Below are 116665 nucleotides of genomic sequence, written 5' to 3'. Positions count from 1 at the left end.
CCAATCTGAAACACATATATAACGATCATGTAAACACGGACATGTCTTTCGAGAATTTCAGGACATTGTGTTGCAACTATTGGCAATGCAAGTACGGGTTTCTGGTAGTAGACAAGGACAGTTCGATGTCCAGTGAACGTTACAGAAGATTTCACGAGTTTGCAATGCCATGATACAATCAATTGTCATGGTTACACGAGGGGAGAACAACGTCCAGAGTAAAGATGGTCGATAGTCGAGATATTAAGGATCGCGAGAGAGTAGCGAAGGAAATTACTGTCACAAGGTATATCTATTCCCAAGAAATATCAAGCTTTGAAGACTGGCAAGACGGCGAAGGATATCGCATTGGAAAAATTACTTTAAACCAGTTATCGAACCTTTGAAACAGATCATTGAGAATACGGATACCATAGAAAACGATGATGAACCATCGAACCCAAACGTAAAACCGAATGAAACAATAGTACCTAAGGTGAAACATTTGCGGAATAAGTCACTCGTAGTTTCTATACCGATTCAATCGAAGTGGAAGCGGATGCAGTTGAATGTTATGCAGAATGAATCATCGATTCCTTCTATGTCGATGGATCACCAGTGGTTGACAGCCGATGATGATGATGATGATGATGATGATGATGATGATGATGATGATAAGGCTGGTGGTGGTAGTGAGGATGTGTTTGAAACCACCGACAGGTTAGCTGCTTCATCTATTAAACAATTATTACAGACGGCGAAAGGACAAGAAACGTGGGGACACTGTTAATCGGTAAGGTACATCCATAGATTACATATATGGTGTGCATTTTCAGCGTAATGAAGCGATGCTTGGAGCTAAAAAATTCAACATGGATAAAAATCATAATGTAATTATAGACGGTGTAAAATACAAGAGAACACACTATCTTTACGAATTAATTTTTATGAAAATTCCCGACGGTGCTGTGTACACTGATGCTGATATGCAAAAATACAAAACCATATTGTTGACAACTAATGCTCATAAACGTGGTCATAACTCTCAAAGTCCCGTAGTGTAAATATGTAATTGCATCCCTATTCCCCCGAACATCGAAGAATAGAGGTGCCAAAGATCTAGCGATACCGACATAACTGTAAACAATAATTAGATTGATTACGTACTTTAGGACGATAACAACGAGGTGGTAGACCGTCTGTTTCGATTGGACGAGTTTCTATCATTCATCGAGGAACTTCGCGAGACAGGTCTCATTATATATTAAACCGTACGATAGAAGTACGTTCTGTTTGCGTCGAAATGTTGATCGATCAGTTTGGGATATTGTTTGAGAATCATACTGGTGCAGCGACAATTGACCACAAATAGCACGGTGGTATGTTTCGAAATTATGTACGCAACAATGCTCTTTGCGTGATGAGTACCGATTTTGATGCAAAATCGCGCAGGACAAGACATGTAGCTCAACCGGAAGTTAACCGTGACGTCGTTAACAAACAATATTTGGAAGAGAGCATTGCAATTTGGATACCTCAACAAGAGAAGGAATTTGAAAAACAATTGATCGTATTTCAGAGAGGCGTGTCAGCATTGCAAAACACCGTTCGAAGAATATTGTAAATATTGACATCTATTGATGAGGAGACTGTCAATCAGACATTGAAAGAGAAACCTGTTCATGTTTTACTAACAATGAAACTACCCAAAGTGATAATCTCCGATGCAATAATTTTGATGCAACTTTGTAGGTTGGTAGAGAAGCCAAAAATATTCAGCACGTATTTTTTTATTTCGGCTATATTCGATGTTAAAGGGGTGAAAACAGCCCCCAAAGTCGGGGGTGGAAAACATATTTGGTCTCCTATCTCCAAAACTATTAGCTATAGAAAAAAAGTGTAAATTGGGCGATTACGTATTTTTTAGCAACGAATCCATTTGCATAAATAGTTTTTACAAATACCTATTTATTTAAACAATATATTCAAAAATGTCATATTTTTGTTAACTTTTCAGGTAAAATGTTAATCGATTTTCTCGCAAATTTATGTTTAGATACTATATATCAAAATACAAGATACAGATATTTTGGAATTATGAATTTTTGCCTTATAAACAAAATAATTACATTCGCAGTTTATCCGTGTTTTCTGTGGAAACGAGCCCTGAAACGAATTATTCCGGGAAAATTATATATTTGTATGATGTTTACACCATTATATTGTAATATATGTTGTAAATATTTCATTAAAACGTTAGAAACCAATGCATAGCTAATGATGATCAGCGCGAGCGCGGCGAAAAACTGTTGGCTGAAGCAAAAATTATAAACTTATTTGCACTGCTGTTTACGTTAGCTTGAAAGGTTCCTATTATTTCTTGAATTGTTCAGATTTCTATCGCCGCTGAACTAATCAGGGGGTCGGAGCAAGTAACTGTCATAAAAAGGATAGAAGGCTTAAAGCGTCAGTTATCTGTAACACGCTCAAGACCTTAAACCTACAAGTATGAGGGTAATTGGACCATAATCAAAGGCTAAATTTGTTTGGGCCTAATATCGTTTACGTTTGCAAAAATCTCTGAGGAGGACTGATTTCATTTTGGGATTTTTCAGTATGAGCGATGTTATTTCCTAGCTTGTTTATTTCTCATTTATGAAGGTGGAAGGCCCAAATTACTCACTACGCCCTCCCTACTTCAACCATTTTTGACATACAAAAGTATACACTATGAATCCCTTTTTCACATTTCCTTGTTGGACTTCTTTTAATGAACTATTTACAACATATATTACAACATAATGGTGAAAACATCATACAAATATATAATTTTCCTGGAATAATTCGTTTCAGGGCCCGTTTCCACAGAAAACACGGATAAACTGTGAATGTAATTATTTTGTTTATAAGGCAAGAATTCATAATTCTAAAATATGCGTATCTTGTATTTTGATATATAGTATCTACACATAAATTTGCGAGAAAATCGATTAACATTTTACCTGAAAAATTAACAAAAATATGACATTTTTCAATATATTGTTTAAACAAATAGGTATTTGTAAAAACTATTTATGCAAATGGATTCGTTGCTAAAAAATACGTAATCGCCCAATTTACACTTTTTTTCTATAGCTAATAGTTTTCGAGATAGAAGACCAAATATGTTTTCCACCCCCGACTTTGGGGGCTGTTTTCACCCCTTTAACATCGAATATAGCTAAAATAAAAAAATACTGGCCGAATATTTTTGGCTTCTCTACCAACCTACAAAGTTGCATCAAAATCGGAGATTATCACTTCGGGTAGTTCCCTTGTAAGTAAACCTTTACACATAATACGTGTACATCATTACAATTACATCATTCGTATCAAAGAGTACATTGCGATTAAATATGTCTTGATTTGAGCCGAAAGTTAGGAAAGAAAAACCACAGCTTGTAGATGAACTGCACACTCTAGACGCGTTATCGTGCACGGATACGACGACCTGTGGCAAGCTGACGAGGTTGAACTGCGTCCGTACTTGCGATTTAACGAAAGCCACTACCAAATACTCACCGTTATAGATATATTCAGCAAGTATGCATGGGTTGTACCGCTGAGAACTAAAAATGGTAGTAACCAAAGTGTTTGGGAAGATAGTTCGAGATCGTTGTCCGAAAAATTTGCAAATATACCAGGGAAAAGAGTTTTATAATGCTGACGTGCAGAAAGCCTTAAAGATTCATGATATTAATCATTATTCGACATATTCGGTGATGAAATCCTTCGTCGTGGAACGGTTTAATCGTACTTTGAGGAACACCATGTGAAAACTTTTTGCCGAGTGGAACATATAAATGGATCGATGCATTACCGCGTCTAGTGACGGTGTACAACGTACGAAAACATAGAACTATTGGAATACGACCTTGCGATGTTACCCCTATGGTCACTGATAAGCTCTTGAGCACGGTATACAGCCGTATGACGATTGCAGCACAGGTGAAATTCAAGGTGGACGACTTTGTACGCATGTGCAAACTTAATACTGTTTTCGAAAAGGGATACACGCCAAATTGCATCACAGACGTGATCAAGGTACAGGTAGCAAATCCTGTGACTTACTTGCTACAAGATTTGCGTTCAAAGCCTATTTCTGGAGAATTCTACAAGCACGAGTTACATTGTGCTGCTAATCCCGTCGTGTATCTAGTGGAAAAAGTATTGCGTAAGAAGGATGATAAGGTATACTTGAAATAGGATTAGTTAGGATTTGATAACTCACACAATTCTCGGATAGATAGAAATAATGTATTGTAAACATACAGATGTTTTGCAACAATCTAGCAATAAAAAAGTAATATATGTATAATACGTAATAATAGTTTCAACCTTTCTCTATTACCGCCTTTCACATTTTTCATATGCTTTTTATCGGACACTTTCAAAGCGTACATCCTTGTTTTCAGTCCTATGCATTCAGTCATTATCGCTGCATTGTTTTCATCTGTCATCAAGCTTGGTATTGTCTTAATTACACGTGGTACGCCATATACGTTGTCTACTGGATAATCGCTGGTATCGAATCTGTGGATATCGCGTTTCATTATCTCGTAGACATCTTCGCATTGAGTATGATAAATCATGCTGTGGGAGTCGGTCTACATATATTTACAACTTTGAAGGTACAGCTGAAACATGTAATCGTGGTGAAATTCAACAAGCAAACTTTGGATACGTCCAGGATAGCCATATCCCCCTAGATTGGTTTATTGAACTTTACCGTGAGTTTACGCAATTCCACAGCGATTAAGTTTTCCAAAAAAATACTTCTACTATCAAAATTTGGTTTTGCAATCATTGTCTTCGCACCGTACCATCCGTCCAATTTTGTCAAAAGTTGAACCTCTACATGATTGCGAACATTTTCCATGGTTTTATCAAATACTGCGTTGTTCATCAATTTATACACATTTTACTCAACGTCATTTGACGTACGTGTTCGAAACTGTGTATTGAATTCTATGTAACAGCGGAACCATCAAGATTGGGCAAATCGGAGTATGCGGTGTATCTTTGTAATAGAAAGCCGTGAAGTGTATACTACTACAGGTTGTGGTAGCGGATGACGTAACGCTGCTTCTTGTACAATGTTACGAGTAGATTATCTTCTCCTTTGTCTGGTGGTGTGTCACGTGTCGGACAAAGTGGCAGATCGGCACAAGCGTCGTACAAGTGTTGCAGATACTGTGAGTCAACTTCGAGGGTATAACCTATGAGTGAATCAGCAACAATCAAAGATATATCGATTTTCGATATATTACATTAAGAACAACTGTTAGAATCGCTGAACGCAGGGATCTAACACGGTCCGGATTAGGTGATTGAGAGAAGGTTTTCGAAAAAAATGTACACTTAATCAAATTTAAGTCGGCCATTAAAAGGACTTATCTACGACGCTTATTTGATTGCCAAATTCTGGGACGGGGGCTTCCTGGTCCTTGGTGGGCGAGTCTGATCTGCCGGGCGAGAAGAGCCCTTCGCTTCACACGGACGCCGGTCAGCGACGCTAGCGTCTGGAAAAGAGGATAGCGGTGGAACCGCACATGTAAGCGAGCGTATGGCTTTCACGCTATACCTAGTCTTCCAGACTCCAGGCTTCGACAACGAGCCTGTGTCGAGAGGAGAGCAGTACCTTGCCGTAACGCTAAGATGGTGCAGTGGACTGTATTACCGACGATTCTTCGCACTGAAGAAAGCGTCGGTCGGCGAGTGTACAGAGAGGAGGGATCCTCCTTAACCTGCCTTCCAGGAAGGCTTGCCTCGTACGAATCTCGGTTGTACGCTGAGATTCGGGAGCTTGAAACACACTATAACTAGTACTGGCTAGGCTTGGTGGCTGATAATAGCCAGAGGTTCTAGCATACACCGTTCACCACGACGTGTGCATTTATTCGTCTCACGCGGGCTGCTGTTAAAGGGGTGGTAGATCGCGGGTAACGCAGAGGTGCCGCACTTACGTTAACCCTCTCTGTCTTATTGCCAATTATCAAGGTTCAACCAAGTCTACGGTCTACGGTTGCTTCTCGGACGAAAAGCAAACTCAGGGAATCGGGGTAACCGCCGATTCCAAGAGTGACCTCTTGGATTAACTTGGATTAACTGAAGTTAATCGCCTGCAGTAACGCGTCACTGAACAATCGTTGCTCTATCGCACGTATTTCACGTGATAGCCGAATTGAACAATTGCACGAGTTGCAGTGAAACAGACACAGCAAAGAAAGCGTCACGAACCAAGGAATTTGGTGCCCAAATTTCCTAACTCAGCGGACTCTTCTATAATTGCTGATACCTTGCGACCTATTGCACTCGAGCATTCAAAAATCGGCTACGCGGCGCTCGCTTATCATTGTCTGTCTGTGTCTAATGTTCCGATTTTACTCTCTCTCTCTCTGTCAGGCTCCGATATCGCCACTCGTTATCGGGCCTGAGATTTAAACAGCTGATCGCAATTGCTCACCTGTTTGAACTTCAACTGTATCAGCTGAAAAACGAGTCATAATTTGAATGTATCGAGCTGGTTGTCAGCGCAACTGAACCTCCTACCGAAGGCGACTGTCGGTCGGTCAGGTATGCTAACGGACTGCGATTCTCGCGGACGAGACCAAGGTTCGAAATTGAACTGCCTTTTAAACAGTAACGATGGTTTCGAATGATCGTCTGACTGCATATATTTGTTGTTGGTTTGCGCGTACCTCCTGGAACATTAACTTAGACCGGCGCACATACCTCGTTCAATAAACAAGCCATATCAATGTCAGTGAGTAATTCGAAATTAATCTTAGTATGTTTTAACATTGCGTCCCATGTGAAACCTGGTAAAGTACAACAACATGGAGGATCTAGTCCATAACTATTTATATAACTATCACGGAAATTTTCAAAAATGTCTGCTAACAGTTAAATACTTTCTTCCAAATACAAGTCGCTGTATTCGTCCAAAGTTTTAACGATGAAGTGGCTCCAGACGTTTTCAGCGTACGTGTAGTTGCTCCCGGACACTGTTTCACCTGTCAACGAACTAAGATAGCTCGCGGGGCGGTAAACTTGAGTGCTGCAGCTTGATTGCGCAATTAATGTATTCCTACGGGAAGACAGTCTTTCGTGTCAATAAATCAAAATTTTCATCGGATAACTGATAAAATTTGGAACGCAAAATTTTTAACGTATGTTTGTTGAGACAACATGCCAATTTGTCGAGTCAAGTGTTTAAAAATTTGTACGAATTGATGAATTGTAACATTATATAGTTTCGCGAGTATTCGGTCGTGGTATCTTCTACACTTTCCGTAAACTAAATATATTTTTCCTTGGTTATTAGTAATATATCGATCCAACCTTGGAATCGATTAGCTATTTCTATGATAATGTAATGCGAATCATTACCACATAAATTGTGAAATACCATAGAAATACGAGTTTTTATAATTTAGGTTGTAGTTTAAATACGCAGATCCTCTGTAGCGTCCGATTAGATGGTAATGATCGCGCACTCGTCTGTCGTCAATTTCGAATGGTTTTTCACAAATGTATCAGTGTAATGCATTGTAAAATCTGCCCGATTCATCTTTCGCTGGCTTTGCTATAGGAATATTGTTTCACGGAATAGTTGTAACATCCTGCGCCAAATTTTTCAATTTCTCGACAAACCAAGAGATGTAGTTTGGACTGTAACGAGTAAGAGGGAGACCGCGAACTCGCCACTCGAGACCGCCTCAGGCGGACTTAGTTTACACCGTGGCCGCAAGGCAGCCACCGCGAATCCCGCGATCCCGCGAGTAAAGTTATGACACTGCGGAAATATAAGGCGTGCAAACCGCACCGAAGAAGAGAGCGTTCCAGCCACTGAACGTGTATGCACATAGCGAGCGAACCTTCGAAAGCGCACCCGCTTGTTCTCTCTCTCTTTTGTTTGTAACCGACTGTCTTCAGTCCTCCAACGGGGACCCATGGAGGTGGTGTAACTGCTCCCTGTGATAAAACCGTAATCCAAGACGAGAGAATTCCCTCTCCTCGTCACCAACCTTGGGTCTCGAGGTCAACGGGCCCCTCGGCCAAGGTCAACGGGCCGTAGCCCGTAGTGTCACCAACCGCGAGCAACAGCAAATCAACAGCTCACACCGCACGTTTTACTAGTGTGAATAAAGACCGTTCTCAACCGAGATTGATTGATTCCTTTCATTCGCTGCAACGAACCCGGCGCCCGACTGAGGCGGCATCTTTTTCCTCGCTCCCCCGGCGACCGCCCATCAGCGTGGTCACAGGATCATGACGAAATTGATACACCGACAACGATACGTCGTACGAACAATGCACATAATATCCAATACTGAATACGTTGTAATGTTGGTACGCGTACGATGTACATTCCTCCCCTCCTCCCCTCCTCCCCTCCTCCCCCCTCCCCCCCTCCCCCCTACTTCAATTATGCCACCTATAAGCATAAAATAATTGCATTGATTCACAATATTACATTTTTCAAATTATACAAAAAACCTAATAATGTATACATACGGTGTTCTTTTCCTTGTTTCCATTTTTTCCTCAGTGTGTCTGCCTGTAACGTGTTGATGGCAGCAACATTCGACGATCCTTGATCACATACACTGGCAACAACTTCTATCCCAGTTTTCTTCAGTGCTTTTACTATATTCTTGATGCACTGTATTAATTGTGGTGCTTTTGTCTGGCTGTCGCAATAATTGTAGGAAATGGGCATTTTCCAACCACTGTGTAGTCCTTTTAACATGAAGACAAGGGCATGATCTGCAAATCTTGAAGTTCTTCTTGTGCCCCAGTCTTCGAAGCCAATTATTTTGTCTTCGTTAATGTCGTAGTCAACATGGGGTATGAATGACATCTCGTCCCACATCAATACACACAGTTTTTCTTGAGCACTCATGGTATCCGCTTGACCACGTAGATGTTTCATCACAGCTTGTGATATTCCAGTCTTGACTGGAATTTTTCTTAGCATATTCTTTAATGTCGTTGCACTTGGAAGATTGCATAACATCCTCAGGAGCCTGTATGATTTAGAAGACTGCTTCAGAAGTGCTAAGGCCAATATTTTCTCGTCTGTTGTGTAGCGTCTTCCCTGAAAACATATTTCATAAAGTTATAAACAAATTACAATAAAATAATACAATGAAAATACAGCATATATTACACAGCAGCAATAAATAGTTACAAATCAAATATAGTTATATAGCCATACCCAAACACAAAACCAGTTAGAGGCATATGGTTGCAATTAAATAAAAGAATAAATAGAAACTATAAGAAATAAGTAGAAAAAATAAGTAGTATGATTATAAGTAGAAACCATAAGACAGCATCATTCTTTCAGGCAGGCAGGGTAACAGGGTTCATCATCACTGGAGCACATCTTCAGGCACTTCATGCATGTGGAGCAGCGTGCAAAAAAATATTAAAATTGTAAACATTACCTTTCTTACTGCCTGCATCATGTTGCCTCCCATGTGAACAGTAGTAGTAGTAGTAGTAGTAGTAGTAACATGTCTGGTACGATTTGTTGTGGAGGGCTGAAAATGCTGGATAGCTACTGGTATATCATTAGCTACATCTACAATTTTACTTACCTGTGGCATGGATCTGGATGTACGTAACTGCATTTCGATGAACATCCTCTGCGTGGTGGATAGATTTTGAAATCTATGTACCAGATTAGATTCTGATAACACCATTGCTCGTTCCAGTCGTGCCTTTAAATCTTCTCTCTTCCTGTGTGTATAACGATTGCGTTTCATCAGTGTTTTAGCAATTTTGTATAATTTAGCTGCTTTTGGTGTCAATTGGCACTGTTTCATGTTGTCCTGCAGTAGTATATTTCTGTGACTTTTCTGTGACATTGAACACTGTTCTAACTGTCCTGATATTATTGAACTACTTGAACCAGCTTCATTATGTTCATTAATATCCCATAGTGTTTCTTCACAAATTCTTTCAGTTATTTCTTCGCTCATGCAATTCTTTATGAGACTCTTGTGTTCGTTATTGTTATCACTTTCTACTGTTGTAGCAGAAACTGGATATACTTCTGCTTCTATATTTTCAGATGCATATTCTTTGTTCTGGCTCTGCACTGGCAAATGCAAAGTTGGAATAGCATCATGTCTTAATCTTCTTCGTTGAGTAGAACGCAGAAATGAGGTTTCTTCAAAGTGTCTGTAACACACCCTGTATCTGCGCCTTTCAGTACTTGTCAGTTTTATTAGCCCAAGACTCTGAACGTACGACATCTGTGGGAAAGTGGTACGCTGGAATAGTCACACCCGATGAACACTGTGGAACTGCAGACGCTCTCACCATTTTGTTCTGATGTCCAAACGTTCACACAAATTGTTTATATAAACTGTCTGCACTTATGTGTTTTATGCACTTATATGTCTTTATTCACTTTTTACACTTTTTTTACTTGATGCTCCACTCCTCTGCACCTCACTATCCTACTATCCTGAAACAAACTTTAGAAAAGTTTATAATTTATGCACAAAAATTTGAAAAATAAGTTCAAAAATAAGTTCACTGAGTGAACAATATTCCGTGAGCTTATTAATCAAATTTTCAACACAATTCTATTATTAATAAAACAATATAAAAGTTTCTCTAATTCTCTTCGCCGTTCGCAACAGTCCGCAATCAAGATTGCTATGTGTTGCTATTAGTTGCTATGCGGTTTTGGCGGTAATAGTAGCACCAAAACATTTCACGTCCAGTCACGTGATGTGGTGCGATCATGGTGCCATCTGAGATAACTCCTTAGAAAGTGTACTAACGAGTGTCCAAAGTCATACATAAGAGTTTACTCCCCCTGCGCGTTACCACCTATCTATACATACAGGGTGTCCTGCGTAACACTGTACAGTCCATTATTTCCTAAATTAAGATATAAAAAAACTGTTTACATGAAATTTGCATGGTACAAGGGGGAAAATTTATTGGCTATCACGAGAAAGGCTCTTTTTTCATTTAACACTTTCGTACTTACTTTAGTTGATACTTTACTTTAGTTGATTCATAGTATGACATTGGTAATTTGAGGACATATATAATACGATTTTCAGATTCTAAAAGTGTGATAATCGAAACAAAGGCTTATCTCGAGAAAGGTTCTTCTTCCAAATAGCTACTCAATTGTACATGATTTTTACTATGCCTGTCTTTTTTCTAGTGCATATTTCGTATATTTTACGTACAGACGACAACTAAAGGATGCAGCTTGCCTCCTAATAAGGCAATATCAACAAGACGATACCAGCAACATACAACTCCATCAGGATACTCGTAACATAATCCAAACAAGTACTGGTACAGGTGCGTCCGGTGAAATATTCCCAAGTACGTCCGGTATAGCTGATTTTCATGCAAGACATGAAGAAAACATTGGAAATCCCGAAGACGTCGAAATTATAGAAGAAATCATAGAAGAAGACGACTTGGAAGATATAGATATAGAAGATATGGAACAAGAAGATCAACTGAATAGTGAAAGAATTTCGCCAGTGCCGGAAGAGTCTTGGCAGCCTTCCGCAAGAGAAAGCAATGAAGAAGTAAGTGAAGATGTTCGAAGTGACATTGATTCCAAGAGGAACTGGTTGGTAGATAGAGAAAAACCACAACAGTTAGATCGACCAATGTCACAAGGGATAGACTTTATCGACTTTCCATATGTTTTCAACCAAATAATACAGCTCGGAAAACATTCAAATATCGGCTGTGGCATCGAACATTTTAAAATAGTTGGACATCAACAAAACGGATTAGAGAAAGTCTACAATATACAGTATCAAATGTGCAATCATGAAGAGCGCATATCATGTTTGCAAAAGACTGATGCCACTATGGATATAAATCGCAGCGTCGTTTCCGTGACAATGCTGACAGGCGGCGGATATAATCAACTGGAAGAGATAATGTCTGGCATAAACGTATCGTGTATGTCCAGAAGGCTGTACGACAAATGTCAAGATGAGTTGATCGATGCCTTCGAACTGGCTGCACAACGAGAAATGGAAGATGCAGGAAAAGAGGAGAGAGAACTGGCCATAGCAAGAGGCGATGTATACCCGGGTTCTAATGTACCGTGGATCGCAGTTGTCGCAGATGGCAGTTGGATGAAAAGATCATACCGCGGTGGTGATTACAATTCTCTTTCTGATGTAGGGGCCATCGTTGGGTACCATACAAAAAAAGTATTGTATATCAACGTGAAGAATAAATTCTGTATGATCTGTCAACGAGCAGCTAAGAAGAAGGAAGAAGCGCACGAGCATCGCTGCTTCAAAAACTGGGGTCGTAATCAGAGTTCAACTGCAATGGAAAGTGCTGCTATTGTGGAAGGTTTCAACTGTAGCGTAGAAATGCACGGCCTAATATACGCAATATTAGTTGCCGATGGTGACAGTAGTGTATACAAAAAGATATTGGATAATGATCCTTACAAAGAGTACATGGTGCATGTACGGAAAATTGAATGCACCAATCATCTCTTAGGCAATTTCGGTAGAAAGATAAACGAAATCGTTGGAAAAGGTCGATGCAAGGAACTAAGAGGCATCGTCAAACAGAATGCCCTCCGCTTGCGCACGGGTGTACACAAAACTGAAGAATACCGATTCAAGGAGAAGATAAATCTCGTCGACCAAATAAAAAATTTGAAGGTAGATTTGAGAAATGTGCCGAGCCACGTTTTCGGTGAACATAAGGATTGTCAGAGATTAGCATATTTTTGCGACAAACACTCTGACTCCAACGAAATCAACTACGTTCCACAGCTGAGGGAAGCGGGCATTTATCAGAGCATTGAGGAGGCGATGCAGCCACTGTTCGTTCAGGCTGAAAGTTTGCTGCACACTCTGAACAATAATTCCGTCGAAACATTTGATAATATTATTGCTAAATTCATCGGAGGAAAACGCATAAACTTTGGACGAAAAGGCTCGTATCAAGGTAAAGTTTCTGCTGCTGTTGTTCAATGTAACTCAAAAGAAGCGTTAAGCCGATTGAGTATCGCAATGGACAAGGAACCGACAGCCATTGTAAAAAGGATGGAAGAACAACGTAAACGTGTATTATTGAGAAAAATAAAATATGTACAACAAGCGAAAGCGTCCTCCTCTCGGTATGGAAAACAATCATGCGATAGCAATTACGGCCCCAATGCAAAGAAACCAGACATGGAAGAGGCTGTGTACTCTTCTGATTGTGAAAGGCATATAGCAACACTGCGCGAATGGCAGAGGATACGACACAGGATCGAAGAGGAAACTCGTGATCAGGCGAATTGTGAAAAATGGATGGCATATAGGAAAAAATTTTAACTGCGTCTAATTTCGGCAAGATATGCCGATTACGAAAGGATACGCCACGAGCAAATACTTTGAAGAGTATAATGTATCCGCAAATACAAAATCTACGTTCTCTGGAATACGGAAGAGAGAACGAGGTGAAAGCTTTGAAACAATTAGAAAAAGAATTTGGAATTACTCTTGCATCGTATGGCCTCTTCATCGATGCCGTCGTACCTTATTTGGGTGCGACGCCCGATAGCCTCATTGAAGACGATACTATTCGTTGAAGTCAAATGTCCGGAATCGGCAAAGGATTTATCGCCTACTGAAGCGATACAACAGCTTCCTGCAATACGACGGATTTATTGCGGTGATGAATTAAATAAAAATCACCATTACTACTATCAAGTGCAAGGGCAGTTGCATATCACCAACAGAGAAAATGCTTTGTTTTGTTTATGGATCCCGAAAGGGATGAAAATTACGAAAGTAAAAAGAGACAACGAATTCTGGCAGACAGAAATGGAAGAAAAACTAAAAAAGTTTTATGAGGACTGTATGCTACCAGAAATTGTAGACAGCAGGTTCAATAGAGATCAGCCAATTAGAGAGCCCTCATATATAAAAAAAAGAACTACATGCTCAATTCAATACAAAAATACATCTAACGATGTGTAATGCTGGGAAGACAACTCCCACTTTATTGAGGCAATAATATTGTCTAATAACCGATTGCAATCTAATGTCGCAATTGCACCAACGAGTGCAAAACAGCGCACATGAAGAGCTGTCCGATTGCAATCTAATGTCACAATTGCACCGACGAGTGCAAAGCAGCGCACATGAAGAGCTGTCCGATTGCAATCTAATGTCACAATTGCACCAACGAGTGCAAAGCAGCGCACATGAAGAGCTGTCCGATTGCAATCTAATGTCGCAATTGCACCAACGAGTGCAAAGCAGCGCACACGTAGAACTTTTCTATGGCCTATTGCGACTACAGTAAAATTACAAAATGTTATCTATAGGTGAATTAATTCGAAATCATCATGAAAATAATTTTGTATACATTTCTTTTAGAAGTTCATATCACAGGAATAATTCTTTTATATGAAGTGGAAATGATGCACAAAAAACGGTAAGTACGATAATGATGATACCTTTATCGTATAAATAATTGGACAACACCATACACTTCTTCTGTTTTTCACAGATCAGTATCAAGAGTGCAAATCCTGCCACTTGAAACGAAGACAGAGCCAACACTTTACAACATACGTAAAGAGATAAGTATAGTCACATACATATAATAATAATGTACATTTTTCATCGAAGATAAATTCATTATAAATCGTTTTCGTTGTGCTTAAATTTTTATCACGGATTTTATAGCATCCAACTGTAATTTTCTGACTTCTGTAAGTACAGGGTGTCAAAAAACTCAAACTGAGTTCAAAATTTATTGGAACTTCACTATCATTTTTCAATAGGACAGCTGAGTTCCTCCGACACTTGCGAGCTGACCAAAATACGAAATAAGGAGGGCAATACTAGATACAGATGAGCCGTATCGCCATGACAAGAGTTATTGAACGTGTATAAAAAAGGTATATAGATGTATAACAGATTTCATGCTAACTAATCATATTTTTCCTGTACATCGAACATAGTGTAATAATTATATTTATTTTCAACATTACAGATAAAAGAGTTCACACAGGAGAAGTTTCAGCTTGCCCCAGATGAACGATATCGCCATGACAGGAGTTACTGAAGTATGTAAAAGAGGTACGTAGATGTATAGCCGATTTCACACTAACTAATCATATTTGTCTTATAAATCACAAAAAATGTAATAATTATGTTTATTTTCAATATTATAGATACATAATTGTGTTTACCTTTAATATGATAGAGAAAGAGTTCACACTACGCAAGTGGAAAAACGGCAGTAGCAACTTTGACCGGGGTCGTGACAGCAACTACAGAGGCGGGAGAGACGGGCACCAAAATATCAAGTTTTATTTTTAAATAAAAAATTTTAAGACATGTATTGTTCAGTTATTTCAAACTAAATGTATTGTGTAATTATCGTTGTGATAGATCGTATCGATGTGGGCGAACAATGAACAATAGTGATATTTAGAATGTGACACGTGTAAAAGTTATACACATACAAATAACATGTGTCGTTTGCTAAATACCACTACATTCATACGATTCAGTGCTGTATTGAATCACTGAAAATATCTCAGCAATCGGAAACATCGCGCGTGGCTCGTGCCGCTTGTAGGGATTTGAACAGTTGAATATGGCGTTTCAAAAGTGAGAGAGTAAGACTCATATTCGCACTCTCTCTACTTTCCGCAAATGTCCGAAATCGGTCGCGAAGCGTCGAGTTCACGTACACATAACTCGTATAGTAGTGTGTGCAGTAGAGGGGGAAATTTTCTAAGCTACCTCCCGAAATCGAAATCATAGAAAGGCTCCATCTTGCGTTCATCAGGCAGCCACGTGTCTGTGGGTAATACTATTTCTGTAACGAAAACTGTAATAGCAGATACCGACCTGGCAATCTCGAAAAGTCACGTGACTACCGTACCCGCTTAAAAGGGCTTATTTAGCTGAACGTTACAAAAGAGAGAACAAACATGTTGTATAACGCATACAATAGTCAATAAAGGTATATCGCGTATAGGAAAGCAAATTCAAATTTGTAGCTCACAATTTTTAGAAAAAGAAAATATGCAACGAACGGCGAGGGTACAAGGATTAGAAAGAAAAATTCCAATGCATAGGGGTAGTGTAAAACCCTGTCTCCTCAATGAAGCAATTAGTTTTGTTCTTTGAGTGTCATAGAAATGGCATTGCCATACGACGTGATTTAGGTCTTCAATGGGGGAGTTGCATTTACACTTGACTTCCTTATTTATACCAATACGGGCTAAGGAGAAGGATAGGTTGTAGTGATCGGACCGCATCCTATTAATAGTGACAATGAATTCTCTTTTGAGATTTTTGTGAGCAAACCAAGAAGGGCCGAAGCCGCTATGGAAATTCTGAAAGAACTTTTTGCCTTTAAATGAACCCTGCTTTTTTAGAAATTCGTTAGTATCGTCATTCATAATTTTCTTAAATGAGGCATACAGATCTGTAAACGGAATATGGATAATATCTGGCAGATTGCAAAGCGCCGCCTCCCTGGCGGCCAGATCAGCCTTCTCATTCGCCTCAATTCCCACGTGTGATGGAACCCAGAAAAATTTGATAAGTCTGTTATTGGAAGTGGAGTGAAAAACAGAAAACTTTCTTTTAATTTCGAGAATGTGTGGATTGATTCTAATGTCAAGTCTATGTGACTGCAGTGACAGCAGGGCGCTGAGAGAGACCGAGAATATGAGAAAACTGTAACCCGTATGCAGTAAAACGATATCAAGTGCATCATTAAGGGCAATACACTCTGCCGTAAAAATGGAAGCATTGCAGTTAATAGTTCGCTTTATGCATGCTTTGAGTTCAGGGCATATACAAGCCGAGCCAACACCAGCAGGGTCAGAGATCCTGCGTGAAGATCGATACGGCATTGAGATTATTGATGCGAGACTGAAAGGTAGAATTGGCGTCGTGAGAGGAAAGTACATCATGTCCTAAACTAACATCAATGCGAATAGAAGTAGCGAGTGTGCCAAAACTATGGCGATGAATACACCAGCTGCCCTGTGATTGCACCTCTATGGGATTGTCGAGTGCTGAATTGATACATTGCTTCAGTATCAATAATCTAGATCTGTACTTACTCATACAATGCGAGGAAAAATAATTAGCTATGGACTTATAAGTGAAGCTGTTGTAGTTGGATATCGCCTTAACAAGGAAGCAATTACATAGGAACCTGGCTCTGCTCTCCAGGAGCGGCAATCCGGACTCCGCCATAATAATATTGGTGGGGGTAGAGATACGGTAGCCCAAGGCACACCTTACTGCGGAGACTTGAGTACGTTCAATTTTTTCTCACCGACATTTACTATTAGGAAAATAGATGAAAAGACAGTATTCAATAACAGAACGTACGAAACTCTTATAAAGTGTGAGGAGGGTCTCCGGATCGGAACCTCACCAGGTTCCACGGAGATACTTAACGATGTTTAAGGCTTTGAGACATCTTTTCGACACAGTGTCGATGTGAGATTTGAAGGATAAGTCGCGGTCAAATATAATATCGAGAAAACGAGCTGAGGAGCAATCCTTTATGAAGCAGTTGCCGATTTTAATTTTTAGGGATCCAGGAGGAATTCGTTTTCTTGTGAAACAAACGAATTTGGTTTTTTCAGGTGATAAATTTAAGCCAAGATCATTCAGGTTGGAGTTAATCGATTCGATGGCATTTTCAATCGAAGGTATACCATAATCAAGAGACGAGGACTTTGTATATAGAGCTATGTCGTCAGCAAACTGTAAGGTATACATATTGGGGGAGACATTTTTTGCGATGTAGCTGATATATAAGATATATAAAAGAGGACTCAGAACTCCCCCCTGAGCCACTCCCTTGCACACGATTCTGGGCTCACTATTAAATTCGGAGATAACAAGTCTCTCGTGAGTAAGGAACTTGATGAAGTGAAGAAGTGATAAAGGGCAGTCCAGGAGAGCGAGTTTACAGATGAGGATGTCAGCACTGACGTTGTCGAACGTTCCACTCACATCTAGAAAGGTGGCAAGTAGGAATTTATTTTCAGAGAAGGCTTCATCGGCTCTTAGTGAGAGGCAGACTAAATTGTCAATACAAGATTTGCCCTTTCTGAAGCCATGTTGGCTAGGAGAAAGAAAGTTATTGGTTTCAATCCACCATTCCAATCTATTTTTGACCATAGTTTCAAACAACTTGCAACTACAAAAGGTTATGGAGATGGGTCTGAGACTCAACCATCCGCCTTTTTGATAAAATGGATGAAGGAGTGCTTCCAACTTTGTGGGAATTCGTGAGCGGCGTACATTTGATTGAAAATATCGAGTAGTAGAAGTTTGAATTTGACAGGTAAGTTTTTTAAGATTACGAAATCTATGCCGTCGATTCCCGGGGCAGAGGTAGATCTCTTTGAATCCAGGGCAATATTGAATTCTATAAAATCGAAGGGTTGGTCTAGAAATTCATTTTCCTGGTGGGGTGGGAAACGAAAAGGATTAGTTAAGATCCAGGCCGGATTAATTTTGTTTAAGGCAGTTTCATAATTCTGTTTGGAACACGGATTGCTACAGCTACTCTGAGGACTAGTGTTAATCCATCTGTTCTTAAATATTTTACATGTATTCCAGACATATGAGGGGTTGGTATGAATGTTAATGGATTTAGCAAATTTTCTGAAGCAAGCCTTCTTCTTGTTTTTGAAAGTTTTCCTGGCAAGAGCGACATGTTTTTTATAGTTGATTAAGTCCCCTAACTCATCAGAGTGTTCCCATTTTTTGAGAGAGGCACGGCAGAGTCGTTTAGCTTTTTCGCAGTCCGAATCCCACCAAGGAGCCGGGTTGCGCCTAGTGGCTAGACGAGTTGTACCTCTGTTAGAGGGAGAAGCAGACTGGACTGCTTTTGTGACACAGCTAATGAAGAACTCGTATTTATGACTGGGAGGTAGAAGGTCGTAATCTAGTGACAGGAAAGAATGATAGGGATCCCTCAAGTAATCTCTGAACGTATCCCAATTTGTTTTCTTAGATTTCAGCTTAAAAGTTTTTTTCTCGTATAGGTACCTGTCGGTATCAACCCGAATTAGGACTGGAAAATGATCAGAGCCCAGGGAATCATCGTAAAGATCTGCTCTAATTTTGTCGGAGATAGACATAGAGGAGAAAAGTAAATTAAGGTTAGACCTTTTGTTTCTATGAACGTCTAGGTGAGAAAGGGTATCGGCGTTGTGTAAAAAAAGGTCAAAGAACTCTATGGCACGCTCCAGTCTGGCCTCCTCAGAACTTGTGTACTCACAGTTCCACAGAACATTATGAGCATTAAAGTCCCTCATAACAATGCAGTTCTCCAGCCTACTTGTATTGAGAAGGATAGAATCCCATTGGTTTTGGGAGAGAGTGTATCCCGGGGCTCTATAGCAAGCCAGAAGATTAAGCGGAGGGTTAACATTACTTACAGATATGCCAATAATTCGACAGACTCGGCAGGAGACACTAAATCTGATATCTTGCTGTAAGCTAGGTATTTACGGATACAAAAGATGATACCACCTCCTCTTGCGTGAGTCCGATCTCTTCTAAGCGTCAGAAAGCCAGAAGGGCGGCGGAGGTTCTTGTCGGGGGAGAGCCAGGACTCGACGCAGACCAAGATGTCAACGTTGTCTAAGATACTCCTGATTTCGTCCAGTCTTATTGTGACACTTCTGGTATTCTAGAAGCAGATGTTTAGAGACCTTCTGTTAGTCGACATAGTGGTCGCAGGAAATTAAGCGTCAGAATCCTCACGAGAACTGCAGTCGATGCTACTGGAATCGCCGTCGATCGGATTAGTCAGACGTTTATTAATTCTGAGTATTCGGGCCTTTAGAGTTCCGTTGGTGATATAGGGGATAATCTCGGATAGCATCTTAACCAGAGCTGGTATATCCGGTGTGTAATTCAGGGCTTCTTTTATAAGTTCAGACCGACCGAAAGAGCTTTGAAGAAAACCCGTGAGTTTTTGCTTGTCTAGAGGGTACTTTCCTGCGTTTGATGAAATTAAGTCTTCAGCAGGGAGAAGAAGATTGGCGATGTCGTTGAGGGAGTTTTCAGCACCACGTATTTTGAGCTATTTAGGTTTTCTTACATGCGTAGAAGTCGTCTCACCACGGCTGTCGCGAGGATCTAGGACTTGACTAGCGTTGGATGAAGACGTAGAGTGAGGCCGCTTGGAATGGGGAGGGACGGGGGGAGTCAGTGAAAGCTGAGCATCCTCCCTGTTGTCCTGAATAACGTTGAGGTTCGCATCATTTGCGTTAGCAACAGGAGTAGTAAGAGTAGGTGATGGTAGTTGGTGTAACAGAGTTTTTGCAGAATTTTGCACAGAAAGCAGGATAGCTTTTCTGCGGATAAATAAATCCAGTAGTCGGTGGAGTCATAATTGATTCGTAGAGACTCAGGTAGCTTTGTGACGTCATCAGGTTGTATATACATTTGCCGACGAAAACTCAGTACATGAGCAAAGCCTGGTTGGTTCATTCCTGCTTTAATAAAAGTGACTGGAGATATAGGTTGTATGTTTAGTTTGGCAAGTTCTTCTAATATGGCCTGATGTGGTATTATAGGGCAAACGTTGGATAAAATGATACGCTTGGATTTAGAAATTAGAGGTCTAATTCCTAGGACGTGGGATCCTATGTTGACTTTGGTTTGATTTTCAGTAAGTTTATCCACGAGTTCCTTGCTACTCAAATATAAACAGACGCGACCTTGAGAGATCCGGGAAACGAATCTTATATGGATCGGTTCGATGATTTTTCCAATAGCCATGGTACAATCGTGAACTAAGATACCTTCAACGGCGTCCAAGACTATGGCCTGCTCTTTAGTCGGGAACTGTATCTTCTGCGCTACTTGAGCGTAGGAGACTTGAGGAGAGGTTTTCGGTATGGAAGAATCCATGATTGTAGAGAAAGTCGGTGATTAGATAGAGGAGGAGCTCCTGTAGTCAGAGGCTCCAGCTGAAGAATTTACGACTTCGATGATTGTGGAGACCCACAATGACCGAAACGAAGAAAGAAAGGAAGCACAAATCGAAGCGAAGCACTACCAGAAAGATACACTAACACTCGCACGTTACAGAATTTTGACTGTCTCGGAAGAATCCCCGGAGAGACCTTCTTCCGAACGGTACGGTCTGTGATCTTTTGCAATTGGAGAATGCGTTCATCGGGCTTATCACTCCAAGTTTTATAAATAGACTAGAATACCTCTTTATGTACTTGAAGGTTAAAGTACGCGCATGCGTAGTAAATCAAAGCAGCCGCTATCCTATTCTAATATTTGCAATAATAACTTAAGCTAACCGTAATTATAAAATATTATAGAAGGTGCAAAACTGAGTACGTATATCTTAAAATTCTACAATATGTATATTGAACAAAGTATATGAAACTAATAGTTGAAGGCAATTATAATTAACTAAATATTCCGAACGCAATGAAGAGGATTGTACATGAGTGGAGTAGCTATCGTAGAGAAGAAGTGTATTAGGCGAAAAAATGAGACGGTTACATAAATGGCGTAGGAAGTGGTGGATCACCTTAGGGCAATAGTGCAGGCGTAGCAGGGGCCGTTAGAAGTCATAATTTATCAGACTGCGTAACAATTCATGTTATTTCGTTTGTAACAAATTATTAAGTTATGACAAGGTATTCTAATCGAGAGTATCTTAAAATGTTATTCGCTTTGGGAGCTTGTGGAGGTAACGCTTTTGCTGCCAGTGGATATTACGCAGAAGAATTTTCTAATCGCCGACATCGGGATAGGAGAGTCATACAGAGAGTGAAGAAAACGGCAACTGAGGTTGGCTCATTTTTATTGTGTCATGAAAATCGTGGTCGTAATCGACGATTGTATAACAACATTGAAGAAAGTGTTCTATCAGTATCGATATTTATAAACACATGTCTGATATTATTTATAATATTTATAAACACATTTATAAACACACAAGAATACACGATAAGTAAATCGCATTGCGTAGTTGAGAAAACTTCAATTTGATTTTCCCGAAAACAAATTCTCTGATGAAAAATTTGAATACCAAATTTTTTCCTGATTTTTTTTACGTAGAATTACCCCCTGGTTGGTTGTACTATGATTTCCCACCCACTCTGTATAATTTTTATACACCCTGTATTTTTATACATCCCATTTGAACTTTCTTCATTGACTTTGTACCTCGAATTCTCCAAAAATGTTCCACATGTTCGGAAACACTTGTATATGTATAGATATATAAAAAGTGATGCTTATTTCACAAATGTTTTAGGTAGGACACTAAGCTATTCGCGAATATACTTGGTCTTATTTGATTTCAATACTTTGTAAGATCAAAACAACGACCATTTCTGCGAGCGTACTTGGTGAATATTTTTACACAAACAATGTTTCTGTTGGTCTGTGCTTATTCAAGAGTTATTTCAATTCTCAGTCGTTGAAGCACGTTAACGCTAGCGAGCGTGCCACATGCTGTTTAGGTATCATCTTCAGAGCTATCCGATGGAGATTGCTCATCCTTTATATTAAAAAATTAATCTTTCTTAAGAGAAAATAGAACTTCTTTAGGCAATTTGTTAATCATTTTTATATCCATTTTTCTAAGCTTGCGTTGTAGTATGTGTAGTGATTTTCGGTTGTCGTGATTACTCAAAAATTACTAAACTAATTTAGTTAAAATTCGATACACCTATTTATTACACTCCTACGTAGTTTTTATTATAGCGATTTCTTTCATTATTTGTAGTTGTTTATATTGCATAAAAATTAATAAATGTTTTCCTCGAAACTGAAAAATCGTCAGAGAGCTGCCTTTCTCTTAAAAATTAACTTTTTAAGGAACGGCTAGGTCAAAAATAGCATTTGTTTTTATACTTTAAGGATCTAATTTCTTTTTCGCACTCAGGCAAATTTTGTGGACGTATCATTAACAACCTACAGCGAAGGACGCGTCTGAAACTCGTTTTTATAATTTGACTGTAGAATACATATTTTGGTTATCATAAACATTAATTATTATAGCCAAACGTATAACAAACCTAATAAACAAAGCCACGATAAAATAACATACATGTATACTTTAAAAAAAAGAAATAAAAGATCATCAATTTTTTGCGCCCTCTAGCTGTATATCCCCCTTTGTAATTCTGCTATTGTACATACAATATTACGCAAGAATTATAATAACTTATAAGTCAAAGTATATTTTCAGTTTTTATATAGTGCCTAAAATTATCACTTTTTTTTTATCATTTTGTTATTATACTGTTTTGAGCGTTTTAGATAAAAATACCATTTTCATATGCAATATTCTATTAAAGGGAACATTTCCTAATTTGGTATTAATATACCTATTATTTCACTTTTTTCAACTACTGTATGTATACGATACAATTATAATACCTCCACTGTTAGATCATAACGGTTTTAAAATATACACTCACATAATTCTGTGAAATCGAATTCTTAAGAAGATTGTTGTAGTTGTGAATAATGTTGTATTATTAATGCTTATATAAAAATAATTGTTAATCACTAAAATATAATCATTGTAATCAGTTTTTTCTTCTTTTTTAATTCTTCTCATATAGAAGTGGAGTAACCGTAGCTAAGCTTTTAGTACTCGATTCCAGAGTTTCGCGTCTTGGAAAGCAGAAGTATCAGAAGACTTCAAAGATTTGAAAATCTGAGAATTAAATATTGTTCTTTGGAAAAAAATTTATTTATTTGGTTGAGTGTCCTCATCTCTGTACCCTAACGATTACCTAGAATTATTTGAATTTCATTACATTACTCGAGCTCATCCATATTTCATATTAATAGTACAAAATTATATTCAACATAAATCAGTACCACTGATTTTATTATCTTATTTATGTATTTTATTATTATTTTATTATTTACTGATCTTATTATTAATCACCGTCGAACATGACTATTAAATGTTGAAACATTTGTTTTAATTACATAACATACAATTTAATATTTATAAACGTACTTTAAAAATCTTGAAATATTGTTTTAAATATTATTACTAACATCACTGTATATTCTAAAGCTACATAATTTTACTATATTGAAAAAAAGAAACTATGAATCAAATATGAGAAAAATAAGTCAAGCATCTCAGATATAAATAAACTCAAGTGAGTACTAGTACGGACCTTTTAGAATTGTTAAGAGTTCAGATAACTTTTAAGATGTTAAGATCACCAAAAAAGATTTTAGAACTTTTGCACATTGTTGAGTATAAAAAATATTACATTTGAACTTTGGTGATAAATTGTTCGATTAAAAATTTAAGGGACTTAAAATGAAAGTGAACGATTTCCAGAAGAAATCACGTTTTCATCTCTTTAAAGTCACCGAAACTGATGCAATTATAGTCACTTTGGACGATATTTTACTTCTTTTACGTCACATTCGTATCACGTTTTCTCTTTTTCTTCCAGGCCATTACTCTCTCTTTCTCTTTCATGCACGCAGTATCTTTCTTTGTCTCATTCTAGATCGCGGCTAACGTCAGGTCAATAGCAGTACATAGTACTGATTTCACAGTCGTTCAGTCAGTGTTATATCAACCAAACGCGTAGGAGGACGAATATACGGAGGATAAAAGAACGAAATCCATTTAGGTAAGTTTATAATATTCACGAATGGAGTAGTGTTTTAGTTGAGGATTCATACAGTAATTATTTATATACAACCGTGTCAAAAGTGAAAGAAGATGACTTTACGAATGAAGACGTAGTTTGTAATTTCCATGTATGTATTACGTCAAGGGCAGCAGTGTAAACGTATAATTTCAATGTTTTGAACGCTGTTAAATATCTGTTAATCGTTTAAATGGGTAATGATGCAAGTAGGTTACAGATATTTTGGAAAATATTAAACACCGGTTGGTTTATTGGAGATCTCTTGATTTGTGTGAGGTTAGGTGTGCCAGTTCGTACATGTCTACCATCAACTCAAACGATTCTGGTTGCATAGAGATTCTCCCCCCCCCCCCCCCCCCCCCTCTCTCTCTCTCTCTCTCTCTCTCTCTCTCTCTCTCTCTCTCTCTCTGACTCCTTTGTAAGAAAGAGATAAAGAGTATCAGTGCGGTTATATATACTCAGTGAGTATACTCACTGTGTGAGTATTACTCACACATTGTGGACGCAACGAGTGAGGTTACAAAGTGCGGATTACAGAAGAATGAAACAAAAAAACAATTGCGCAATTAGCAGCTTCTAACATTTGAAGGCTTCCACAGATAAACGCGAATTTTCCGCAGCAGCAGTGAAACCACGGCGAATTGGGAAAACATACGAATTGATATTGATGCGAAGAGGATGCTACGAAAAATTCGCGTGAACTGACTGCCCTCGCCAGTTGACGTAGTTGACGTAGGCTGTGAAGGCTTTCAATAGGAAATTTAAAATTTGGGAAATTAGTTATTCAGACTTTAAATTTCAACATTTTAGAAATTGGCGCGTATTATTATAGTGTTCATATAACAACTTTTAAAGCAATTTGTAATTTAATGCTACATTTTTCCCACTTTTCTCAGCTTAATTAAATTTATTAGTTGCACATGCATTTATCTAGTATCGGTAAAATTCCTATGATTTCTATCTTTTATTATGTTTTTGGTAGTTGTTCCGTTTAATAACTTTTTTTTAACTCCAGCTATGTACCTGTGTTTAGATCTCTTTTTGAAAGTTTTATTCTATCAATAGAGGAAGAAATTAATTGGGGAAACTCAAAAATATTATACTTGTATTTATTTTTACGACAAGGAAAAATTGAATGTCTTTAGCTTTTAGTTAAGTTTCAATAGATTGATTACAATACATGTTTGAATAAACAAAAATATTTCTATTTCATTTCATAAATTGTTGTCTCTAAAAAGAGTTGATTGTTTTGTTTACTTTGTTTTGACTATTTGAAAGAACTTAAGAGGGTACGATCAGATATGTCAGAGCGACGACATTACCGACAAAATTAGGCAAAAATAGGGGTTTACGGCCAGACACTATTCGTTCTTATATGAGATGATTTTAAGCTGGGAATGGGTTCATTCGCAAGAAAAAAGTTCAATGGAGCGCAGTCAACTCGCGATTTAACGAAATTCTACTGATATTTAGTAATACGAGTGTTATAAAGTAGAGCAAAAATCTACCATTGACAGCTATAGAAATTTAAGCATTTTTATGTAATTTAAAGAGTGTTTTGAACGAAATCGAGAGTTGATTGCGCTGCGTTGTACTTTTTCCTATCAAATGAACCCTTTCCCAGTTCAAAGTGTTCTCATATAAGGACGAAAAGTGTCAGGCCGTAAAATCATACTACAGTATTGTTTTCGGCTGGATTATCGATAAAACAGAGCAAAAAATGTGACAAATTTAGTTGGGCTTTTGCGAACCATGTGACGCCTAATTTGAAAGGCTACCGATGTGGAATCGGAATCTGCGATACCCAAATTGGCGATGCGAGTTACTGAAAGTTTCCCCCTCCACTACACACACCACCTTAGGAGTCGCGTGTACGTGAGCTTGGCGTTTCGGGCCACTCCGGACATGTTCGAAAAGTCAAAAGAGAACGCGAATGTAAAGTGAACCTTACTCTCTTCCTCTTGAAATACTGTCCAAGTTGCCGACAAACGACACAAACCGCGCGCAATATTTTTATTTGCCCAGACATATTTACGAAAGTTCCTAAAGATAAGAATACGGAGCCAGTCTTTTGCTATTATGCGGGTTCAAATCTATGACTTTTTTATTTCATACATAATTTCTTCTTAGTTTTTTAACTTTAGAATTCCTCGTTACATATATTACTTAATTTATAAAATACTGTAGAAAATATAATTCATATTTTAGCCACACAGATAGCCATAGAACACAGTTGCACTGTTCTCATTTTTTTACAACCAGTTTTTTATGGAATAAAATAATAATTTGAGCCAGAATAATATAAAATCAAATTTATATAAAGATTGGAATTGTATATTAAAATTTACTTGTAGAATAAAAAGAAGTTGCAGGTTTGAACGGGATCCGAACTCGAGCAATAGCAAAGGCATAGATGACAGGTATATATATTTTTTTAAATTTCTAAATTCTTTATTTCATAATATTACATACAAAAATATAAAACAATTTATATTTTAACTGTGCTAGTTAAACCTGTATGTTTAGCTTATTCTACACTTAAAACTTAGTGTAGAAACATTTATACATTTCCCCTTAAATCTAAGTTTACTAATGGAAATCTATGTTTTATTCTAAATTCAGTATCTCTATGTATATAATTTTGTACTATATTACTTGTTAATTTGTTGACGCTTAATTGTGTTGAATAGAATTTTATTGTATTTTTTGTTATATATTCCTCTAAGTATTCAATATTTGCTTCTTCATGGAGATCTTTAATTCTAGTGTATCTATCCTTATTTAACACTAATCTAAGGCACTTATTCTGGAACCTTTGTAGCAAGGTGATGTTGGTCTTGGCTGCGCATCTCCATACAGGTGAGGCGTACAGAAGTATAGGTCTTATTATCATCTTATATATCAATAATTTATTATTCCTGCTTAATTTTGAACTGCGAACCATTAATGAATAAAGGTTTTTCATAGCAGCGTACCCTTTCATTTGTATTCCCTTTATATGCTGTTTATATGTCAATTTGGAATCTAAAACAACATCTAAATATTTCACTGCCTGTTTAATTTGCATACAATTATTATAGATTTTTATAGGCTGTATAATTCTGTTACAAGTTTATTTCCTAGAAAAGATTACTGCTTCTGTCTTATCAGTGTTTAAAAATATTTTCCACTTTCTATAAAATTCTTCAAGCATATTTACATGAATTTTTATCTGCTTTGCTGCTATTATGGCATTAAAAGATAGTGCATACACAGCCGTGTTATCTGCATACATTGCAGTACTTGTCTTAGGAAACAATGGAATTTCATTAAGATAAATATTGAACAAAACAGGTCCCAATATCGAGCCTTGAGGTACTCCAGTCACTATTCGCTTTTTCACTGACTTAATACCACTTACTACTACTTTAAAACTTCTATTTTTCATAAAAGAATGTACTACCTTTATAATAGTGCAAAGATATTTGTACTGTATCATTTTATGTATAAGTGCATCTATCCATACTTTATCAAATGCCTTTTCTATGTCTAATAGAAGCATTACTGTGACTTTACCATCGTTATAACCACCTATTATATCATTTGTTATTCTTGTTGTTTCACTGTATTATGCCTTCCTCTAAAACCAAATTGTTCATCCATTATAAATTTATTACTAATTTCATGCGTTCTGATTCTTTTTAAAATAACTTTTTCTGTAACCTTAGCTAATGTTGAGAGTAAATCAATTGGCCTGTAGCTAGGAGGATTATTTTCTGGTTTACCTGATTTATAGATAGGGATAACATTTGCAGTTTTCCAGTTTTGAGGGAAATGGGATAACTTAAGTATTGCGTTCATTATGTTTGTTAAGTGAACTAAAGCTTTCCTACTGAGGTTTTTTAAGACAATATTTTGTACTGAATCTGACCCTGGTGCCTTTAACGAAGGTAGTTGTCTTATTATCTCTGCTATCTTTTTTGGGGATGTAATATGATTTGTCCATTCCTGTGATTCCTTATCGTTTTCCCGCATATAATCGTTTACTGTTTCAATTACATTTTCTTGGTCGCAGGTATTGTTCAATAAATCTATCTCATGTGCCTTTTCAAACTGATCTGCTAACATATTCACTTTTTCTTTGTCTGTGTATGCTGTCGCAGTGCCTATGCCTAATGATGGAATAGGATTGTATCTCTTTTTAAGTGCTTTTGTCATCTTCCATAAAGAGTTATCCCTAGGGTTTAGCTCACTCAATTTATTTTCCCACTTCTTATTCCTGAATTCATATATTCGTTTTTTAATTAACCGGGTTAATAAGTAAACTCCTGCTTACACTGATCCTGTCTAGTCTTTTGCCACTTTCGTCTAATTCTGTTTCTATCCTTTATTACATCTATAATATCCCCTGGTAATTCTTCCTTAACCCTATTTATCTCTTTTTTCTGAATAACTTTATTGATAGTGTCTTTAATATTATTAGTAAATTCAGTTAATGCCGTTTCTAGCTCTTTCTTTTCTGAGATTTTATTATTAATTTTTATGTTTCCATCCAAAACCTTTCTGAATTTCTTCCAATCTGTATCTTTATATGCTAACACTTCTTTCTTGGGTATATTTAATTAGTATGTTACCTAATGTAAGTACAATTGGCCTATGATCCGAGTTTAGAGCATTTCTTACAAGTTGAGATACGTTATGGATACCCTTATTAACTGCTGTATCTATTGTTGTTGGTCTCATGTTATTCATTGGGTAATGAGTTGGTTCATTTGGATATAGTATCATACAGTTCTCTTCCTGAACAAACTTATGTAAAATTTGACCATTTTTGTTAGCTACATGACAGTTCCAAGCTCATTCAATTTGTTGACAAAATAACAAATTGTTCAAATTTTTGTGTACCTGTAGTGCACTTATTCATTTTTTCGTTCAGTTCCCTGACAGCTTTAAGCATTTTAGGTATATTAATATATTTGTTTAATTTTCTGATTTCATCTGACAACTCTACCAGTTGCGACACGTCTTCTGCCCTGCTTTCTCCTCTTGATGTATTCCATATCGTGTACCATCCTGCTGATTTGTCTCCATTACGCGTTCTCTCACTGGATATGTTGGACTTTCTACCAGATGTGTAATCTTCAGTTTTGGGAAATGTACCTTACTGTTGATATCAGTTATAGGGTTTGGACCTTTCTGCCAAGTTTTAGCTTGTTGTTTAGCAACACTATTTCTTTCCACCCATTCAATTCTATTCTTATACGCATTACATATTATTGCATTAGCTGTATGTTCACCTTCACAATTGTCGCACTTAGCTGCACTCTCTTGTCAGATGCTTTCCTTCCTGCACATTTGACGCACGCTGGGTCTGCGTAGTAGTTAGTTGCCGAGTGCCCCCACTCTTGACACCTATGACATTGTGTGAGTTTCCTTTTCACGATATAGTTTTCCCATCCAACTTTGACATAACATAGGTTTCTTACTTTTGCGTGTAAGTGTTTCAAGTTTATCGTTACTGGTACTGTAACCATAAATAAGGACCTTGTTGTACCTTTTATTTTAATAATCTTTTCCGCTTCAATTCCTTTTTCTTGATGTTCGCGTTTTAGTTCTTCCTCGTCTGTTTCGTTGTATAGTCCTGTGAACACATAAACTCTCTTCTTGTGCTCCTTTCTTGAATACGTATAAAATTTTACCTCCTCCTTATTCCAGATTTCCTTCAAGGATTTGTAATCTTGAGGGTCTTGTGGGTACATATCCACTGTATCCTTGTGATATTTTATGTGGAATTGCTTCTTTACTGTATTTTTAATAAGCTGTATGAACGCCTTGTGATTTTGGACTGTTCCATGCATGACTAAAGGTGGAAGTTTCCTTCTGCTATTATTTTCTCGCGTACTATTTACAATCGTCTTCTTACGGTTATCTTTTTCCTTCCTCGACTCTTCTATGTCCGTATGGTCCATATCAGCTTCATTATCCAGGTCATGCTCATCGCGTTATGTAAACAGACCCGAGCGCAGCTCTCGTGCGTGAGTGGTAGTCGATTCTAAGCCACGACCAGACCCGAGCGCGGCTCTCGTCCGTAACATTACTGTACCTGTTTGCTGTTGCAAACTTGCTACATTCATCTTCTTTGAATTTGTAGCTTCCTCCTCAGTTTCAACGTTCCATTTCCTCTTCGTTTGTTTTGCTACCACCGTAGAATAATCATTTATATTTTCGGCAACGTTTGTTGCCATTGATATCACATTTGCATTACTCGCCCCTTGTTCCGCTATTTTAATATTTATGAGCCTAATTGGCGTCACCACTATACGTGGCAAAGCCCCGCCGAAAGCTAGGTTAGGATTCACTCTCTCACTACTCAAAGGTTTTAGTTCCTAATTTTATAGCACCTATTCAGTCTTGTACTATATGTGCCTGCCACTCTGTGATTGGAATCAACGTCCATCGAGATCGCGTAACAATATGTTCGTTCTTTTGGAAATTATCACCATTCACCAGACGTGATAACCGTAACGGGACGAGCGGACCGCCGTTTTGATGATAGGTATAGGATCTGTGCATTTTGACGTTCATTTCATAACCGTTACGAGGTGAGATTGTGAGATCCTCTACGTGTGATGTCGCAGTTAGATTATCTATACTGAAGAAACAAATGCAGTAGATCACATGTATATTCAAAACAGTCGTGTGCGTTGGGATACACCACCAGCCATGCATAGAGAATTGAAATATCTCAATATCGTCGATTAGCTGTCGCGATTTCGAGTAATAATCGGTCATGTTCGGCATACGTCGCGCATCGCATCGCTCGCTCGTAGCCTAGCGCGTTACCACCTATGTATACATATATATACATACAGGGTGTCCCGCGTAACACTGTACAGTACATTATTTCCTAAACTGTTTAAGATATAAAAAAAACTGTTTACATGAAATTTGCATGGTATAAGGGGGAAAATTTATTGGCTATAATTATCTTTTAGATTATTATCTTCAAAGATATGATAGGTTCAGTTTTTTACATAGAACTATATACTTTTTTTCAGGTCACTTTGTAGTGCGTTTCAAGATAAATTCAACGACATAGAAATTATGTATATTTTTTCAAATGGTTTTCGATATATTGCATACGAAAGTTTAGTGCTTTTCAGCACAGGAAAACCTGTTCGAGTAGAGAGCACCGCAGGAAGTCTCGCCTGTACGTCAAGTGTCACGTGCCATACATTATCCCTTGAAACCGATACGGGAGGCTCTGCTGCAGGAATGGTAGGCCCAAATTCTGGAAATGGTTTTCCTGTGAACCTGACTATCATATATTTGAGAATAATAATTTAAAAGAAAATTTGTTATAGCCAATAAATTTTCCCCTGTATATGTGTAGATACAGTAATGTTGCGGACGAGACCCGTTTCGTCTCCATGATGAGAGCCGTTTCATCTACATTCTACAGGGATGAGAGCCGCGGTCTATCCCCACTACCTCGTATGACATGTGCCTCCGAGAAACCAATTCTTGGAACCATCGCGACGAGCTCGACGCCTGAGAACAAGGAGGCCATAAAAAAACAAGGATAGTATTAGGGATTTAAATAGGAAAAATTTAAGTTTCTTATTCGCAAACGGATTTTCACGCAAGTAATACCAGTCAATTCCTTGTACTCTCCCAATGGAAACGATATCAAACACGACATGATTCCGATTATAACATACATAAAACTTGATTTGTAGAAAGAAAGGTCACGTTCATCCCAGTATACAGTAATGTTACAGATAGTCTATTGAGTAGTCGATTCGATAGTCGTGGCCAGATCCGAGTGCAGGATCGACGATCGATGATAGACGATTCGGATTCCTTTTCTCTCGGTCGCCGAGACATGCAGAATTCTACGAAAAATACTCCAATCCACTACAGTGATGATGCGGACACTGAGCTCGGATGTGATCGCGGCTCTTGTTCGTGTGGACGAAACGACCCTCGATCGTATTATTACTGTATTTAAAATCTATCGATCCTAATTCAGACCTAACTCAAAATATACATACATTACATACATACATACATGCATATATATTTATATATATTTATATATATTTCCTAATATATATATATTTCCTATAACTATTGTGTAGAATTTAGGACTGCCGTTCCTACAGCAGTCTTTTCGTATCAGGAATCGATTGGTGTTACTTACGTGAAAATCCGTTTGAAAATAAGAAACTTCAATTTTTCCTATTCTTAATTCCTAATGCTATACTTGTCTTTTGTTACGTCATTGATTTCAGGCATCGAGCTTGAGCATCGACAATCGTGTGAGACCCTTTTTTTTGCTTCTTCGGTCATGTACCAATTATCTTGGCGTCCGAGATCAAAGGAAACCGAGATAATTGATAATATATGGTATATGTATAGAGGATATGTATACATTACTGTATATGTATGCGTATACGTATGTACACACACACATATGCGTGATGTTCATATTAATATAAAAACGATATTTGGAAGAAGGGTCTATCTTGAGAAAGGCATCGATGTGGGCAAACAATGAATAATATGAATGTAGTGGTATTTAGAATGTGACACGTGTAAAAGTTATACACCTATAAATAACATATGTCGTTTGATAAATACCAGTACATTCACACGATGCAGTGCTATATTTAATCACTGAAAATGTATCTCAGCAATCGGAAACATCGCGCTCGTGCCGCTTGCAGGGATTTGAACAGTTGAATATGGCGTTTCGCACTCTTTCTACTTTCTGCAAATGCCGGAAGTCGGTCGCGAAGCGTCGAGTTCACGTACACATGGCTCGTATAGTAGTGTGTGCAGTAGAGGGGGAAATTTTCTAAGCTGTGTACCGAATTCGAAATCATAGAATGGCTCCATCTTGCGTTCATCAGGCAGCCACGTGTCTGTGGATAATACTATTCCTGTAACGAAAACTGTAATAGCAGATACCGACCTGGCAATCTCGAAAAGTCATGTGACTACCGTACGCCCTTAAACTACTTCAAAAAAGGTTCGAGTCAAGAAAATATATTTTCAGAAGTTATACATGTTTTTCTGATATGCCTTTCTTTGCACCGTGGTCCATAAAATGAAAGTAAGTGTAAAATGAAAAATAAAACAGTGTTGTATCAAACATATTAATAGTGATACGGAATCTTCTGTTATATCTGTATGCAAAACTCAAAGTCGACTAGTCGAGTGTAGCTCAAGTATCAGGGTCACCATACTGAAATACGTAGTTTCAATAAAAATGCGTTTAAAGTGTTTAATATTCCCTGTACAAACTGTTAGACTATCTGCATTGTTCCCTTCAAGGTTTTATAATTTTGCCAATTCTTTGAATTTTTTTGTGGGACTTTGTTTAAAATATTCTTAGAATGTCAGTCCATGTAAATATGTAAGGAAAGGATTAATTTTTTGAAACTTTCAAACAGATATGTCCACTTAATGCATCGAAAAATGATGTCTACTTTGCACCAAAGCAAAGAATTTGTGAATTACTGTGAAATGATTTTAAATATATTCGAGAATGATTTTGCTGATGAATCAAATGTTTCATATTTTTTCACAATTAAAGTTAAATAATAAAAAATGCAATTGCGGTATTTGTTTTACGAATAGAATTTCTTTTTCAATGTTACGTAAATGTTACTTTTCACATGTACAAGTTATTATTAAATATGTATGGTGTTATTCATTTACGTAATATACAATGACACTAATCTAACAGGTTTTTAAAAATTTCAAGCTGCGTGTCCATTGAAGCAGCAATAAGGAATTTATTGTCACTTTTGGTTGTTGGATGTTCCAAAAAAACGTTTACAACAAACACTGATTTAGAAAAACATTTTGTCCATACTGAAGTAGTATAATCCTTGAAACACCTGAACAGTGTTTCGATTTTAGGGGCCTAGGGTAGTCACGTGACTTTACGAGGTTTCTTGGTCGGTATCTGCCGTTACAGTTTTGTTTACAGAAATAAAATTATCCACAGACATGTGGCTGCCTAATGAATGCGAGATGGAGCCACACTGTGATTCCCCCTCCATTATATACACTACTGCACGAACCGTATGTACGTGAATTCGGCTCTTCGGATCACTTCAGATAGCTTCAGAAAGACGAAAGAGAAGGCAAATGTCAAATACTACTCTCGTGTTTCTAAAATGCTATTATGGTTTGGTCCAAGTCACCTGCAAGCGACATTCAGCGGCACGAGTCACTCACGAAATATTTCGAGTGTAAACTCTGATTTGATCTGCAAAAGTAAATCAGTTTAATAAAAATTACTTTTCAAATTTATATAACTTGAATGTAAAAGATGATATACTTACAAGTTTTACACATTCTACGTTCTTGATACCAGCCTTTAAAAACAATTAAAACAAGTTCATGTTGATTTCCTATTAATTTACTTACAAACAATAAAAGTAAAAGGATTTTAGTTATCTCTTTGTATATGTGGCGAATTATTTCCAATGCGTTTTTCCTTCGGGTTTGGTCTGGGTTAGGTTTGGGTATATACAAAATAAAAGGAGACGTTGCTAAAAATACATTAATTTAATATATTTCTTTTCTAACTAGTTATAATAATTAATAATTAAATTTTTGCCCCCGTTCTTCCCTCTTTCCCCCCGTCATGGAGCACGGTTGTCGCCGTGACTCCGACCACGGCTTCTCCCGTACTTCCATTTACGAACTTTCTTTTTAAAATCCCAGAACTGTAATATGAAAAATAGACACATGTTATTCACGAAATTTACTTCGTTCTTGAACAAAAAATGAATAGATAAATTACTTAGGGCTTTAGCATAGGATCGTCTATGATCTACGTAGTTTTTGTCGTCATGTCTGTTAGCGTCAACGTATTTTAAGAGAGAGTTTGGGACGGTTAGCCAAACGAAGACGTGTCGTTGAGGGATTTATGATAGGGTCTTAGTTTACGAAGGGCTGATTGAGGGTGCATGAGACTAAACAGTCCCGCCGGCGACCGATGGCTGATGGCTACGTTGGGCCTCCCAGCTATCGGGTATTGTGTGACTGTTTAGAAGAAGAGCGAGTGTTTGGGAAAAGGCAAGCGGTCCGACACCGTATTGCTAAAGAATGGGAATATTGTTCCTAAAGGATCTGGCCACGGAGTGGGGAAGGCTATGCCTTTTGGTAAGAGGACTGTGATGAACCCCACGGCACTTACCCCAGAACCGTCTACGGGACATTTTCTGATTCTTCGCGTGTTTTTCCTGACATGTCTCCTCTAAAGTTTGCACCGACTCCGGCGTCGGCGTCGGACAAAAGGTACGTAGACCATAGGCGATCTTTATGCTAAAGCGCTAAGTAATTTATCTACTCATTTTTTGTTCAAGAATGAAGTAAACTTCGTGAATAACATGTGTCTATTTTTCATATTACAGTTCTGGGATTTTAAAAAGAAAGTTCGTAAATGGAAGTACGGGAGAAGCCGCGGTCGGGGTCACAGCGGCAACCGTGATTCTGATGATTATAAATATATTAAATTAATGTATTTTTAGCAACGGCTCCTCTTATTTTGTATATACCCAGAGCTAACCCTGACCTAACCAAACCAAACCGGAAGGAAGAACGAATTGGAAATAATTCGCTACATATACAAAGAGATAAGTAAAATCCTTTTACTCTTATTGTTTGTAAGTAAATTAATAGGAAATCAACATGAACTTGTTTTAATTGTTTTTAAAGGCTGGTATCAAGAACGTAGAATGTGTAAAACTTGTAAGTATATCATCTTTTACATTCAAGTTATATAAATTCGAAAAGTAATTTTTATTATACTGATTTACTTTTGCAGATCCAATCAGAGTTTACACTCGAAATATTTCGGGAGTGACTCGTGCCGCTCAATGCCGCTTACGGGTGACTTGCACCAAACCGTAATAGCGTTTTGGTGTTTTAGAAACACGAGAGTAAGATATGACATTTGCCTTCTCTCTCGTCTTTCCGAAGCTATCCGAAGTGATCCGAAGGGCCGAATTCACGTACATACGGCTCGTATAGTAGTGTGTATAGTGGAGGGGGAATCATAGTGTGGCTCCATCTCGCATTCATTACGCAGCCACATGTCTGTGGATAATTTTATTTCTGTAAAGAAAACTGTGACGGCAGATACCGACCAAGAAATCTCGTAAAGTCACATGACTACCCTAAGCCCTTAAGGGGACATGGACAATGCTTTCTGAATCACGCGACAAAGTATATAGATTATATAATACATATTTGTTTTGGTTGTCATTTGCTACCGGGCGCTTCATGTTTTTCTTAAGCTATGTTTTTATTGAAACAAAAATGTGGAATTTTCGGTGGCTCTTCCATGTAGCTTGAAAAAGTTGTTTCGTGCTGTTGATTGTTTCTTCAGGTTTCTTCGTATTTATGTTGCCTCAGTGTAAAAGTTGGTTATCAGAACATCAATCAATGGAATATATTATTAAATAAGTAAAGTAGAGGAAAGTATCCAATGTATATATATATGACAACGCTTTCTCTTGTTTTCTATGTTATCTACGTAGGTGACAACTCTTTATCGTACATACATTTTTAAATTACCGACTACTTAGTATTTATAGACTACATTCTGTTAGTTTTCGATCTACCTCGGTGAAACGGAAACGTGTTGTACTACCCTTAAAAATCCGACGAATTGGAAATAAACAGTGTTGCATAGTTAGCAATTGAGAAAGATTGCGAAACAAGAACATAGACCGAAAAAATTGCTACCTTTTTGTTTAAAAGTTTGTACTTTTGTTTGTATTTAATTCTGTTTAGTTTTATTAAAATGAATGTAGTGTACAATAGTTCAAAATAAATGATCTACTTTCTTGCGAAAACTGAGTCATTCGATTATTTGGAAAATTTGATTGTCCGAACAGTGTGTTCTTCAGTAGGTTCGGATAATCGAGGTTATATATATTTTTTTTATTTGCTTAGTAGCAAATATTTCTGTCAGTTTTGCAGTACTTTAACTTCTACTTTCTTTTCTTCTATTTTAACATTGGTAATAGATAGAAAGTGTATTTGATTTTGAAACCATATAATTATAAAACTAACAATAAGTTTCATTAAAAGCTGTACCACCGACTTCATTATCAAATAACTTGTCATTACTTTCGATATGATTACAATTGTGTTAAAAAAATCTTTAATATATTTTTAAAATGTTTGCAAGATTCTCAAACTAAAACTAGGGATAATGGTTGTACAACTTTTATTTCTATTTAGTTTATAATGTTTAAGCGAATTTACGATGTGATTACAATTGTAGTTCATGGATCATGATAATAATAAGGTTTATTCCTCAATAAATATGTTATTATATGCTTTTATCACTACGTAATTATCAAACGTTTTGATGACCCGAAAGTGCAAGCTTATTTTCACTATGCATAGAATAAAGTAGATGCCTATTGCGTTATATTTATTGAGAAATTGAACTAATAACTAATAATTGATAATGAACTATTTTACAGCATAATAGCTTGGATTTTATGATCTGCAATATCTTATGTATGATTGAAGAGTAAAATAGTGCAGAGAATTATTTGTCAATTAGATAACAATATTTCATCTCTTAACTTTTTATATTATATTCTTAAGAATTGAAAATGATTTTAAAAAGCTAAGAAACAAGATAAATGATATCTAAAAATAAGTGGTATTAAACCAGAAAATTATGTATATCCATATAATATTGAATTACAGAAATAAAGATAAAACTTTCTTTTGTTTTTCAGATATGTTTCCCAGTTCTACATTGGCTCCCTTACTTGGGGTAATTTTACTGATCTTTTTCATACCAGATGTAACTTCTTTCACCAGTAAGTAAAAATGAAACAATTTTCTTTTATTTATGCTGATTTTATACAATATTTTTTTATACAAGCTAATCACGTGTTATGATAAAATGAAATTTATTGTGAATCTGAAATTTCCGGTAAATTCTAAAGTTTATTATCCCAACAAAAACATTGTTAGTGTAAAAATATTTGCCAAATACATTCACAAAAATGGTGGTTATTCCGATCTTACAAAATATCAAAATCAAATAAAACCAAATACATTAGTGAATAGTTTAATGTGCTATCCATAAAATTTGCGAAATAAGCATCGTTTTAGGAGTAACACACATATTGAAAAATTAAACCTAAAATGTACTTTTAACGGTCCCTGTTCATCGAAATCATAATCCAGGATAGCTTATTTTTGGACAAATTTTTCATATTATTTGTATATCAGTTGTATTGTTGCAGAACGAAATATGAACCGGTCACAACAGTTAAATAAGTTATAATTCCAACGAACAGGCTGAGAATAGCTGAAATCCCAACAAAATATGTGGTTCCTTGAAAAGTGAGGCTCGAGGTTATATTCTTCCTAAGTTTGTCCCTCCTGCCCTTAATTCACTCCTGGAGAAGATATTGTTATTAAAAAAGAGCCCGCCAAGTACATACTAGGTTTAATTTTCCAATTTGTACATGACTCTTAAAGTAATGCTTATGTCGCAACTTTTATAGATTGGGTACTGACTAAACTATTGGCTAATGTACAAGGTGTAAAAAAATTAACGATCGTAGCTTTAAGAGTGAATTTGCACTTCTGGATCGGTCGGTTGACATTTGCACAAAAGTTTAGTGGTAAAATTGTTTATAACATTGAAAATTAGTGGTAAGTTTTTTATTATGTAATCGTATTCAAATCGTTTAGTAAAGAAAATGTTTGAAAGAAACCATATATAGCAAACGAACGAAGTCAGGAAAAATTGTTAAAGATTTGGCACCAGTTTAACTGTGTAAAGTCACATAAAGAAGCATGGGCTTGTCACTACTCTGGTACGCGGCAACATCTACCCTGAACATGAGGCCCGGCATAATGGTGAGCGTACCCTAATACAAGAGACTTAGCAAAGTGTACTGACCTAATAGGCCAAATTCGTGTAACTTTTCTTTCTTTCCAATACTTTCAATATGATATGACATAATTAAAAATCGTAAACTATAATATAATAATATGTAAAAGCGGGCGGAAGGTGATTCCTTGTGAAAAAATAAGAAAAATATAAAGAATAAAACCTTTTTGTTTTCAGCTTAATTTTTAAAATAATCAGGTTTGAAAATTCGCGTCTTATTATGCTTACTTATGGCTATGATACGATTCATCTAGCGACGTATAATGTCTACTGTATTGTAAACAATATTTTACGCCTTTTGGTATACTACATACTCGAATCATCGGTTCATAGTGAACACTCAGATTTCGTTAATTGGCCACGACTATGACTTACACTTTACACGAATTGGGAATCCGTTGACATGATCCGAGTTTCGGGAGTCTATAACCGAAATTTATCTGCTACCGTTCGTTATTACAGACAGGAAAATAGTTACCAAAATCCATTTCTTTTGTTTTTGCCGGAAAATATAATAACTTATAAATATCCTGTAAACATTATTTACAAGCATTTTAAACATTATATGTCCCTGAGTGAATCGTATTTTACAAGGTAAAATTACGAACTGGGCCCTCGCTATTTGGGCTGAGCCGCAGTTAGATTATAGGCACAGGTGAGTATTAAAAATATGTAAAATATTAGGAACTTCTCATCAGCCGTTTTTATAAAAAAATGGTTTTAAACATTTACTCATTGGTTGAAGTATCAAAGGAACAAAAGGTCAAACATGAAGCGGTGTAGTCGAGGGCGTAAGACGTCAGCTTCAAAATCCGAAGGTCGTCAGTTCCAATTTCTGTCTACAGCAGTTTTTGTTTCTGTCTTCTTTCAAACTCATTTTTATGTTTTTCCCCTTTGTTCACCGATTCATAGATAAATATATAAGATTTATGAAATATAAAACATCAAACATAATATTTAACAAAACCCATGTTTTTTACTAGTTAGTACATCTATTTATTAATAACAGATGGGATAAAAGCATTGTTAAAACAAAATTAATTTTTCTATATAATATACAGTGTGTGTGTTTTATTTATGAGTGTTTCAATATCTAGAGAAATATTAATAATACGAAAAAATAGTTCAGACAAAACTTGTAGGGTTTGAAGAGGCGCGTGTGGTGCCTATATCAAATTAACCCTGTGATGACCTTGAAAAGCTATATGAAGATCACGGGTACATTTTTTAATGGCACCCTATATTTTTTATTTTATATTCATATTGCTGATGTTAAAACATTTTCAAAACACTATCTACATATGTATTTTGCACTAACCAATCTGGAGATATTAAATGAGAAATCTTATGCGCCGCCGGCATTAGCCTTACCCGCCGTATACTGCAGGGAGGTTGCTCGGTTGGACTTTATACACCATGGTGGCTCTAAGAATGGTACTTCTTTAAATAAAAGATATAAATGTGTATCTAAAAATCTAAAATACACACACTATATTACAATACAGCGTCAGTTTGGAAGATTCTTTCGTCATATCATAAATGAATTTCTTCTTTAGATACAGGTACTAGCTTGTGCCGTCGTATCCCGGGGACTAAAGGTGTTGTGTACCTGAAATGTTAACTCCACTCAAGCGCATGTGAAAGAATAACACCAGAAATGTTAAGAAATGTGGAAAAAGAATTTTTAAGAAGAATCGAAAAGTGTATCATATTTTATGAGAAACACGTTGAAGGGCAAATGAAAACTTAGGTACGACTGCTTATAAACATACAAACCAATGTAAATGCACAAATGGTTCTTTTTAAAGCCATCATGATGTACAAAGTCCGACCGAACAACCTCCCAGCGGTGTACATCGGGTAACGTTAATGCTGGCGGCGCATAAGATTTCTCATTTAGTATCTCCAGATTGGTTAGCGCAAAATACACGTGTAAATAATGTTTTGAAAATATTTTAACGTCAGCTATATGAATATAGAATAGAAAATATAGCGTTCCATTAAAAAATGTATCCGTAACCTTCATACAGCTTTTCACGGTCATCACAGGGTCAATTTGATATAGGCACCATATATGCCCCTTCGTACTCTACAAGTTTTGTCTGAACTATTTTTTTGTATCATCAATATTTCTCCAGATCTTGAAACGTTCATAGATAAAACACACACATTATACAGAGTGTCCCACATAAGGTGGCGGAGCTGAAAAGGGGAGATTCCTGGGGTGATTCTAAACAACCTTTTCTTTTACAAAAATGTTCTCTGAAGTTTTGTTAACGAGTTATTAACGAAAAACATCGAGCAATCAGAAAGCGCGGATAACGAGCGCTCAGCCGTTCAGTGACAGGGCACAAGCTATCTACGCGTAGTGTTTCCTACTCGCTGTGCTCGAATCTTGTACAAGAAACTCAAGATCTCTATTGCCCAATTTCTCTTAAACTATTAGATGGAAAATTATGAAAAAAATTAGGGACACATCAGTTATTCCGACACATATTATGGAATTTTTTCAAATTTTTAAATTAATTATCCAAGTTTTAAAAAATAAAAAACGAGGAAGAAGAATATAAAAATGCCGATTTAGTAAAGTAATGCTATAGTAAGATAATAAAAAACAATGTTTCTGTAGTTCCTACAGATTGTACATTATTTTACTGGGTATCAAAACATTGAAAATTGTACAAAAATACTTATTCCATAAGGAATGAACGAAAGTTGGACGTATTAGTTGCTGCAATCGGTAAAAAGTACGGACACATCAGTTTTCATTTTTTTAATTATGGCGCACCGAATAATAATTAATAATAATAGTAATTATTATCGGTAAAACTTACCCATTCGGAGAAGAATTCACTTGTGACTTGTACACTTGTTCCACTGGGTCACTGCACCGATCCCGGTCGTTGAGGGATGATGCCCGGTAACGTACAGCACAAGGTCTGCTGATCGCAGGTATACTACACCGCACGGAACCACCTTGCATTTATGACACTTCGCGGTCACTAACACTGATCACTTCACCAAACAAGCACTTGACCTCTTAACGACCGACAACCGCGGAACACACCGAATTACATACCAGAATCTTAATCTGGAACGAGATCGTTCCTACGTTTAAAAACTATGTGGCCCTGAAAAGGGCCGATTGATTGTTAGAGCAAGTGCTCGAATTGGCCTCCTTCGGCCTCTTGTAGGGCGCGGAGGCGACGCACCATATTGTTATGAACGTTTCTCACAGTTTCCGTGGAAATGTTGGCCACCGCCTCGTGGATTTTCGCCACCAGTTCTTCGGAGGTCTGTACCGGCTGACGATACACCGAATTTTGTGGTTAATTTTGTGGAGGTGGTAGTTTCTTCTTCGCAAACAAATTCATTGGGAAAAGCAAAGGCATATCGGATTAGAGTAGGAGACGGCAACGTGTGTCTCGCAGATGTGGCCGTTTATGATCACAGGTATTGGCCTGCAAGTTCAACGGTACGCCGAAGCCGAAGGTCGCCAGGGTTGTGTCGCGCTTACCGTTCAAGTCCTTTCGATGCATTCGGACGGATGAAATATGGAACTGCTCGTCGTAAAAGTAGTAATTGATAAAAATTGATAAAAAAATTTATAAAAAGCAAGGCCCGTTCGCAGGACGCAGACATTGAAACAGTTAAAGGAATTAGAATACAATTGATGCACTTATACCTCGTCGCTGCGACGAGTTAGCCTCTGGCAGACATTCGCTGACCAAATGTTTAACGTCCAGAAACTTTCCCCAATTGCTACTTTTACGACTTATATGTACTTGGCGTCCAAACGTTACCGTGTCTCTTGGTATGTCAATCCTTGTTTTCTAAAAAGCTGGACTTAGCATTATTACGCTGAAGTGATATTTTTACCCAAACTCATGCTTAAAGTTTTAATTGTGGCATATGCACTGTCTAAACATATGAACAAACAACTGAGAACTAATTGCGAAACCAGAAAATTCGAAACAAATGCTGTACGTATGAACTTTAGTAGTGTTCGTAAGTGCAATGTGTCTACAGTAATATCGTAGAGTTGAGACAAAATATTTTTTACTGTCCATGATAACGAAGTTACATAAGTGACATAAAAGTGAGTAGCAGTATACAGGGCGGACCGTGTAATTGTTTCAGGTCATAACTCCAGCATTAATGCACTTCGAAAAAATGGCACTCAAGGAAGATAAATGCCCTGGAAAGCTCTACATCTGTAGGCCATTAGATTTTGTTTAAGTGCATCTGTGTATGTGCTATTAAGAATTGCATAATTTTTATTTAATGAAAATGCAGATTTTTTTCTAGACGAATCGATTTCTCTGTTCATTCTACGTAACAAAATTATTAGGTTATTAATGGCAAGAGAATGATTAGTTCTCGAAATATTTTCCAAAAATGTTTTGATTGAAGAAGAAGTCCAAATGCTTCATGGTAATGTTGTAAACGTAAATACCGTTTCGATATTGTCGTCATAACAAAAACTGATTTGTGTACGTAAGCATTTCATCATTGAATATGTTACGCACCATGTGCAGGTATGGGCCCGAGCGGTATTAATCTTGTCCTGGCGCATGGATGACAGTACAAAAGTTTTGTTAACTATAAAAGGTACCTTACGTAAAGGGTAAGGGGTAGGAAAATTTGGATTCGTCGGTAATGTCGTCCTACACAGGTCCCTTCACTGAAATCTGATCAGATTAAAGGATATTGGAGACTAGTCGTAATACCTTAGATTCGTTTGAAGAGAAGAATAAGCAGTAACAATTAACACGAAACGTTACAGTGAAATGGTTCCTACTTTCGCGTTAGTGTGTGGTAGCTCTGACAAGGGTGTCCCCATAATCTTGACGATTACCAAGAAAACTGCCATAGCTTAGCTCTTTCTAAATTGATATTGAAATTAACAAAGATATGTGGAACTAAATATTCAACTCACCAAATAATAATTTGCATAAAATTCGAATTTGGAATTTGATTCTCTCTCTCTCTCTCTCACCACATCACTTACCAAGATCGATAAAGTAGCACACGGTGCAACGATGCAATATGTACGATGCAAAGAATTAACACAAAAATAAAGGAAATAAAATTAATGATATTAGCAGAAATTCTTTTACAACGAAATCAAGTCCCTTTCCTAACTTTAACATAAAGTCTAGAAAAACTCTGGCTTTAATATAATTCCGTGGACCCTAGACACGCACCTCGCGACGCACCTTTTCGTCGTAGAGTATCATAGCTTCGCGCCTTCGAAAGTGAGAGTGGGTCCGCTCTGGCTTTACTGTTGAATCTTCTAAATAAGGCAGTAGTGTGTGTGAATCTATGTGCTAATTTCCCTATCTCATTCTTTTCAACTCTGTCTCATGTTCTTACGCTCTCGCTCACCTACAATCCACGTTTGAACTCGACTCTATGGCTTGCATATGGTATTGGCAATTTTTGTTGCGTTTCTGACGAGGGATATTCCCACACGGCGTTATCAGGAGACACTACGCATACAAAAATTTAATGTACACACTCCATCTACTCTGACCGTTGCAAGGCTATTATATATTTTTACAAAAATTTACGTGACTGACTGACGTCTCGTAAGGCAATTCATATTACGACGACGATTCCAAGGGAAAAGGAATTTCGATTTCATCTAATTCGTAGCCAATTAATCTGCAGCAGCACTTGATTTAGGGATAAACCCACAATACATGTATTGTCAAGGCACTTTATTACAGAGCAATTAAGAAAAATTAAAATTTTGTTCGGAACGTGACAAATAACAACTTATGTATCGTAACTCGAGTACGGAAAAGAAGAATCCGATCTAAAGAAACTAGTTCATTCGATTTGTGAGTCCACTTGACTTTTTCTTTAGAGTCACTTAAAAATTATTGTACAATTTATTTGAACCTTGTGGAGAATTCAAGATATCGTCTTACACTGGAATATTGTGCAGCAGTAAGTACAGATAATTTAAATGCAGTTATGAGAACAATATAAAATCGTTATCAGAAGTGTTTATGAGAGGATGTGTATAATGACGGAGTTGACAGAATATTTTCTTCAATTATTACAAACCCTTTATTAAAACTATCGTGCCAAAAGATACAGGTCGTTGCCAAAGGCACAAACCCTTAAAACTAACAAGAAGGGGAAAGAAAAGAGATAGAAAGAAAAGAGAAGAAAGTCGAGGGTGTAGAAGACGAAAAATAGTCTCGAGAAAGAAGTTGAAAATGACGGAAGAAGGTAATAAAAGAGAAAGTTGAGTGGGTCGCTCGGGCCTGGTGAAGAATGGTCAACCAGATCCTAGCAAAACCTTGTAAAAGAGCAATAAACATCGGAAAGCGCAAAGAAAACTAAGAAAAAAATGCACTAAATTTCGTGTGAGCTGGTCACCAAATGTGCATCAAAACAACCAGGTTCGCTCGCAATCGTGAGAAATGTTCGAAAACGCTCGCAAATACACTGGCAAATATCTCGCATGCCAACACTGACAAAAGGCGCCACTGACAGTGGCAGTACTATAACTGGCACATTTACAATGTAATGGAGAAGCGTTTGATCATTTTCTTCAATGAAAATATTTTTTAAAAATATCTCGTGAACTAGCAATTTTCTTGCTATTGTTACGGCGGGCGACGTAACCTGAATATTTAAGTTCTGTGTGATTTCGTTGACGCTTATCAGGTGTTTTATTTCGGTAAGCCGTTTAACGAGAGATTTTCCTGCGTCGAGTTGCCGCGAGCTCGAGGCAGGATAGCCTGATAACTTCACCGTATCCGCCTTGCAAGTCGCTCGACAGAGAGGACGAGTGTCTAGATGGGCGCCATGCACTTTCGTGCCAACTATAATGAAAACGACAAGCTACGCGATTCTTGCAGAGCAGGTACGGCGGAAAAACTCGACCAGCTCGACGGATGAGGAGAGGTCGTGGTTCGGAAGCGCAGAGGAATAATCGCCGTCACGGCAAGGCAAAACGAAACGACAAGTATCTTCCACAGATGTTTATTTTACAAAATAATTAACCGTGCAGGCGGCACGGTAACGGAAGATTACAGATGGTCGGTACTAGAAGCAAACACGTGTCTCACAATCTCGGCACACGCGGACTCGCCCGTTACAAAAATTCGTGTCGGTCGTAGTGACACTGGAATAAGCGATACTTCTACAAAATACATAATTCCGCGATTTCAGAGACGCCCAGTCGTTCACTTCCGTCGTATCGGCAATGAGTGACGACGCTCGGCATGCGCGCATGCGACCCTCCCGATTCGCGGCACGTCCTTCCCCGCGCAAGCACGACAGCCTCTCGGTGTACTCACTATGGTTCAGGTGTGTATGCGACGATCCGCATTTTCTCGGCATCGTGGAAACTTCCCCAGGACTTTCTCTCTTTCCCAGGAACAACGATCTCCGCGCTCGCCTCCACCCTCGCCCTCCGCTTGAGCCGTTACAGAAGGGCAACACCGCGGGACCATTCCTTAACTTGCTGTGGGCAGATTTTCCGTCGGCTCCCTGGTCCTCCGCAGAGGCGGCAAGTCTCTGAATTCCGAGGTTGGAGGGCCCCTGTACCATCCGGTGCAGACATGGCGCCTGAATCCGGAAACTGCACGGCCAGGGGACGGGGACGGCCTCAGGGTCCCCCAGGTTTCTTCTACGGCCCTGAAACGTCGTGCGCGCTCGGCACGGAGGCATCCGAAATTAGCGGCGATATTTTCGCCCAGGAGGCGTCTCTCGGCATGTGTTTGTAGCGAAGCTACCGTATATTCAGGGAGGAGAACCAAATAGGCAGGCAATATCACAAGACTAATCTTTTACTACAACGTAATTTTTATTAATGACTTAACAATAACAAAAGTAACTCGCTACGTTCGTCGTTTCTTTCCAGCCGTTCCATGCCTACCAACTGCGTATTACGCTGCTTCTCTTCTCTAACCCGCGCCTTATGCCGCGCGCTCATTGGTCGCTGCCATTGGGCGGCTTTTCATGGGGACTCGGCCTGCTCGACTTCGTCCCTACATGTTCCGTAAGGGGCCGTATGGTCCTTCTTTTCACTAACTTCGCATAGTCTCACAAAACGGGGACGGCGCTATGCGCAACGTCACACGCTTTGATCCTGAAACTGAACCTTTATTGAAATCTTCGAATCACCTGTTCTGTTGTTTATTGGAATTTGTCGAAGAATTTCAATAAACATTAATGAATTGTAATTCAACTCTTAACATTTATTAGAATATTCATACTGTTTCTCATAACATGACGAGCACGTGTATTTTTACGTTGCAGCCACCACATGGTTCACATCGCTCACGAGACATGTACAAAACAAAAGACTGTGGCGACGCGAAACGCGATCGCCACGCTACCTAGCGTAGTTAATAGTAAGTAGGCTTAGCTAGTAATAAGTAGAGTTAGTTAAAATCTAAGTCACTAGGATAATTTAGTTTTAGGTAGTTGGTAAGCTTTTTGGTACGGACGCGCTAAGATACTCGTGAAGCGGGATTATTCCCGCTATTACGCTCGTCGCAAGAAGTAACAAATAAAAGTGTTCAGCTTCGCAAAAGGTTATTACGTTTTCTTCTTTCCTTCTACCCTCTCTGAGAGCGTGTGCGCGTTCCATGTGCAACTGCTCTCCCAATTAAGAAACGCCACAAGACAACTTCGATACTGCCATCTGTTGGCAAATTATAAAATAAAAAACAATCCCACAGAATTCAAGTATTCGATATTAAAATAAAGAGCTTGATTGAACAATGATAGAAAATAAGTATGTATTACAAAGAATTCAAAATACAATGACAATATGGTTGAATGCAGTATGAATTGAAAGAAAGAGAATCTTCAGTTAGGTAATCCAAAGTTAATAATTACTTCTGAAGATTACTATTGCCATTAATTTACATCAACCAATAAAGAACACCAAATCGAAGAATATTCGGAAGATGACAATAATTTAAAAGAACTCACTCCGTCTATACGAAATGTTTGAATTTAAATTTACGGAAACTCTCCTTTGTAATCTTACTAAGCTCTCTCTCTTTCTCTTTCTCTCTTTTGGATGTCTCAGAAGCCTGCTTCAGGGAAAGAAGCACTTATGCACACATTTAATTAGAAATGAGAATACTTGGAAGTAAAAGAATAATAAAAACTAAAGAGAAAAATATGAATAAAGTAATAATAATAAATGAATGGATTATTAACAAGCTATAACTAATTGTAAGTGATTTTTAGGTAAGATGAAAGTCTTTTGCACTTTTACTAGTACAAACTCTTGCTTAATACAACTCACGGACCGATCGACACGCACCTCGCGATTATTCGTCGAAGAGTGTCACAGCTTCGTGCGTCCGGAAGCGTCCAAAGTCGGACCGCTCTGATTAAGGCGTAGCTGCATTGTTCTTTCTCATTAACTAATGAGGGTGAGATTTCGGCGCTCGATAATCCATAATTGGTCAAGTCAAATCAGATCTAAGAGAAATAAGTGTGTACACCTACGTGTCCATCTCCCTCCCGGGTACCAAAATTCCCACGCGGTGCTCATTCATACGTTCATGCCAATTACAGCTTTATCGTTCAAGAGAAAATTAATATTCATACATTTCAGAAAAATCACGAATGTTGATACAATACATAATTAATTTTTAATAATTCTTCTTCAATACGAACGGTTCGCAATTTCATACTGATTATATACGCATCACCGAAAGTATAGTTCAGAATCGGTAAGCCGAAACATTACATTTCCTTCCAATATTCTAAGAACGAGAGACACTATCAACATTTCGTCACAATACATGCATGAACTTGGTAAAGATTTTCCACAACTTTATACGTTACCAAGCAAGCTACTTACGTTACATTCGTCTGTCAAGAGAGTCCCTCCCTTGCATACATATGTATTTCACGTTCACTTTATAATTGTATTTGTATCAGTTCCGAAATTGTACTGGTTATTACATGTTTCAATTATTTACATGAAGCTATTATTGTTTAACTGACTGCCACGTTATAATAATTTTAATGACGCAATTTTTCATCCGCTCGAGATGGCTCTCACGGCAGTACGCACTATCGCGCCACGTATTCGCCGATGGAATTCGTAAACGATTTTTATCATGATACACAGTACTGATACAAAGGTGAAAATTTAGGCTATGGACCGCCTTGACGACGACAATTCCAAAGAAGAAGAGATGAGGTTTACAGTTTTATATCTAATAACATTCTGTGCGTTCGATAAATCTATTGCGTACAAGCTCAACTAAGAAAACTTCACAATGCAAAAGCATTATTGAATCACATCGTTCCATATTTGAAATTTGTTCAAATCTGTTTGGAGCGTAACACTATTGTACCCTAATAGTATTTTAGGTAAAATGAACACAGAAATCAATCTGTACAGCAAAAAATATGCATTTCTATTACAAAAAAATTATGCAATTGTGAATAGCACACGCACCGTTGAACTTAAAAAAATCTAAGCACCTAAGGACAGATGTAGAGGTCTTCGAACCATTTATTTTTATCGTTCGGTATTCTTTCGTAAGTGCATAAATAATGGAGTTATGAGATGAAACGATTGGGTGGTCTATCTTGTATACTTCAAACATTTATGAAATAAAGTGAACTAAATTGTAAAAAGTTTGTGTAACGTAATATAGGCAATGAAAATGTAATTATTTACATTTTCGTAAGTATATGTCCGCCAGTGTATATTCTTCTGCCAAAGCAAGGTTTCAATGAATTACATCGAATTACTGATTACAACTTGAGTTTTTGCTATTAAACAATTTCTAAGAAGTTACTCTTTGTTTACAGAATATGGAAGGACATGCAAGGACATCGGCTGTAGGAGAGATGAGGTCTGCGTAATGGCTGAGGATCCCTGCTCAATTTACCAACGCGATAACTGTGGTCGCTATCCGACTTGTACAAAGGTTCATCCAGGCGGTAAGAATGCGGTAGATCTTTTCATAAATACATTTTGTTTGCTACAACAGAATCTCGATTATCCGAACAAACCGAGGCACATGCTGTTTAGATAATCAAATTTTTCGGATAATCGAGTAACTTAGTTTTTGCAAAGGAAATCATTTGTTTTGAATTATTATGCAGTACATTTATATTAATAAAGTTAAACAAGACTATATACAAATTTCTAGACAAAGAGGTAACATTTTTTTTCGGCCTATGTTCTTGTCTCTCAATTTTGGTAAATATATAGATTAGGGGAGCCACCTCCTATTTCAATGACCTTGGAATATATTGTCAGGGTCATCATTCTGAACAACTTTTCCCTATACATATACCCGGCGGTCTCTTTTAGTTTTCGAGATATTCGCAAAAATGTTTTCAATATTAAAAGTGTGATCGGAGTTGGTCTGGTTTAGGTTCATTAGTGGGGAGGAGTTTGGGGAAGAGCGGCAGCCAAAACAACTAGCACGTTTTCGTATATTTTCCTTATACATATACAAGGAGATCTCTTTTAGTTTTCGAGATATTCGCAAAGAAAGTTTTTAATATTAAAAAGAGTGATCGAAATAGGTCTGGGTTAGATTCGTTAGCGAGAGCTTGTGTTTACCTTCCTTGCTGAAACCTATATTGTTGATATTTCTTATGATGTCGAAAGAACTTGAGGAAATTTCAAATGAGTTCATTATTATCAGTTTCGAACAAATCGTTGTAACGTAACGTTGTGCATTAATTATTGTAGAAATCGATGAAGCTAAATTTAGACGTCGAAAGTATAATCGTTGACGACTTATTACGGGAGAATGGATTTTCGGTGGTATAGACCGTGACACAAAAAAGATATTTGTAGTACCAATTCTGTCCCGTAGAGCAGAAGTATTACTGCCTCTTACTTTAAAGAAGATTGCTCCTGGAACAATAATCCATAGTGATTGTTGGAAAACATATAAACAAATTGATAAAAATGTATATCAACATTTTGTAGTGAATCATTCCAAAAATGTCGTTGATCCAATCATAGGTGTCAATACCGAGACTATTGAAAGAGTATGGAGAGACATTCGTGGCAATATTCCTAGGTATGGTCGTAGAGAATATCATTTCAACCACTATTTGGCAGAATTTGTATTTAAAAGAACATTCGATCTTGCCGAACGACTGGATACTTTTTTCAAGTAATGGCAGATACATATAAAATAACTGAAGATATAAAGGATAAACTTGGCAGGGCCTACGCCCCTCCCCAAACCCCTCCCCGCTAATGAACCTGACAGAGATCAACTTCGATTACAGTTTTTAATATTGAAAACATTTTTGCGAATATCTCGAAAACTATATGTATAGGGAAGAGTTGTTCAGAATGATGACCTTGACAATATATTCCAAGGTCATTGAAATCGGAGGTGGCTCCCCTAATTTATATAATTACCCTCAATTTTTTTCAGTTGCTAACTACGCAATGCTCTTTAGTATTTTTAATTCGTCGAATTTTTAAGGGTAATACAACACGTTTCCGTTTCATAGGTAACATGAAATGTACTAACATAATATAGTCTGTAAATACTAAGTAATCGGTAATTTAAACATATACAGTGTGTGTGTTTTATCTATGAACGCTTCAATATCTGGAGAAATATTGGCGGTACAAAAAAATAGTTCAGACAAAACTTGTAGGGTTCGGAATAGCTCATATGGTACCTATATCAAATGTGATGACCTTGAAAAACTGTATAAAGGTTAAGGGTACATTTTTTAATGGAACGCTATATTTTTTATTTTATATTCATATAACTGACGTTAAAACATTTTCAAAACACTATCTACACATGTATTTTGCGCTAACTAATCTGGAGATCTTAAATGAGAAATCTTAACCGCCGCCGGCATTAGCGTTACCTGATGTTACCTGATGCTTCTTTTTTGATATGTCAGATATTTTATCAAAGCTTTTAATCTAATTAACAATTAATGGTAAAGCTTGCTTTACTAAAGTTCTTACTTTAAATTTCAACTAATGGTGCAACTGAACCTAAATACTGCCTAAATAAATGAAATTGTGGTATGTATATTCCTCTAGAATAGCGACACTCTACGAAATTCAGTGTATCGTACACTGCTAGTCTTGTTTCGATGTGTATTTTACGGACATAGAACACTTATTTTGCGGAAATGCTATTAAACTTATAAATTTGTTCACAAAATATTCAAGCTGTCATTATTCTTAGCACGTTCGCCATTTATTTTATATACTGAACTGTGATGCATGATATATTTATCGATAGCAGCGGTCGATATATGAAACGATGTAAACAAGAGAGTTAGTATTACAAACAAGTGAGATCGGTTTTAAATTCTTAAAAAATACATCAAACTACGTCGATTGGACTATGACACATGGAATTACGTAAATTGTCGCCACTCTAGGAAAGTTCTGAAATTATTATGAAACGAACCTGACAAATTAGATTAAAAACATAAAATATATTATTACCTTTGTCCAAAATTCAGAATTAGAAACAGAATACCAAGTTAATCTCTAATTCTAACCTTAGCTGTCAAACGAAACAAATAACAAATGAAAGTCACACTACATATAGAATCACACGGATTCTAGAAGAATCTAGCAATCAGCATGCGAATACTAAGTCTAGTTTGACTAGTTTATAAGCATTTTTATTTATGCAAATCTACTAAAAGTACATTTATATTTACTAAAAAATTTCGCGGTATTCATATTCACATCAAACACTGTTACCAACGTCACTTGAATTAAACAGTATCACCACGCTGTGGTGGTAACGAATACAGTTATGTTGCGGACGAGAGCCGCTCTCGGGTCTGGTCGCGATTCTCGTCCGCGACTGGTAGTCGATTCGGCTTCCTTTGCTCTCGGTCGCCGAGATAATTGATACACGACCGGAGAAGCAAAAAAAAAGGTTCTCGCTCGAGCTCGATGCCCGAAATCAATGACGTCAGAAAAGACAAGGATAACATTAGGGATTTAATAGGAAAAATTGAAGTTCCTTATTTGCAAATAGATTTTCACGCAAGTAACACCAATCGATTCCTTGTGCTCTCCCGATAAAAATGATATCAAATACGACATAATTCCTATTATTTATAATAAAGATATTTAAATAATAAAGGTTGGAACCCTGCGACGGTTACCGAGAATCGTCAAAGTTACTTTTCTATCAGTTCTTTACGAGTTAAAAATGGCAGTAAATGAAGATTTGGCTAACAGAATTTATGTATATTATATTTAATCGATGTCGGAAAGAAGATATTGAAAATAAAAAAATAAGAATTTCTAAACATTTAAAACGGAACTTATATACTTTTTGTGTTACGCTTTCATTTTCTTAATAATTTCAGCCATTAAATAATTAAACACAAAAATATGAGGGAATAATAGGGAGTTAGCCCTACGACGAGAGCCGCGTTCGTCGAATCGACTACCACTCACGGACGAGAGCAGCGCTCGGGACTGGTCGTGCTTAAAATCGACTACCACTCACGGACGAGAATTGCGTCCGGGTCTGTTTAGATAACGCGATGAGCATGACCTTTCGTTCTACAAACCAAGTTTTATGTATCTTTGTTAAAAATAATCGGAATCATGTCGTGTTTGACATCATTTTAATCGGGAGAGCACAAGGAGTCGATTGGTGTTACTTGCGTGAAAATCCGTTTGCGAATAAGAAACTTCAATTTTTCCTATTTAAATCCCTAATGTTATCGTTGTTTTTTATGATGTCCTGGTTCTCCGGCGTCGAGCTCGAACGCGATGGTTCCAAGAATTGGTTTCTCCGCGGCACGTATCAAACGAGGTAGTGGGGATAAACCACAGCTCTCGTCCGTGTAAACGAAACGGCTCTCGTCCGCAACATTACTGTATAGGTAGAAAAATAATTCAGCATCCTCTTTGTTTATAAGTGGTTCACTCGGTTCTCTGTAATGTAGCTAACTAAGAACTGAACAGACAATTACTAAACGTCTGGTAACGTACGGGATGCTAAATACGCTGTTTTTTCGATAATACGTGCACGAATTTCATTGATATTTGCACCAATACGTAGAGAAAGATTCAAGCAGTTATAATTCATTCACTTCTACGATGAAAACGTTTTCTGAGATACTTTTAAAAGGCTTAAAGTTTCAAAAAGCTCGTTTTCATCGGTTCGTATATAGGAAGTCTTGACGAGAGCTCGCCAATCATCCTCACTACTCGTGGTGCGAATGTACTTGCCGCGGGTCTCTACCCCGTGAGACTTCTGATTATGTAAGTTTGTTCAATTAAGTGTTTAGATCAGAGAATTTGATCGATTGAGTGGTGTTACTTGTTTGCAGATTCGGTAACAGATAGGGAATTTGGCTTTTTCATTTTTTAATCTTTACTTCTATCTTTTATGGCCCATTGTATTTAGGCGTCGAGCTCAACCGCGGTGGTTCCCAGTATTCGGTGTTACGTTCCGAACAAAATTTGAATTTTTTTTTATTACTCTGCAATACAGTGCCTTGATAATACATGCACGTATTGTGGGTTTATCCCTAAATCAAGTGCAGTTGCAGATTAATTGGCTACGAATTAGATGAAATTGAAATCCCTTGTTGCGTCCTAACTAGACGGTCGTCTCGAGCGGCGGAGATCAACCTTTGGGGTTCTTGCTCTTTTAAAGTGTTAAAGCACACCTTGATTAAACTTTTTTTTGTATGTAATGTAAGGAGAGAGAGGAATGTGAGCTGGTAGATCTTGTTCAGGTTTAACAATTATATATATATTTAGCAAGTCGCAATTTACACACCAACTCCTTCTACTTAACTGTGTGTACAATGTCAGTGATGTCACCTCGCTTGTGTTGCCGGTCGCTGGTCACTCGGGATCGCTTCGCGTCGCGGGTTCCTCTATTTGACGTACTTTCCTACTTCGTACTTCGCGGAGTTTCTCTACGCGGTATAAGGAGGCGGATTCGGATTTCGCGGAATTACTAGTTTTTCCCTTCGACTCTTTACGCGATTTTCCGTTACTATGCGATACGCCCTCGCTGTTACAATGTTACAGCTCTCGCATCAGGGTGATGATCACAGATTCGCTCTGATCCCGGACTGACTGACTCACTGATAGACTGACTGATAGACTGCTTGACTGATTGACTCGACTCCTCTTTATAATATTCCTTTTGGGTCATTATTCGTAATACCCAAACGCTAACGCGTTGTTTTGTTGAATCAACTCGGCGGTATCGATTATAATCGCTCGCATAACAATGTTATGAAATGCATCAGCATTTCGCGCTTATTGACAGCGAAAAAGGGGACCAGGTGAAGGCCGGATATAACACCCTTTTCTCTTGGAATCGTTGTCGTAATATAAATAGCTTTACGAGGCGTCAGTCAGTCGCGTAAATTTCTGTAGAATATATGTCGGCGCGAGTGGAATCAGCACTGTTGTTGTTACCGGTCAATGTCAGAGAACCAGGTAGCTAATATCCAAAACAAAGAAGAGCAATAACGCACCATACACGGAAGCGAACGGGACGCAGAGAGGCATCTAGTGCGCTGGGTTTGCAACGATTAGTGTTTAGGATTATTTTGTGTGTTTTTCGTGTTTTCTTCCAATAGCTGTGTTTCCTTTTCTAATTCGTTATTAAACTTATTTGATATTAATTATTAAATTTGTTGGGTCAAATTATAATGCGTTGAGCCCGTTTTGTCTTTATAATAATCGAACCTACTCAAGGACTATGTTCAAAGGTGTCAGCTCCTCGAGGTGAACCGGGAGAAGTCCCAATGGAATTTACTCAGACATATATAATAGCCTTGCAACGGTCAGAGTAGAGGGAGGGTGTAAATTAAATTTTTGTATGCGTAGTGTCTCCTGATGTCGCTAGACGTGTGGGAATGTCCCTCGTCAGGAGCGTTACAAAAATTGCCAATACCATATGCAAGCCATAGAGTCGAGTTCAAACACGGATTGTAGGAGAGCGAGGGCGTAAGAACGTGAGACAGAGTTGAAAAGAATGAGATAGGGAAATTAGCACATAGATTCACACACACTACTACCTTCTTTAGAAGATTCAACAGTAGAGCCTTTCACAACAACGTCGCTCGTTTACACCCGCAGTCCTGTGACACGTGGCCGCGGGTAGTTATCCGTTCGCCCGCTTGAGTCGAGTAGGCTGCCAGCGACGACGCGTCCGCCACAGCAGTGCGACTCGACGCAGCGTCAACTTTGGGCAATTTTCACAGGGCCAATTTTAAAATGTCCATCTTTTTGAAAGTTTGTCCATCAAGGGGAAGGATCAAACTATATTCTTCTTTTTTTTCAGATTTTTAAAATCGCGCATCATCTTAAAAACCTGCATTTGTTTAAAATAATTGCAAAAAAGATGATTAAAAAACATTTTTTTTTAAATGGAATAATTTTTTTAGAAACTTCAATATTTTCTCTATAAGCACCGTAAAGCTCAGCTCCATCCGCTTACTAGTTCAATAGCTATAATTTTTTTAAAAAAATGTAGCACTTAACTTCAAACAGCTGTAAAATCGACAATTTTAAAAATTTTGAAAAATCCTTTGGGGTACGTTTAAATATCGTTAAAGACTACAACATATTCAAATTTGAGCAAATTACAAGAACTTGCTCCGAAACGTGCCCGATTTCGCGTGGAATGACCCGTATTCAAATCATTAGGTTGAATAGGAAGATGCATTTTCATGCATTCCTTCGAAAATGGTTTCTTTTTCTGTTTTTGTTTATATCTTATACTTGATAAGAGCGGATCAGAATTTAATAATAGTCTATTAATGACGACTTTGTTGCAAACTTCTCGAGAGCACTTTCTTGCGTAATTTAACCTATAGTCACGAAAATGCTTATTTCTCGCCTCTGCTGCCTCTTCTGAGAGTTGCCCAATAGGCACAATAGCATTATGAATTACTAGTAGTCCATGTATTAATATTTTCTGAACCGTGAGACTCACGGGATATCACGGATACAATTTAATATACATTTTTGCAGTGTCTTCGGCATATACCGCAAACTTTGCTGTGTCTATTTTATAGCCACTTGATATTACTTCTAATATCACTTTAAGTCTATAAATTAGTTTATGATCAGTTCCTGTAATAGTTGCTGATAATTCATGGCCTAAAAAAAATTTTCTGCTGGTATTCCCACCATTAGAGTTTCCAAAACCAGGTTTCGGCACATCAAGAACAATACCTACTTTACTTTTAAATTCTTCCTGAATCATTTTTTTTCTTTCTGCTACTATGGATTTTTCCTCACTTGATTTTGCTTCCCATTTTTTAATTGATAACACTGTTCAACACGGGTCTGATTTTGTAAGCGTGAATAAACATTTCTTATAGATTTCGACGTGCTGATTACGAATCTGCAAACCGTTTTTTTCCAGAACGTACAGTTTTTGAAAAAATCGATTTTGAAAAAAATGACAAATTTTCAACTTTGGGATTTTTCTGTGCTTCTGCCGTAGTAGTTATTTAGTTGCTCTTTGCACGAAATGATTCTGTGAACTCTCCCGAATAAAATAATATAAATAGTTATTAGATTATAAACATCCAAATAGGTTTAAATAACAATTAAAGTAAAAAGGACACCTAAAACGCACACATTTTTGCTGATATTTTTCACTTTATTTCAAAAAGTAAGGGTCTAGGAGAAAATTTGACTATACCACGCGATAGAGCAAACCTTTCTACTAAGGAAAGCATCAAGCGAATGTTCAAAATTATTTTTGTTTTCAATATAGAAATAAAATAGTTTGGCGAAACACGCGGCGGCGACAGTGGTACTCAATGACGGCGGCGCGCGCCGCTGGACGCCTCGCCTATCGCCTGCCGTTCCGCGGACCCTATACACATTGACGTCATTGAGTACCACTGCCGCCGGCGCGCGTTTCGCCAAACTATTTTATTTCTATATTGAAAACAAAAATAATTTTGTACATTCGCTTGATGCTTTCCTTAGTAGAAAGGTTTGCTCTATCGCGTGGTATAGTCAAATTTTCTCCTAGACCCTTACTTTTTGAAAGAAAGTGAAAAATATCAGCAAAAATGGGTGCGTTTTGGGTGTCCTTTTCATTTTAATTGTTATTTAAACCTATTTCGATGTTTATAATCTAATAACTATTTATATTATTTTATTCGGGAGAGTTCACAGAATCATTTCGTGCAAAGAGCAACTAAATAACTACTATGGCAAAAGCACAGAAAAATCCCAAAGTTGAAAATTTGTCATTTTTTTCAAAATTGATTTTTTCAAAAACTGTACGTTCTGGAAAAAAACGGTTTGCAGATTCGTAATCAGCATGTTGAAATCTATAAGAAATGTTTATTCACGTTTACAAAATCGATAAAAAGTCAAAATTTGTTGAACAGTGTAATTTGTAAAATAAATGTAATAGTGTTTCAAATGTTTTTACACGGGCATGCAAAATTGATAAGCCAAATTCTAATATTAGAGGATTAACTTCCCTTTGTATTAAGTTGTTAAATTCCCGAGATGTAGCACCACATATATAACACCTCATAGTTGAAGTAGTATTCGTAATTGAATTACATACTTTGGCATCAATCATCGTAAATAGTATAATATGTTTGATTGATATGTTTGATAGATTCTGTACAATTTTGTTTCTTTTAATTCATCTATTTTTGTTTGTATGTATGAAACTTCCTGATTTGTTATATCAACAGATTCTTTTACGAATCTTATCCTGATTGGACGACAATATCGAGGAGACGATGGTGTCAGGTTTTGCCAAACTATTTTCTTGTTCTTAGAGCAAACTAATTGGAATGGAACCAACGAACTTTGAAATATGTATGCATCCAAGTCAGAACTGCTTTCAAATTTTTGCTTGTATTGTGTTTGTTGCGACCCATCACAACCTCACTTACTAATTAATTCCATTTGGAACTCATTTTCATGTAAACTATTTACAACATCTTCCAAGTATAACAATAAACGGGCGGCAGTATGATTTAATAACTCCTGCAAATTTATTTCAGCACAAGTTGTGGTTACTGTGTAGGATTCTGGAACAGGATAACATTCCTTTTTAGTTTTCTGAAGCACAAAATAACATGGATATAGTTTCCTATCGCTTGTTATTATAATTTCGTATTGCTCTCTTAATAACACTGTTCAACACGGGTCTGATTTTGTAAGCGTGAATAAACATTTCTTATAGATTTCGATGTGCTGATTACGAATCTGCAAACCGTTTTTTTCCAGAACGTACAGTTTTTGAAAAAATCAATTTTGAAAAAAATGACAAATTTTCAACTTTGGGATTTTTCTGTGCTTTTGCCGTAGTAGTTATTTAGTTGCTCTTTGCACGAAATGATTCTGTGGACTCTCCCGAATAAAATAATATAAATAGTTATTAGATTATAAACATCGAAATAGGTTTAAATAACAATTAAAGTAAAAAGGACACCTAAAACGCACCCATTTTTGCTGATATTTTTCACTTTATTTCAAAAAGTAAGGGTCTAGGAGAAAATTTGACTATACTACGCGATAGAGCAAACCTTTCTACTAAGGAAGGCATCAAGCGAATGTTCAAAATTATTTTTGTTTTCAATATAGAAATAAAATAGTTTGGCGAAACGCGCGGCGGCGACAGTGGTACTCAATGACGTCAAAGCGTATAGGGTCCGCGGAACGGCAGGCGATAGGCGAGGCGTCCACCAGCACGCGCCGCCGTCATTGAGTACCACTGTCTCCGCCGCGCGTTTCGCCAAACTATTTTATTTCTATATTGAAAAGAAAAATAATTTTGAACATTCGCTTGATGCTTTCCTTAGTAGAAAGGTTTGCTCTATCGCGTGGTATAGTCAAATTTTCTCCTAGACCCTTACTTTTTGAAATAAAGTGAAAAATCTCAGCAAAAATGGGTGCGTTTTGGGTGTCCTTTTCATTTTAATTGTTATTTAAACCTATTTCGATGTTTATAATCTAATAACTCTTTATATTATTTTATTCGGGAGAGTTCACAGAATCATTTCCTGCAAAGAGCAACTAAATAATTACTACGGCAAAAGCACAGAAAAATCCCAAAGTTGAAAATTTGTCATTTTTTTCAAAATTGATTTTTTCAAAAACTGTACGTTCTGGATAAAAACGGTTTGCAGATTCGTAATCAGCATGTTGAAATCTATAAGAAATGTTTATTCACGTTTACAAAATCGAAAAAAAGTCAAAATTTGTTGAACAGTGTAATTGTGCATCAACGAATATTGACAAAGCTTTTAAGCTTGATAATTGCTTTCTTTCGGTTTTTTGTTTATTTGCATCAATGTTTCTATATTTTGTTGCACGATTAGGAGATTTAGCTATTGTTTTCAATATTACTGACGCACCTACCATTCCAGAAGCTCTTAACTTTGACTGAGTGGCAAATGTTAATTCCTCCACACTTGTGTTTTCACGAAGATTTTTAGTTTTCTTTCTTTTACTACGTTCACTTAAAACGGGTCGACCAGATCGAGATTTTGCAACAGCTATTTCTACTGTTCCTTTTAACCAGTTTTCATACTTTCTTTTAAAAAATCTTCCTTGTAACTCACAGACAGCCATCTACGTTTAAATTCAGATTTTACGTGAGAAATTTTATGTTGCAATACTCGGCATTGTTCATCGGAGTAATTGTCTTGAAGTATAACATTTTCAAGATATTCTAATTTGGTATTAATATTCTCGCCTATCTTTTCTTGCATTACGTCGAATAATTGCTTTTTTGTTATCAGTTTAATGCCAGAGGGGCCCGCAGTTTGCATAGAAGGATTTTCTAACATTTTGATACCTACACATTTATATGTTCTCATTAAATAACCAATATCTGCATAACAAAAGCGGGAAATACCTAGGACATAAAATAAATGTATTCAGTTGCTTACCAAGTAAAATAAGGTAGATGTAATATAAATATAAAGAAGAAGAGCACTTAAATATGAACTTACCTAATAAACTTGATAGATATAGTATGAACTTTACATATTATATCTTTATAAATAAACTTTATAACTTTATAAATAATACACACTAAACTGTATAAAACAAAACTTAATCAAAAATTATAGAGAAGGAAGCTATGAATATTTCGTACTGAACTCTCTGATGGCACTGCTTCAACTGAACGCAGGTCGAAAATAGAGGATTTGGACAAAGGTTTATCTAAACTAAAGCATAAACATCTCGAGTACGAGTAATCTAAACTCAACAGTTCTTTAGAAGAGTTTCCTAGGTCCTCGCAGAGGCATACTGAACGACAATGTAGTGACATAAGTGAAACTCCGTCACTTCGATTTAAAAGTGTTATAAAACTTAAATTCGGAGGAATTCGGAACCATTTCTTTTTACACTGTGATCACAAACATTTACCAAATGTAATGAGATAAGAAATAACATCGGGACTCACCCGGAAGCATAACGAAATCGTTAATGAAGTCTTACGAGTGTCAAGAAAATTACCAAATTATTGATTATATTCAAGTATTAATAATTATGCAAATATACGTGTTAAAATAAAACAGATTGTTCACAAATGCAGGCTATACTGTCGTGAAAAGCTTCCATAGCGTGAAAAAATATATAATTTTTGTAAAACATACAAAAATTGCTGAGAAATGTACCATGTTTCAGAGGATGGTAACGGACGACACGCGTGTTATAAAATCTCTTAACTTTCAACAAATATACTAATTTTACAAATGTACAAACGAAAAAAAAATATTTACGACATTGTTCCTTTCACAGTCAACAATCGTAAATAATAAAAATTATATATCTAACGCAAACTCCTTGAAATCGACTTTTTTCCGGGTTTTTGGTGCAAATACCCCGATTCCGAAGATCCGCCGCAAGAAACCGTGTCGGTGCCCTGTCTCCTGCCAATGCTCGCATCTAGGTCGCCCAGATAACCCTGGTAGCATGAGCGTAAAAGAGGTGTTAGTAACGCGTTAGACTCCCGATGGTGTGTACTAAAGGCCTCTCTTGCCTCTTGCCGAATAGTAAACTCAAGGAATCGGGGTAATCGCCGATTCCAAGAGTTCAGTTAATCACCTGCAATAACGCGTCACTGAACAATCGTAGCTCTATCGCACGTATTTCACGTGATAGTCGAATCGAGCAATTACATGAGTTGCAGTGAAACAGACACAGCAAAGAGGGCGTCACGAGCCAAGGAATTTGGTGCCAAAATTTCCTAACTCAGCGGACTCTTCTATAGTTGCTGAAACCTTGCGACCTATCGAGCGATCGGTGCAAGACTGACTCTGACTAACGAGCTCGAGACGCTCCGTGAAAAGCGCGAAGCATCCGAAAATCCGCTACGCGGTGCCCGCTTATCATAGTCTGTCTGTGTTTTATGTTCCGATCTTACTCTTTCTCTCTGTCAGGCTCCGATATCCCCACTGGATGTTGGATCTGAGATTCAAACAGCTGATCGCAATCGCTCACCTGTTCGAACTTCAACTGTATCAGCTGAAAAACGAGTCATAATTCGAATGTACCGAGTTTGTTGTCAGCGCAACCGAATCTCCTACCGAAGGAGACCTTCGGTCGGTCACGTATGCTAACGGACTAGGATTTTCGCGGAGGAGACAAAGGTTCGAAAGGGCCTAGCCGAATAAGGAGGTCAAAAGTTCTCCCAAACCAACTTCCATTTGGGATGAGCTATTCGATAGCTTATCACAAAAAAATAATTTGTGCCAATTTTCAACTCTCTATCTCAACCGAGAGGGTAATAATGGGGGTAAATAGGAAGTCACGTTTTTTAGAAATTACTCGTACCCTATTGAATAAAAAATTCGACAAAAAATCAGAGATATTTCAGACACCAAGATACATGCTGTAGAATTTCAACTTTTTACTTTCCGATTTACAGTTGAAATACTAGACTTTATACCATTTAGGGAGAATTTTTCGAGGACTATTATGGAGCGGCAAAAACGTTCTTAATATTTGAATAAAATAAAAAAGTATACTACTTTTTATATGCTCAGAAGATATTGTTGTGCCCCGCGTGGTGACTTCACAGGACGAGGGACGAAACATGGTCTTTGGGTCCGTGAGCGGTTAAAGGATTAGAATCCACCGGGTGATTTCAACAAAACTCCGTTTATTGAGCGAAGAGCTGAACAGTTGAGGAGGTTACACTGGTCACATCGACCTGTTCTCGGTCGTGGTTTGCTTCGAACTCCTCGATTTCCAACTCTTTCGAATTCTGCTCAGAGTTTTTTGATGAAGTCGCACATTACCATTGTGACGTTGCACATAGCGCCGTCTCCGTTTTGTTAAAGTAAGTGAAGTTAGTGAAAAGAAGGACCGTACAGCCCCCTTGCGAAACACATGCCGAGAGACACTTCCTGGGGGAAAATATCGTGAATTTGGAATAGCCGTTAATTCGGGGTGGCTTGTCGTTTTCATTATAGTTGGCACGAAAGTGCCTGGCACCCATCTGGACACTCGTTCTCTCTGTCGAGCGACTTGCAGGGCGGATACGGCGAAGTTATCAGGCTGTCCTACCTCGAGCTCAAGGCAGCTCGACGCAGGAAAACCTCTCGTAAGATATCCTACATAGATAAAACACCTGATGCCATATATGGTTCTGTTAGCAATAACGTTAAGATGTCGATGCTGAATTAGTGCAACGGGCTCGGTAGAACGTGTGTCTTTCTAGAGCGTTCTCAGGTGATGCAACTATGTTACACAACAATATAGTGTATAATAAGGCACCGAACATCTCAGGTTGCCATCTTGCTGATTTTATTATAAAAGAGAACTCTAAACATGATATAAGTCTAGAGATTTTCTGGCTTTTTTTTTATGAGTGGCGTTCAGTTATTGAATATTAAACAAAGTGTAATACTGTGCACAATGTAAAATAGCGTATAACTAAAAAACTAAGTTTTTGCGGGCATATGTATACATGACCTTTTAACACTGTTGTAGGAATAGAATTGTTTAAATCTATCCTTTATTGAACAATTCACGAGTAATACAACACGCGACAGAAAAATACAGAAAAAGAATAAGATAAGAAGAAGTGTCACAAAGGACAGCGTGATTGTAATCGTAATCATACTCGTAACTTTTGCCGTGATCGTGTCGTCTTCGTAATTCGCGTTAGTCTGACCTCGCGCGCCGCGGACGCGTCCCTTTATGTCGTGCCGATCGAACTTTCTCGACTGATCTAGATGTATTTTGAATTTACGCACGCACGCACGCACACACGCTCGCTCACTCGCACACATGGATCAACTGTTCGTTGAATTCAAATCCTTAAGGTCGCTTCCCATTGCTGTAAGTTCGGGTCGCGAGCGCGTTCGCCGTCCACTTGAAAGTGTCAACTCTACGAACAGGAGGGTCTGAAGTACCCAACGAGCCTGCACCGTGATCTGCTTAATCACCAAACGAGCCCGGCAGACCCAAAGCGACCATGCACCTATGCTCGCTTAGTGGGAACGTCTTTTCGAACAAAATTCACCGAGCACGCACAATTTATGACCGAACGAGCCCGTTACAGCAATGGGAAGCGACCTTTAGACGTTGCGAACCTTCTCGAAGCTCGCTGCTTACATAGTTTGCGTGTATACAACCTACCCTTTGAAAATGTTCCACATGTTTGGAAAAATTCTGTATAGTCTAAAGTTTACACGAAATAATTATACCACACCTCTTTGAGAGAGTACTTTCAAGAGGCATTTATTGAATTTTATTTATAGGTGCCAGTTGTACGAGCACAATTTGTGGTGAAAATGAATATTGCAAGACGGAAAATGGGATACCAACGTGTGTGAAGAAATCTACGGCAATCGGTGAGTTTTCAAATTCTTATATGTACCACTTGCTTGTAAAGACCCGATTGTGCACATATATTGAGTACCTAGCATGAAAATCGAACAGTACGGCCTAATGTCAGTGAGTAATGTGCATGAAGCTAAATTATACGGTTTCAGGAAGGTATACAAATTCTCGTAACTGTTATTGTTATGCATTCTTATACCTGCTACAAGCAAAATAAGCATTGTCGATATAATTTACGATTGGGAAATTTTCATCTAGTTAAAAAAAATCTACGTTTTTTAAAGAGATGTGAGAAAATGTCTCAAATTGCTTCAACTATATTTTCCTTGAGAAAAAGACCCCGCACTATTATTGAAAAAAGGCTTCTATCAAATTAGCTAAATGTTTGTATATTGTTGTTTTTATGATATTAATCAAAAGTTTTCGCAGATACAGCTTCAGAAAAGCTCAGTTTTTTTTATTACAAAGTATATAACGAAAATATAGGCGAAACCTAAACCAATCGAGTCCAAAACAGAAAAACGAATATTTTGAACTTAATGATCTCTATCATGCTCCTAATCATTAAGGTTTGATTAATGTTCCCTATTCATGTGCAAGGAACATTGAAGTTTCGATCCTTCGTTAGACACCAAACCTTCATTCTTAACTTTAAGGGACATTCGCGAATAACTATATAGTTATACCTAACTCTTATAATTCACAGAGCTTAGAATTAATAGACTAAATAATCTAACTATGCTATATTTCGCACAGTAGCGTCCAAATAAAAAGTCACCAAGATTGATATGTGATAGAACAACTAAAATTATCGAGATCGGTAGAGATTTTACTTCGACGCGAGCTTGCAGGTATTGTCGAAGAATAGATTAATTGTCATTTTTCGTAATTGCTGTAAACAGTCAATAAACTGTAATAGTAAATGCTTATAAGCATATCAAGAAGTTCTTCCGTGACAAGCTTTGCTCCTTGCTACAGCGAGATACCTACGTAATTAAGTGAGGCGTCTATCAGTAGATAGCTAAATGGTGGCAGTAGACATTCGGCGATAAACACTTGTAATGCACGTTGCAGGACACACTTGAAGCGACCGAAAAGGGTTGATTTTTATAATACAGTGTACAAGCAAGGACCTCGTACAATGCCAAGCCATACACGTGAATACTTAAACCGCGCACGGCGGGATCAGAGAAAGGTCTACGCATGTTCTAAACATCCTTTCTTGTGTTAGTTGAGTCGGCTGTTGGATAGAAACCGAAACAAGGGGTTCACTTCATACTATTTAAGTTGCCCCGAAGAGGTTACTATCATGTATGTAATAATACTATGCATTTCTGGTACTTTCTTATTTTCAACTCCTCTGAATACTTTGTTTTGATGCGCATAAAACAAGGGAAAGAATGATGCGTAGTTTGAAGCATAGCAAATTTGGCGAATTATATTTATTATATTATTGTGACCAGATTTTCAATTAGAATTAGCAGTATCTCATTAACTTGAGATGTTACGGGGTGGCTTGGCCACTTCCGTGTTGTATTTTATAATTTGTGTAATTTACGTATTACTATCGAGCAATTACCCTATGCTTTATTATAGAGAGAATAAATGTAAATGAGTTCGAAAATCATGTAGTCTCGGACCCCGCTACACGCGATTACTTTTTGAGAGGTGGAAACTTACGATGATATTGTACTTGGAAAAATTAATTAATCAACTCTATATAAGAATAACAAAAATAAAAAAGTAAATATTTTCAAGATATTGTAAATTTCAGAAAAAAACATATAGTCTAGGCATTAATTAATGAAAGTTAACAGTGAAATGAAAAGATAAAAAAACATGATACTGTAAGAACAAAAGAAAGCGTATCATTCAAAGATGGTACAATTGCAAAATATGTTTACACAAGTAAAATGAAATAAATACCGCCCACAAAATCTTATACATAATATAAACAGAAAAAAAGGCAAACCATAAGATACAAAAGAAAGAAAATAGTTATGTCCAATAAATATCGCACCGCGCGTGCCACGTGCTCTACACGCTGAGATGGCCGCAAAGACATCAAAGTAAATCCACGATATTAACTAGCGATATCGATGCCCACAGACTACGGGGAGCATATAAAAGGTGATAGGTAATGTAAAATCAGTGTAAAACCAAATAAAAAAATAATAATAACATCAAAATACTGTCGGGTCCGTTCCACGCAAAATCGGGCACGTTTTGGAGTAAGTTTCTGTAGATTCCTCAAATTTGAATATGTTGTAGTCTTTAACGATATTTAAACGTATCCCAAAGGAGTTTTCAAAATTTTGAAGATTGTCGATTTTACAGCTGTTTGAAATTGAGTGCTAACTTTTAAAAAAAAATTATAGCTATTGAACTAGTAAGCGGGTGGAGATGTGCTTTACGGTGCTTATAGAGAAAACATTGAAGTTTGTAAAAAAATTATTTCAATTAAAAACAATTTTTTTTAACGATTTTTTTGCATATAATCCCCCGAAAAAAGGGGAATATAGTTTAATCTTTCCCCTGGATGGAGAATCTTTCAAAAATATAGACATTTTAAAATTGGCCCTGTTAAATTGCCGAAAGTTGACGCTGCGCCGAGTCGCACCGCCGCGATGTGCGTGCGCGTCGTCGCTGGCAGCCTGGATGACACCAGCGGGCGAACGTGCGTTATTATTTGTGATCAAGGCACCTTCACCCATGGATATACGAATATATAGGGATAGAGGATAAAGTTAGTTTCTGGGCGAGGAGACTGTTTAAAATTGCGAGGGTGGCAGGGGCACATTGGTGCCTGGATTTAATTGGTGGCATTTCTGCGCATACTCCATACTCCATACCGTCAATTATGAGAAACGTCTACAAATTGCTACAAATATCTAACCTACCTAAACTACAAGTATCTAAGCTACCTTTTACATATTTTGATTTTATATAAAAATAGTTACATATTTCATGTTCTTGTTACGTACGGAGAATATTTTCCGTTTACTCTCCCAAATATTCAAGTCTCTGCCTGTTAAGAGAAAACGCCCTAGCACTCTCGTTTTTTTCGTTATCTTAATGTAAGCGCGACTCCGAGCAGCTGGGTAGCAACCACGACGCTGTACCAACCGTGAGAAATTTCCTTATATGGACATTTCTAACGAACCCCCACTCATTTTTCGGCCTATATAAACTTAGAGATTTTAGCCCTAACGGGTTCAGAACAGTACCGTCACGTTGACAGTCAAGTTCGTCAGAATTGGTTGTTATCCAGTTAGATCGGGCTAAAGTTCCCTTTCGAGTCTACAGTTAACCTCATAGAATCCGCGAGTCGGCATAAATTCTATCTGGCAATTCCTACGACCACTCTGTAAGTCCCCGCATCGCCAGTGCGTTAACACCGTGCATTAATATCATACACTTTACGCGACAACACTACACTGTACACTTGTACGTAAAGACTGATTTAGAATATATTCAAGTATTCATTGTAATTTTGCGTAGATTGCTTACAAACCTTTAACTACCTTAAGCGATCCCATTCGAAGTTGACAGATCCACCACGATACAGCTTAACCGCTCAAGTTGTATCAATTAATAATTTAAAAAGTTACGAGGCTCACTAACATCTCCGGCGGCTCTCTGATCTTACATCAGTTTCGTCCGCTTACCCTTACTTCCAAAGAAACTGCATTCAACCTAGTGGCTCCTCGATTTATTCGAGTTCGTCCACGAAAGCTAACCTATCCTGTAGCTAACTAATTTTTACATCAGTTTCGTCTACTTCCTACAGCTACCTGATACCAGGTTCGTCTGTACCTTATCCAACTTCCTTACAGCACCCTGATTTCGCATCAGGCTCGTCTGTTCGAATTCGCCAACCTCGTTAGCAGCACCTCAATTTAATTTGAGTTCGTCTGTAAAACTGATCCTAGTGACTCCCTGATTTCGCATCAGGTACGTTCACAAACTCACTCTCCTGCGGCTCACTGATCACCGATCAGTTTCGTCCGCAAGCACACCTATCCTCAGAGGCTCCCTGATTTTACATCAGGTCCGTCCTCGTCTACAATAATCCTAACGGCTCACTGATCTCGCATCAGTTTCGTCCATGTACCAACCAACACATCAACCACTATATTCTTTGGAAATATACCTATCCTCGACGGTAACTCGCGCTGCTCGCCTCCCGTCTCGTAACATTCTTATTAAGAATTTTAAATAATTCATGTATTTGTAGCTTGAAAAAAATTGTACAGCGAATGAGTCAAGGAAACTAAAATTTGAGAAAATTATGGAATGTAGAAGAGAAATTAAGACGTGTAACATGAATTAAATCATACTAATTTTTAATTGTTTGTTATTTATGTTATAAAATCCATTATTTTTATAAAATGAAGCGGTATCATGTATTTAATAACAAGGATAATATAAATTTCATTTATTTTTCCTTACAATATAATTAAAAGATAATTAAAAATACGTTACAATAAATTTACATTTACATTTACTGACCTTTAAATAATATCAATTTATTTAAGAAAGAGCGTTGACTGCTCGACTGATTAATTCGATTAGGTTGATGCATAAGTGACGTCGTATTTTTTTAAGAAAACAGAAGTTAATATTTTCAGAAAAATTTTATTAAATCAATTAATTACATAATTCCCATTATTGCTAATGACTGTTGCCCATCGTTCTGTCAACTTTTTAATTCTATTAGAATGAAAACTTTCGGTTTTCGATGCAAAAAGCGTGTCTAGTGCTGTTTTAACCTCATCTGTTGTATTAAATTTTTTTCCATTTAAATAATTTTGTAGAGATAAAATCAAGTGAAAATCAGAAGGGGCTAAGTCAGGAGAATAAGATGGATGCTTTAAAACATCCCAATTGAGCTCCTTTAATTTATGCTGTGTCATCATTGCAGAATAAGGCCGCGCATTGTCGTGATGAAAACGAGACCCTTGCGATTGATTAGTTCAGGTCGTTTTTTACGAGTTCTGAGTTTAATTTTTGCAGCTGTTCACAATATTTCTCAGCATTAATTGTTTGGTTAGGTTACAATAATTCGTAATAAATAATACCCTTTATATCCCACCAAACTCAAAGCATTAATTTTTTTTTATGAACTTCTGCGTTGGGAGTGGTTAATGGGACTTGTCCCCACTTGGCCCAGTGTCGCTTTCTAGTTTGATTGTTACAGACAACCCATTTTTCATCCCCTGTCACTAGTCGATGCAAAAAAAGTTCATGCCTTTGTCTCGCACTCAAAGAAACACATGTGGCAACTCGGTCTAGCAAGTTTGCGGGTGACAAGTTGTGTGGGACCCAAACGTCGTATTTGGAAACCATTCCAATGCGATTCAGATGCCTCGCCACCGTAGATTGATTGATACCCATCTTCATTACGATGTCCCTGGTATTTTAACCGGGATCAGCTTCAAGTATGGCTTTCAGTACATCATCATCGGTGGTTGAACGGCGTCCCGCTCTTTCTTCATCAGCTGTTGATAAATTCCCAGATCATAGTCGACTGTTTCAAACATCGATAGCACCTCTGCCGTACACATCACATATGTTTTTTGTTGCCACTGTTGCATTATGGCCTTTATTAAATTCAAAAAGTAAACAGTGTCGAATATGCATTCTTTTCTCTGACATTTTAAAAAGTCACAGGGGCTATGTATAACTCGACCGCTAACGATAGACTGACACAAAATTTAGAAGAAACCTTCCTTTATATATGTTAGAGAAAATTGTTCAATCAGCGAGAATTTTGCGTCGAGTACCTAGAGCGTTTTGAAGAAACCAAGATGCTCTATTCGAAGTAGTCTTGAAATGGCTATACTGCTACTGATTGAACTGCTACCTGTCAAAGGACTGGCACAAGACTGACAGCGAGACTCGTGCGTGTCTCCGCGAATGCGCGGAATACGCTAATTAGCCACTACGCGGCACTCGCTTATCATACTTTATCTTTTTCCAATATTCGACAGTTTTCTCTCTCTCTCTCTCTCTCTTCCAGGCTCCACGTTCCCACTTGACGTCGGGCCTGAAATTCGAACAGCTGACACAGATCGTTCACCTGTTCGAGTTCAACGGTAATTGTCTAAAAACGAGTCATACTCCAAATTCACCGTGTTTGTTATTAGCGCAACGGAATTTCCTACCGAAGGCGACCTTCGGTTGGTCACGTATATCAACATACAACGGTTTTCACGAACGAGATAAAGTGCTGGTTATATCATCGCTTTTTTAAACAATATAATACAAAGGAAACATTACGTAACAGTTGTTAACATAGTTGATTAAAAATAATATGTCATAATCTATATAAAAATACGACGTTACTTATGCATCAACCTAATATTTATTGCTACATAATGTAGTCTTATTTTAATATACTTTTTAATGATTGCATGTATCAAGTGCGATGTATGATTTTCCATCATACTATGATCATTGTTGTGTTCTCTTAAATTACTAAATAAATTGTCATTAATAAATCTGTATAACACTTCGTTAATTAATTGTAATTGAATCAGTGGTTTTTTCAATGTATTTTGCGTACGAGCTGCATAGCGAATTTCGCTTTCGCATGCGCGGCAAATGACAATAACGTCGTTCACCGGTTGTATAAGTTTTTCCGCGGCTTTTAATATTTATTAAATTAAATTTGTTAGGGTTTCTTCCTGCAGTTAAGGCATTTACACAAATCTCACATAACACATTTAACTTCACATAACAAATTTAACTTTAACTTCATGATAATGTATCCTACTATGATTTCTACTATATTTTGAGAAAACTCTGTGCTTTCGCATATATCTGGTAAATAATTATGATCAATAAAATCCGTGTTATTTGAATTATTTTCCTCTGGCGCATATAATCTAAATAAACGGGATGTAGAATTTATTATATCTTCCGAATTTTTAAATGCAGCTGTCGAAGAAACATGTAAAATAGAAATCTCACCTAAGGAGATGCAGTTACCAGTTTTCGTTGCTCGTACATCAGCATGAACTAAAATTGTTTTCATTGCAATTTTGAACTGCCTTGCAGTGGGATTATTATTCCCACCTCTATGATGTCTTATGCAGGATAACAACAATTCTACATGATCTTCTACATGATAAAAATTCTACATGATAAAAAGCAATATACTTCTAAAAGTAATTTTTCACACATAGTTCTTGAAATAATAATAAGGCATTCTCAATAGAAATAAGAAATCCCAAAAATCCAGTTTTGCGACGGGAATGTATCAACAGTTCTCCAGAGCTATTTTTAAAATTCCTGATATATGATTTAAATTCATTAAATTTATTTTCTATAACATTAATATTATTTGAATTTAAAGATTGTTTAAACCCTGGCTGTTTCATGTTTTTTGAATTTAATATATTGAAAATGTCATTGAATATTAACAAAAATTTCACAGTTGCTTCGCAACCTCCAAATTCTTCGAGTTTCAAATTTTTACAAAATGTTAGAGCATTAGCTGTAAAAATGCTAGAAATCTGTGCTGCTAAACGCACTTCCGTTTCTTGTTTCAAATAATTAATGTGGGCACTTCTGACTTTATTTCCTTGGCGCATGCCTTCATGTTGTTATTTAAATAAGACCATTTTATCATCTTGGCTTCTCCATCCATCAATGTCCAAGAATGAAACAATATTTTCACTCGTTATGGGATGTGGAAACGATGTCTGTAGCTTAGTTAAATTATTAAAATCACATCCTAAATTATTGAAAACTGAAAAATTAATAGGTGTTCCATCACAAATCACTGACACAACTTTCAAGCCTGTATCATACACAGCTTTTAAACATTCTATAACTAAACTCGTTTTGTTACATGCTGACACTCTCCTTGCTAAATAATACGCTATCGGTATTTTCCAGTCTCCGTTTACACGCACAAGCATAAAAACCAGTGCTTCCCTTGCTACAATTTCATACTCGCAAGCTATGTCCTTCCCAAAATCAATATACCCACTAAACATAATACCGTCATATTCAACATGCTCTCTGATCGCTACTTCATCAAACATTAAAGAACCAATTAACTGGTAACTAGTATTTTTCACCCTTTCACTAATAGATTTCAGTGCTTCCAAACTTATGCTCGGTTCTCCATTTAAACTTCTGTACCACGACGAAATAGTTTTAGAGTGTAGCAAACAGTTATTCAGTTGCTCACGCACATAATATAATCATACGCACATGGAGAATAATAATGGAAGGTAAGTGCAAAGCAACGTATTTTGGCATTGTAGCTCTTAAGCACGCATGCAGTATCCTTTTTGAACTAGCGTTGAAATATTTCGCCACCAATTCTATCAGGCATACTTAGAATCTCTGCCTAACTTGCATTTAATAATTTCTTACTTTTTAAATCTTCTATAATGATTTTGAGTTTATCAACTTAAAATGCGCTGTAATAATAACAAATATTATGTTAGTTCAGATGTAATTATAATATCAATTTATGTTTTTATTATGATAATGAATGTATTTATCGAAAGTAATTTTTCTATAAACATATACATACTTGAGTTAGGTGATAATGTTGTGTCCATATTATTTTCGCATAATTCAATGCAAGAAGTTGGTTCGTTCGCAAAGGTCTTCTGGAATAAAACGAACATATATAAGTAGAAATAAAACATTATTCTTCAATATGTTTGGTATACAGTAATGTTGCGGACGAGAGCCGTTTCGTCTACACGGACGAGAGCTGTGGTTTATCCCCACTACCTCGTTTGATATGTGCCGCCGAGAAACCAATTCTTGGAACCATCGCGTTCGAGCTCGACGCCCGAGAACAAGGACGTCATAAAAAACAACGATAGCATTAGGGATTTAAATAGGAAAAATTGAAGTTTCTTATTCGCAAACGGATTTTCACGCAAGTAACACCAATCGATTCCTTGTGCTCTCCCGATTAAAATGATGTCAAACACGACATGATTCCGATTATTTCTAACAAAGATACATAAAACTTGGTTTGTAGAACGAAAGGTCATGCTCATCGCGTTATGTAAACACACCCGGGCGCGGCTCTCGTCCGTAAGTGGTAGTCGATTTTAAAGCACGACCAGTCCCGAGCGCTGCTCTCGTCCGTGAATGGTAGTCGATTCTAAGGCACGACTAGACCCGAGCGCGACTCTCGTCCGTGAGTGGTAGACGATTCGACGAGCGCGGCTCTCGTCGTAGGGCTAACTCCGTATTATTTCCTTATATTTTTGTGTTTAATTATTTAATGACTGAAATTATTAAGAAAATGAAAGCGTAACACAAAAAGTATATAAGTTCCGTTTTAAATGTTTAGAAATTTTTATTTTTTTATTTCCAATATCTTCTTTCCGACATCGATTAAATATAATATACATAAATTCTGTTAGCCAAATCTTCATTTACTATCATTTTTAGCTCGTAAAGAACTGATGGAAACGTAACTTTGACGATTCTCCGTAACCGTCGCAGGGTTCCAACCTTTATTATTTAAATATCTTAATTGTAAATAATAGGAATCATGTTGTATTTGATATCATTTTTATCGGGAGAGCACAAGGAATCGATTGGTGTTACTTGCGTGAAAATCTGTTTGCAAATAAGGAACTTCCATTTTTCCTATTAAATCCCTAATGCTATCCTTGTCTTTTTTGACGTCATTGATTTCGGGCATCAAGCTCGAGCATCGATGGTCGAGCGAGGCCCTTTTTTTTGCTTCTCCGGTCGTGTACCAATTATTTCGGCGACTGAGAACAAAGGAAGCCGAATCGACTACCAGTCGCGGACGAGAGTCGCGACCAGACCCGAGAGCGGCTCTCGTCCGCAACATTACTGTACTCATAAAAATAAAAAATACCCATTATTATACATACACGTGGTAACGCATTTGGTCTCAATCGCACATTGCAACCTTTTTTGTAAAAACTTATTTCATCAAAGTGCATTGAACAAATGCGAGTACTTTCTGGAATTGTTGATGTTCTGATACCTAAAAGATCTAACCACAAACTACGAGCATCAGAATCTTTTGGAAAACTACAAACAGAATCAAAATTTTAAATAGAATATATTCTAACATTATAATTATATTAAATGTAATAAAATAATCTTCATACTGATGAAATGTAACTTCCACAACATTATTCCTTTTTTTCCAATTTTGAAAATCGGATCTGTTATTATATGAAGGAACAAAGCACTTCATTTTAATAGTTTTTTTTTAATACTAAATAGTTTTTTTAAAACTAAAACCCGACACTTAGAGACACTTGCACACGCTTCTATTCGCTTGGAGACGCTCACTGATTCACAGACGCTACGAGAATGAACGAAAATGGATGCTACAGGTTACTCCTCGCACCCTTCGCACGTGGCGTCCACGATGTGCCAATGCGATTGCGCTTGTGCCGGATACATCCAATGAACATTAGGTGCCAATCTACCTCGTCCCCTTCCCGCATAAAAATAACCCTCTGACCAAACACTCTATCCCTATATTCCTATATCTATGTCTTTACCCAATATTATTCTATATTATACCTGAGCATTTGGTAGGTTTAACCCTTAGCGCTCCGCACGTTTCTGTACAACTGCCTACTAGCAACTCCGGCACATATTCGCAGCCGAACGAGTGAGAAGGAGTCTTATTTTAAGTGAGAAAAATTATACGTGTTTGTGATTTTTTTGATTTTATTTATTATATACATATGCACATTCTTCTTGAGAATAAAAAATAAATTTAAAATTTTATAATTCTTCATGGTGTGATATCTTTGAAAACAATTTCCCATGTGCATTCTGGGTTTACTTGGGCAAGTGTCACAGTAATCACTTGTTTGCCGTCTGCCATCCTTCAGTTTCCTGGTAGAGCATACAACACAGTTCCTCTTTGGACCTTTTCTCATTATGTGAAGTTTTCTGTTAAATCTAATTTCAGAAAATGATGTAGAAACTCTTGTTCTATCCTGACGAAAATCTCCTACGAGTTGATCTACTAAAATTTTTCGATACTGTAAATGCGTCAGTGTTTTCTGACTTTCATTGTACTGCACAGTTTTATACAGAATGTATGAATTAATTATTGACGTCTCCATTCCTCCAAAAAATAGTTTCCGCCACCGCTTGAGAGATTTCCTCAAAAAGCAATAACTAGAGGCATATCGATCAGCCCGATCAACACCACCCATCGACTTAGTGTACCCGACAATCACATTTGGCTTTTTGATTTCTTCGTTTGTACCACCTCGTATAAATCTTCCAGTGGTTATCATTCTAGCATTATGCCAGTTGCTCAATAACGATACTATTCTCTTATCCTTCCAAGCCAAGAGCATTGTATTTCCTCGTTTGTATGCGACGGGTGGTTTTTTTTTTTTTTTTTACCAAATTTTGGTTTTTTCAGAATTGTTGGAACACCTTTTCTGTTTGTTTGTATGGTACCGGTCAAGTGACAGTTCATTTTCCTGAACTCTTCAGCTAAGGATATACTAGTGTAATATCTGTCGGTATGCATGTGATATCCTTTTGTGGTAGGTACCCGATCCAATAAATAATTGTTGATACAGATGCAGGGGAAGTCTGGTGCTGACCGGTAAAATCTAGCTTTGGTAGATTTTCGGAAGTGATACTTCCGTAATGTGGAAGGATGCTATTTCTGAATCTGCTAAAACGTATATTCGAATGCCTCACTTGTTAGGTTTCTTGGGATTGTATGTGATGAAACTTATTTATCCTATAAATTTAACTACAGATTCATCAACGCATATATTTTCTTCGGGTATAAAATAGTCTGAACATTTTGAATTTATATATTCTAAAAAATTACTTGCTCGTTGAGCAAATGCAACATCCAGAATATCTAGTTAAATCTCTTTCTTGTAAATATTTTACTAAAGAAAGGGATCCGACTATTGTCTTTAACAGACCAGTATTTTTGCATATTTGTCAGCTGTATCGTACCAATATTGATAATAACTCCAGTAAAAGCCCAAAACTCATCTTTTTACATCTTTTACAATTTCATTTACCAATTCGTCCGTAAAAAATAATTTAAAATATTGTATTGGCTATACAATATTTGTAGGAAGTTGTGGCCCAATTACGTTTGGCGATACACTAAAATGTATTCTATCCGGAATATCTAATTCTTTTGTGACATCATGCCATTCATCTAACAATAAGTCCTCTGACGAATTTTCGCTTTCACTTTCAATAACTTTCATTTGTTATCTCTTTGGTAGTAAAATTTCGGAACCACTATTTGAAGTGTCAGAAATTTGATCAATATTATTTGCCACAATACCTTTTAATTCTTGAAAATCAAATGCGTCTTCACTATCACTCAACTCTAAATTCTCATCATAAGAATTATTTTCCTCCATGTTGCTAACCATAAAAAAGATTAAAAAACAGTTTATTCGTAACAGTATGGAGACTTAGCAAGTTTTAATTACAGATAAAAATTACCAACGCCGAGGACATTGTAGCATCTTAAGCGTAATCATGCTAAAAACATTTGGCTCCGCAGCGGAGCCTAGAGAGTTACGAAACAAATGACGGATGGCTGGTAAGGATTAACGCAATCAATAAATATTGGTAACTCACTCTTTGTGAATGGTACTTATTGTTGAAAATATTTCAGTTACCTAAATATAGATGACGAGAATTTTATTTCAGTTACCGATAACCGTTATCGAGGATGAGAAAGTTTTTTTGGTTACGAGCAGGTGTAATCAGGGAGGGTAATCTTTCATGTATAATTTATGGATCTTAGCAGTGCGATATAACTTATGTCCCTCAACTAAATCTTATATATATAGCTATACGATTCTATACACGTACATACACATATACCTCTCTACTACAGTACGATTACTTTAAACCACTTTAAACGTAGAAGTAAACTTATGCTTAAAAGACATAATATATTCTGTAACAATAGTTTATTTTAACAAAATTTTAATTTCAATATAAATACATATAATATAAATGCATATAAATATAAACATATAATAAATAAATATAAATAGATATAATATAATTAAAAGCACATAAATTATAATACAAAAAATATATATATAAATAAATATATAAATAAATAAATAATAAAAATACATAATAATAATAATAGTTAAATGGACTTCTTCCGTACGGAGCTTCTAAACTTCATCTGTTTTAACAACGCTTGCTGAAGTACTGCGTCTTGTCGTCTTCTGACGTCTTTCCCACTGTTGCTCCTCTCCCGTTCGTTGGTGAGAGTTAGCGTGCTCTACCTCCGATCGCCGTCAGGTGGGAAGGAGATAGGATGATTGGGTCCTTGGCCAGGTTAAAGAGTTGGAACTCACCGTGTACTTGACTACTACTTTTTATTCGACACTAATTAGCTCTGGTACTGTCGCGTGTGGTTCGCTGGACAGGCTATACCAAAGTGCACCGCGTTCCTCGATCGTTTCCACGATCCGCGTTCCTTTTTGAGGCAAAACGGGGGTGGCCGAAGCCATCACGTTTTGCCGATTCTTGTGAATTCGCTTAGCTCGGCGCGGAGGTATTAAGACTCCGCGGTTTCTGCTGCTAAGCGCACGTGTCTTCAGACGAGCTACAACACCACATAGAATGTTATTGACTGTGGTGCACCACTTGTTAATAAAATATGAAATTTTCACAGTCAATATTCTCTTTCTTAATATACATTTAATAAATGAAATGAAATAAATGAAAAGTTTATTTTGTCATGCAACATGTTTTTCACGTATTCTTGGAGCTTACTTCTGAAATAAACATATGAGACATGGTTCTGGGCAGCGTAATATCAATTTTTTCCAATACATTTTGTATTGATGCATCTTCATTAAATCTGCAAAAAGATGCTTTGCACATCTGATATTCTTTATGTGGACTAGCACAAATTATTTTCTTCACAATTGCACAATTATTCATTTCCTGAAATTCTTCATATGCTATATTTTTAGTACTTTGAGATGCAGCACTCGTTTCTTCCATTACTACCTCTCTGCTTTACTACATCATTTCAGATTGGATGTTTTCTTCTTCATCTTCTTCTGTTAAAAACTTCTTCAATGTAAACAGGCAGTGTTCACTACAGACATTTTCATAATTGAAGCTAACACTTTGGCTGGAGGTAATATTATTGATGAGCATAATTTTATATGTCACATGGAAGCCGTACGCAGTGGGATGTATGAAGTATGATAAAAAAATACGGCGAATAATTTTATTTCTAACAACGTAATAAACTTACATCAAATTTGAATTAATTTCCTTCAAATTACTCTCCTTGGCTAGTAATGCATTTATCCCAACGTTGATTCCATGATTCGCAGCATTTTTGGAAGGCTTCTGTCGGAAAGGCCTTCAGCTGCTCTGTCGTGGGCCTCTCAATGTCAGGAATGGTGTCAAAACGTTTTCCTTTTAACACGGTTTTTATTTTTGAGAAAAGTCAGAAGTCCTACAGTGCTAAATCCAAAGAGTAAGGTGGATGTGGGCAGGCAGGAACCTTTTTTTCAGTTGTTACGAGACGGGAGGCGAGCAGCGCGAGAGACCGTCGAAGATAGGTATAATTCCAAAGAATATAGTGGTTGATGTGTTGGTTGGTACACGGACGAAACTGATGCGAGATCAGTGAGCCGTTAGGATTATTGTAGACGAGGACGGACCTGATGTAAAATCAGGGAGCCTCTGAGGACAGGTGTGCTTGCAGACGAAACTGATCGGTAATCAGTGAGCCGCAGGAGAGTGAGTTTGTGAACGTACCTGATGCGAAATCAGGGAGTCACTAGGATCAGTTTTACAGACGAACTCAAATTAAATTGAGGTGCTGTTAAGGAAGTTAGCGAATTCGAACAGACGAGCCTGATGCGAAATCAGGGTGCTGTAAGGAAGTTGGATAATGTACAGACGAACCTGGTATCAGGTAGCTGTAGGAAGTAGACGAAACTGATGTAAAAATCAGTTAGCTACAGGATAGGTTAGCTTTCGTGGACGAACTCGAATAAATCGAGGAGCCACTAGGTTGAATGCAGTTTCTTTGGAAGTAAGGGTAAGCGGACGAAACTGATGTAAGATCAGAGAGCCGCAGGAGATGTTAGTGAGCCTCGTAACTTTTTAATTATTAATTGATACAACTTGAGCGGTTAAGCTGTATCGTGGTGGATCTGTCAACTTCGAATGGGATCGCTTAAGGTAGTTATAGGTTTGTAAGCAATCTACGCAAAATTACAATGAATACTTGAATATATTCTAAATCAGTCTTTACATACAAGTGTACAGTGTAGTGTTGTCGCGTAAAGTGTATGATTTTAATGCACGGTGTTAACGCACTGGCGATGCGGGGACTTACAGAGTGGTCGTAGGAATTGCCAGATAGAATTTATGCCGACTCGCGGATTCTATGAGGTTAACTGTAGACTCGAAAGGGAACTTTAGCCCGATCTAACTGGATAGCAACCAACTCTGACGAACTTGACTATCAACGTGACGGTACTGTTCTGAACCCGTTAGGGCTAAAATCTCTGAGTTTATATAGGCCGAAAAATGAGTGGGGGTTCGTTAGAAATTTCCATATAAGGAAATTTCTCACGGTTGGTACAGCGTCGTGGTTGCTACCCAGCTACTCGGAGTCGCGCTTACATTAAGATAACGGAAAAACGAGAGTGCTAGGGCGTTTTCTCTTAACAGGCAGAGACTTGAATATTTGGGAGAGTAGACGGAAAATATTCTCCGTACGTAACACGATCAAAAACTCGCGGATTAGAAGGGCCGAGTGCCATGTTCTTCGTACGTCCTTGCGCAAACGTTGTAGTAAGTCCTTGTAATATTCGAAGTTTACAGTTGTTTCCCGTCGCACGAACCCTAAACGCACTATGCCCTTATTAAAAAAAAAATATATATATATATACAGGGTGTCCCAAAATAAGTGCGGGAGCCGGAAATCGGAGATTTCTGGGGTGATTCTAAACAATATTCTCCTGTGCAAAAATATCCTCCGAAGCTTTGTTAACGAGTTATTAACGAAAAAGCCTGACCAATTGGAGAGCGCGAATAGCGAGCGCTCGGCCGACCAGCGACAGGGCACAAGCTACGCGGAGCGTCTGCTATTCACCGTGCTCGAAACTTGTACAAGAAACTCAAAATGTTTACGTCAATGCTCAATTTCTCCTAAACTATTGCATGAAAAATTATGGAAAAAATTAGGAACACGCCAACTATCGCGATACATATTGTGGAATTTTTTCAGATTTTTAAATTATTAGCCAAGTTGTAGAAAAAAAAGACAATGTTAGTGTTGATTTCTATGAACTATTGGACAAAAAATTATAAAAAAAATTAGGAACACCTTAGCTATCGCGACAAATGTTGTGGAATTTTCTTAGATTTTTAAATTAATTGACAAAATTGTAAAACATAAAAAACGAGAGACAAGAAGGATATTGACCAATTATGTTAAAACTATTGGTGGAAAAACTATAACAAAAAATGCTGCAACATGTTAGCTACCGCGACAAATATTTTGGAATTTTTCCAGATTTTTAAATAATTAACAAAATTGTAAAACGTAAAAACCGAGGAAAAAGAGTTTCAAAATGCCGATTTAGTAAAGTAATACTATAGTAAAAAAAATAAAAAGCAATGTTTTCGTAGTTCCTACGGATTGTACGTTATTTTACTGCGTATTAAAACATTGAAAGCTCTACACAAATAATTATTGCATAATGAATGAACAAAAATTGGACGTATTAGTTGCTGTAATCGGTAAAAACTATGGAAACATTGATTTTTATTTTTTTAATTACGGACCAAAGCAAACAATGTTTAAATGAATTGAGATTAATAATATGACTCTAGTAATACGAGTAATTACTATCGGTAAAACTCACCCATTCGGAGAGGAATTCACCTGCTGCTTGAACACTTGCTCCATTAGGTCGTTGTGCCAATCCCGATCATTGGGGGATGATGCCTAGGTAGCGCTGATCGCAGGTACAACAGCACAAGAAGCCACTTTGCATTTACAACACTACGCGGTCACTAACACTGATCACTTCACTAAACGAGCACTTGACCTTTTAATGACCGACAACCGATTACTTTGAAACGTTCTGCGGCATTCCGTAAATAAAAACAACCAAACCAATAGTTTGGGACACCCTGTATATATGTATATCTTGACGTTTGACTTTGACTGACGTGCCTCCTTAGGGCGAGGAGAGTCGTTTTCAATTGGGAACTCTGCATTTTCGTCTCAGAGTCATAGCCATACACCCAACATTCATCTTTAGATATAATTTTGGTTATGAAGTCCGGATCTGCAGCAAGACAATCGTTCAGATATTCAGATCTTCAGCAAGCTCTCGAATAGTCATTCGTCTGTTTGAACGAATCATTTTTGCCACTTTTTGCACGTTTTAGTCTGTTTTTGAGGTCGAAGGACGTCCCGAACGTTGCACGTCTTTAATCGCCTCATTTCCGCTTTTAAATCGCTCATACCACTTGTAAACAATCTCCAGAGTCAAACATTATCGCCATACACTGATTTTAACAATTCATGAGCTTTTTTGGCACTTTTGTGCAACTTAAAACAAAACTTGATGTTTATGCGTTGTTCAAAATCCATGATGTGCAACAGACACGGTGAATATGACCTCACTCTTACAGCTGTGGAAGCCGACTGACAAGTTATACCTTGTTCAAACTTTACACTGACTATCTCAATGAATCAGACTATTGAATTTATTACTTCAAATGGATATAGCGTCAGCAGTTGTAATAAAAATTCATTCACCGTATTTTTTATCACACCTCGTACGTTCTGATACCCAACAGATCGTATGCATCCAAAAAAATGTTCTAAAGGATCTTGATTAATCAATCTTGTCTTGAAATTTTCAAATCCCTGTATCTTCAATAATCTTCAAAGAATTTGAAATGCGGATATAGTCTTCGTCCAATTCTTGAAACATAGTGATCCAGACACTAGTATTTTTGTAAGTGGAGGAACATATCGCATACATTTTATATGTCTTATTGCGTCAGGCCAAAATTCTTCATGTGCACTGGCTTCTAAAATGACTGTCCTCAGTGGAGCTTCTGAGGCTGCACTATGCCCATTAACGGAGTCGAATAATTTGTTGAAAACGTTTAGGACTTCAGCTGTCGTGAGGCCTTCTTCGGTATTTTTAATAGGCCATGGTCTGTTTCTACAACGCCTGTAGTAATAAATATTTTATCAGTTATTCAAGCACAGCAGAACGGCCATACTATTTATATAGTAAAGTATAACTTTTACTTATATTGGTGGCGGCTAAGAAATCTTGTATGTGACGCACTGTTTCGCTGAACACTTGTGATGCGTATTTCACTTTCATTGTTTGAATTTTTTCAGGTACCACATCTTTATTTGTGAATCTGTTCATCATGGGGCGTACTACGTAGCTAGAGATATCCATATTATACGCTTGTTCAATTACTCTTCATGATGTGAATTGTATTTCACATTCTTTTCTTCTTGGTGTCACATTTATTTCCAGATCCTTATTTAATAAATTATACCTTACTCCGTTAATTAAGTGCAGCAGATCATAAAATGGTATCAGTTGTATACCATCTACTTCAATTATGTCATCTATAAGTATAAAATGATTGCATTGATTCACAATATTACATTTTTTAAATTATACAAAAAACCTAATAATGTATACATACGGTGTTCTTTTCCTTGTTTCCATTTTTTCCTCAGTGTGTCTGCCTGTAACGTGTTGATGGCAGAAACATTCAACGATCCTTGATCACATACAGTGGCAACAACTTCTAACTCAGTTTTCTTGAGTGTTTTCACTATATTCTTGATGCACTGTATTAATTGTGGTGCTTTTGTTTGGCTGTCGCAATAATTGTAGGAAATGAGTATTTTCCAACCACTGTGCAATCCTCTTAACATGAAGACAAGGGCGTGATCAGCAAATCTTGAAGTTCTTCTTGTGCCCCAGTCTTCGAAGCTTATTATTTTGTCTTCATTACCGTCGTAATCAACATGGGGCATCAATGACATCTCGTCCCACATCAATACACACAGTTTTTCTTGAGCATTCATTGTATCCGCTTGACTATGTAGATGTTTTATCACAACTTGTGATATTCCAGTCTTGATTGGAATTTTTCTTAACATCTTCTTTAATGTGGTTGCACTTGGTAGATTACATAGCATCCTCAGGAGCTTGTACGATTTAGAAGACTGCTTCAGAAGTGCTAAGACCAATATTTTCTCATCTGTTGTGTAGCGTCTTCCCTGAAAACATATTTCATAAAGTTATAAACAAATTACAATAAAATAATACAATGAAAATACAGTATATATTACACAGCAACAATAAATAGTTACAAGTCAAATATAATTATATAGCTATACCCAAACACAAAACCAGTTAGAGGCACATAAAACGTAAGTAGAAACTATAAAAAGTAAATAGAAAAAATAAGTAATATGATTATAAGTAGAAACCACACGACAGCATCATTCTTTCAGACAGGTAGGGTGACTGGGTTCATCATCATTGGAGCACTCCTACAGACACTTCATGTATATGGAGCAGCGTGTATAAAAATATTAAAATTGTGAACATTACCTTTCTTACTGGCTGCATCATGCTGCCTCCCATGTGAACAGTGGTAGTAGTAACAGTGGTACAATTTGTTGTGGCTGGCTGAAAATGCTGGATAGCTACTGATATGTTATTAGCTACATCTACAATTTTACTTACTTGTGGCATGGATCTGCATGTACGTAACTGCATTTCGATGAACATCCTTTGCGTGGTGGATAGATTTTGGAATCTATGTACCAGATTAGATTTTGATAACACCATTGCTCGTTCCAGTCGTGCCTTTAAATCTTTTCTCTTCCTGTGTGCATAACGGTTGCGTTTCATTAATGTTTTAGCAAATTTGAACAATCTAGCTGCTTTTGAGGTCAATTGGCACTGTTTCATGTTACCCTGCAGTAGTGTATTTCTGTGGCTCTTCTGTGATGTTCAACACTGTTCTAATTGTCCTGATATTGTTGAACTACTTGGACCAGCTTCATTGTGTTCATTAATATCCCACAATGTTTCTTCACAAATTGTTTGGGTTATTTCTTCACTCGTGCAATTTTTTATGAGACTCTTCTGTTCATTATTGTTTTGACTTTTTACTGTTGTAGCAGAAGCTGAATATACTTTTACTTCTACATTTTCAGATGCATATTCTTTGTTCTGACACTGCACTGGCAAATGCAAAGTTGGAATAGCATCATGTCTTAATCTTCTTCGTTGGATGGAACGCAAAGATGAGGTTTCTTCAAAGTATCTGTAACACACCCTCTATCTGCGCGTTTTAGTGCTTAGCAGTTTAACCACTTCGTTCTCTCGAATGTCTTATGTTGCGACGACGATATTGTTTGTATAAGGTCACAGACGAGTCATATCGCGACGTTATACCTCTTGTGAGATGCCACGGACTTGTTATCCCGCGACGCGATACCGTTCGGGCGATGCCACGGACGACATATCTTGCGTGCTTCATTATTGGATTAAGAGCTTTAATTCGAAAAAGTGTTAATAACGGAAACGGTATAAGAAAAGAAAAACATTGATTTCAGGATATTTAGAACTTATTATTTCTCTGTGTGATACAATTCAAAGCAGGGAGCTGCACATAATGCAACATCACAATTTATGCAATAGTACCTTGTTTCTTTGCGGATAGATTTTGTTTTGCACCATACACAACGCTTCGTGGGATGACATTTTTTATTTGTTGGTGGTAATTTTTTGAGGAAACATCTGGATTGCAAACGAAGTGGATCTCTTCTTCTTCTTTTATTTCATGGAAGTTTTTTCTGCTTTTATGAAGTTCCATATGGCAAGAGAATTATATATTGTAATGTCTAGTAAATAAAAGAAATATTTTTTATACCATTTTAACGTTTTCCTAAATGATTCATACCCATGTAAAATCTGATCTGTATGATCAACCGCACCCATGTGCATATTATAATCTAAAATTATATTTGGCTTTTTAATGTGTTGTCTTGTAGTATAGTCAATTTTTTCACTTGTTACCAACTGTGGGGTATGTAAAATGCTGAGAACCGACACCGATCTTTTGTCTTTCCACGCACAAAATGCCATAAATCTGTTATAACGTACTATCATCTCACCCTTGTTCAAACTTTTTATTTTTTTAACTTTTTCGTCGCTTTTATTTTTTTAACTTTTCTATTCATTCGAACGGTGCCACAAGCATGTGTCTTGTATTTATATAATTCCTCTAATAGGCGGGAGAGGTATACCAGTTGTCAAGATAAATGATTCGTCCTTCATTTAATAAATTTTTTGATAAATCTATTACAACAGAACCAGATTTTCCTACTAATGTGGACTTTCTTTTATTTGATATGCGTCCACTATATAATTTCAAATTATAGAAATATCCAGTCTCTGATTCGGCTAAAATAAATGATTTTAAACCAAATCTTGCACGTTTACTACTAATATATTGTTTGAAAGAAAGTCTGCCTTTCCATAATAGTAAACTCTCGTCAACAGCTATGTGCTGTCTTGGTCGATATGCCTTTTGAAAATGCTGTGTTAAAATGTCAATCACGGGTTGTATTTCTTGAGTTCTTTCAGTTCCATTATTATTCTGATCTGCACTAGTAAAATGCAGAAATCGCAAAATATTGAAAAACTTTATTTCGACATAATTTTTCTTACAAACACAAAATTATATATTGGATTTGTATTCCAATACATAGATAGTTTCGGTAAGCGAACTATACTCATATATACAATAATGGCAAGAAAACAACACAAATCTTGACTGGAAATATTAAAATAGGATCTTGAAAAACCTTGTTCCCGAATAAATTTATTACTCTCTTTTACAATTAATTCTATGAGTTCTTCACAAAAGAAAAATTCAAAAATAGAAAGAAGGGAACTATTTTCTGATATACCGGATTCGTATAATATACCGCAATTTATATCGGTATAACTAAAAACTTGTGATTCAAAATTTATTGTGGCAGTAGGAATATTCCATTTTCGTTGATTTATTAAATTCTTCCACCTTTCGAACAATGGGACGTCATCATCGCTTAAATAACTTTCCGTATCACTATCACTATCACTTATGATGCGATTTCTAATTCGTGGCATTGTGGTCTACTCCCGTGAACAGTTAAACAGGTACTGATTAAAACAACATAGAAGCAAGCTAACAATAAGTATCCTCAGACGAAGCAAAACAAAAGCCGCGTGTTTACACGTCTGTGGCATCGCCCGAACGGTATCGCGTCGCGGGATAACACGTCCGTGGCATCTCACGAGAGGTATAACGTCGCGATATAACTCGTCTGTGACCTTGTACAAACAGTATCGTCGTCGCGACATAAGACGTCCGAGAGAATGGAGTGGTTAAGTAGCACAGGACACTGAATTTCATTAGCCCAAGACTCTGATCGTACGACGTCTTTCGGAAAGTGGTACGCTGGGATAGTCACACCCGATGAACACTGTGGAACTGCACACGCTCTCACCATTTTGTTCTGATGTCCAAATTCACACTAATGTTTGTTCATACGTTCACACTAATTGTTTGTATAAACTGTCTGCACTTATGTGTCTATTGCACTTATATGTCTTTATTCACTGTTATTGTTTATTCACTATTGTACACCTTTTCTGCTTGCTGTTGCACTCCTCTGCACCTCACTATCCTACTATCCTAAAACAAACTTAACAAAATTTTATAATTTATGCACAAAAATTTGAAAGATTATACCAAATTGATTTGACACTGAGCAAACTTCCGTGAGCTTATTAATCAAATTTTCAACACAATTCTATTATTAATAAAACAGTATAAAAGTTTTTTATAATTCTCTTCGCAGTTCGCAATCAAAGCACACGCTATTGATATACGGTTTTGGTGATAATAGTTGCGCCAAAAAATTTGAACATCTGTCACGTCCAGTCACGTGATGTGCTGCGATCATGGTGCCATCTGAGATAATTCCTTAATGTCGCTTGCCGTTGCTGTAAGTTCGGGCCGCGAGCGCGTTCGCCGTCCACTTGAAACTGTCAACTCTACGAGCAGGAGGGTCTGAAGTACTCAGCGAGCCTGCACCGTGATCTGCTTAATCACCAAACGAGCCCGGTAGACCCAAAGCGACCTATGCTCGCCTAGTGGGAACGTCTTTTCGAACAAAATTCGCCGAGCACGCACAATATATGACCGAACAAGCCCGTTACAGCAATGAGAAGCGACCTCTAGAAAGTGTACTAACAAGTGTCCAAAGTCGTGCATAAGAGTTTACTCCCCCGGGGTGTAATATATACAAAATACATTATAGGTGTTCGACTGACACCTTCATTCTTGCGGCGTTTTGCGACAATTTGTGAGTAATTCCTCTGGCCGTCGCTAGGTGCGTCGTTGTCAAAAAATCATATGCGATTATGTGATTATAATCAATTTTTATTTTTTATTAATAGTATTGAGTATTGATAACTAGTATTTTTAATAAAGGTGGAAAATGAATTACAGTCACAACCTGGCTTATATCTTTCCGATTTGCGTTTTTTCATATTGCGTTGTCTGTATTGGCAACGCGAATGAAATAATTAGCAACTGGTAATTATTAAAAACCGTACTACATATGCATACCTATCAACTATAAAGCTATCCATGTACAGTAATTAACTATATATTTTAATTATGAATATGTACAAAACTTTACCTATAAAATCATAAGTACTTATGTACATACGTATGTAAAAGTTGTATAGCATTTATGTACATATTTTAATAAGAGAGAAAGGTATGAGGATTTGTAATCAAAAAATAAGATAAAACATATCGTACTTGAATTTGTTTATTTAACAATTGTATGTATTAACATGTAGAATGTGAATATGTATATATAGTTTTACAAATCAGTTGATAGTGTGTTTCAAGACGAATCCAGCGACGTCTAATTTATGTACTTTTTTAAATTAATTTTCGAGATATTGTTCTTACAAATTTAGTGATTTTCGTCGGAAAAGAACCTTTCTGACCAGCAGGTACTGCGGGCCGTCTAGTGTTCCCTCACGATGACGCATGTTAGGCATTGCCCCTTGAAACTAATACTAACGTTCTCTTCCGACGAAAATCATTACATTTCTAGGCGCAATATCACGAAAATTAATTTAAAAAAGTGTATAAATTAGACGTCGCTGGATTCGTCTTGAAACACATTATCAACTGATCTGTAAAAATATATATAGTTCTATTTAAAAAACCAAACTTGATCATCATATCTTATGTAATAATAATGTTACGAAAAATTCGTCTTCGCTAATAAATTTACTCTGTCGAACCATGAAAGCTTGTATCAACAATTTTTTTTCTATCTGTAATACTTTAGGAATAACATATATATGTATATATGTATATTAGTTAATTTATAAAATTTGTGTTGAGTTTCATGAACATTAGTCTTTCTACATTCTGCGTAGATAAATTACACCGACGCACACTGGTGAAAAAGCCGAAAAACCTGGCAATAAGTCTAAACATCAATTTTTAGCTAGAATTCCGATAGAATTTATCGAAATTTATTTATTAGTTAACGGTTTAGTTATTGGATAATCAACCACTTACGAATATATTGTCATATATATGTTGTCCGTATACCAAATAAATATTGAGTGCACTGTTGTTGATTCTTCCTCGGTATCAATAATCACCTATATTCCATAGAAAAATTATGTTTATTTTTTCTGAAATTTTTTAATGAACATATTATTAAATAAAAAGATTTGTATAGTGTATTATGTAATTAATTAATAACAATATGAAAAAGTGCATTAATCAGAAATATGTGGCTCTTTAAAGAATCTTGTAATTTCCAACGAATAGTTTTTTGGCTTTTTTCGTTTCAGTCTTCTAATACTTGAAATATTTGGGTCTGAAGATACCATAAGACCATAAAATACATCTTTTAGGTTTTGAATTCTAGAAAATTTACGTGCATTATTTTGCCTCAACCGTTTGATATCCTTATTTCGTGCTTGCAGTGCCTCTTCACCGAGTTGACCAATAGGTAAAAGTGAATGTGAAATCACTTCCTATGCATTAAAATTTTGTGCACGGTTATAGGCATATAATACCATCCATAAAGCTCAACGTATGTTTTAGCAGTATTAATACAATATGTTTTAAATAATGCAATATCAAGATTAAATTCACTTGATACAGTTAGTAATATAATATAAAACCGCTTAATTAGGTCGACATCGATACCAGTGATTGAGGCTGAAACAGTATAATGTTCAAAAAATCTCTGAGATGTATTGCCGTCATTTGTGCACCCATAACTAGATTTTGGTTTATCTACTAGAAATCCAAGCTTTGTGTTTAAAAAAGCGACAATATAACGAGTACTTTACTTCGTTCGCGAAAACCGTTGTATGTTGATCTACGTGACCAACCGAAGGTCGCCTTCGGTTGGAGATTCCGTTTCACTTATAACAAACACAGTGAATTTGAAGAAAGACTCGTTTTTAGACAATTACAGTTGAAGTCGAACAAGTGAATGACCTGTGTCAGCTGTTCGAATTTCAGGCTCGACGTCGACTGGGAACGTCGAGCCTGGAAGAGAGGGAGAGAGAAAACTGTCGAATATTGGAAAAAGATAAAGTATGATAAGCGAGCGCCGCGTAGTGGCTAATTAGCGTATTCCGCGCATTCGCGTAGACACGCGCGAGTCTCGCTCAGTCTTGCGCCAGTCCTTTATAGCCATTCGAGACTACTTTGAATAGAGCATCTTGGTTTTTCCAAAAAGCTCGAAGTACTCGAAGCGCAAAATTCTCGCTGATTGAACAATTTTCTCTTGCGGCTTGGTTAGAAAGTAAGCCTGAGCTTGCTTATCGTCAGAAGAGCATCGAGACCACTGCTCAAGTTACGTTACTCGGGTTTTACTACCCGTTTAGTAGCAACCCCCGTGTGACGAATAGATGCACACGGTGAGATGAACGGCGTCGTAAGCCTCTGGCCGTCACCAGCCTCCGAGCCTAGCACCAGCTAAGGATAGTGCACCTCACAGCTCGCGAATCTCTGCTCCCGCAGTGATTCACACGAAGCAAGCCTTTTTATAAGGTGCATAATACGTAGAGAAGAGGTTTCCTCCTCTCTGTGCATTCGCCTGTTGATGATTCCTTTAATTGTAAAGGAAAGTCGATTATACATTCCACTGCATTACCTTCGCGTTACAGGCAAGGTATTGCTATCCCCTCCACATAGGCTTGTTGTCAAAGCCTGGAGTCGGAAATCTTCGGTACAGCGCGATTTTAAACTCTCGCTTACCGGTGCGGTTCCGCCGCTATCTTCTTTTTCAGACGCCAGCGTCGTTGACAGGCGTCACCGACCAGAAGGCACCATTCCCCCGGCACGACAACGCCCGGACCACCAGGAGGCCCCCTATCCCTTTTGGCAAATTTAATAAACGACGTAATTAAGCCCTTTTCACAGCCGACTTAAATTTGATCAAGCGTACCAGTTTTATTTCAAAACTCTAATTCTCACCTTATCCGGAACCTGGTTAGATCCCTTATTATAAGCGATTCCAACACTTGGATTTAAATTCTTTTTAGATTTTTGTATTCGTTTCTAATACTTTTTGTTTATTTTCGTGGCCCTTTGCTTGCCATTGTTTAATGCACACTTTGTATGACAAATGCAACAGGCACTCGAAGAAGCGAATCCACGCATGGAGTGGAGATAGTCCAAATACTAAATGTGATTCTTCAATTTTCCTCGTCCATGCTAATTCAATATTATTAAAATCTTTCGAAGTAAGGCCGCATAAATAGCATCTTTGCGAATATGTATTTTCCATGATTGTGTTACATATCTTTCCATCAATCATGGTAGATATTAATTGATGTGATACAAATAATGTGGTGTTATGTAAATTAATTTTTGATAGAATTAGGCTTTCAATTTAATTTTTAATACTATTGACGACTTCATGTATGATTTCTTTAGATTCTTTAATATATTCTAAGTAAATTGGGCGGCAAAATCTTGGAGATGAGAGACAGGTATTTTTCCACAATATAATTTCCTGGTTTGAATTTTCATCTATAGATACAAGTTGTATTGGCACAAATGAAGCTGTAAATATACTGGAATCGGATTTTGAAACGTCTTCAAACTTTTGCTTATATTCACTCAATCCTGAAGATCCATCCCATCCACATTTACAAATCAATATTAAATTGTATAACTTGTTCTGGGGATACAATAATACCTTTTTTTTTTTTATTTTTATTTATTTATTTATTAAGCTATAGAACCCCTTACAGGGTTATTAGCAATATACACAGTTTAGTTTACATTTGGTTACGTATGTATTTGTATTTACCAGCTAGAGATCTATATGTGTACATGTAAAAATAGAAATAGAAATAAAAATAAAAAAAAAATTAATTTAGGTACTGCATAATAAGTTTACATTTAGGGGTATATACCATGACTCTTAAGAGATTTGAAAATGATTAACAATGACTGGATAAATGGTTTACACAAGAAGACATCTATCGTATAAGGAGAGCGGAAATCGAGTTGACAGAGTTTTTGAACTATATCATTCCTTCCATTATCAAGTAGTGGACACTGCCATATAACATGATTTAGATCTTGCTCCGGACAACCACACTGACACTTTGGAGCATCAATAATTTTAATTCTGAAAAATGAGGCAGCCAGATGGTAATGATTTGCCCAGCATCTGTTGGTCCAGGAAACGAAATTTCTGGGGAGGTTCTTGTATGCAAACCATTGTTTGGGACTGGGATTGTAAAAATGATTGAAGAACTTGGTGCCCTTAAGCTTGGATTCGTCGCGGAGCCATAATTCAGTTTCGACTTTCACTTACTTTTTGAAACTCTTAGTAAAATCAGAGAAAGAGACTAGGATATCAGTTGAATTGCGAGTTCAGTGGCATTTTTGGCTAAAGCATCCACTTTTTCGTTGTAGGAAATTCCAACGTGAGCAGGAATCCAGAACAGATAGATATTTCTTTTGTTGCGAAAATTTGTATCAATTATTTTTCTGATATCGTATACAAAAGGGTTAACTTTTACACTAAGAGAATATTTGGTTAATGCCTGAAGGGCACTTAGGCAGTCAGAGTAAATGTACACATTTTCCTGAGAATATGTAGAAGCGAGTTCAATAGCCTTTTTAATTGCTACACATTTTGCAGAGAAAGTGGATATTTGGTGATTTAGTCCAAAAAGGCCCGAGATTTTCAGTTCTGGGCAGAAGAAAGCTGAACCACCACCATCGTTACTGTCTTTTCTACTTCCGTCGGTGAAAAAGGAAATAGAGTTAGCAGATCGATTATGAAAGTGATCTAGAAAGTAAGAATTAGGATCGGGAGAATTTTTAAGTGAAAGACCGAGATCGGTATTCACTTCTATTGGGGAACATAATACATTAAAATGAGATAGGTACGGAAAGAAGTTTTTCTCTGTTCTTAAACTGGTTTTTAGGAGTTGAAGGGCTTGGATTTGACCTGGGAGGAATGTACGTGATTTGTTTACCATGTCGTGGGGATACAATAATACTTCTTTTTGGAGCAAACAGATAAGGTTTATTTTATGATGTAATATATCTTGTAAGCGTACAACGGCTTTGGTTTCTGAGAACGAAATATTTTGTGGATAACACATTTTGGTAGCTGCAATCAGGGATTCGTAGTTGGGATATAGATTACATTTTTGCTCTATTGCGGAAGTTCTAAAAGTATTACAGTCATTCTTAGTTAATTGTGTTTCTACATATAATGACAGAGCTTGGTTCTGTTGTAAGGTACGGGAGGACACACGCTTTTAGCATAGACTTCCTTATATTCTTTTGCTTTATTTGATGTTGTAAAAATGATTTCCTTAATAATTTCTTTCCTTCTCTTAATTTCATCTGTGTTGCGAATGCTAACTCACTCGAGCTATATTCTTTCCTCAATGTTTCTGTCCTCAACCTTTTTGTCCGCTCACTTAATGATGAAAATTCTTTTATTGGTCGTCCAAGCGATCGAGACTCGACATTATCCTCTGTTTCTAGTTCAGGATTGTAATTGTTAGAAGTATTTCCTGATGTAAATCCTGATGTAAATCTTAATTTGTATTGAGAAACAAAATATGCTACCAATTTCTTTGATTCCTTGGATAGTGAATTTGCATTCATTAAATTTCTTACGTGGTAATCTACTATTTCGTTTAAGTTATTTTTTAGACCATTATTTCTAATCACATTGAATAAATCATTTCGTCTTACGAGGATAGTGTTTGCAGTCGAACCTAAATTTGTGCAAAAAAAAAATACAGATTTCCTCGTACAATACTATAGTAATAAAAATATGTATTCTAAGCAGCAATCCAAACCTGATTTTAGAGCCTTTTTTGAAAATTTTGATGTTTTGAAAAAATGCAATGTTAGCTGCTGACTTCATTATAAAAAAGTAATAAAAAAAAAATAATAAATTACTTACATCCTGGAGTAACTTCCATATTAACACATTGAGCGAGTAGATGCTCGCTCAACCGCGCTTCCAAGACCCGCACCAATGTAATGGCTATACTGACCGATTGTTTTTCACTTTTTCGGAATTATAACATTCATTTATTTCGCTAACCAATTGTTATAAAATGCACAGGGCTTCGTTGCCCTAGTATCGTAACAAGAAAATTTATTTTTAATTCCTTGAATTGTCGATTAAATCGATAAAACATTAAAACGAGAATTTTCGTAAGCCGGCCCTAATGTTTGGCTTGCTATGTACGAGAATTCTCGTGACCCGTACTCAATGTGTTAACAAATATTTTCTTCTTAATTATTAAACGCACAAAAATAATCTTTAATTTGGCTGTTTTTATTTATATCCTTGCCACGTGTGTTTTATAGATTATCTGCAGTTTAATATGCTCTTTCTCTGCATTAATTAAAAGCGACAATCAAATCTTTGAATTAATTGATTTCGAAAATCTGTTTATTACGATTTTTTTCTTTACTTTTCTAGTTTCTTGCAACCATTATACATGTAAGCAGCACACACGTGCGTACTTACACTATTACATATGTAATATAAAAAATAAATTAAATATCCGCAAAATAATCTACAGACAACTTCCACCCCCTCCATCTTGGAGGGGGGCACTGCGGGGCAGAATTTTTTTCAAAGCGATGCACAGTGGTTCAGATCGCAGCCCGCCATTTCTTCCTCATAGATATATGTTTTTCTGCAAATTGCGTACGATTGACTTTATGTTACTCATTTAACCATGGTTTCTTCTGCAATTTTCTTCTTATTAGGTGTTTACAGTTTTTTAAAACGCGTCTCACATTCTTCACATTAGTGGTTATACCAACGCTGCGTGCAATTTATCTCGCAGTCATCTTCGAATTTGATGCCGCCCTTATTATTGTCCGTTTCTCGTGAGCAGATAGCCTTTGCGGACGTCCAGAACTTTTCTTTTTCCCATAATTTTCTGGATCTTTTAGTAAATTCATAATCACTTTACGACTTCTGTTAGTGACTTTTGATATTTGTGCCACTGAATACTGTTCATCCGTTAATTTCAATATGGTGTGTATTTCACAAGCTGTTAGTTTCTTTCCACGTCCCATTTTTATTAACCTTCCCCCTTTTTTAATGAAAATTAATCGCTAAATGTTATTGCACACTTTATGAAATATATTTTGCGTTCGACGCTTGTCATTCCATAGCCCATATACAACTGAGAAGTGTAGATTTTGTGCTTGTGCTATCATTTTGTCCTGCTTGCGTACAACAATATTTACGTTTGAAATCGCAGAATTTTGTAGAAGTGAGCATAGTGGACGATATTTATATTGTACATACGTACAGGAATACCCAAAACTAACAATAACATAAAATATGTATTTCATTCAGTTTTTAATAGAAAACTTTAAAAAATGTAAGATGTGCTATCTTTTTGTCCGTTGAATATTGATTTATTTTTGTCTGAAACATTTGTCTGCTAAATCTTTGGAAATGTCCAAAAAGTCGTGGTGACATATGATCTACATCAAAAACTTTACTTTAGTTGTTCAAACTTTGAAATAAGTAGAATAAACACAATGTATGAACTAATAAATTAATCGATACGAGTAAGTTCATATTTTTCTAAATGAATTGATAAATTCTTTGATCGTGTTACGTACGGATAATATTTTCCGTCTACTCTCCCAAATATTCAAGTCTCTGCCTGTTAAGAGAAAACGCCCTAGCACTCTCGTTTTTTCGTTATCTTAATGTAAGCGCGACTCCGAGCAGCTGGGTTGCAACCACGACGCTGTACCAACCGTGAAAAATTTCCTTATATGGAAATTTCTAACGAACCCCCACTCATTTTTCGACCTATATAAACTCAGAGATTTTAAGCCTAACAGGTTCAGAACAGTAGCGTCACGTTGATAGTCAAGTTCGTCAGAGTTGGTTGCTATCCAGTTAGATCGGGCTAAAGTTCCCTTTCGAGTCTACAGTTAACCTCATAGAATCCGCGAGTCTGCATAAATTCTATCTTGCAATTCCTACGACCACTCTGTAAGTCCCCGCATCGCCAGTGCGTTAACACCGTGCATTAAAATCGTACACTTTACGCGACAACACTACACCGTACACTTGTACGTAAAGACTGATTTTAGAATATATTTAACCCTTTGCACTCGAAGTTTATTTTAAGTCATATTACCAGCAACTCGAAGCCATTTGAGTGAAAAGATCATATTCACATGTAAGTTCATGATATACGCATTGAAAGAAAAGTCATCGTTGTATGTTATTATTTTTTTTAATTGTTTATGGATACAAATGTTAGGATATATAAAAAAAATTATAAAATTATTACATTTTGTAATTTTCCAAAGTGTGATACCTCTCGAAGCAATTGCCAATATGTAATCTTGGCTTCTCTAGACAGGTATCACAAAAATAATGGGTCTGCCGTCTTTCGCCTGGAATTTTTCTATTCGAACACACTACACAATCTTTCTTGGTTCCAGAACGTATAATATGTAGGTGGTTGTTGAGTCTGGCCTCCGTATTTGGTGTGTAACTGTATTCTCGAGATGTGCTGTTTTGTCGGAAATTCCCAATCAATTGGTCCACCAACAATTTTACAAACTTCAAGTGTGTCATTGGTTTTTCATTATTTATTTTTTTAACAGAAGTGTACAATATATATGCATTTACTGTACACATTTCCATCCCCCAAAAAAATATTTTTACGATTTGTTTTTGTTCTCATGTTAAAAACTGAAAATTAATTCCATTGTCTCCGTAGCGGAGCCCTCGAGTTTGAAGACAAATTTAAAATGGCTCCGCTCCGGAGCCCTCGAGTGCAAAGGGTTAAGTATTCATTGTAATTCTGCGTAGATTGCTTACAAACCTATAACTACCTTAAGCGATCTCGTTCGAAGTTGACAGATCCACCACGATACAGCTTAACCGCTCAAGTTGTATCAATTAATAATTTAAAAAGTTACGAGGCTCACTAACATCTCCGGCGGCTCTCTGATCTTACATCAGTTTCGTCCGCTTACCCTTACTTCCAAAGAAACTGCATTCAACCAACCAACACATCACCACTATATTCTTTGGAAGTATACCTATCCTCGACGGTCTCTCACGTTGCTCGCCTCCCGTCTCGTAGCAATCGTGACCAGTCACTCTGATCCGGAGCGGAGCTTTAACTTGATTAATTATAAATACAAAAGAAACAATTTATTAGTTTTTTTCAATTTATTCATTAGCGTCATTATTTACAAGCAATTTCGCAACGTTATCGTCTTTATGAAAATACAATTTTTTCGGTAAATCTTTTTGATTTTTAAGAGAAATTGATGATATCATAATGTCTAACTAAAACAACAATGTATGAAATAGATCAGTCATTGTATCTATTCTTGAGAATTTTCTTGTATGGTGTTCTCGTATGTACCTAAAATCTTTATTACGGGCTTCCATGGCTTCTTCCGAAAACATACCAATCGGTATTACTGCAGCATTTACTATCTCAGCTCCATCTATTAAGATTTTATATAAGCTCCATGGCATATTATACCAACTACACTCTTGCACATATATATTAAATGTGTCTAATAAATATTGTTTGAATATTTTAATATCTATTAGACTATTGCAAGATAATGTTTCCAAAATAACGCCAAGCCTTTTGATCAGATCTTGATTTATGCCAGTTATTGCAAATGTTACTGTGTAGTTTCTAAAAAATCATATATCAAAAAATTTTGACTGTTTTATCTTTTTGCAGGCGTTTTAAGTTGTTCGTATTAAGATTCAGGAAATTAATCAATCTAATAATTCAGTGCTATGCACATCTATGCAGCTGGAAATGAATGGAAAGTAACAAGTGTTAATCAAGCTATAGATAGAGCATGAACTCTTCACGGGCCTTCCCGGGCTTCATATACTTTTTTTATTTTTCTCCTTTTTGATAAGTTTTTTTCAACCGTGTGTGTTAAACTATTTTGTATATTTAAAAAATTCTAAAACTGACATTCTAAAACAGAAAAGTCCATATTTCAATGCGCTGTGTGTAACAATACAAAAAAATAATATTCAGTATGAATATTACGTATATGTCATGGAGCCCCAGAAACATGGTCTTTCAAACGCTTAACTTTCAGATTATATTTTACGAACATATGATTGTTTATATTTTTCAAAATACTCAATAACAATACGTTAAGGTCACAAGTACTAGGCAATATCATTTTTGCTATCATTAAGAAACATTTTTTCTTCGTCGTTTGAGCTGCTAAATCGCCGCTCTGGACCACTGTGCGATGTAGCTATATATGTATATTAAAAATGTGAAAAAGTTTTGGCACAAGACAAGAAAAGCGCGACAGCGCTTCGCCGCACTTGAACGGTTAAACATGCGAAGTGCGCAAGAGGAACAAACTATAGTATATACATATATTTTTTTATTTCAGAATTGCTTTTCATTATGTAACTACTTTAAGTACTAAAAGAACATTCTTTTATTGTCCTAGGTCGTTGTCGAAGCACACTTATGAGTATACACTCGCATACACTATGTGCACAAAAATACATACACTCATGATATGTGCTTCTTCCTATGTGCGAAATGTATGTAAGTGATGTATTGAAAATACACGATTTCTGTTAAATAAATAAATTGAGTTGTTTGGGACTCTATAACCAAAAAGGTAATGCTTTTCTGAGGTAGTGCTCACGGAGACTTTTGATTAGCATCATCTAAGCAACAACATGTCAAAGATATAACCCATTTCACAGAAGCCGGTTTTCCATAAAAAGTGTACGAGGTGCTTCAGTGCTGTAGCGTTTCTTTGCATTCCTACCTTCCTTGACAGATTAGAAGCTCTAGGTGCATTCTGCTGCTTCTCGATTGTTCCTTCGTTTTAACGAATAATGTTACTATAAGCTATTGTAAAAAGTATCTTCACAATTTGTTTATTATTTATAGATGTGTTTTCCTTCATTAATTAATATATTCTGTTTATAAATTACCTGACTTCGATTTCATGTGTAGAAATATTACATCTAATTTAATTAATACATGCGACTTACTTTCGCCTGTAGCTTATGTTAATACGTTCTCATCTCAGTAACATATCCTACATTACTTGCTTTTGAAAATTATGCATGTTGTTTTTTATGCACATTAATGTAGATTTTCTAAACAATAGAATGTCAAATCAATAAGTGGAATAATTTTTTAGATATACTGCAAGTACGTAATACAAACATTGTACTAAAATCAATTGCAGTTTCTCGCTGATCAAAATTCGAAAACTGTAGATCTTATACATATCCAATCTACTTCAGTTCGTTATTATGTTTGAAGTAGAATAAGAATAAGATTTTTCCATATGAGACTTCGTCTTTGAGGAAAACGAGTTTGAACATTTATTAGGTACAGTCGGGCACAAAAATAATGGATTACCAGTATAATCTTGTATTCCAAACTTTATATTTCGAATAAACGTACAACCAGCGACACGACAACGTTACATGATATTACAGTACAGTATACAGAATTTACATACAAAAAGTAGTTTAATTTTTCTATACGATTATGGAATAATAGACGATAAACTCAAAAAATGCGAAATTTTATGTTACAAAAATATTGGGACACTTTTTTAATTGTAGTTATAACATAAAATTTAGTCAATATTTAATATTTTATCTAATATTCTTTCTGTTTGAGAACGAGTTTTAATCGATTTGGCATATTATGAATTATTTTTTGTAAGTAGTTCGTTCCGATTTTCTTCCATACTTTTGCCAAACGACTTTTTAATTCATCTATAGTACCTATTGTTTGTGTGTGGATCCTAGGATCGAGTTCATCTCAAAAATTTTCAATGAGATTCAAGTCTGGAGATTGGGAGGGACCTCTAGCTGTTTAGAACAATTGTAGAGTAAGAATTCCTGTACAATCTTGGTTTTGTGCTTAGAATCATTATCCTGATAAAATTTAAATCCCTCTCCAATCGCTATATTTCTGTTACTTTTTCTTAAATTACTCTTTAAAATACTTGAATACATATTTTTATCCATAATATTATCTATAAATATCAATTCATCAATACCAAAGCTGTATATGCAGCTCCACACCATTATCGATAAGCTTGCTGTGTTTTACAGTCGGTTACAAATGTTTTGGATTCAGTTATTCTTTGTTTTTTCGTCATACTCTCACTGTTCCATCACCACCATGAATGCTAAGCTTACTTTCGTCCACAAAAATTACAGAGTCCCACCATTCCCGTTCTTTTGTTACATACTGTTTCGTGAACTGTATTCTCTTCTTTCTGTTAGTTGCATTGCTTGCATTGGTTACGTTACAGGTTCATATACTATAAACCAACACATAAGATACGGATAAAATAGAATTTTGAATTTTTACGATATAAACAAAATAATAAAATTCCTAATTAGACTACTTTTGTGCATAAATGTGCCCTGAAACGAGTGGCTTTAAGAAAAACATATATGCGTATAATGTTTTCGTCATTATATTATGATACATGTTGTTTATTGTTTACTAAATGTAGTGTCGCACTTGTTGCAAACTTTACGAGAGAATCAGTGTCAGTGACCCTTCGTAGATAATAATGTAGCAAATAAAGATGGTTTATGTGTATTATAGTTTATATAATCATTGTTCATCAATAATTATTATTTACTATATGTAAACAATTGAAGATTTTCCAGAAAATATGGTTTGATTGAAAAATTATACAAGAAATTCCGATAGCCGAGTGCGAATAGGTAATGACACATAATCTGTAGGTTCCATGAAGTCGAATCTTTCGATAATTTTTTGTTTTTTTTTTCTTTCAATTTTTATTTTAAATAATTATAATTCTCGTATACTTTTGCACAGATTAGAATTGTTTTGTAATAAAAACTTTTCACATTTTTCCAGTGGTTCCACTTTTGGAGTAAATATGTAGAATGATATTAATGTGTTTGAGTCGTTTCAGCTTCTACAACGAAGATGCCACCGATGACACACCTCACAACAAAAACAGCGCTTTTTAGAGCTACTATATTTTCTTAAACATAGACAACACATGGTTCAACTTACAACATAATTGTTCAGTTATCAAGAATTGAAAAATATCCTTCCATTCATAATTTTGTCTCATCGGATGATCGGATGATTCTGTCTCCAAAGTATAAGATAGCTCGAAACAATTTTTTAACAAGATTAGTAGTTTTTATTACAAAACAATCCTAATCTATGAAAAGGCATACGAAAATTAGAATTATTTAAAATAAATATAGAAAGAAAAAAATGAAAACCTATCGAGAGATTCAACTCCACGGGACAAGCAGGTTATGAGTCATTAATTACAGGATGTAACAAAAATGTTGTAGTTCCTTGAAAGGGGTGATTCAGGGAGTGATTTGAAACAACTTTTTTCTTAACGAAAATGTTAGATGAGGCTTCGTTAACGAGTTATTAACGAAAAACACCGGCTAGTGAGAGCGCGAGTTTGCCGCCCGAGCGACCGCGGTAGCGTCGGGTACGCGCTAGGCGCTACGGTTGTACTCCGAACAAGAAAGTCGGCATGCATCGGAGGAAATAGCATTAGTACGAAAATATTCGTATAACGTATAAACGAAAAAACAACGCAACAAAAAAATGAACGGAGAATTGGAGAATTAACGTTGAAGATAGAAATCTTGAAAATAGTCTGCATGAGATTTAAAAAATAATAATCATTAATGGATTAAATGCAATCCACGTGTAGTTTGTAAACCTGTACCACTGGGTCATTGTACCGATCCTGGTCATCGACTGTCGAAATGGTTTATGCTAGAGTAGAATTTTTTCAAAGAAGCTCCTTGTGCCCCCATGTAGTTTAAGCACCTCAGACCAAAGCAATAAAGCCATAAATTACCTAAACGCGTGCTCCGGACATCTGCTAAGGTGGTTAGACTAGTCCTAGCAGCGACAACTCGACACGTGTTGCTAACAATTTTTCTCTTATTCTTCGGGGAGGGAAAAGACTTTCTCTTCTTCGCGGATCGTTTTGGATCGATGCACGATGTGTCTATTTTCTGTCCCGAAGCATTGGATACGTATGCAGTAAAATAGTGGAGTGACCGCTTTTGTTAAACTGCTTGATGGTCCGTTCGTTGTGCACTTTTGCAAAGCACGTGTTTTCTCGACGGATACTGATTTTTTTCTCTCTCGATCTTGTCGTCGTAGTGAGAGTTAACTTATAATAGGAACGATGGGAAGCATAAATTATTTTGACAGTCGATGACCAGGATCGGTACAGTGACCTAATGACACAGGTTTACAAACTACAAGTGAATTGTATTTAATTCATTTAATGATTATTATTTTTTAAATGTAACGCAAACTACTTTTAACGTTTTTATCTTCAACGTTAATTCTCCAATTCTCCGTTCACTTTTTTGTTGCACTGTTTTTTCGTTTATACGTTATTTGCATTGGAGATTTACGTATGTCCTCTCCTTTCACATCAAGTAATTATTATTCTTGATTCTCTTGAAACAAAAAAATTGTGTATTCGTGTTTTTACATTGCACGTAGTTTTCCTCGATTTTAGTTTGTTAGAATCGCTTAAAGTAAGTGATCTAACTAGGGTCCGGACAAGGTGAGAGTGAGGGTATAAAAAAAGAAACAAGTACACTTGATTAAATTTGAGTCGGCCCTGAAAAGGGCTTATTAACGACCTTTACTTTTAATTTCTTCGACGTGTACGCAGGGGCGGGGGCTTCTCTGTTTCTCAGCGTCGGGCTCCTACGAGTGGCGATGGAGCGAGGCCTTGGAGGTCCAATCGTCCTTTGACGCATTGTCAGCGACGTTGGCGTCTGAAAACGAGAAATAGCGGCGGAACCGCAGCGGTAAGCGAGAGTGTAAATCAAGCTGTACCAAAGATTCCCAACTCCAGGCTGTGATCACGAGCCTATGTGGAGGGGATAGCAATACCTTGCCTGTAACGTGAAGGTAATGCAGTGGACTGTATTATCGACTCTTCTTCTGGTGCGAAGAAGAAGTCGATGAGCGAGAGGCTTGAGAGGAGGGGGGATCTCTTCTCTTCACCTTGCACCTTATAGAAAGGCTCGTTTCGTACGAATCCCGATAACTTGGGGATTTGCGAGCGGGGGGACACGCTATAACTAGCGATTGCTAGTCCTGGAGGCTGAGGACGGTCAGAGGCACCGCGACTCCGTTCACCTCACCGTGTGCTTCTATTCGTCACACGGGGGTTGCTTCCAAACGGGGTGGCAGAGCGCGAGTAACGCAGAGATGATAGGCACGTACGTTAACTCTCTTTGTTGTAGCCCGTCGCTCAGGGATCAACCAGGCAGCGGCCTTTGTTGGTCCTTGACGAAGACGAAACTCAGAGAATCAGGGTAGACACCGATTCCAAGGGCGCAAATCTCGCTGAATTGTCACCTTTTGACGAACTAGGTGCTCTGTCGTACGTACAATACGTATTAAATCGAGCAGAGCAACTCCCCAGTCGCAGAAGACAACGGTTCAGCTATGAAGCAAGTAGGATTTCAAGTGTCTGGCGACCAAACTGCTTAAAATTGTGTAACTGCGAAACGCGAAACACGCTAATTTTGTCGCTACGCGGCGCTCGCCAATTATCTTTTGTATCGTTCTAATGTGATACGATTTACTCTCTCTCTCCTTCAGGCTCCGATGTCGACATCGGGTGTGGAGTTCAAGTGGAGTGTTGTCGTTACTCGACAATGCTCACCTTGTTTGAACTTCAATTTTAACGATAAAAACAAGTCATACGACAATTGACCGTGTTTTGCTGTTAGAACAACGGAATTTCCAACCGAAGGCGACCTTCGGTCGGTCACGTATACCGACAGACCACGAATCTCGCGGACGAGCCAAATGCCCGTTATATAACCGCTTTTTGAACATAATTAATTATTCATTTCAAGTGATAAACAAAAAAGGACTCGGTATTATTTGTTATGTCCCTTTCAGTTTTCATACTGCTATTTCCTTCGATGCATGCTGACTTTCTTGTTCGGAGTGTTGTGCCTCGCGTGGTGACTTCGCAGGACGAGGGACGGGATATGGCCTTTGGGTCCGTGAGCGGTTAAAGGATTTCAAATCCACCGCGTGATTTCAACAAAACTCCGTTTATTGAACAAATAGCTGAACAATTCAGGAGATTACAGTGGTCGCTTCGACCTGTTCTCGGCCGTGATTTGCTTCGAACTCCTCGATTTTCAACTCTCTCGAGTTCTGTTCGGCGTTTTTTGGTGAGGTCGCACATTACCATATATGGTTCTGTTAGCAACAACGTTAAGATGTCGATGCTGAATTAGTGGAACGTGCTTAGCGGAACGCGTGTCTTTCTAGAGCGTTCTCGGGTGACGCAACTATGTTACACGGATGGGCATTGTCTGGCACAACAGGAGTATAACCGTAGCGCTTATCGCTACAGCGGCCGTTCGGTCGACAAACTCGCGCTCTCATTGGCCGTTGTTTTTTCTAAATAACTCGTTAAGCCTTTAAGCGTCATCTAACATTTTCGCTAAGGTAAAAGTTGTTTCAAATCACCTCCCGAATCACCCCTTTCGAGGAACTACAACATTTTTATTCGTCCACACTGTCTTCACAATTCCAAGTTAGAACCCCTCGCAGCTCCCGCTGTTAACCACGCACCAGTTCGTCTGCAACAGTTAATTATCTTCGCTCTGAGTTAGTAACATTATAGAAAAATAGTAAGGGCCATTATGACGGAATGGGATCACCAAACACAAATATAAGGGTGTTTCATAACATGTGAGATCCACTTCGGGAGTTGATTGTTTGTCTAAACACGATGAAAAAAAGTCATATAAACACATGTCCTATCTACAGTGTGTCCCATTGAATGAGAAATCTTATGCGCCGCCGGCATTAGTGTTACCCTATGTACACCGCTGGGAGGTTGCTCTGTCAGATTTTGTACATCATGGTAGCTCCAAAAAGAGTCGTTTGTGCATTTGCATTGATTTGTATGTTTATAAGCAGTCATACCTAAGTTTTCATTTGCCCTTCAACGTGTTTCTCATAAAATATGACACACTTTTCGATTCTTCTTAAAAATTCCTTTTCTACATTTCTTAACATTTCTGGCATTATTCTTGCACGTGCGCTTGAGTGAAGTACGCAAGAATGGATGCCAAATTGACATTTTAGATATACAACACCTTTAGTCTCTGGGATACGACGGCACAAACTAGCAGCTGTGTCTAAAGAAGAAATTCATTTATGATACGGCGGAAGAATCTTTCAAACAGACGTTCTATTGTAATATAGTGTGTGTATTTTAGATTTTTAGATACACATTTATATCTTTCATTAAAAGAAGCACCATTTTTGGAGTCACCATGATGTATAAAGTCCGACCGAGCAACCTTCCCGCGGTGTACATCGGGTAACGCTAATGTCGGCGGCGCATAAGATTTCTCATTTAATATCTCCAGATTGGTTAGCGCAAAATACATGTGTAGCTAGTGTTTTGAAAATGTTTTAACGTCAGCTATATAAATAGAAAATAGAAAATATAGCGTTCTATTAAAAAAATACCCGTGACCTTCATACAGCTTTTCAAGGTCATCACAGGGTCAATTTGATATAGCACGATTTGAGGTTAGGGTTATGAATTGGGGGTTTATATCACTGCCACTGTTAAGATCTAATTATCACTTATTATTTATTGAATGCAGGAAGAAAATTGTCTGTCAAAACTCGATTTCTTCATATTCGAACTCACAGCTGTTTGTTACAATAGATAAAACACACACACTGTATATTCGTTTGAGATATAGTGAATTTTATAAACAGAGCAAACTCGCTGTTCGGCTTCTCTTTTTATAGATCGCAATAGTTTGTATTGGACTTTTTTTCTTAATCGGAAAATAACAGCCACAAAGTACGTTGATCTTTTGAACATGCGTTTACATGAAATATTAAAGGAAGTTCCAGTTGATATTAGACTTCGTATGTGGTTTATGCATAATGGAACTCCGCTGCATTGTAGCCGAAATCAACATTTTGTAAATACATGGATTGGTTGTCGTATAGATTCTATTACATAGCCTGCTCCTTCTCCGTATTTGAATCCATTAAATTTTCATTTGTGGGAATATTTAGAATCTATTGTATACGCAACATCGACTGAAAATGCTGAAATTCTATGAAATAGAATAGAGCAAGGTTTCCAACAAATCTGAGAAACACCAGGAGTGATAGAGTAACCAGATCGATAACAAGATGAGTTACTCTAAGACAAGACAGGCTTGTTTTTAAATGCAAGGTGGTCATTTTGAACATCTTATGTAAGAGTAATTAAAACAGAAAATTCATTGTGTCTCATAAGCGAAGACAAATAAGGCATGTGTTTATGTATCTTTTTTCATTGTTTTTAAACATACAATCAACTTCCGAAGTGGGCCCTACATCTTATGAAATACTCTGTATACTGTATAAGCGGAATCACATACAACACATGAAGCATCTTATAATAAAAGTTTCGCAATGACACAAAGAAAGACAAATAAATTATAAGGAATATGATGATGACACTGATACTGAGCACGTTTATTGACGCCTTTTTATACAATAGGTAGTTAGTGAGTGGAGGAAGATATAGCTAAGGTGGATAGCATAACACAGATTACACCAGCTATTAATTCACCTGTAAGTAACTGTATCGACTCTTATTTTGGTTTTATTATAATAGTCAATTGTTTTTGGCTTTTTCTTGTTATATTCTTGTCATCGTGTATTATCAGGATCTCATAATAGCAGTACCCATGTATATCGTGGTCATAGAACAACATCAGCAATTTTGGTCATTGACATAAGGGTTAAAATATATTTGGATATACCATTGTCAGCTATTCGACTATTATGCATTTACAGTAGAATTTTTTTATGAATTTTATTTACTTTCTCTAAGACTTTTAAGTTCTAGACCAATACTAATTATAATCATGATCAAACTTGTTTCTGCATTATAATAGGGGACAATTTTCTATTTTAAGTACCTTCGCATTTAAAGAATAAAATAGGTAATATAACTCTTATTGGTCTCTTATTTGTTTACAACATTTTCTCTATAAGATAATGGTTGCATGTGGTTTAAGTGTGGTTTTTTATCTTCACTTTTTGGCGTGTTTTCATAATTTCTTTGTATGTAATACAAGCTAAAATAACTGCACTGTTTAAAATCTTTGCAGCACACTTCATTGTAATAACTCTTTTAAAAGAAGGCCACTATAAAGTCCCTCACGTTTGTGTGAAAGGTTTCTACCCTATAAATATGTGACTAATCAGCACAAAGCTGTTTCTTTTAGAATAAAATCTCGTTACATTTTCCGCCTATTTTACATTTTTGTGATTCCCTTTTTATCAAATATCTCTGCCGGAATATTTGAGAGATACTTGAAACAAAGGGAGGACTACAGCTACATAGAAAAGAACGATATTTACAGGATATGAATCGGCTGGAGTGTCTTATGTGAATGGACATCGAACAAGCACCGATGAAAATCGCGATAAGATCAGCAACAGTGCTAGCAATTCGAATCCATACGCGAATGCTAATGCACCGCCTGCTCCTTTTGAACCATCAGAAGGATATCATCAAATGAATTCCGGTATCAATTTGGGTTATCCACCATATCCTAGTCATAGCGGTTCAAGCAATGGAAATGCACCAGTTTATCCTTTATCGAACCAGGGAAGTCGACAACAGGATTTAGGATATCCGCCTTATCCCACCAACAACAGGATGCCTATGCCAGGACTGCCTGGGCAAGGCTATCCTACATACCCTACATATCTTGCCCAGCCTGGTAACCCAGCTCAACCTGGTTATGCACCTGCGCCAGGGTATCAACAATACCCAGGATATCAGAATTATCCTACTCAAAATCGCATGAATTACGATAATAAGGTGAATTCTGTTAACCGGCGCAACGATACTATTGTTATGCAGCCTTCATCTTTACTAATTATTTGCCTGACTAGCTTTATTATGATGATTACCAGCAGATCTTGATCCCAATAACGGATATGATGACATTATATAGAATCCTCCAAAAGTGATGAATTAACTTTAACCATAACATTGCTTGATACATATTTTAGTTTTTTAAGTAAGAAACTTTGATCTGTAAGTTTAATTTGAAAATTCTAGGAATGCAAGAAATTCTAGAAAATTTTTTCACCAATTTCGATGACAATGAAATATATTGTCAAGATTATTATTTTAAACAATTTATTCTGTATATATACCTGGCGGTCAGCCCTAGTTTTCGAGGTATTAGCAAAAATATATCTAATGCCAAGTTCGAAAAGGATCGGCGTCAGTTTTAATAATCTTGGCCTTGCGTATGTATGACCACAAGGTTAAACTTACTGTGAGTATTAAAGTTATATAACCATAACTCTAATCCATATCGAGTTTAGTATGTTTTAAGTTATACATAAAAGCACAGTACTCAAAGAAGTTCAAGTTCACAAGAAAGTAACAAATATGCATAATATTAACCCTGTCAGTACTGTTCGTTATTGGTGTCACTTCTGACTTACACCAGCAAATCGCCAATAATTTTAGGAAGGTTAAATACACTATGTTAGAAATACTTTCCAATACATATATATCTCAGAAACTTAGTCTGATCGCTAGGTATATACCAGGTGGATGTACATAGGAAACGGTTATTCAAAATGTTGATTTCTACAACATACAGCGGCTCACATTAATATTCAGACATCGCAACACCTCATTCGTTACTACTCTGATAATCTGACAATAATAAGATTAACGTACTTCTTGTTTTTAGTAGAATATATACTCTACTTAATACAAATATTTCGCGCAAGAATATTCGGATATTCTATACATTTACATGTTTTTGGACTGTAATTGTTTAACTTAGTCTACTGTTATTACAATTTATAAACATAACATTGAGCAAAGTGCAAGGACATACCTTGGATTATCAGTTACTGTGCAAAAGTCATCGTGATTACTCGGAAATTTTGACCATGAGATGGAAAGGCAAAAGCATTCCATTTGATGTGCGATAATTAGTTGTTTATTATCGTGAAAAAGGAAAATCTTATCGAGAAATCGGTAATCTTTTAAATTTAAGTAAGAATATCGTGTCAGATGTAATAAAAAGGTACTCTTGCGAGGTTTAGATAGATTCAATTTCCCAAAGCAGACGGCTTAAAGTGCTTAACGTCCGAGAAAAACGTAATATTCTAAGAAAAATTAAGTAGAATCCTTGTTCTAGTACTATTTAGTTAACTTGTGAATTATTTAAGAAAACAGGAAAACAAGTTCATCCAGACACAATATGTCAGGTGTTGAAAGAATTTGGATATAACGAGGTAGAGCAGCACGTGAAAAACCACATGTGAGTGAGATGAATCACAGGAAAATATAAATTTCGCCAAACAATTTATTCATGAAGAAAAAACCTGGTTGAATGCCGTTATTTTCGTTGAAAAAAGTAGATTCAACTTTTTTGGTTCTGATATACCAAAAATAGTCAGTTGTAAATTAACTGAAGAACTTAATCTTAGAAGGGTAAGTACAATGGGCTACACTGTCATACGTACAACCAGTGCTCGAGGTATCCGCGCGGACTCATTCCTGGTAATTTCCACCAGATTTTTAAACACTTATAAGAAACGAAGCCCCAAAGGCGAAATCGTGATTTCGTGAAACACCCTGTATAGTTATTCCCAAGTGTTACATCCACCACTACAATCGCCGGATTTAAAGCGCATTGAAAATTTATGAGATTATTTAGATAGAAAAATTCGAACAATACCAATCACATAAAAGAACGAGAGCTAAAGCAACGATTACTTATAAAATGGAAGAATATCACGATAGATTATTTACAAACAAAATATTAAAATATTTATAATTTTATCAAGCATGTATTTTTCATGTACAAACATTACTTTTATGACGTGAAAGTAGTACGTTTTCCAATGTATTGTTTATTATACTACAAATTGTATTTAAAAATCATCGAAATTGGTGAGAAGGCAGCTTTTCTACAACTTTACCCTCTAATCACTGTAGGAGAATAAGAAATATTAATAGTATCATATGTCTGTGGTTGTAAAACGAATCAGTATAAGTAATATGTCTATTTTTAAAATATTGACATTTGAAGTTTTGAATCTTAATCTCTATCGTCGGTTTATATTTTACTGTAATCTCGTTTTTGAAGGAAACAATTTCTTTAATTCAACCTGTTTCTTTCAAAAGCATAAATTCTATTTTGTAAGCTTCACTTAAGTTAAAAACTCAGTTTCTTGAGCATGTGACTTCTGCCGTTTTATTTTGTAGCCATAAATATATTTATTTGTGTAATGAAAAAAATAAATGGCATATTTTATAGCATCACTGTAATAGCCGCTATATATGATTTTACGGCCATTAAGAGTTAATTACTTTTGTATTCCTTTCAATTTTCTTTACAATTTCTCGGTTTCAATATCTTTCTCTTGAAGTTTTCACCTTTCTAGTCTCTTTGACATTCAATTCAATTCAACGGTCTATATTAGTACAATGGTAAGAATAATATAACAAATACTAAATACAATGCTTCTAATACGATTATGATTAGAATTCTCGATAAGAGTTTCTTTTTATTTTAGAACAATGCGTCATTGAACAAGTAACCTTTCATTGGTTCGTACCAATGTAAATGAATACAATGTACTAGTTACATGTATATGTAATTTATAATATAAGAATACTCTATAGATTTGTTCTTTTTTCTTCTAAAGAATTTTTAGCTTTTCGATTTTCATGTACTTGGCGTCTAGAGAGGTATTTGAGCGAGTATCGTTTACAATATAACATCGAGGCTACTACACGTGGTACTCCCGCGACACGAAATTCGCGGAGAGGTAACCCCAAGGCGATACTCGCGATCGTTTCATGTTGCAATGAATTTGGTCGAAGTACGAATATCGACACGTTTAACCAACTGGGAGGCCTCGTGAGGGCTCAGCTTCTCCGAGTTATACCCACACGTGTGGTTACAGTGCTTCGATCTTTGCCGAAGTCTGCAGACTCAAAGGAAACTCTTGTTCTGCGACAATCAATTTGTTTCTCGTGCCTCGACTTTCAGCGACCACCAGGACCCGTTAGCGGATGGAGATATCCACGAGATTTTAACAGAGGTCGGAATCATCAGCGAAGTCAACAGAAAGCGCTTACCTCGATGTTGTAATCCCGAAATCTCATGCACGAAGAAGAACGAGGCTTCTATATTCACCAGTATTAAGGCCGTTGCACATCTAACAGCACAGCATCGGAACAACAACTTTCAGGTGTCCACGTGTCGATGCTTTTTGCCGCATATCTATCGATATGGCATCTATACAGTGTCGCTACGATATCGCTACGACATCTGCAACGTCTTAGCATACGCATTCCGAAACAAAATATCTTTGACAACTAAGGAGTTAGCTATTATAGCACTATTACTGCATGAAGATGAAAATACTGGAAAAAAGAGAAGGTATTGGGTACATAAGAGTCTGCAATTACGAAAAAGTGAGGGTGAATTTCACACACTGTATAGGCAATTAATTCGAGACGAAGAGAAATTTTATTAGTATTTTCGCATGTCCTCAATATAATACCAAATTATACTGAAAAAAATAAAAAATTTCATTCGGAAATGTAACACCAATTTTAGAGAAGCGATAACGCCCATAGAAAAATTTTCAGCGTGTTTAAGGTGAACGCAACTTTATTTATAAAAACTAATGTTTACAACGGCGATAGCTCATTTGTATTGTCTGTTATAATTTTTTTTATGTATTTTTTCAAATTTCATATCAGAAATAATAGAAAAAATTTTCTTTCTAGCAAGTGCAATATTATAGGGAGAAAATTTTTTTACTATTGAAGCCATATTTAAAAGCAATTTATCTGTATCATCCAGCTGTATTTCATTTATCTGTTTATTTGATAAAAGATACTCCGTCAAAACAGATGGAGCCGTATCTTTATGTTTGTATCTTTTTTTTAAAAGAAAAGTTCTTTTGATAAGTTGGCACTGACACTTCTAAATCTGCTATTTTATCAGTCGAACTTGTACTAGGCTCTGGATGTTCTATAACTGCATCTTTCAATTTTTCTTCTTCCAAATTGTTATGTATGTCCTTCTCAAGATTTTCGTTATCAATTATTGTTTCCTCATCCGTAAGTGAAATATTTATAGACATTATAGTTTGTCTCTCTTTATAAAATGGCAATAAAAACGACATTTCATCTTCATATTTCCGTTTTCGTATTTTTTCATAAGCTTAACCACTTTTGATATTCCTTTTCTTTTTTATTGCTCTTCTAAACGCCTGTCTTAAATTGTTCCATGTTTTTTTTAGAGAGAATTTCTAGAAATAAATAACAGTATATAATTCTATAAATTGGTTTTTACGCAGCTATTTAGCAACAGGAAACAGTTTCAGAACAATTGCTTTTAGTTATCGATTGGGTGAATCTACCGTTAGAGAAGCTGTAAAAGAAGTTTGCAAGGCTATTGTAAATACGATGATGTGTGAATTTATGCCAATACCATCAAAAGAACAGTAGAAAGAAATTGCAGATGAATTTTGTTGCAACTGGAATTTTCCTAATTGCTTGGGTGCAATAGATAGGAAACATGTTATAAAAGCTCCTCCAAATAGCGGATCATTATATTTAAACTATAAAAAAACATTTTCTATTGTTTTATTAGCTTTAGTAGATGCAAATTATAAATTCATCACAATAGATGTCGGTGCATATGGAAAAAGTAGTGACGGTGGCATTTTTGCAAATTCAAAAGTAGGTAAAGCTCTAGCTACATCAAAACTTCATATTCCAGTGGACAAAGCTTTATCTGACACTATTATTAAGATGCTCTTTATTATTGTTGGGCGATGAAGCTTTTCCTTTAAAAAACTATATTCTAAGACCATACCCAGGTTCTCAAGTTGCTGACAAGTACCTGAAAAGAATTTTTAATTATTGTTTATCACGTGCTAGAAGAGTTGTTGAAAATATATTTGAGATACTGTCACAAAAATTTCGTATATACGACAAACGATTGAATTTAAATTCAGATTTTGCCGGACTCGTAATTACAACAACATGTATATTGCATAATTTTATTCATTCAACAATGTCCTCAAATATTTATAATGAAAATTTAGAAGAAAATATGACTACACGAAACAATCTAAATACTATTCAAAGACAAGAAGGAAGTGCACCAAATTTTGCATTTGTTGTATGAAATACTTTTGCCGAATACTTTCTTATATCTGATGGAGCAGTCGATTGGCAAAATAACATTTAAACTTATATTTATAATATAATAATAAAAGAAATTTAATTTGTGCTTTGAAATGCATTGTCGTTATTGTAATTACCCGATTCTTTCAATTGCAGAGATATTTCACGCCAAACTCGGTCTTTAGTTTTAGTACCACTGCATGACTTACGTCATACAAAAATGGATATTGGCGAACTAATTTTATTAATTTTGATAGAATTTATGCGGTGCACTTATAATATAACGTCTATAATGGCGTATACATATATATGTATATATATTAAATTAAATATATATATATAGCCCAAATCCTGGCATTATGTTGATTAAGAATGCTACTACTTGAGAAACTACATTCGTCGGAAAATAACACGCGTTCTAAAAAGTGTTGTTCATTTTCCAATTTGCGTAGCATCCAAGAACAAACACTTCGTTGAGCAGCATAATCATTTGAATAAAATGCTTGAACACGGCGAATCTTATAAGGTCGTAAACCTTCTCTTTCAATTATTCGTCGCACCGTCTCATGACTCAATCCTACTCGTCGAGCTATATTACGTAAACCCATTAGTGGAAACGCTCGAACAAGAGCAATGACTTGTTCCTCTTTACGCCAATGACTGCGGGGTCGTCCTACCCCTCGATGAGGATTGAGATTCCGCAATATAACTTCTTGGTCACCAAATTGTTGATCTAGTCGTTGAAAATCGCGCCAATCTGGAATTTCTGCTGGACGTAATCGCTTTCCATTAATTCGCACTACATTTCTATATATTTCCCGAGCTAACACGTAGTTCCCTGCTGCTTCGTCACTAGCACGTAACATGTGTCGTAAATTTAAATATTTTCTAGAAGGCACGTTTCTCAATTGCGTGCTTACGATAGACCAGATCGTCAATATTAGCCGCGATAATGAATCGCATGAAAAACTATCAGCTATATGGTCGTAGTTCGTAGTCGTCTCAATCAAAATATTTCGCATGACAACATTCGGCGGGTATCATTAGTAAACTATTTCGTTGGGTATGAAATTATCAGAATCATAATACTCCTATTTCCCTAACTACAGAATGAAAGAATATTATGAACAAAGAAGCTGCAAACATTATAAGAAATGCAGCATCATATTTTAACAGAAGGGTTGAGATGCGACCCATGGTTTTTTTCACAAAGTTGGTCCTTATGACCAATAGAACACGATTAAACAAAAATTTTTTTTTATGTCAATTTCCACTAAATCGTAGGTGTAGAATCACGCTATGGTGGTCGTGATATATAATTTTGTTACATCCTATACTAATAAAGGAAACGCAATAAAGCTGCTCCGAAGCTTCCCACGTTATTTAACGCGATGCAAGGCGTTTTAGTTTAAAAGTATAAACAAATCTAACTCGAGGGTCTCGCGAGCCGTGTCAGCCGGCAGAAGGTTAAAGAATTAAATACGGAAAAAGTTTTGTTTTGTGCGTTTTAAAAGTTTTTCAAGATAAGACTAATTCATGCGTTTCTCACATTAGATAACAAATGTAATGATGTGCTAATAACCTTACAAGCGGTTTTATAGTGTAAGAAAAAGAAAAACAAATGTAATATGTTTGTTGTAGAGGCGCAAGTAGTCATAAGGTTGAACTTCAAAATGCTGTATTTAGTCCTAACCGAAGGTACAAGATAGCAATATAAAGCGAAGTAGTCCATATTACAACCTCGGTTTTTCATTACGTTTTGTTCCTTCTGTTGATATTTTGGTTTGAATGATACTGTCTTATTTGACAATAAGTATCCAAGAAACAACGATACAATAGTAGTTAACAACTAGCGACCTTTGGTCGTTATAAAAATTTTACCTATTAAACTTTGAAATTGTAAAGTTTATTCATAAGGCTCTTCCAGTATGAATAAAAAATTATTTAAATAATGACAGGAAAATTATCTATATTAAGTAACACATAATTATTTATTATTTAGATGAATTATTCAAGTAATATGATTTTCATTAGGTAATGATTGTGAGTTACTATAAAGCGAAAAGAATGTGAGTCCAATTGACTATAACCAATTATACTGTAGTATAATCTCATTATGGATGGTCATTATTATGATGCCTGTCATGGCATCAGATATGTTAACGAGTTTTTCTGTTTTAATCTGTTACGAGTCCAGACGAGTTACGTAAAGTAACTATGA

General features: G+C 36.6%; 2 protein-coding genes across 2 annotated transcripts; one reads left to right on the top strand and one right to left on the bottom strand.

The window, feature by feature from the left end:
• Positions 1 to 16011: 16011 nt before the first annotated feature.
• Positions 16012 to 19770, bottom strand: LOC143179689 (uncharacterized). The gene is made up of 9 exons (XM_076379001.1): positions 19754 to 19770; positions 19478 to 19708; positions 18307 to 19433; positions 17473 to 18271; positions 17353 to 17414; positions 17135 to 17317; positions 16942 to 17086; positions 16209 to 16898; positions 16012 to 16150 (listed from the first exon to the last, which is right to left on the bottom strand). Exons 1-9 carry the CDS (start codon positions 19768 to 19770, stop codon positions 16012 to 16014), a joined length of 3393 nt encoding a protein of 1130 aa, XP_076235116.1.
• Positions 19771 to 26620: 6850 nt separating this feature from the next.
• Positions 26621 to 113432, top strand: LOC143179687 (uncharacterized). Its single transcript, XM_076379000.1, has 9 exons — positions 26621 to 26655; positions 26694 to 26800; positions 27039 to 27135; positions 27537 to 27574; positions 38479 to 38562; positions 50466 to 50597; positions 65376 to 65468; positions 108614 to 109077; positions 112289 to 113432. Exons 1-9 carry the CDS (start codon positions 26621 to 26623, stop codon positions 112388 to 112390), a joined length of 1152 nt encoding a protein of 383 aa, XP_076235115.1. The 3' UTR covers positions 112391 to 113432.
• Positions 113433 to 116665: the final 3233 nt, after the last annotated feature.

Source organism: Calliopsis andreniformis, chromosome 5 (genome assembly GCF_051401765.1).
Source record: "Calliopsis andreniformis isolate RMS-2024a chromosome 5, iyCalAndr_principal, whole genome shotgun sequence".
NCBI classification, from domain to species: domain Eukaryota; kingdom Metazoa; phylum Arthropoda; class Insecta; order Hymenoptera; family Andrenidae; genus Calliopsis; species Calliopsis andreniformis.
Note: the sequence above shows the minus strand (reverse complement) of the source record. Positions and strands in the feature narration are given on the sequence as shown.

Bases quoted from the DNA above. Each gene is read 5' to 3' on its own strand.
- LOC143179687 (XM_076379000.1), top strand. From the start codon at position 26,621: ATGTTCGAAAAGTCAAAAGAGAACGCGAATGTAAA. The intron at 26,801-27,038 runs GTTCAAATCTAT...ATTTATATAAAG, and splicing joins AGTCTTTTGCTATTATGCGG to ATTGGAATTGTATATTAAAA. The intron at 38,563-50,465 runs GTAAGTAAAAAT...CTTTGTTTACAG, and splicing joins AGATGTAACTTCTTTCACCA to AATATGGAAGGACATGCAAG.
- LOC143179689 (XM_076379001.1), bottom strand. The intron at 17,415-17,472 runs GTATCTCCGTGG...ACACTTTATAAG, and splicing joins AAAGCCTTAAACATCGTTAA to AGTTTCGTACGTTCTGTTAT. The intron at 16,899-16,941 runs GTCTCGCATCAA...ATCTTCACGCAG, and splicing joins GACGCCAATTCTACCTTTCA to GATCTCTGACCCTGCTGGTG.